Consider the following 144,179-nt stretch of genomic DNA (forward strand, 5'->3'; position numbering starts at 1 on the left):
GATTTACGATATATGAACCTGAAGTTATACTTTTGATATTATACCGGAAAAATGTGCTATACAATTTGATGTGGTGGGTATGTTATAAGAGTAACAGTTAGACTCCATTAAGGCAAACCCTAAACAAAAAATTTGCACAGATCCTGTTGACCAAGTGCCTTTCCTTTAGTAGTTCAGGGGTCACCAAACTACGGCCCTTGATGTCATTTTGTCCGGCCCGCCAGCAGCTAGCCGCTTGGAAATAAAAAGTGACATTTCATCAAATGTCTGACTGTCGTAACAAAATAAATCATACTGATGGTCGCTTTAAGCTGGCAAACACAAGACGTTATGATAAAAAGAAACAAGGCTGTCACGCGCATTTTTAACCAATAGGAAAATTCTTCTTTCGTCCTTGCTGCCCGTTTATTTATATCGAGGCACGTATCTGTGAAAGCATTAGGATTTCGAAAACAAGTACAGACTTAACCCTCGTTCTATCGACTAGTTTTGTAAATTCAGCGGCCTAGGGTTACCGCTTCAGCAAGCTCATTTCTCTTAGTAGTTGGGTTATGCGCTTTTAGTAACTCGTTCTTAGGTAAGTGTCGTGGCAAACGTAAGTTTCAATATATTTTGTGTGTACGTTCTTGGACCAGTACAATACTTTTCTCACAGCGTTCTGTGTTTTTCATTTTCAGATCCTGTTTTTTTTTTCACCCATCGTTATGGTTGCTTTTAAAAGAAGAAAAGTGGACTCTGAGTGTCGTGCTTTTAATGAAGAATGAGGAGAAAAGTACTTCTTTGTGGAAATGAAGAAAACAGAAAGCAACTTGTGTGATATGCACCGAAAGTGTTACTGTTTTGAAAGAGAACAATCTTCGGTGTCACTATGAAACAAAACATCTATCAACATATTTGAATTTTTCAGAAAAGTTCCGTTCTGAAAAATTTGAATCCATGAAACGTGTTTTTGAATCTTAAAAGAATCTCTTCACGAGAAAGCTTGCTGAGAATGAATCTGCCACTCGTACAAGTTACAAAATAGTGCATAGGATGGCAGAGCGAGGAAAACCTTTTACTGACGGCAACTTCATCAGAGAGTGTATGATGGAAGCAGCAAATGAGCTGTGTCCTGAAAAGACAATTTATTTGAGAGTATCAGCCTTTCAGCAACTTCAATTGTATGGAGAGCAGAAGAACTTGGAGAGAACATCGCATTACAGATACGTCAAAAAGCTAGAAACTTCCTATGGTATTACCTGGCACTGGATGAGTCTACTGATCTCTCGAGTACGTCACAACTTCTCGTGTTCATTCGTGGAGTTAATTTGAACTTTCAGATCACGGAAGAGTTGGCATCAGTTTGCAGCATACATGGAAGAACAACTGAAGAAGACATTTTCATGGAAGTGCATAAAACTTTGCAAGACTATAACCTTCAGTGGAATCAGCCTAGAGGTGTAAAAGTTGATGGAGGAAAAAACATGGCTGGAGTAAAGTAGGGTCTGGTGGGGCTGATCAGAAAACAGTTGGAAGATCTTCAACTTCCAAGCGCTCTATTCATACACTGCATCATACATCAGCAAGCACTCTTTGGAAAAGACTTAGATATTTCTTGCATACTAAAACCAGTCCTTTCTGCAGTGAACTTAATTCGGGGTCATACACTTAATCATCGCCAGTTCGAGGCGTTTCTTGAAGAAATTGATTCGGATTTCTGTGACTTGCCTTATCACACGGCGGTGAGGTGGCTCAGCTGCGGTAAAGACTTGTCTCGTTTTTATAAGCTGAGAAGAGAAATAGATATATTTATTATCGAGAAATATAGAGCCGATCCACTTCTGTCGGGTCCAACCTGGTTGTCAAAGTTGTTATTTTTGGTTGACATCACATCCCACATGAAAGAATTGAACTTGAAACTTCAGGGGAAGAATAACCTTGTCTGTGATCTCTATAGAATCATTAAAGGATTTCGGAGAAAGCTGTCATTGTTTGAAGCACATTTGGAAGGAGGAAACCTCTCTGATTTTCAGTGTTTCAATGAGTTTCATGCTGGAATCACAGAAGATGTCAACCTGAATTTCAGAAAAAGATTATTGGTAATTTAAATTTTTAGAGAGATTAACGGATCTCAACAGAATCAAAAGTGACATTCTCCTTTTTCAGAATCATTTTGATTGTGTCATTGATGACGTGCCAATGGAACTTCAGCTGGAGGTCATCGATTTGCAAGGAAACGACTTGTTGAAAGCAAAACACAGAGACGGGCAACTTATTGAATTTTACAGCTGCATACCTGAAGATGATTTTCCAAAGCTGAAGCAGTTCGCATCTGGTATGGAATCAGTGTTCTGAACAACTTATGTCTGTGAACAAACATTTTCCTGAATGAAGTATGTGAAGTCGGTACATCGATCAAGGTTGACTGATGAACATTTGAAAGCAATTCTAATGATTGGATGCAGCAATTCAAAACTGAACATTCAAGATATTTTGAAAGCCAAACGCCAATGTCATAAATCTCACTAACTTTTTTGCGGCTTAGTGAAATTCAGATATGTACTCACTATGTGCGATGTGACAATTGTTTTTGCTAATGTCACCTTCTTTGATGACCTTTTGGTAGATAAAAATGTTGGTTGTATTTCTGTTTGTTTTTATTATATGTGTGTATTGCATGCTACTCCCACATGGCTAATGTGGCATTCTAAACTTATTGTTAAGTCTTTTACAGAGAGCTTTCGTTCTAGCTTATGAGTATTGAGCATAATGATCATGCGGCCCGCACCTCTCATTCCCCAAGTAATCTGGCCCTCTGTGAAAAATGTTTGGTGACCCCTGCTCTAGTCTATCAGTTTATAGCTAGGTTAGTGATGTTAGAAAAAAAACGCGTAGGTTCAAAAAGTCTTGATAAAAATTAATAAAACCTCTTCAACCCGATGGGCCTTTCTTCTTCAAGGACTGACCAGTTAATATATTAGTTCTCAAATACTTATATTTTTCTAAAAATATTTTGTTTGTTTTTTAATTTCGCGCAAAGCTACACGGGTGCTATCTGCACTAACTGTCCCTAATTTAGCAGTGTAAGACTAGAGGGAAGGCAGCTAGTCATCACCACCCACCGTTAATTCTTTGGCTGCTCTTGAATGAATAATAGGATTGACCGTTATATTATAACGATCCCACGGTTAAAAGGGACGACCGTGTTTGACGCGACGAGGATTCGAACCCGCAACCTTCAGTTTACGAGTCGAGCCACACTAACCACATGGCCATGCCGGACCGAAAACAACAATATATAAAACCAAGTTTTTAATGATCCACAGCTAACTCTTGGGCTACTCTTTTATCAACGAATAGTGGGATTGACCGTCACATTAGAACGCCCCCACGGCTGAAAGGGCCTAACAAATTTGCCATGCTTGGCCTCTTCAAGAGCAAACTGAGAATCATTTCTAGTTTACAGTTAGCGATGGTTTTGCGCAGAAGGCCATGCGTGTAGCTTTTGTTTGTTTGTAGTTGTTTTTGTTTTTTTTTGCAAAATTCTGAAACAAAAATTATCCAGCGGAGATTGTTTGTTTGGTTTTTGAATTTCGCACAAAGCTACTCGAGGGCTATCTGCGCTAGCTGTCCCTAATTCATCAGTGTAAGACTAGAGGGAAGGCAGCTAGTCATCATTATCCACCGCCAACTCTTGGGCTGCTCTTTTACAAATGAATAGTGAGATTGACCGTACATTATAACGCCCCCACGACTGAAAGGGCGAGCATGTTTGGCGCGACGGGGAGTCGCACGCCTTAACACGCTTGCCCATGCCGAGCCGCCCAGGGGAGATATAAAATTGCTTACTCAAATAATTTTTCTTTATTATCCTGGTGGCAATTTGTGGAATTAATGATAGCTACATTTTTAGTGTTTTGAATCGGTTAGGTCAAAGTCCCAAATGTTTAGGCATACACGTTTCTAATTTAGAGCTACCAACCAAAGGTAGGACAACTAGTCAACAACACCCAACGCTTACGCAGATGCTCTAACAAAATAACAAGATTAGCAATCGCATTTTATAACACACCAATAACTTAAAACGTTATACGTATTCTGTATCATGTCGTTAACCCAAGCTTTCCACCTTCTGATTCACAGGCCCGACATGGCCAAGCGCGTTAAGGCGATCGACTACTAATCCGAGGGTTACGGGTTTGAATCCTGGTAGTAACAAATATGCTCGCCCTTTCAGCCATGGGGGCGTTATAATGTTGCGGTTACTCCCAATATTCGTTAGTAAAATAGTAGCCCACGAGTTGGCGGTAGGTGTTGATGACTAGTTGCCTTCCCTCTAGTCTTGCACTGCTAAATTAGGGACGGCTAGCGCAGATAGCCCTCGTGTAGCTTTGCGCGAAATTCCAAACAAACAAACAAACAAAATACGATTCACAACGTAGCACGCTGACCATTAAGCCATATCCGATCAAGTAATTAGTTTAACAATTTTAAGATACGACCGTATATTATATTTCTAGACCAGTTTCTAGGTGCTCAATAATATTGTTATATATATATAATATAGCTTTGAAGTTACAGGGTTATCACGTTATGTTATTTTCATTTCGCCATCTGTTGGTGTGAACAAACATTTTCTTCGTTTTTCTTTTTTTTTTTTGCAAATAGGTACTCATCTATTTACAGTGTATTGTAGTACATTTGAAGCATTTGCAGGAGCTATGTAGTTATGCGACTTCCGCTGAATTTACACTCAAACAATAGCTGTAAAACTGAAAATGGATTTTTTTTGCAAAAAATTTGTTAATTTCGAAACACTGTAAAGAAATATATACAAAAGGATTTCGGCTTATAATGAATTTTTTTGGCAAAACAATGACTCGTAATATAAGATCCAACTAAATATATCCCAAAACTACACGGTATCTTAGCGGCAAGTCTGAGGGCTTATAAAGCTAAAAATCTAGTTTTGATATCTGCTCTGGGTAAATGACAAATAGTCCATCACAAAACCATTTCAGCTTCCCCCAGTGGCTCATATATATGACTCCGAGCTGGCAACGCTAAAAACAGAGTTTTGATACTCGTGATTGGTAGAGCACAAATAATCCATTGTGTAACTTTTTGCTTCGTAACAATAAGCACACAAACCATTCTAGCTTCACTGGTCACCAGGGTAGTTCAAAATTAGAAAAAAAAACTAATATTATATTAATAATATACATTATAATTGAATTGTAAAAATAAAACAAATGTTTACAACAATAAACAAACCATTCCAGCTTCATTGGCCACCAGTGTAGTTCAAAATTAGAGAAACTAATATCATATTAACAATATATATTATTATTGAATTGTAAATATAAAACAAATGTTTACAACAATAAACAAACCATTCCAGCTTCATTGGTGCAGTTCAAAATTAGAGAAACTAATATCATATTAACAATATACATTATTATTGAGTTGTAAATATTTAAACAAATGTTTACAACAATAAACAAACCATTCCAGCTTCATTGGCCACCACCAAAATAGATAATCATATTAACAATATACATTATTATTGAGTTGTAAATATTTAAACAAATGTTTACAACAATAAACAAACCATTCCAGAATAGTTCAAAATTACAAATGTTCACTTATTGATTTATATCAATGAAATTGTTAAGAAGAAAGGTAATAAAAATGTTGCTAATGTTAAACATGATGTGAACTAGCCAATCTTCCATGCATGTCTCAGCATGAAGTCGGTCCCCACTATGCACTCTTCTTCTGTATCAATTAATCATAAACCAAGGGGTTAAGAAAGCTTCCTGCAATAAATATGATTTCAACTTTCCTCTTGCTGAAACTACGTCCTCCAGTTGTCTAAATGAATCCCACTTCTGACACCTATGGTATACCTTGTTTTAGCGTTGGGTGGGCTCATTTGGATTATTTAGTAGAAATAGTTGGTGACCCAGTCCAGGTAACAATAACGCTTTTCTTGTATAATCGTAAACATATAATTCTTGATTTTTACAGAAACACCAAGGTTTGAACCCATGCCGAATAATATGTTCCACAGTTTCATAACTGGGTGCGTTATAAGAATGACAATCAATTCCCTTTTCACCTTTTTCAGTAATTCAATATTATAGGCAGTTATACTGGACCTCTAATGGTATCTAGCTGACCATTTACCCAACATGTCCAATGAGGTGTCGTTTACTTCTTTTTAATGTGTCCAAGTTTGTTTGTTTTTTTTAATTTCGCACGAAGCTACTCGAGGACTATCTGCGTCAGTCGTCCCTAATTTAGCAGTGTAAGACTAGAGGGAAGGCAGCTAGTCATCACCACCTACCGCCAACTTGTGTTTGGATTGACTGTAACATTATAACGCCCCCACGGCTGAAAGGGCGAGCATGTTTGGTGGGACTGGGATTCTAACCCGCGACCCTCAGATTACGAGTCGAACGCCTTAACTCACCCGGCCATGCTGGGTTTATAAAAAGTTTTCACTTTCGTGACCCAGAAAGTCCTATGTAATGCATGGGAATTCTTACACAGTGATAGCAGGAAGGGTAATCATGGTACTACCAATAAAGTACCAAGAAGTATTAGGAACATGTTTACATTTACCTACTGGGATATAATGAAACCAAACATGTTTTGAGGGATTAACGATTAAAACAATTTTCGTGGATTTCAAGGATAAGACATGCATGACTTTACATGGAAAGACTTAAACAGCTGTTGATAAAACGGAAAATCATAATGATGTTAATACTTATACGATCTCATTTTATCAAGGTGATATCGTACGGCTGAATAATTTTTAATGCATGAAAGAACGAACTCCAAAATTAAATAGGTGATAGGAAGGACCACATGTTGGAATCAAAGTTAGAATCATCAGTGGATTCACACCACCAGCTATATAAGAATACCTCTCACAGCGACATGAGATCTAGCACAGATAACTCATATCATTGGGGCGCGGCATGGCCAGGTAATTAAGGCACTCGATTCGACTCGTAATGTGAGGGTCGAGGGTTTGACCGTCGAGCCAAACATGCTCGCCCTTTCAGCAGGGGGCGTTATAATAACGGTCAATTCCACTATTCTTTGGTAAAAGAGGAGCCCAAGAGTTGGCGGTAGGGGGTGATGACTAACTACCTTCCCTCTCGTCTTACACTGCTAAATTAGGGACGACTAGCGCAGATAGCCCTCGAGTAGCTGTGTGCGAAATTATAAAGAAAGAGAAAAAACATATCAGTGGTCTCGGAAAAGCAAAACACCGGAAAAGATTTAGTTGGAAAACCATTTTAATGTTTTATTATATTTATGTATCAGGAAAGTGTAAGGGTCTTCATAATCCAGAAAGGGGGCGGTGTAGTAAGCCACATTCTTAATGTATTCATCTTGATTTTTTTGTTGGAAGTAGCTTATAATTTTGATGATGTAGAAAGCCTTGTAAGTTGTGCAGTGTATAGTAGACAGCACTGGTGTAACCGTTTCTGTTAAGAGTGAAAATTCTTTTGTTAATTTAGGTTTACAACCTCTATAAACATGAACGTAGCTTATAACAAACGCTATACAAGAACTAAATTAATTAGTTATATATACGTGGGTTGGATCTCGCATTATATTTACCAAATAATCCCAAATAACCTGCTCCCAAGTGGTGCTGAAGTATATCTGAGGACTCACATCGCTAGAACGCGGTTTCGGTGCTCGTGATGGGCAGAGCGCAGACAGCCCATTATGTAGCTTTGTGCTTAATTCCAACTAAAACAGCCCTACAAACAATGGGACCCAGTATAACTATATGTCTTAGTTTTCTCCGCTTTAGCACAAAAAGTTTAAACGTGTTTAAATTTATGCACACGTGCAATATTACTTTAATATTTATATCAGTGATCACGTTAAAGATTCGTTTTCAGTTATGTTATTTGAAATTTTTATTATAAACTCAGTTTAATAAACTTGAAGAGACTGAGGAATTATCACACTTTCTCTCAGCATGAAGCTTAGATAATCTAAGAAACAATTCAACAGTTTTACCATCTTTGATCAATTTCGTGTATGTTAGCTGTTAGTGAGGTGGCAGAATTTTCCTCTTTTTATGGAGATCAATTTATCACTTACGTTTTTCTACAAGTACTGGGATAGGTATGTTGCAGGGAGTTAGCATACTAGCACTATGAACCCGAGCTTCCATGGTTCGCGAAGGATACGCTATAAACGTGTTTGTTTGTTTTTTTGAATTTCGCGCACAGCTAGGCGAGGCTTATCTGCGCTCGCCGTCCCTAATTTAGCGGCCCGGCATGGCCAGATGGTTAAGGCATTCGATTCGCTAACCGAGGGTCTCGGGTTCAAATTACTGTCACACCAAACATGCTCGCCCTTTCAGCCGTGGGAGCGTTATAATGTGACGGTCAGTCCCACTTTTCATTTGTAGAAGAATAGCCCAAGAGTTGGCGGTGGGTAATGGTGACTAGCTGCCTTCCCTCTAGTCTTACACTGATAAATTAGGGACAGCTAGCGCAAATAGCCCTCGTGTATCTTTGCGCGACATTCAAAACAAACCAAATCCTAATTAGCAGTGTAAAACTAGAGGGAAGTGAAAGTGAAACTCAACTATTTCATTGAAAATAAAGAGTAAGTAGCTCAAGAGTTGGCGGTGGCCGCTGTGGTATAGTTTCCTTCTCCGTAGCCTGTTCTTTGGAATTACAGTAGGACTATGTGCAGATGGTTCTTTGTTTAGCTTTATTCAAAAATTCTAAAATAAACAAAGCAAACATTACAAGGACTCAAACTACAATATATATATATATATATATATTATTAGTGAACTAAAGAAAACCACACCCATTGCCTCCCCAAATAATGAATCACGTAACAATCTATGATTATTTCTTCATGTTAAATTTGTTATTTTACTAAACGTTTTTTTTTTAACTGCTTACAATAACTGTTCGTAATTCTGTACTGTCCTGCCATCTCTCGACTGTAAGATTAAATAAGAAGACAGACGATAGTTGACTGACACTTAAATTTTTTAAATGTAATATTAAAGAGTGTGGAACAGCAGTAAGTCTAACGTTGTACGCTCAAACACCAAGTTTCCGTACCCACGCGGTAAACACAGCAAATAGCCCAACGTTATTTGTTCTAAAACAAACAATTAAATGCCCATAAGAGAGAAACGTTTCATTACTTAAATATAATCAGTTCAAGTTTTACCCGCTATTTTAGTTCTAGAATTATGTGAATTCTATTCTGATCGTTGAATTGAAACTTAACATTCATCAAAAAAAAACCTACATAAATTCCCTCTCATGAATCCCACTATTAATATTAGCGTATTAGCTAAATACAGCGTTTAGCGTTGTTATTTAAAAACAGATAATAGTTGTGTGATGATGATTCAAAGAAACTGAAGAATGCAGATAAACAGCCCAACACAAAAACAAATAATAGGAAAACACAAATAAAAAGTACAACGTGATTATTCGTAATTTAATTAGTGATTTTAACTTAATTGTTAGTAATTTATAAACTTAATCAAACAGAGATTTCTTCTGAGCATCTCAAAACTTTAAGATTATTTTTTATATTTAATGTGTGTTTTCTCATAGCAGAGTCACATTGGGCTGTTTGCTGAGTCCACCGAGGGGAATCGAATCACTGATTTTAGCGTTGCAAGGGTGAAGACTCTACCAGCTGGGGACTTATATTTAATGACAATAAATGACGAAATTTTGTAGAATGGACGGCAACTGCTTGTTGTGGAGACACAAGTGTAGAGGATGACGTTTTGAAAGTCTTCCGCCTTTCGTCTTCGTCTTCTTCTACACTTGTGTCCCCACAACAGGCAGTTGCCGTCCATTTTACAAAGTTTCATCATGAATACTTTGCCTAAACAATCTATCAAAGAATACCAATAAATATATAAAAAAAAAAATCAGCGTTGAATGTTTCATAATAATTCGATATTAAACCTATTATACAAACACATGAAGAAACTCTAATTATATTTTAAAACTTATTTCCTCAGATTATTACTAATACTAAACTCCCCAGTGGCACGGTGAACAGGTTTAGATACCCATGGTGGGTAGAGCATAAACAGATCTCTTTGTAGCTATGTGCTTAATTTACAAACTACAGCTAATACTACAATAGTTGGTTAATCACGTCAGGAAAAAATAAAATATTGCGCTGACATTTCTCATGAAGTATAAAAACTAATGAAGGAAAAAGGATACAAATGTTTGTTTTTGTTATTTTTTTTAATTTCGCGCAAAACTCCACAAGGGCTATCTGCATTAGCCGTCCATAATTTAGCAGTGTAAGACTAGAGGGAAGGCAGCTAGTCATCACCACCCACCGTCAACTCTTGGGTTGCTCTTTTACCAACGAATAGTGGGATTGACCGTTAAATTATAACACCCCCACGGTTGAAAGGTCGAGCATATTTGGTGTGACAGGGATTCGAACCCGCAACCTTCAGATTACGCGTCGAGCGCTTTAACCACCTGGCCATGCCGGGCCCTAACGTTCGACTTCAGAGTAATTATTCTTTTGCAGGAAGCAACAGTCCATGGAACTTTTAAAAATAATGAATTTATGTCTAAGTTATCTTTAAAATTACTTTTATGTTAAAGTTATAAATATGCAGGCTTATATACTTATAATTTGCAATCGGAACAAATTAGTTGTTTTTAACACGCGTGTACATATTATTCAAGTTATAAGCCATCTGTTTTCGTCGTTATCTTATATAGTTAATAAAGAAAACTTTAGATTTTCTTACAAACCCAGTTCGTAATCAGTTGAGTTATAGTTTACTTTGTACAAAACAGATGACGCCACAATAAGTATCGCTGGTTATCGATTGGCTGATAAACTATGTAAATATGTGTGTTTATTTAATAGCACAGATGTTCTAAATCAAGAGAAAAGCGAAGTTTTTATAGCATTCTATGTGACAAATTTAACGGTGTTTATGAATGTCATAATTAGCGATCCATAGTTATAATAATCAAAGAACATCACGCATTTCGTGAACAAGATGAGTCAGAAAAACCAGCGATTGCGTCACATTTTTCATAATATTAAACATTCAATTAAGTAGAAGTAATTTAAACACATTGATGAACCTAAACGTTACAAAAATAGAGTTTCAATTTGTGCAGCTAATGAAATACAAAACTATAAAAAAATACAGAATTACTTTGAACAAGGACAGAAGTCCCACTTGAAATCAAGTTTGGACATATTTTGCTCCTCCCACCCCTTTAATTACATTTAAAATATTCGTTCTATGTAAGTTCGTTACGTTTACAATGAGTCATTGTTACAGTAGTTGTAGATGTGTGGTGGCTGACGTGAGCCAGCCGAGATTTGTAGATTTTATTTATTTTTTTATATTCACGCTTTTAACAATGCTGTTCCGTATTTCGGTAAGAACTGTGGTTGTTCTATAACATCGATATTCAACAGCGTTGTGATTTTCTGACACAACGTTTACAAAACAATATTGTTTTACAATATCTTTTACAATAGATCTTGTACTTGATTTACTGCACTGCTCAACAGCATTGTATGTGTTTCACTTTACCCCTGTCCAACAAATATGTGTTCGTTTTACTATACTATCATCCAATAAATATGTGTTCGTTTTACTATACTACCATCCATAAAATGTGTTTGTTTTACTATACTACCATCCAACAAATATGTGTTTGTTTTACTATACTACCATCCAATAAATATGTGTTTGTTTTACTATACTACCATCCAACAAATATGTGTTTGTTTTACTATACTACCATCCAACAAATATGTGTTTGTTTTACTATACTACCATCCAACAAATATGTGTTTGTTTTACTATACTACCATCCAACAAATTTGTGTTTGTTTTACCATCCAACAAATATGTGTTTGTTTTACTATACTATCATCCAACAAATATGTGTTTGTTTTACTATACTACCATCCAATAAATATGTGTTTGTTTTACTATATCTAAATATGTGTTTGTTTTACTATACTATCATCCAATAAATATGTGTTTGTTTTACTATACTATTATCCAACAAATATCTGTTCGTTTTACTATACTACCATCCAACAAATATGTGTTTGTTTTACTATACTACTATCCAACAAATATGTGTTTGTTTTACTATACTACCATCCAACAAATATGTGTTTGTTTGACTAAACTCCACTCAAACTTTACTGTGTTTCTTTCAGTTTATCTCCTTCCAAAAGCAAGATGATTTGTTTAGACAAACATCCTGAGAAACATGTGTAGCACATAACTTATAGCGTATAAATTAGTTATCAATACCACACAGCTAAAGAGGAAATTGGACCTCGGATCATCATGGTTTATATTTAAAGATCTTATTAAAAATGCGTTGGTTAATGAATTGCATATTTGACTTGTACTTTGGCTTCGCAAACAACAGCAAACTCAAACAATTAAAACTACTGTCAGTAAAAGTTCGTGGAAAAGATAAACAAGCGATCCAAACTAGGAAACTACCAATATATTCTTATCATTTCTCGTCTTCTTCCAGTCTTTACAGCATAATCCACCTAGTTAATGAGACACGATCCAGCATTTCAACTGACTGAGCTGTAACAACAGTAATATAAGTTTTGAACATGATAGCAACCACACGCAACTTCAGAAAAACAAAGTTTCACATCGTGTTATTCGATTGTTTATTTGCTGATCAAATCTGGTAACAAACATTTTATACCTTCGTAATTGACTCTTTCAAGCGATATTTAACGACCTCTAGTGGTCTATTATATTTATCTAGAAAACTGAGACTAAAATGTAATACTGTTTTATATCACTCTTTATATATATTTTAGTTTCTTAAATATATATATATAATGAAATTCAATTCACGTATTCAAGTATTAGTGTAAATAAGTCGAATTAAATATTACAGTTAATTAATGATTATTTTTTACTATTTCTGTTTGTAAAGAAACAAGCGACATTTTGTTTAAACATCGTATAATTTAATAGATGTCATTTTAACTCTAGGGTAAATAACTCTTTTTCTTTTTTGCCTAGTATAGCCAGGTGGTTAAGTCATTCGACTTGTAATCTAAGGGTCATACTTTTGAATCCCTCTCACACCAATCATGCTCGCCCTTTCAGCCGTGGAGGCGTTATAATGTAACGATCAATCTCAATATTCGTCAGTAAAAGAGTAGCCCAAGAGTTGGCGGTGGGTGGTGATGACTAGCTGCCTTTTTTCCAGTCTTACACTCCTAAATTAGGAACGGCTAACGCAGATAGCTCTCGTGTAGCTTTGCGCAAAATTCAAAATAAACCATTTTTTTTTCAACCTAGTTTTCCTAAAAATTTGGAAAATGAGGACTACAAGTCATAATCAGAACCTGGTATTTGTAAGTTTCAAGAAACACTTTTTCGAATTATTACTCAAGTTTCAATAAACCAAATTCTAGAATTGTTAGTCATGTTTCAATAAACCTTATTCTCGAATTGTTAGTTAAGTTTCAACAAACCATGTTCTCGAATTTTTAATTAGGTTTCAGTAAAACATATTCTCGAATTGTTAGTTAAGTTTCAACAAACCATGTTCTCGAATTTTTAATTAGGTTTCAGTAAAACATATTCTCGAATTGTTAGTTAAGTTTTAACAAACCATGTTCTCGAATTTTTAATTAGGTTTCAGTAAAACATATTCTCGAATTGTTAGTTAAGTTTCAACAAACCATGTTATGGAACTGTTAGTTAAGTTTCAATAATCCACATTCTCGAATTTTTAATTAGGTTTCAATAAACTATATTCCTAAATTATTATTTAAATTTCAATAAAGCATATTCTCGAGTTATTCAAGTTTCAGTAACTCATCTTCTCCAGTTATTCAAGTTTCAATAAATCATATTATCCAGTTATTCAAGTTTCATTAAATCATATTCTCCAGTTATTCAAGTTTCATTAAATCATATTCTCCAGTTATTCAAGTTTCATTAACTCATATTCTCCAGTTATTCAAGTTTCAATAAATCATATTATCCAGTTATTCAAGTTTCATTAAATCATATTCTCCAGTTATTCAAGTTTCATTAAATCATATTCTCCAGTTATTCAAGTTTCATTAAATCATATTCTCCAGTTATTCAAGTTTCATTAAATCATATTCTCCAGTTATACAAGTTTCATTAAATCATATTCTCCAGTTATTCAAGTTTCATTAAATCATATTCTCCAGTTATACAAGTTTCATTAAATCATATTCTCCAGTTATACAAGTTTCATTAAATCATATTCTCCAGTTATACAAGTTTCATTAAATCATATTCTCGAATCATTAGTTGTCCTTTGTGGCTGCCAAGCTTTTTTTTTTTTACATTTTCTTCCAGTTTTTCTTCAATGACGTATGGTTGTCATGGCTACCATGTACAATAATCAAAGAGTCATTCCAAGAACGTGTCTTAGTTTCCAGTTATTCTCTTAAAATACTCTATGTTTGTTTTTCCGTATGACTGAAATAACAATAACCCCTTCAGTGGCTCATTGTTATGTCTGAGGGCTTACATCGCTGAAAAAGAGAGTTACTATACTCGTTGTAGGTGCAACATCGATGGCCCACGAACAAATAACAATATAGATCAACACTAGTAACAGATATCTTCGACAGAGAATATAGTGAACCCGCTAGAAAGAGACTGCTTTGATAGAGAACAGAGTGAACATACTAGAAAGAGACTGATTGTCTAGATAAAAAAGAGAGTGATCCTACTTAAAGTTTACTTTCATAGAGAACAGAATGAATCCACAAGAAAGAGACTAATTTGATAGAGAACAGAGTGAGCCTACTAGAAAGGAACTGCTTTGAGAAACAACAGAGTGAATGAACTAGAAAGATATTTCTTTAATAGACAACAGAATGAACCCAGTATATATAGATAAACAACAGAGTAAACCGATTAGAAAGAAATTGGTTAAATAGACAACAGAGTGAACCCACTAGAAACAGATTGGTTAGATAGACAACAGAGTAAACCCACCAGAAACAGATTGGTTAGATGGGCAACAGAGTGAACCCACCAGAAAGAGATTGGTTAGATGGACAACAGAGTGAACTCATCAGAAAGAGATTGGTTAGATGGACAACAGAGTGAACTCACCAGAAAGAGATTGGTTGGATGGACAACAGAGTGAACCGACCAGAAAGAGATTGGTTAGATGAGCAACAGAGTGAACCCACCAGAAAGAGATTGGTTAGATGGACAACAGAGTGAACTCACCAGAAAGAGATTGGTTGGATGGACAACAGAGTGAACCCACTAGAAACAGATTGGTTAGATGGGTAACAGAGTGAACCGACCAGAAAGAGATTGGTTAGATGGACAACAGAGTGAACCCACTAGAAACAGATTGGTCAGATAGACAACAGAGTGATCCCACCAGAAAGAGATTGGTTAGATAGACAACAGAGTGAACCCACTGGAAAGAGGTTTGTTAGATGGACAACAGAATGATCCCACTAGAAAGATATTGGTTAAATGGACAACAGAATAAACCAATTAGAAAGAGATTGGTTGAATAGACAACAGAGTGATCCACATCAGAATTTTTTTTCCTAACTGTAAATCTCTCTCAAAGGTAAACATTTCAAAATAGAACACGTTGTTTTCGAGAACGTTGAGGGGAAATATTTCTCGTTCCAGGAAAACTCGATCTTCCCCAAGTCTAAATGAATTAGTAAATAAAACTGTAGAAAAAACGGTATAAATGTTTTAAAAGTAGTGCAGAACTGGAAGCTAATTTTAATATTGTTCTCATCTTTAATGTACGTTTCAGGTAAAGCGTTCGTCTAAACTTAAACAAGTAGGATACCGTTCAAGTGTTTTAAAAAACTCAAAGAAGCATGCACATGTTAACACTTTAACTTGTCACGAAGGAAGAGTATTTCTCTACTAGATTATTTTTAGACCTCAGTTTCAGTCGTTTACTTGACTACTGTACCATTCATGTTGGAAAATAAAAAGAAATTACAGAAATATAATCGATTTGATAATAGGAAAGTTTGTTTCGGGAATTCGCGCAAGGACTATCTGCGCCGTTCGACCCTAATTTTAAGCTGATAGAGTAAAAAGAGCTTGTCAAAAGTGATCACCGACAACGTTTGAGTTACTCTAATCAACTAATGAGATTTCGCAGGCACGACTCTAACGTGTGGAGAACTTTTTTTGTGATTACGGGACGTGAACAAGGGATCCTCGAAGTTACAGTCCAATACATTTGGCAGTAGGCCGCAATAATGTGGTGTAACCAATAAGAAGGAAAAAATTACCATCCTAAAATTAACTGTGATGCACAGTTAAGGACAGGCATGACTGGATGTATTTAATTACAAACTTATTAAAGTAATAGTCAGTAATAACCACAGCATTAACAGCTATTCCAGAGATATAGAAACAGCAATATAAATACTTATCTGTTAGTGTATAGAAACAGCAGTATAAATGCATATTCGTTTATGCCACAGGGATAATCATCTCATATCTCATAGCTTCCGAATTTTAAAATGATGTAATAGCGAGAAGGCAGCACCCACCGCTAACTCTTGTGCTGCTATTTCATGATCGTACTCCCGTCATGGCCAAATGGTTAAGGCACTCGACTCGTAATCTGAGGGTCGCAGGTTCGAATCCTCGTCATACCAAACATACCCGCCTTTTTAGCCGTGGGGGCGTTATAATATATCGGTAAATCCCACTCACTATTCGTTGGTAAAAGAGTAGCCCAAGAGTTGGCGGTGGGTGGTGATGACTAGCTGCATTCATTCTAGTCTTACACTGCAAAATTAGGAACAACAAGCACAGATAGCCCTCGTGTAGCGAAACGCAAAATTCAAAACAAACAAACGATTTCCTGATTCATTTGTGATATTCAACAAATCAAGATAAATTGATGTTCATAACAGCAAATTGTAAAGCTTTTGAGATAACCAATAAATTGAGTTTAAATAAAACTACTTGTGTGATGGAATACAGAGTAAAAGTTCAATAAGTAATAAATAATTACTAAAAGAGCATCCTCATGTAAAGTAGCGTCTTCCACTGAAGTGTTATAACTCCATCGCAAATGTAAAATAGTACACCAGTACAAATCCTCCCAGTAGGTCATTTGCGAGTATGCAAATTCAATATACTTAAAAAATCAACCAAAACACACACACACACACATACAAAAATCTCTCAGTGGGTTAGCGGTAAGTGTGTTAATGTAATCGTAAAAAATGCACGCGTTTACAAAATATCCCAGTGGGTCAGTCGTAAGTCTAAAAACTTGCAATTCTAAGATTTAAGGGTTCAATTCCCCCTTAATGAACAAATCGGAGGTAGCTTAGTAATTGTGCGCTCAAATAAGTACAATATAAACACTTTTGGTGTTGTAAAATTAACATGATATGAAGTAAAAACACTTAACCGTTTTTGTCTAAACAAACAGAAGGGCATATACACACATCACGTAACTTATCTGTAATTTCGCAACCTTGTTCAACAACCCTAACGGTAGTAGATAAGACACAGGCCACTTTTTAACTTTTACTTTGTTAAATTAACACGTGAAACATCTTGCTGTAAGTCACTTCGTGAAACTAGCGCGTGAAACATCTTGTCAGTGCTCTTAGCTTTACTTATGATTATATCTTTATAATATAACGTAGAGATAATTTGTTTACATTGTGTGATCCTGCTAATCTAAATTATTATGTTCACAAGTGAACATTATTTTCACATAGCGTAGACATTTTGTTTGTTTTTTTAATTTCGCGCAAAGCTACACGAGGGCTATCTGCGCTATCCGTCCCCAATTTAGCGGTGTAAGACTAGAGGAAAGGTAGCTAGTCATCACCACTCACCGCTAACTCTTGGGCTACTTTTTTACCAACGAATAGTGGGATTTACCGTCATATTATAGCGTCCCCATGACTGAAAGGGAGAGAATTTTTGGTATGACGGGGGTTCGAACCCGCGACCCTCAGATTACGAGTCTAACGCCTTAACTCACCTGGCCATGGCGCACCCACGTAGCGTAGAATGTTATTAAGACAAACAACAATGTAGAAAATGATCCCTCTAGTCCAAGTTATTACGTTCACAAATGATCATGTATCTCATAAAGACATAAAATACACTTTTTTCGGCCACAGATTAAATTTTGAAGCTCTTAGTCACAGTTACAAATAGCTGTGTATTCAGTGGTTTCAGGATAAACTGGAACATTTCGTGTTTTAGTTCACGTTAACTAATCGATTTAGAAGCATCAATTCATAACGAAGTCTGATCTTACTCTGGCGTGTAAGTGCTTAGTTAATTTGTTTTTGTTTATATTCAGTGTTATCTTACAAGTTAGTGTTCAGTCCTGATATACAATGTAAGCTTGTTTTTGTTCAAAACCTGGTGATAATTGACTGAAGTTACATACTGATTAAAACAAAATATATTTTAAACGTTTTTGTGTGAAAACGACGTTTGAAGTCAGTCAAATAACATATTTCACGTGTCTGTTTTTCTAGTACAGTTTATTGAACGTACCTTCACACATTAGTAGAAACTAACACGTTTCTCACCGTAATGTTCAGTGTATTCTCTGCTTTCTTTCACAGGCTGCGTTTTCTGCTTCTATAAATACGTTTCACCGAAAGGCAGTGCTCGAAGGTAAGTCCTTGAAAATAAATTTGAGAGCCGACCGATGGCGCTGCAGTCGCTCTCTCGAAATTCTACCGCCTACTACATCTTTCGTTGCCTCGAGAAGACCAAGGTATAAAGCGAATTTCAGGAAAACGAGTCGCTAAGTGTTGTTACAGCTGATCATGGAGAACAAAATGTCATGCTTTGAAGGATCTAACTACTGAAGTAAAAGGTACGCCACGATCATTCTCATAATAACAAACTCTTGTAAAAAGTCAGTTTATTTTTTTTTTTTACGTTTTCTTTCTTTAATGTAAGGATTCGATACTTACTTGGAGTAAGAATTCAACATCATTAAAAGATTGGGTAAGAAGACCTTATCACAGATCGTAGTGCTAGTAAACAACACGTAATGTAGTTAGTGGTTTTGCTATAGGCTAAGTGTGTTGAAAGATATATCTGTGTTTCAGTTCGTTCGCCTGTTTATCTACTTGTACAGTTCGTCTGTCTCTTTGTTTATGATCAGTCGTCTATGTCTTATTGTGTGCTTAGATAAGAATAGTTTTCTCTTCTACTATTTTGAAAATTAATAGTTCGAAAAGTCCTGATGAAGCTATTGTTATGACGATCAAAACTATCAATAAAAATCGTGGTCCTTAAAATCTAACTAAAGGTTCTAACAATAGAAATAGTGGTCCTTAAAACTAATTGGAAGTTCTAACAATAAAAATAGTAGTCCATTAAAGTAGCTGAAGGCTCTAACAATAGAAACACTGGTCCTTAAAACCTAACTAAAGGTTCCAACAATAGAAATAGTGGTCCTTAAAACTAATTGGAAGTTCTAACAATAAAAATAGTAGTCCATTAAAGTAGCTGAAGGCTCTAACAATAGAAACACTGGTCCTTAAAACCTAACTAAAGGTTCCAACAATAGAAATAGTGGTCTTCAAAACCTAACTAAAGGTTCTAACAGTAGAAATAGTAGTCCATTAAAGTAACTGAAGGCTATAACAATAGAAATAATGTTTCTTATGGTTTTTCAATCTCTAAAGAAATATCATAATCAGAAGTTGAAACACATGTTTTACATGTTACAACTTCGCTCATAAAATGATCATTACACAACTGTTTCACAAAATAAAGACCAAAAGGAACGCCTGTTGGTCAGTTATTAACGAAATGGCATTTTTAGGGAGAGGAGTGGGAGGAGGAAGGATTTATCTACTCAGCTGCTGAGGGTGATTAGAGAGAAACTACATAAAAAATGACGAATTATCCAGAAATATAAAAGTTACTGAAATTCACTATCTTTTCATAAAAGAAAAGTCGCATGTATAACACTTGGCGACCTAAATCGTCTTGGACTGTAATTTTTACTACGATCGATGCTCGTTTTATTTCAAATTTATTGTCCATGAAATTGAAAGTTGAATAAAATTCATGAAACGCATCTGCGAAATAAACATTCTAACTTCTTTTTTTAGCTGACAGTTAAATTATTTATGGAGTGTATGTGTGTTTTCTTATAGCAAAGCCACAGCGGGCTATTTGCTGAGTTTACCGAGTGAAATCGAACCCAATGATTTTAGCGTTGTAAGTCCGTAGACTTACCACTGTACCAGCGAGGTACAGGATTTAGGGAGAAACTGAAAGAGGTTTTCATTGCATTGACCTTTACAACTAAAAATAGCCAAATCTTTGTATTTTAATTAGAGTTCATTAACTCGTACCACCGTCTTTCCACGTGCCTCCATATATAATTTTATTTAATATCTCTTTCTGCTATAAACCATACGTATTCGGTGCATGTTGATGGTTGATGGTTGTATTTTATTTGAATCTTTCATGTGCAGTTATATGTTGTTTCAGATCGCATTACTTTAATAAATACAGTCGAATATCTTGGCTCAATCTGATGAGGTTAATGTTAGTACTAGGTAAAGACTGTGAATTTCATGTTGTTAGTAGTGGAACTAATAGTTTTGTGTAAGTATCAGATTATAATTTCATAACTAGTTAAGTTGCTGGAAGCTATACTAAGTTTTAGAGTAGTTCTTATGTTTCTGATTTTAGTTTTGTCTTAAGTTTAAAGATATCTAAAAATTATTAATCTCACTTCAACTTTATATAAATTTGCTAGTTTTCGAGCTTTGTATCTATGATCACTTAGATCACTCATGAAACTTAAGAGGCCCGACATGGCCAAGTGGCTGAGGCGCTAAACTCGAAATTTGAAAGTAGCTGGTACGAATCCCCGTCACACCAAGCATGCCCGCCCTTTCAGCTGTGGGGGGCAATTATAATGTGAGGTTAATCCCACTATTCGTTGGTAAAAAAGTCGCCCAAGAGTTGGCGGTGGGTGGTGATGACTAACTGCCTTCCCTCTAGTCTTACACTGTTAAATTAGGGATGGCTAGCGAAGATAGCCCTCGACGAGCTTTGCACGAAATTCAAAACAAGCCAGTCTATCTACCCCGTGCACCACCTTCGCAGACAAAATACTGACATTCTAGGTTTGTTCTACGGTAAGAGAAAGTAATAGATTAAGGATAAATGTTTTGTATGCTCACAAAATAAAACAAAATTCCGGAATACACACATGTTACGAGTTAAATGAATAACCTTTATCAAAACACGTACAACTTATTTCACTGAAATATTCCTTCAGTACAAAGCATTGGCATTACCTGCTTTAGTTGTTTATATATCCTACTTTTGTTTTTCTTAGAGATTCCGGGCATTTATAACATTTCTCACAACTTCATTATTTCATTTTGGAAAAATCTGGTCTCATTCAGACCACACAGATTGGACACACAATACTTGGTTACAGCCTTTTTCCAGATCGGAACAAATAGTGGCTATTGGACTAAAATCTGGCGATTATAAAGGCCATCATTTCAGAAATTCTGTATTTGCTTTCTTTAGGAATTCCAGAGTTGACTTATCTAACTGTATCTTTACTAAAGTTCATTTTCGTGTTGGAGTACAAGCTATTAGCAATCAGCCTCTGAGTATTTAGTATCATTGCACGTTGTTGTTTAGAATTAAGCACAAAACCACATAAATGATTATATGTGCTCTGCCAACTACGGGTATCGAAACCCAGTTTTTAGCAGTATAAGTCGGCAGACATACCGCTGTGTTTTATAGAATGTTTTGATGCGTGGACATATCTATCAGCTCTTCAATACCAAGAAGTATCTAATTTCTGCATTGCTAAAACACTTCTAGTATCAGGAACGATCCGCCTCCATGTTTAACTGTAAGTACAAGCTATTACGCTTTGAAGGCTTCCAATTTCTTCAGCAAACACACTACGTACCTATTTTAGTTTAAACAGACCACACAATTTTGTGGAATAACAATTCAGATTCCTGTCCATATTTCTTGACAAATTCTGAGCAGTCTGTTTTATTGGTTTCCTTCAAAAGTGGCTTGTAGCAAGAGGAACGTCCATATAATTCTCTTGTGCACTGTTATTGTTCTTGCTTCTAAATATTTCTTTAAGCCCTTGGTTGTAACTCATGTATTTTTGTAACGGTTCAGACTATTATCCTACGCTCTAAAACCCGTGGTTTCCTTCGGACTTCCACTTCTTTCAATCGTTTCAGTTGACTAGTTTCTGTGATATTTCTTGATTATACCTCTGGTTTCTCTGATGCTGTTCTGTATCCATTACCTTTGTTTTATGCTTTTCTCAAGCGTGAATCCAACTTCTTTGCCTTTAACCATCAACTGTTTTGTTAATACGAGTCGTCCTTTCAACAGATTTTGGTAACCATTATCTGTGTTTATGTATATTTGGGTCAACAGATTTTAGTAACCATTATCTGTTTATGTATATTTGGGTCTCTGTCAAATTAGTTATAGACTAATGCTCACTAGCTGTCTGTATTTCATTTATTTTCTTGAATACGTTAAATTATATTATATTGAGTGCAGGATGCAAATACGTTGGTCTGTGACTGTACGTATGTATGTATAGTATATGCTAAGTAAAACCACAATAATGTCAATGTGTTGTTTATGTTATATATTTATTTATGTACACTATATATGTATATACATGAGGGAGGTGGATCTACATTCAATTACTAATTAACTATTTGGATGAAGGTCTTATACCTTTGCCATTTTGTAATAATTTCCCATGGGTGAAGATTTGGTGTTTTAAAAGTATAGTAATTAACAAACAAATTCCTGCAATTACGCAAAGTTTGAAGGGTGGAGTTTTGGTGTTCAATAAATGTAAAACTTAAGGGTGGTTTTAAGAGCAAAATGATTTATAGTCAGTGTCACATCCACATCTGACTGTCGATGGTGTGTAACACTAAGTTTCGGGACTTAGTGGGTTGAAAAGCCTATTAACTAACGACAAGTTTATATTACTTGTCAACTGTCATATTATTTATCTACGTTTTTGGATTATGCCTATTTGGAGCTATTATCACAGACATCTCTCACAGTAATATTGAATTTGTGTACGTTCTGAAAATGCAGACACACTGCACTATATAAATGCGCATGTGCACGTACTTGTTTCAACGGACGTAAACAAAAGTCGGGTGTAATACTTTAATAGACATTTTGTATAGCAATGCATTAAAATGTTATCAAAGTATTTAAAAAAGTGTCTCACATTAAGTCGTAAATTAATATTACAAATTTATTTATTGATAGGCTTGAGTACGGTGAGATTTAGCTGTGACTAAACTAAAATGCACACAAGTTACAGTATTAAATTATCTCTTTATCAAGTACATGGCCCGGCATAGCCAAGTGCGTTAAGGCGTTCGACTCTTTATCCGAGGGTCGCGGGTTCGAGTCTCGGTCACGCCAAACATGCTTGCCCTTCCAGCTGTGGGGGCGTTATAATGTGACGGTCAATTCCCACTATTCGTTGGTAAAAGAGTAGCCCAAGAGTTGGCGGTGGGTGGTGATGACTAGCTGCCTTCCCTCTAGTCTTACACTGCTAAATTAGGAACGGCTAGCACAGATAGTCCTTGAGTAGCTTTGTGCGAAATTCAAAACGAACAAAACAAACAATCAAATACACACCGTACGTTATAAATTCTTAACTAACGTTAGGCTTAAGACAAGTGGGTTTATAAATGTTGGTGACTGCGGTTAAAGTTTTGTGTTATTTTATAAATCCCATACTTAAAGAAGTACTGTTGAAATAAAGATATTAAATTAATCGCTAATGTTTTGCTGTGTTCGCTAATTTTTCTTCAGAAGTTATCGTTTTTGAACGTTCCATTTTAGTGTGTGTTAAGAATTCGATAATATATTTATTGTATTTGGATGTTTTAACAAACATTATAACTTTGCATTTTGTTGTCAGTGTAAGTTTTAGTTTTTAGTTGCAAATTTGATATCTTGGTTTTGTTTTCTGTGACTTTTCATCATTGTTATTTATCTAATGCTGAATTTTTCCCTCTCTATATATATATTTATATATATATTTGACATAATGGAAAATATCAAATTTGTTATATGTATATATAGACATTTAAATATAAAATAAATGTACCCACTGAAAAACATTTTAGTAAACATCAAATACATATATATAAGAAAACGTGTTGATAATATTTAAATATTGGTTTTGGGTGTAATAGTTTCAGTTTGGCCTGGCATTTGGTAACAAATCTTGTATTTGTTTTAAGTAAAAACATTATTTTAACGTAATTCTCTAGTTACGAAAGTTTGAATTCCATCACTGCAGAATATATACTTGAATAGAAGGTATAATCGGTGTCATCTATTATATACTTTGATATTTCCCGTTTTGTATTCAATAAACGTCACGTGATTATGTACTAATGTTGGTTACATGTTATATCAACTTACTATATGCTACGTGCTTGTTTATTGATGCTGGTTACAGGTTGCACCAACTTATAAAACGTTTCGTTGTTACTGATTGGTGTTAGTTACAAGTTGCACCAGCTTACCAAACATTATGTGATTATTGGTTGTTGTTGATTACAGGTTGTACCAACTTACCAAACGTCACATTGCTATTGGTTACATTAACTTATATCATGATAATATTCATATAGTATGGGCTTGACATACCTGGGTATAAGTATTTAAGGTATGAAATGAATGACGTATCTTTCATGGATTTTTTTCTGAGGATATGGAGTATTGATGACGACTATTGGAATGTCTTCTATTTTATTTTATTTCAGAAGTGATAACGTGATACTTTCTAATTATTCATCATGTGTGCTTTGAATTAGTTCCATATTCAAACAATTAAAGTTTCTCGAATGTAGTGTTCATTTCACAACTCCAGCAATGAGGGCTGAGGTTCGAGCCCGCAATATGTCGTGAATGTTATCCGCATCTACAGATGTGGATGTGTTATAAAAGCTATAATCGGTCTCACTATTGAGTTAAAAGTAGAGATACAGACGATGGGTGCTGAAAACTAGATACTCTCTATCTCTGGCTATCAGTTTTATATAATGGATGAGACAGTTATGCCAGAATCTTGGGATTTCTGTTGACATGTTGATGAAGATGACAATTATATTGACTCTACAAAATATTATGCGTTTACAGGTTTAGTTTACAATGTATCTACTATTTGTTTAAATGTGCAACGGTAATTTACACACACGGTAAATTACCCGTTTAAATAAACAATAGATATATACACATAGCAGCTTACAAGTTTAAATGAACAACGGTTATTTGTCACACGTTAGTTTCTGTAATTTACACTTTCCCATTTAAATGTGCAACGGTAATTTAGCAAACAGTAAATTATTCGTTTGAATGAACAACAGTAATTTATCCGTTTAAATGGCCAATAATAATTTACACACAGTGGCTTATCCGTTTAAATGGCCAATAATAATTTACACACTGTAGCTTATCTGTTTAAATGTGCAACGGTAATTTACACACAGTAGTTTACCAGGCACACAAAACAGTTCAATTCAACATGCTAAGCCTATGGAAAGGACAGCTGTATGTATGGGTAACAGTAATGTGTTTCGTTTGAGCTCTAGAACAGTTAATGTTTCAAGAGAAATAAATAAGGTAAAAGTTATCCAACATAATATGTGGGAAATCATCCAGGTATAGTTTTTTCTCTTATTTCAATTTTTAATTTAAGATTTTATTTACTGTAAACATTGCACTTTTTACATTAAAATAATCGTTTAAACTCTACTTTTACCTATACCTTTGGTTTGTATTTCGCGCAAAGCTACACGAGAGCTATCTGCGTTAGCTGTCCCTAATTTAGCAGTGTAAGACTAGAGGAAAGGCAGCTAGTCATCATCACTCACCGCCAACTCTTGGGCTACTCTTTTACCAACGAATAGTAGAATTGATCGTCACATTTTAACACTCCACTGCTGAAAGGGCTCGCGCGTTTGGTGTCAGGGAGATTCGAACCCGCGACCTTCGGATTATGAGTCGAGTGCCTTAACCACCTGGCTATGCCGGAGATTCTATACGTAGTTCAGAAATGTATTCTACTTAAAATTGTGGGAATATTTTTTTACCATTGTATCCCAGAAGTTAAAAGAATAAAGATGTTCGTTCAAATTAGAACTATATCTTCTTAAGGATAATACACCCAGAAATGTACTACTTTTTAGATAATGAAAAGGAATTTGACAGTTCGTTATAATAATCTGTTATTTATTGTATGTATTTAACAGATAGTTATACAGTCTTAACGATGTGATATTCTATACATCTAACAGTTAGTTATACAGTCTTAATGATGTGTTATTTTATGTATTTAACAGTTAGTTATACAATCTTAAATGGGTTACATTAACATGGGTTAGTTATACAATCTTAACGATGTGTTATTTTATGTATTTAACAGTTAGTTATACAATCTTAACGATGTGTTATTTTATGTATTTAACAGAACGTTGTGCAGTTTTAACGATTTATTATTGTAAATATTTAACGGTTAGTCATATAACCTCAGCCAAACGTTATTGTATATTGAATTGAAATAAAGGTTCACCCATTCGTTTCTTTATAAATGCCCCCAGTGGCACAGTGGTATGCCTGCGGACTTACAACTCTGTAACCGAGGTTTCGATATCCTTGGGAGGCAGATCACAGATAGCCCAATGTGTAACGATTGTGTTTACTTACAAAAAAACATCCTTAATAAACCTTAACCTCCAACCATTGTGGTAAGATCGTAAAACAAAAGCACAACATTAGTTGTTTAAATTGTATACATTCATCTGCACACATGTAGACAGACCTGTGTTTAATGCCTCACATACATACAAAATAGACGTAACTGCAGCGCTATTAGCAGCTACACTGATAAAGTATGGTACCTCTATACTGCAATAAGCGTTCTTAGAAGTCTTTATCCGGCTTAGTGACGTGTCACCCTTCAGTTGTGCGTGTATGATAATTTGTGAATGTCTTTGGGTTCAAAGTTCACAAGGAAAGATCAGACAAGTGTCTATAATTAAGCTCTTTATAACCTTGTCGTTTTCTATTCACACATCTATCCTTTTGTCAGCAACTCTTTTATCTGTTTTAAATAGGTATATTACACATACATATACAGTATAATCTAAGTGAAAGCGGAAACAAAAAAATTAGGGTCACTTTTCTTCTCGCATGACCTGCCCCGTACACGGCACATTCTCCACGCGCGTAAAATGTTTACATATAAAGTCATCTGTGTCAATATAATAACATAGTACCCGCACATTGTAAAGTGTTTTCCCTACCTTTGAAGTGACATATTGCGCTATTTCACACAGTGTTTCTAGGTTAAGTTGAACAACTGTTGTTTTATAGGATTGAATTCTTTAACCATGAGATATGAATACAATCTAACTTTGCACCATTCTCGCAGTACTTCTTAAATGTTTAGTTTATAAGATGGTTATGGTTCCGGTGAATTTCTCATAAAATACACGCTTTCTTCTGATGGTTACGTTGATTATTTTTTAAAAAGGGACACTGTTATTTCTGAAGTGCTGAATTTTAACTATTTCTTTTATTGTTTACGTAACAGAGACTAAAATTAGATTTTAATAAATAAAGGACACTCGTGTGACAAAAATGTGTTCGAAATACAATCAAATCTCAGTCGTCTCTAAATTTTCGTAGTAAAATACCAAAACGTTAATATGTCCACATCATTTAAAGTATTGTTTGATAACAAAGTAGTTAATTTAACTTTAAAGTACTTTTGATAAAAAAAATAGATAATTTAACGTTAAAGTATCGTTTATATGAAAGTGGTTCATTTAATTTTAAAACATAGTTTGATATGAAGATGTTCATTTACCTTTAAAGCATTGTTTGATGTGAAAGTGTTAATTTAACTTTAAGATATTGTTTGATATGAAATTGTTTCATTTAACTTTAAAGTATTGTTTGATATGAAAGTGTTCAATTTAACTTTAGGGTATTGTTTGATATGAAAGTTGTTCATTTCAATTTAAAGTATTGTTTGATATCAAAGTGGTTCATTTAACTTTAAGATATTGTTTGATATGAAAGTGGTTCATTTAAGTTTAAGGTATTGTTTTATAAGAAAACATCGTTTGACAAAATCTTGATTTGTTTTCTTTTTAAAATAATGTCAAAAACACGGTTTATTGTTAAAAAAGTTTTGTGTTAAAGTGGTTTTGAAAAATCATTATTTCTTTTTTTATTGTCCTCTATTCTCACCTTTTTTTTCATATTGAAACAAAATTTCGTTCTTAATTTTTTTAAATAAGATTCCACGTAGTCTAATTGTTAATATGGCGCGCCGAGGCCGAAAAGTTTAGGTTCGAGCTGTGATATGCCGCCAAAGTCGCTCCAAACTTTCCAGTGTAGGAAGTTACAACGAAAACAGTCAGTTACGCTATTCGGACAAACATAGTTGCATAATTGACTAGTGTTGTTGATTTGTTGTCTTCCTTCTATTCAACAGTCTTCAATTATGATAGGTATGCCTGAGCCGTAAAGGTCTCTCACCTAGCCGTTCCATGTGTCTCATAAAGTGATAAATAGATAAGTGAGTTTTTGTCGCATTTGCCTCTTCTTTTGCTTGACAAACTAATCTCATCGACAGCATGTTGCCTTCTAGAGTACAACATGTTTTACCTCTTAGTTATGTGTTTTTAAACCAGCTCATACTAGTTTGGTTATCTAACAACAACTGCTGCGCTAGACAATCGAAACTATTATAGAAGTTTTAAGGAAAAAGAACGTAGTACGTTTACATAGTGTAGTAAACTTTGTAAAAACTAATTCTATACAGACAAGCAGACATGTTAGCAAATTCCAGTTAGTAAAACTTCTAAACTAAGAGAATTTGTATCTATATTTGTCTAGTTGTTTATTGGCAAATATTTCATTTTAACCTTATACAAGGTGATGCGAAGTTCGCGTCCCGTCATCATTTTTCTAAATCTTGCCCTCTCAACTATTCGGAATACAACATTGATACCACGACAGAATGTCCCGACAAGATCACTGTCACGTTCTGACTAGGTTAATCAAATCCCAAACAATTACTGTAAAACCAAAAAGAAACAGCTAGTGAAGCGGGAATATTGCTCAGAAAAATCATAACAAGGGCAATACGAAGATATATGAAGAGGGTACGCAATTCCTTAACAATATAATTTTTGCTGTATACGTATTTTACACAACATGAAAAAAAAAATGATTTTGCCTAAACATTACATTGTTTCTGGTTTCGTGTTCAGGCTACATTATTGCGTTTTTTATCATAAATATATATCAGTCTGCTATTTTTAACCTAGCTGAGAAGGATTCGAAAAATGATTATATGCGTTAATGTGTTCTCTTGTTCAAATATTTGATTTATTTGTCCAAGTTGATAGATGTTGTTCCTCGCTAGTACAGCGGTAAGTCTACGGATTTATAATCCTAAAATTAGGGGTTTGATTTCCCTCGGTGGATTTAGCAGATAGCCCCCTGTGGCTTTACTGTATGGAAAAACACACACATAATGAATGTTTGCTTCAATTTGGTATTCGTACTTATTTTCATAGACTATTTCTCTTTAAAACTATGTCTCTCACTTCCGTTTTTAGAACTCTATGTCCCTTGTTTTCGTCTTTATAACTTTGTGTCCCTTGTTTTCGAATTTATAACTCTCTGTCTCTTATTTTTGACTTTATAACTCTATGTCCCTTGTTTTCGTCTATAGAACTCTGTGTCCCTTTTTCGAGGTTTTCGACTTTGTTAATCATCATAAACAGAAATGTTGCAATGACAAAGTTCTGCTAGTTACGGCGTAATAATATAATCTAACTTCGATAAAAAGAATTTTCTCTATAAATTTGTCATTTTGTACAAATGTTCGCGTATCGAAGAAAGCGTGAATGAAACATTTGGCAACGTGATAAAATCCTAAGTGATTTATGAGCATTTGGCTCGTTCGTAAGTAGAAACGAACGTATACGTTGATTACAATTAATAAATTTAAACTGGACACCGTATGGGAATTAATACACAAAATATCGTGATTTTACCAAAATTTCATACTTTGAAGTCATTATACTGATTTATTCGTATCACACAATAAAGATTTCGCATATTATCTTTACTCATCCACATCATACAGAAAATACGTCACACACTATATTTCCTTATCCACATCATACAGAAAATACGTCACACACTATATTTCCTTATCCACATCATACAGAAAATACGTCACACACTATATTTCCTTATCCACATCATACAGAAAATACGTCACACACTATATTTCCTTATCCACATCATACAGCTAAGTTTACAGCATATTTCAATAAAACCTTCCATATTCTGCGATTATGTCTACATATTTATACTGTACACTTGTTGAGCGTTCTTATTAATTTAGTTCGCTTGTGTCATGTTTAAAGTGTCAGCTGTTTCCTTCATTATTCCACCCACCTGCATATCAAGGAAACTCTGATTCTTTTAACTGAGCGTGGCAGAGAGAGAGGTTTTTGCCAAAGGAATCAGAGATGATAAGAGGAAAACAGAAACAGGAACAAATTTCATTTCGCGATCTGACTGATTAACGTGATGCATTTCTACGTAAGTTTTCCGTTGTTTATATTGTTCCAGGACTGTTTTATTACCACGCACTCAGATGTAGCTGGAGTGTATTTGTTTAGTGATTAACAAATATACAGACTACTTTATGGGAAGCATCGTTCTAAAATGGCATAGAACTGATCTGGTTTAATACATGTTATTTCTCTGAAGCTCTACCAATCAGCAGGTTGAATTGTTTATGTGTTGACTTTAAAATTTCAGAAAAAATTAAATTAAATGTTGAATACTTCTTTGTCTTTTCATTTGAGTTTCTCAATATAAACATATGTACTTCATCACGTTCCCATTTTCAGAGTTCATGAACTTACTGAAGGCCAGTTTTTAAACAAAACGTGACGCTCGTGTTTCGTCTATTAGTTTTCTTCTTGCTCTCCATAATTCTTATTTTCTTTGTTATTTTCTCCCGTATTTGGGGCAGTCAGTACGGGTTCATGAAACTGTTTTGTCTGACGTGTTTTCGAAAACCTACCGAAGGTCTGTGCTGGTAGATCATTTGGTTAAAAATCTAAGTTACGACAAATAACGTTTCTGCTTTTACTCCTGTGTGTTAAAGGATGTCGTATGTCTTTAAGGCACATGAGTTATTGTTACTTTTTGTTTTTTGTTTTTAATTTCGCACAAAGCAACTCGAGTGCTATAATATAACGTAGAGATAATTTGTTTACGTAGTGTGATCCTGCTAACCTAAATTATTATGTTAACAAGTGATCATTATTTTCACACAGCGTAGACTTTTGGTTTGTTTTTTTTTAAATTTCGCGCAAAGCTACACAAGGGTTAACTGCGCTAGCTGTCCCTAATTTAGCAGTGTAAGACTAGAGGGAAGGCAGCTAGTCATTACCACCCACCGCCAACTCTTGGGCTACTATTTTACCAACGAATAGTAGGATGGACCAATACATTATAACGCCCCCACGGCTGAAAGGACGAGCATGTTTGGTGCGACCGGGATTCGAACCCGCGACCCTCAGATTACGAGTCGCACGTGAGTTATTGTTGTCATTTTCTTATGCAAAGTTACACAATTGACCATTACAGTGAATTGAGTCCCGGATTATTGTATTATAAGTCTGTTCTCTTACTGCACACCCACTGGATGATCTCAGCAGAACCGAACCAATCCCCCCCTAAAAAAAAGCAGTAATTTACTTTAAATGTAATTAATAGTTAAAGTTTGTTTGTAATTGAGAACAAAGATATACAATGCGCTATCTCTGTACTCTACCCCACCCTCACAGGTATTGAAACCCGGTTTCTCGCGGTGTAAGCACGCATACACAATGTTGTGCCACTGAGGACTACAGTTAAAAATCTTGACGTGAAGAAATAAAAAAATATCTCAAACAGTAAACTCAGCAAATCAGAACTTTTCTTGAAACTACATATTATACCGAGACATTTTTATTTAGTTTATTATAAAGAACAATAACAACCGATTTAGTTCATTATAAAGAACAATAACAACCTATATAGTTTAATATAAAGAACAATAACAACCTGTATAGTTTATTATAAAGAACAATAACAACCTATTTAGTTCATTATAAAGAACAATAACAACCTATTTAGTTTTTTATAACGAACAATAACAACCTATTTGAAAATCTCACGAAGACTTCTTGCACATTGGCTCCTAAAATCTTATCACGTGTATCAACTATATCAACTTATGCATAAATAAAGACTCCTTATTGTACACTGATTTCCAAAAAAAAAAAAGTCTCAAGCAAATCGATTACAATAACTTAAGGATAAGTGAAGAAATATTCCTTATTGTAAACTGAGTCCCCGAATCACCTACTGCTTATCGATTATCGCAACTTCCTGATGAATAAAGCAGTATAAACTGTTATCATTTTTTAGAAGACCCCGCATCAAACCTCTTCGATTCGAAACGTTCTGTGAATTATTGAGTGAAATTCCATTACCCCGAATCGACCCGGTTCTGTTGTTAGGATGGCGCGTTTCTTAATATCATGGTGATGATTGAAAAAGGGCCATAAATGCTATAACAACAAATATGCTGCATTATACGTGGCAGGATTGCTAGGTGAAAAGTGCACTCACTGAGCACATGTCGAAATATAACAGGTGCGTAATTATGTTTAAGATGCGCCATCTGTGAAAAACACACAACAACTATAAGGATACGGCATTTAATTTTGTGTCATGATGAGCGCCCTTCATCAAGTTCGCTCTTAACACCTTCAAACGACTGTTTTTAATAAATACTGCATTTCGTAATAAATGCCTGTCATCTCAGTCATTGTTCCCAATTGTCTTTTGGATGAGAGAAGAAAAGTAGGTTGACAAAAAAAAATATTATTTTTTCTTTTGTTTGTATAATGCTTCGTAATTTCGCCACTTGGGGAAAAATTATTTTGGGGTTATCTACATTCTGAGGCATCAAAAGCACCCAGGTTTAGTGAATCTGCCTTGAAATTCATTTGTGAGGGTAAAGGAAGCTTACGGGTATTTCCTAAACTCTCTATATAATTTGTTTGTTTTTGTAACAGAATTTTATTCCTTACAAAGGCCTTAGCTACTAGTTCATATGTAAATATTGATTATATGTAATAGTAACGTTTTATCTCATTATATGACATGGTTTATGTCGTCAGTTCTCACGATCATCTTATTTCTGGCTTAATTGTATAAATTAAGCCAGGAATAAGATAATAAATATATTATAGTATTTATATAGTACATAAATGTACTATAAAGCAGCTAGTCATCACCACCCACCACCAACTCTTGGACTACTCTTTTACCAACGAATAGTGGGATTGACCGTCACATTATAACGCCTCCACGGCTGAAAGGACGAGCATGTTTGGTGCGACCGGGATTCGAACCCGCGACCCTCAGATTACGAGTCAAACGCCTTAACCAACCTGGCCATGCTGGGCTACTTTCAGTCGTGTACGCGTTATAATGTAACAGTCAATCAAATCTTTCGCTGGTAAAAACGTAGTTCAAGAGTTGACGGTAGGTGGTGCTCGCTAGGTGTCTTACCTTTAGTCTAACTCTCCAAAATTAGGAACGGTTAACGCGGGTAGCCCTTGTGTAACTTTGCGGGAAATTCAACAATCAAACAATTATCTTTCGATTGTTTTTCATTGTTACGTGTAATAATAAACCAAATAATTCACTGTAACTTTGTCTACGAGCATTGATTAAAATAAAATTTCTTATTAGAAATATCAAAACATATTGCATTTAAAATCATGCCCTCCTCCAGTGGCTCAGCAGTAAGTTAACACTGTTAAAAATCGGGTTTTGATACTCGCAGTGGGCACAACACAAATAGTCATATTGTTTTAGTGTTTATGCTTGACATTAATTACCAAGTCAACATATTTTAATTAATTAACAATCAAATAACAAGCGCTGAGTTACAAGATTACATAGTAATAATCGAGAAACCCGGTATCAGTGTCTCTTTGCAAATTTATTTACCTTCAAACAACTGTTATGATCAAGTTGTCACTATTCTTAGTAGTGATTTAATTGAAATCCTGAATCATCCTTATTTGGAATTTATAAATTATATTCTAACGAATCACAACCGCTTTAATCATTTTAGCTCCGCCTCTCATAGCATCGGTTGTTAATTTTATTTTTACCACAAAAGAAATCTTGAATCCTTAACTGTTTTCCTTTCCTAAAGTTCTTTACCTTTTACAGTATGGAGCTCGAATTAAAAGCGTCTCTTCACTGTACCTCGTTATCATTATGTGTCATCACGTACTCGACGTCAAAGTTGTGAGTTAACACTTTTTATTTTATTCAGAATTCTGATATGAAAATATTGATAGTGTGTCACGCGTCTCACAGGTTATATAATAACATTTTATCTCGCACATTTTATCAGTTGTGGGGTTGTTATAAAGTAAGGGTCAATCCCAATATCTGTTGGTAAAAGAATAGCCCCGAGAGTTGGAGGTGGGTGGTGATGACCAACTGCCTTCCTTCTAGTCTTACACTGCTACGTTAGGGACGACTAGCCCAGATAGCCTTTGTGTAGCATTGCGCGAAATTAAAGACAAACAAAACAATGGTCTTAAGAGCAGTTTCATTTGAAATTATTGTGAAAAACATCGACATTTGGTAAGCTGTGTATTACACAGCTTTCAACGGCTCTTCCTTTCATATACTTTTCTGTTTTTCAGGTAATGTTAGATGGTTCCTAGTTGACGAGATAATTAAAATCTTTCGTATATATCAAATAAAGTTATATCTGTTCTTATCACTCCGTATTGTGATTCTTGCATTTCATTTTTTTATTTTGCATCAACTTTTTTTTTTTTTTTTTATTTTCACGTGGCTGACTTAAAATTATAAAGGTGCCCCAAACTGTAGTGACCTCGTTGGTGTTAGATTCTTTTAACAGTCGAGAGACACCGCGGCAGGTCTGCGGACTTACAACACCAGACATCGAGTTTCGATACCCTGGTGAGCAGGGCCCATTGTGTGTCTGTGAACTTAACTCCAAACAATCCAACTCAGAACCGTTGTTTAAATATATTTGTTTTTCTTTTATCTTTTTTTTTAATTATATGTAACCTTTTTTTTCTTCAAAAATGGTTTTTCTATCTATTAAACGCTCCCCGCTAGTTCAGCGGTAAGTCTAGGAATTTACAACGCTGAAATCAAAGGTTCGATTCCCCTTGGTGGTCTTCTAAGATAGCCCGATATGGCTTTGCTATAAGAAAACATACACATCTATTAAACATGCATTTGTAATGAAATTTACTTAAATAATAAATTCAGAATATCCGGTCTATTCTGAAAGAGTTCTATAACTTTCATCAAAACATACACACACGCTTTGCTATAGCCGAGAAGGTAGAAGATATAAGTGTAGATGGAGTTCTTCAATACAAATTCATTTTGTAAGATAATAACACTAGGTATTTGCAAATGATCTGCTTTGCTAATATATAAGTTTAAAATGAAGAATATAGATTCAAAGGGAAATCTTAATTTAAGAGTTTCTAAGCTTCCTACATTATATTTTTATTTATACACTACAGATATTTGAATTCTACAACTTTTAATTATCATGTTATTTCAGATTTTACCGTTTCAGTTTTATTCGAAAACAAACAGTCGATTCTCATCACACAAAGAAGCTTGACGGGTGATTGAAATAATAAAATTAATATTATTTCTTTATACATTTTGATTTTAATTCGAAGTATTATGGTAAAATGTAGATTATTTTAAATTTAGAAAGTTTCTTTTTTATTCTCTGAGTCAAGCATTCATAATGTAGAACTCTGGGTTTGTAAGCAGTTGAGACGGGTTAGAAACCGCACGATACTACAAAATATTACCCTTCAATTTAATTCTTGGTTGACAAATGTCAATCAATCCCTTAGTGTCGATGGAAGTATTATAGATTGTTGCTATTTTCTCCTTGATTAGTAACTGAAAAAGTGGGAGATTGTTTGTTTATTTTTTTCAGTTTCGTGCAATGTTATAAAAAGAATGGCTGTCTACGTTCCTAATTTATCAGTGATTGATTAAAGGGAAGACAGATAGTCAACGACACCCATTCCCAATTCTCGGGCTACTCTTTTAACAACTAAGAGTGAGACTGATCGAAAATTCATAACGCCCCCTCTGGCTGAAAAGACAATTTTTTTGGTGACGATTGTGCCTTAACCTCCAACCCATGCCAGGCTGGCAGATGGACTTAGTAACTGCAGATACAACATGAAGAAGGATTATTTAGATGTTAAACGTAGTGGTACACAACGAACTTTCCGTGCTATGCCAACAGAGCGAACCAAAACTCGATTTTTTTTTTTGCATTGAAAGCCTTCAGACTTATCGCAAAGCCATCGGCAGCACTTGTAGTGGTAAAGACAATTTAAAGAATTACCTTTTTGTATTATTAAAGTAAAGTTACAGAATTACCTATTTGTATTGTTAAAGTCAGTTTAGAGAATGACTGTATGATTTTATATTTTTTGTCTGCTACAACTCTCAGTGCAAAGAACTGGCAAAGAAATGCATTAAGTTTTATTTAATTTTATGAAATTTGCACAGAGAACCCCAGCCGTATTTAGAGGGATTATTTCCAGAAATGTTGACATTATTTCTGAAAGTATTTTTCTTGTGACTCACACTTCCGGATCCTATAAACAGCAAAGTCATGAACCCAAAAGCACTTAGGTACACAAACAGTTAAAATTGGGGAGTGGATAGGGTTGAAAGTCCTTTAAAAATTTTTGTGGTGATTATACAGTTTAATTTATTTAAGTTATTATGGGCTATCTATGCTTGGCCATCATACACGTATTGAAAGCCGGATTTTAGTAACGTAAGTTTACGGACTTACCGCAGAGCTACACAGGGGTTATCCAGTTTAAAAGTTTTCAAATGTTTGTTTGTTGTGAATTTCGCACAAAGCTACTCGAGGGCTATCTGTGCTAGCCGTCCCTAATTTAACAGTGTAAGACTAGAGGGAAGGCAGCTGGTCATCACCACCCACCGCCAACTTTTGGGCTACTCTTTTATCAACGAATACTAGGATTGATCGTCACATTATAACGCCCCCCCCGGCTGAAAGGGCGAGCATGTTTGGTGCGACCTGGATTCGAACCCGCGTTTTCAGATGTCAAAAATGTCACGAAAATATAAAATTATGAGTAATAAGTAAATTAAGACGCTTATAAACTAAAACTGGGTTTCTATGTCTCAGTTTACTTCGTTTATAAGGTTTACATGGACGTATTCTTATAAAAAAAGTCTATAAATAATCTTAAATTAAACTATAATCTGAAAAAAAATAATAACAGGGAAATACTTAAGAATTAATATTTAATTAAAAATAAATAATGAAATATATAAAATATTAATATAAGAATTACCTTGATACTATAGTATATTTACTAGCCTGTATGGATGCTGATAGAAATTTAGGACTAAGAAGGAAGTGTTATTTATTACGTATTTTTACAGGCCCGGCATGTCCAAGCGTGTTAAGGCGTGCGACTCGTAATCTGAGGGTCGCGTGTTCGCATCCCTGTCGCGCCAAACATGGTCGCCCTCACAGCCGTGGGGACGTTATAATGTCACGGTCAATCCCACCATTCCTTGGTAAAAGAGTAGCCCAAGAGTTGGCCGTGGGTGGTGATGACTAGCTGCCTTCCCTCTAGTCTTACACTGCTATATTAGGGACGGCTAATGCAGATAGCCCTGGTGTAGCTTTGTGCGAAATTCAAAACAAACAAACGTATTTTTAACGTTATTTCCTCACGTTAGAAAACCTCAAGAATTAATAAAACACGTAATTATTACAGTAGTCTAGAGGAAGTAAATTATGTATTTAAAAAATAAAACGAAAGATATATTGTTGCTTCCCATTGGCACAGTGGTAAGTCTCCGGATTTATAACGCTAAAAATAAGGTGGTCAGGGCACTGGACTCACAATCTGAAGGTTGCAGGCTTGAATCCCTATCTCATAGAATATGCTCGCTCTTTCAGCGGTGGGGGCCTTATAATGTTATGGTCAATTCCAGTATTCGTTTGTAAATAGTAGCCCAAGAGTTGGCGGTGGGTTGCGATGATCAGGTGCTTTCCTTATAATATTTCACTGTTAACCCTCGTGTAGCTTTGCGTGAAATTCACAACAAACCAAATATATTGAATTTTTGAAACCTGTGGTAGCCCGTTGCATAACTTTATGACTTAACTACAAACAAACAAGATATAGCGTTATGTTACTTCTTTAGCTGATACATCCATAGTCTCTCGTGTAATGTTTACATGAAAAACCTCCCTAATCAAGCCAACCACTCATCTAAGATCTTTAGGTGAGTTTACGGTGTCTTACAAATATTGTAACAATAAAGCCACACTGAACCCCCTTGGGCTTGGTATCTTTTGATCGCGAGCGTGTAGATTAGATCAGATATTTTCAGAAACCTAGAATAGATACTTTTAGAAAACACGAGAAAACGTGAAATCAAAGCTAAATCTTCCTTCCCGTGAACGAGAATATGGAGACCATAGGTACAGTCGCCTATTTAATTTTTCCCGCAATTCCTACTTGTTGGAAAACACCTAAATAGCACGGTTTTTATTACTAACTGCATTAGCTCGGTTTGAAATTTATCATCAGGCTTAGCAGTCTTGTTTTACTGAAGTATCGACCAGGTGTTTTAAGAATTGAAATGAATCATCGACTTCTGAATCTCGATTACGTCATACATTTTGTGTTGTTTACACCAACAAGTAAACGATTAAATTTAATTTTAGGTTCAACGTTGCCATTATTTGTTCTATTTATCTAAACCTAATTACCGTATTGACAGAGGATGTATTTATTTTTCCACACTGCAGGCCATTATAATAAGTTTTACTTATTCGGGAAACATTAAAGTGTTGTTGTTGTTGTGTTCTTTTTTAGGAAAGCCACATCGGGCTATCTGCTGAGTCCACCGAGGGAAATCGAAACCCTGATTTTAACGTTGTAAATCCGTAGACTTACCGCTGTACCAGCGGGGGACAGGAAACAGCAAAAAAAAAAAATGTCTTACAATTCTTCAGTGCTCTTGGAATACGTTTTCATTTCAAATCTAAACTTATAAAAATAAAATATGTTTGTGGTTTCGGACTAAACTCAACCAAACTTAATGGGATGATACATTAGACCGAGGGGCATATCATGAGACAGTTATCATCTGGCTGAACCCACTGGAAAAATATATTTGTTTAGCTAAAGACGCCACAGTTTTGGACCAGTTTTATTCCCAAAATATTTTATTCTGAAGTGTTGTTTTGAATTTTTATTTTAGTTTTTCTTGGAAATGTTCGAGTTTTGTTTGTTCACAAGATCAGACACTTAAACTGATGGAGCTACATTTTTAAACCCCTTGTTTTTTACATGGTAATTTCTATGTTGTGTTCAAGAACACAACGCCCGAAATCTCTCAATTTTGTCCCGTCAACGAAAAAGAATCTCTAATGTGGTGCATGGTGAATCACTCAGAGTATCAGTAAACACTGAGACTGTACGAAGATATGAGTAAAAATAATAAAGTAAAACATATTAATAGTATGTATAGACATGATTAAAATAAACCCCTTTTCCGTCCCTAACCAGTAATAAATTTCATCAATTTGTTTCCTAATCAAGGAGCCCAATGAACCAAATATACACCAGCTCAGCAGAACTAAAAAACAAAACTATCCACGTTTTCTGGTATCACTACAATAGGGCAACTATGTGTAAAGTCTCCTACGCCCATCTTGCTTAAAATTAATATTAAAATTCTAATAAGCTTTGTCATAGCTCATTAGGACTAACCAGCAAACATGTTTGATTTTCGCTTGTTGATTAAATTATGTTTCAAGAATCAACACAAATTGGTTTGAGTGTAAGCTCAAATTGCTGTAATAAAAAGTTAGGGGCTATGTGGATCTTTAAGAACATAACTTAGTAATTTATTCATAAAAGCAAGATTAGTGTAAAGTATAGTGTATTCTAATACTTAGAGCTTAGTATTCAAAGTATCAAACAGTATTCTTTAGGTTAAATATATTCCAATGAAATTAAGTTCATAAAAGAATAAAAATAGGTCACGGTTATATAAGAATGGATAGTAAAGCGATAAATGTATCCATGCAAATGAATAAATAAGCAAGAAAAAGAAAGATAATAGAGTACGCGAACATTAAATAAACACGATTCTTTATTGTACCAGAAACAGTCTGAACTGCTTTTCGTGCCACGTAAGTTTCAATGCACGAGCAAGAAGATAGAATACACGAGCTCTAGTCATCTATTTATTTCTATCACTTTTTTATTTCCCCACATTTCGTGGATTTATAAAAATTGGTCACGCAAATATGCGATAACAAAGTATGTTAATACGTACACTATAGCAAATGTTGAGCTGGCTGTATAGTTAATGTAATTTTTAACTCATTAAAGTTGCATGTGAAACATAACTCTTTCAAAAGAATTTACACATCCTATCAACGCCGAGTAAATAACTAGTCGTTCAACTGAACGATGTCGTAGGAAATCCTTGCTTTGTTATTGCCTACAATTACTCGTTATCCGAGGATCGCGGGTTCGAATCGCGGTCGCACCAAACATGCTCGCCCTTTTAGCCGTGAGGACGTTATAATGTTACGGTCAATCCCACTATTCGTTGGTAAAAAAAGTAGCCCAAGAGTTGACGGTGGATGGTAATGACTAGATGCCTTCCCTCTAGTCTTGAACTGCTAAATTAGGGACAGCTAGTGCAGATAGCCCTCGAGTAGCTTTGCGCGAAATTAAAAACAAAACAACCAGGCCTACAATTAAAATATGTCCATGTTATCGGCGAACGAGGTAAAAACGCTCTAATTTCCACCCCTTCCTAAACAAAACGCGTTGCTTTTACTTGGAAGGTGTTATAGTTTTGTTTTTGGAAATAAACGCAGAATCCAGAGAAGAAGAGAAGGAAAGAAATTATATTACCACGATATCGAACACTTTATGGAAATATCTGAATCCTAAAAATCAAGTTCGTACCGTTTCGAAAAGGTGTTCGTAGAAAAGACTGGTAACCCTTCTTTTGAAAACAACTTTTTTACATCAAACCCTTGAACGGGTTAAGTTTTTTAAGAGGAAGTCGGAAACATTTGAAACTCTACTTCTGTGTGTTTTTTCTTATAGCAAAGCCACATTGGGCTATCTGCCAAGCCCACCGTGGGGAATCGAACCCCTGATTTTAGCGTTGAAATCCGTAGACTTACCGCCGTAATAGCGGAGGGGGGTTACTCTACTTCTAATCGTTTTCATGATGTATTTCAAACTTTGTCATTATAAATTACATCATTAAGTTGCTGTCACGTTTAGTGCAATTATGAATTTGTTGACGTGTAGTAAGTGTATACGTTCAAAGCATGGAAGGTTATTGTACAGAAATGAATTTTAAGTATGTATATTTATTTTGACTGGCAGGCTTGTGCTTTATGCAGAAAACAATAGCCGTATTAACAAACTATAATAAAAGATGGTGATCCTGAGGTACTATAAAAATATTTATATTAACTTCTCCTGACTTCATAATAACAGATACGTCAGCTTACTCAGATCATATAAAAACAAAGATGCTAGCCTCCTTAGAACTTATAAGAATAAAGATGATAACTTCCTTAAAACCTATAAGAACAAAGATGATAGCTTCTTTAGATCCTATAAGAACAGAGATGATAGCTTCTTTAGATCCTATAAGAACAGAGATGATAGCTCCTTTAGGACTTCCAATTCTCAGAAATTTTAGCAAGAAATCGTATGAGATTTTATTGTGTTTCTAAAAATTCGTTTTCTGTCTTTCCAATTAATCTTTCATACACGTGCTAATGTATCTAAAAATGTTATTTAATAATTTTTGAAAATGGCGAATCGATTAGATGACATTTTGAAATTTTATAGATTGACTTGTGGTCAATGATCAACTTACTATTATGTCTAACTTCTGATAAATCACATTTAGAGGCAGATTGGGTGAGGAAAAAGTTCATCACATTGGATGTGTAACTGGATATGTAACTGAATGTGTAACTGGATATGTAACTGGATGTGTAATTGGATATGTAACTAGATATGTAACTGGATGTGTAACTGGATATGTAACTGGATGTGTAACTAGATATGTAACTGGATGTGTAACTAGATATGTAACAGGATGTGTAATTGGATATGTAACTGGATGTGTAATTGGATATGTAACTGGATGTGTAACTGGATATGTAACGTATTTCTAAACACATTTCTTGGTTACAAAATCTTTATATTCTTCTGCCTTTTATAAAAAAATTGTTTTATGCAGGAACACAAACATAGAATACAATAGAAACCGTATTGATTAGCTACATATAAAATGGCGTCCTAACACCTGTTACTGCTAGCAACCACAAGGAAACACGTACATTCACCTAAAGCTCGCGTCGCAGATTCATCTGTAGCTTGACAGACATGACTTTTATGACTCATAAATCAAAATAAAGTCTTGGTTCAATTTCAATAATAGAGTTTATCGTAAAAAAATGTTCTTAATCTTAGACGTACATATGAAGTAAATCAAAGCTAAACACAGTTTCCTGCATAATTAGAGCAACACACACTCTTAGGTTACGTGCACAAAGAATATATATACAGACAAAGAGTTACACTTTCGAGTTCTTTATTCTTTAGTAGAGCCGGTATGGCCAGCGGCTTAAAGCATTCGACTCGCAATCGGAGGACCGAAGGTTTGAATCCCCTTCATCTCAAACATGCACGTCCTTTCAGCCGTGGGAGCGTTATACTGTGCAGTCAATTCCACTATTCGATAGTAAAAGATTAGCCTGAAAATTGGCGGTGGGTGGTGATGATTAGCTGCCTTAAATTAGATACGATTACCACAGATAGCTCTCGTGTAGTTTGACGCGAAATTCACAAACAAATAAACAAATTAATATTTAGTTTGTTTTTGAATTTCTCGAAAAGCTACTCGAGGGCTATCTGTGCTAGCCGTCCCTAATTTAGCAGTGTAAGATAAAAGGGAAGGCAGCTAGTCATCACCACCCACCGCCAACTCTTGGGCTACTCTTTTACCAACGAATAGTGGGATTGACCGTCACATTATAACGCCCCCACGGCTGAAAGGGCGAGCATGTTTAGCGCGACGGGGATGCGAACCCGCGACCCTCGGATTACGAGTCGCACGCCTTAATGCGCTTGGCTATGCCAAGCCTTAATGTTCAGTAACTAATGTATATATAAATATTGACAGAACAAGTGAACGTGACTAACACGACATTTTAGGAATTTCGTAGTCACATGTCGTGACCGAGAATCAATGGAATACATGCTAAAATATCAAAACATACAAACAGTTATAAAGCTAATTTATATGTTATATTCTAACAGATATAAAATTTCACTTTTTACGTAGAGTTAGTATCTGCTGTCTTATCAGTTCATTCCTAAAATTCAATATAAAATACGCTAAAGGTTCGTTGTATATTGGAATATGGGCCCGGCATGGCCAAGCGTGTTAAGGCGTGCGACTCGTAATCCGACATATTTGATTTTACAGAATTTTATGGGCGTTTTCACAATTACATATAAGGAAAACAACTTTTCAAGTCCTAAGATAACCTTTCATTAATTACGAATACACATAACTTACGTCCAGGGGGCGGTTACTCCAGCTAGTTTCGAATATGTTTGTAATTGATTATGTTTTATCCTTGTGTACAACATTTAGGGTTATAACCTCTTTTCGATGAAGGAACGGAAAGATGAAAGAACCCAATTTTAAGTGTGCCTAAAGGATTGCTAAAATATAATGATTTGTTCAGAGAAAAAAACAACTTTTATTCCATTTGTAAGATATATGTTGCATTAACATCATTTTTATCATTCAATTAGAGTTATGATAAGTAAAGTTAAATATATTAACATGTTAATTTATGTCACTGAATTGAGACTGATACCAAAATATTTGGCTCTAGCCAGTTGAAAACATAAAACATTATTCTTTATGTCAAAATATATTCCGATTAAATTACGTTCATAAGGACAATAAAAGCTGGTGACGTTTGTATAAGAACATGCTAATAGCCAACATTTCGTGTATAATGGAGATTAAGTTTCTGTCGTTGTGACGAACGGTAACACTTGATCGCAGTAACGCGTTGTAATAAAAGTGTTGCAATTTAAAATAAACGAAAACAAACCTCTTAGATGAAGTGTTTAAAAGATCTCTAACGAATATGATTTAGGTTTGGAGAAACTTAAAATAGTCTTAAAGACAGTTGTTTTTATTCAGTGATGGCGAGAAAACCCACTTGTAGAGAAAAATGTATATGTAAAAACGTTTGGTTTGGGATGAGAAATTTGTATGTAGAGGAGCGAACAAAGAACCTGACGATGGCCGAGGAAGGTCGAAACATTGTTCGCTCCTTGTATAAAAAAATTATCAACCAAAACCAGCCGTTTTTACATATGTAGTTGTTTTTATTGTTGTTTAACGTTTCTCTTTTACAGATTATCACGTGATGCATTAATTTTTTCGATTGTACTTAAGCCTTAAGTTAACTTAAAATAGATTATTTGTAATGATCAGTATATATACTCCGTAAAAAAAATTAAACGGTAAGATTCCTTCGCTGTAAAAAATAGTTTTACCCTGAAATTATAAACTTGACGATCTGAGTGAGCCCTAATTTTTAATGTGCTCGTACTGTGGTTCATGATACACTTCCCATTGTACTATAAATACGTCCCCGTATTTCAAAACAGTGGGTACAATATAAAAGCTACAGTTAACTCTATCTATTTAATTTGGCTAAAGGGTATTTGAGGGGCGTTGTTAACTAGATGCCTTCCCTTTAGTTCTTGGCTCAAAATTAGGGACTGCCGCGTGCAGGTAACGTTGCATAACTTTATGATAATTCTAAACAAAATATGTAAATGCAAGCTTCAAATAAAAACCTTATATCATTGTCTTACAGTTGTTTAAAACTATTTATTACTCCTCGCCTTCTATCAATTTTTCCGGGCTAATTGTTTGTTTTTTTAATTTCACGCAAAGCTACACGAGGATTATCTGCGCTAGCCGTACCTAATTTAGCAGTGTAAGACTAGAGGGAAAGCAGCTAGTCATCACTACCCACCGCCAACTCTTGGACCAAAGAATAATGTGATTGATCGGTCACATTATAACGCCCCCACGGATGAAAGGGCGAGCATGTTTGGTGCGACGGAGATTCGAGCCTACAACCCTCAGATTATGAGTCGACTATCCCAACCATCTGCGCCTTTCTGGGCTGAATGAATAACGTTTAGTTGAAGCTGTCGTTACTGTTATCAGAATATCAAAACTTTCTTTAACTATAACTGTCACTGCTGTTATTATAACATTACGTATGTCCTTTAGTTGAAACTGCCACTATATCTATCAGAACATGATACAGCTCCTTTAGTTCAAACTGTTATCAGAATCTTACGAACCTCCTCTAGTTAAAACTGTTACTTTTCTTATCAGAACATTGTGCACCTCTTTTAGTTGAAACTGTTACTAGAATGTTATAACTTTCCTTTAGTTATAAGTGTTAGTTATGTTATCAAAACGTTATAAAACTATGTTGAGAACAAAATATTTTGTGTGAGTGAAGCTTATTGCTCACCCCAAAATAACGCGCATAATTAAAAGCACATTAAATGTTTAGAACCACGAATTAAAATATAAAGAACACGTGTGTTAATGAACAGTACAAAACTCGCAGCATGAGTGGCATCTGATATAATATTACCGGATATTACTGTTGTTAATATCTTCTTAGATCATTTCCAAAGCTTATATTTCATAACAATATCAAGTTTTTAAGAATGTTCCAGAAATGGTATATACATATATAAATACACAATGTAACAATTGTATCAGACACGATTAGTTATAAAGAAATAATAACTATACATGGTACTCACAATGCTCGGAAACACCTTGTGTGTGTGTGTTTTCTTATATCAATGCCACATAGGGCTATCTGCTGTCCACCAAATCAGAATCGAAATCCTGATTTTAGCGTTGTAAGTCCGTAGACTTACTGCTGTTCCAAAGAGAGATAGAGATAAATAGAGATATTTGTGGCACTATGAAAGTATGTAAACGTTTGAGTGTGCTACACAGAAAGTTCCGGTGTAGTTACCAGGATGAAAAGGTCGAAACCAACTCCCACCCAATCCTGAAAATATGTGGAAAAATTCATGAAAAAATTGGGAAAATAAAATAAAATTATTGCAGTAGTGAGTAGCATATTGTAATGTGTTTCACAGTATTATTTGTATTTTGTGAGAAAATATAATTTCCATTAATAAGCCATGAAAGAAAGCCGTTTTTCTTATAGTAAAGCCACAACGGATTATCTGCTGAGTCCACCGAGGGGAACCAAACTCCTGATTTTAGTGTTGTAAATCCGAAGACTTACCGCTGTCCCAGCGGGGGACATCATAAAACTTAAACAAATGGTATTCATAATGACACGCTTAAAACAGGCAAACAATTTTAAAAGTATTATTAATGAACAAAATCTCCAATAGATGTTTTCGTGTAGGACGAATTCTCACACCATTAATTATGATTCTCTCCCCAGGATGTGGATAATCTGGTTGATTTTTGTTAAATCATTAAGCCTCAAGAAAGTCATAAGAAAAGTACTTTCCTGGATACGCATGTGACACTATCTCACATCATACATTAACATAGACCCCCGCTAGTACAGCGGTATGTCTCCGGATTTACAACGCTAAAATGAAGGGTTCGATTCCCCTCGGTGGGCTGAGCAGATAGCCCGATGTGGCTTTGCTATAAGAAAAACACACAAACACACACATACATTAACATAGCCACAAAAGAACGCCGCATGTGTTTGAATATCCACTGAGCCTAAAGACTGTGATAAGTTTTGGTTTGTTTTGAATTTCGCACAAATCTACACGAGCTAGTCATCATTACCCGCCGCCAACTCTTGGGCTACTCTTTTACCAACGAATAGTGGGATTGACCGAACGTTATATCGCCCTCACGGCTAAAAGGGCGACCATGTTTGGTGTGTTATTTCTTTCTTTTTTTTACGTTCATCTAAATAGTGAAATTTGACTTGATTTTGAACACGTGGATTATTACCTGTTACAAAAGCCGCAGCTGGGATACAACGTTTTTTGAAGGTTTATTTGTGGAATAGACGGAAGCCCTAACGGATTTGTAAGACACTATCCGAATTTCATGTCAAGGGGTGGAACAGAAAAATCTCGTATAAGTTACTCTCTGTGGGAAAACAAAACAATTTCTTGACATGTAACGTAAATAGTAATCATGCTCTTCCAACCGATATCTAGAAACATCTTACTTTATATTTTTATACTACAAAACACATTGAAATACTTACAACACATTAACAGATGCATGCATGTATAGACAGCAGATATATATATAGTTTAGTGGTGTTAATATTCGAAGACACGTTTTGTTGTTAAAGATATATGTTGCAATGCAACCACCTAACTTAAAGCTTTTTTTCAACAGAGTGCACGTGCCGCGTTCAGTATTTTGATGTATACGTATATTTATCAAATTAGATCAAGTTATTTTCAAATTCGTAAACCTTCTCTTAAAAATTCCTCAAACTGTAGAGACAACATAAACTGTGGTGGGAAAATACATCCTGCTCACTAGCAAATCTCTACACGTTATATAGAACCTGTGGTGGGAAAATACATCCTGCTCACTAGCAAATCTCTACACGTTATATAGAACGTTTTTTTCTCACCTGTATTTAATTACTTAGCTTGCGTGCTTGCTCTTGTTTTTGAATCTCGCGCAAGCTACACGAGGACTATCTGCGCTAACCGTCCCTAATTTAGCAGTTTAAAACTAGAGGGAAGCCAGCTAGTCATCACCACCTACTGCCAACTCGCGAGCTACTCTTTTACCAACGAACAGTGGGATTGACCGTCACATTATAACGCCCCCACGCCTAAAAGGGGCGAGCATGTTTGGTGTAACGGGGATTCGAACCTGCGACCCTCGTATTATGAGTCTAGAGCCTTAACCACGTAGCCATGCCGGGCCCTAACTAATTATAAAATCTCTAAACATTATATAGAATGTTTTTTTTCATATTTATTTAGTTACGTAACAAATCCCTACACATTGCACAGAATGTTTCTATACCCATATTTGTTACTTTACAAATCTCTAAACATTATATAGAATGTTTTTTTCATATTTAGTTACGTAACAAATCCCTACACATTGCACAGAATGTTTCTACACCCATATTTGTTACTTTACAAATCTCTAAACATTATATAGAATGTTTTTTTCATATTTAGTTACGTAACAAATCCCTACACATTACACAGAATGTTTTTTTCCATACTTATTTAGTTACGTAACAAATCCCTACACATTACACAGAATGTTTCTACACCCATATTTGTTACTTTACAAATCTTTAAACGTTACACAGCAAGTTTTATCCTTGTATTGTTACACATTTCTGTACAATACATAGAATATTTTACACCTGTATTTTGTGGCTTAATAAATCGCTACAAGCTACATAGAATGTTCTTTGCGTCTCTATTTAGTTATTTAACAAATCTCTGCATATTACATAAGTGTTTTTACACCTGTATTTAGTAATTTAATAAATCGCTACACGCTACATAGAATGTTTTCTCACCCGTATTTAGTGACTTAGCAAATTTCTGAACGTTATATAGCATTTAACAATTCTCTACACATTACATATTATTCTTTTACACCTGTATTTAGAATCGTAATAAATCTCTACGCGTTACGTAGAATGTTTTTACATCCATGTTTAATAATTTAATAAAACGCTACACGTTAAATATAATGTTTTTACGTCTGTATATAGTTACTTAAAAATCTCTATGCGCTACATAGAATGCTTTTACACCTGTTTTTAGTTACTTAAAAAAATCCACTTATTCTTTGTAATATACACAGCCACACAGTGCCGTGCACCACGTTAAACTGATAAAGAATAACGTGATATATAGCTATACTAGCTTGGTTCTACGTGAAACCGGGTTTCGTTTCATTTTGTGTTTTAGATTACGGTGTGTGCATCGAGCGAGCTAGAGACAAGCAACAATATATTGATCTTCATGTTTAGTGAGCCAAGTAGAGAATACCTTGTTTCGTAACATCCTTAAAGGCGCCAGCGTCAACATCTATACAACTGTGTCTTATCCCTAAATGTAGTGAGTTTAAATCTGTTTTTCTTATTACTTTTGGCTGTTCTCCTTATTAATATTCTGTGGCATATTTTCTTAATTGTATTTATATAAAAAAAATAAAGATGCAGAAATAATAAGTTGTTTGAACTGACGGTTCAACAAAGTTTACTTGATTCAAAACTATAAAACGTTCTTTATGGCTTTTACACATTATTATAATGAGAGTGAATCGATACAATTTCAACTCGAAATGTTTTTAACAGCTGGTCGTTACTTGTTTATGCAACCCTAATGGAGCGTGACTGCGTGTTGAATTCAATACAATATCACTACCCCCCAGAGTATATGAATAAATTTTGAAGTTAATAATCGAGGTAAGATTTTTTTACTTAGAAATGGCAAGTAGCTTTTAATAATTATGTCTTCAAACTCAAATGATTCATTGTCTCGCAAGATTGACACACATACATTTGGATATAAGACAATAACTCCACATTGGTATTGAACTACTCTGAAGCCTTTAACACGTTTCGTGACGTCATCTTCGTTCTTCACTTATATATGTACGAGATACCATCGATTACTAAGTTTCTTCACTAACAGGAGTTCACTTGCACGAATCCGGATAAATATTCCTAACTATAAACTCGCCCCCTCCCGATCTACCTGTCTTTCTTTTCTCGTGTGCTTACTAAATTAACACTGATTTTTCTGAACCTCTCTATACTTTCTGTGTGCTGATACGAGTGAAGTCTGGTTTTCTCTGACAATAGCAGCCACTGCATCCAAAAACATTAACTAGGCTTGATTCTAGTTGCAATTGGGAACGCCTTATGACTGAGTTGAAATATTGTCTTTCCTTCTCTATATCGTATCATTAGTGCTCGTCACTCGTCGTCTAGTAGTTTGTAAGATTCGCGTTGTCGTTACATTTCGATAAAGAGTGTTCTGGTATCGACTTGTGATATATATTACCATTTCTGTATTCTTATTACATTCATTATATTCATTCGATGAAATTGAAAATAAAAAGAAAACAAACTTTAATAATATCGATACCTGAGCGACTGCCGTAGTGCATGCAGTTCGTGAGTAGAAACAATACGGTAAAGTAATGATGGACAAGTGAATGAACGTCGAAACATAAACCTTATTCTATTTTGTTTCATGCGACGTTTCGTGAAGACGCCCTTCAGCAGGCAGTATATTACCGTGATATATAGAATTTAAGCTTAGAAAGAATTGTTGAAGCTGAAAAAGTTTTAATTTACCCATTACTACCTTTTATTCGCTCTTCGACACTAGTGCTCATAAATCGTGTAGCGCTTTATCTGAAGTTCCTGATATGTTGATTTTTCTTCAGTGAGTTGAAACGACTTTCCCTCTGAATGGTGTATATCGTGTCATCTCACTGATTCTAGTGTACATCGTGTCATCTCACTGATTCTAGTGTACATCGTGTCATCCCACTGATTCTAGTGTACATCGTGTCATCTCACTGATTCAAGTGTACATCGTGTCATCTCACTGATTCTAGTGTACATCGTGTCATCTCACTGATTCAAGTGTACATCGTGTCATCTCACTGATTCTAGTGTACATCGTGTCATCTCACTGATTCAAGTGTACATCGTGTCATCCCACTGATTCTAGTGTACATCGTGTCATCTCACTGATTCTAGTGTACATCGTGTCATCTCACTGATTCTAGTGTACATCGTGTCATCTCACTGATTCTAGTGTACATCGTGTCATCTCACTGATTCTTGTGTACATCGTGTCATCTCACTGATTCAAGTGTACATCCTGTCATCTCACTGATTCAAGTGTACATCGTGTCATCTCACTGATTCTAGTGTACATCGTGTCATCTCACTGATTCAAGTGTACATCGTGTCATCCCACTGATTCTAGTGTACATCGTGTCATCTCACTGATTCTAGTGTACATCGTGTCATCTCACTGATTCAAGTGTACATCGTGTCATCCCACTGATTCTAGTGTGCATCGTGTCATCTCACTGATTCTAGTGTACATCGTGTCATCTCACTGATTCTAGTGTACATCGTGTCATCTCACTGATTCTAGTGTACATCGTGTCATCTCACTGATTCTTGTGTACATCGTGTCATCTCACTGATTCAAGTGTACATCCTGTCATCTCACTGATTCAAGTGTATATCGTGTCATCTCACTGATTCAAGTGTACATCGTGTCATCTCACTGATTCAAGTGTACATCCTGTCATCTCACTGATTCTAGTGAACATCGTGTCATCTCACTGATTCTAGTGTACATCGTGTCATCCCACTGATTCTAGTGTACATCGTGTCATCTCACTGATTCAAGTGTACATCGTGTCATCTCACTGATTCTAGTGTACATCGTGTCATCTCACTGATTCAAGTGTACATCGTGTCATCTCACTGATTCTAGTGTACATCGTGTACTCTCACTGATTCAAGTGTACATCGTGTCATCCCACTGATTCTAGTGTACATCGTGTCATCTCACTGATTCTAGTGTACATCGTGTCATCTCACTGATTCTAGTGTACATCGTGTCATCTCACTGATTCTTGTGTACATCGTGTCATCTCACTGATTCAAGTGTACATCCTGTCATCTCACTGATTCAAGTGTACATCCTGTCTTCTCACTGATTCAAGTGTACATCGTGTCATCTCACTGATTCAAGTGTACATCGTGTCATCTCACTGATTCAAGTGCACATCGTGTCATCTCACTGATTCAAGTGTACATCGTGTCATCCCACTGATTCTAGTGTACATCGTGTCATCTCACTGATTCAAGTGCACATCGTGTCATCTCACTGATTCTAGTGTACATCGTGTCATCTCACTGATTCAAGTGTATATCGTGTCATCTCACTGATTCAAGTGTACATCCTGTCATCTCACTGATTCAAGTGTACATCCTGTCATCTCACTGATTCAAGTGTACATCGTGTCATCCCACTGATTCAAGTGTACATCGTGTCATCTCACTGATTCTAGTGTACATCGTGTCATCTCACTGATTCAAGTGTACATCCTGTCATCTCACTGATTCAAGTGTACATCGTGTCATCTCACTGATTCAAGTGTACATCGTGTCATCTCACTGATTCAAGTGTACATCGTGTCATCTCACTGATTCTAGTGTACATCGTGTCATCTCACTGATTCTAGTGTACATCGTGTCATATCACTGATTCTAGTGTACATCGTGTCATCTCACTGATTCAAGTGTACATCCTGTCATCTCACTGATTCAAGTGTACATCGTGTCATCTCACTGATTCAAGTGTACATCGTGTCATCTCACTGATTCTAGTGTATATCGTGTCATCTCACTGATTCTACTGTACATCGTGTCATCTCACTGATTCTTGTGTACATCGTGTCATCTCACTGATTCAAGTGTACATCGTGTCATCTCACTGATTCAAGTGTACATCGTGTCATCTCACTGATTCTAGTGCACATCGTGTCATCTCACTGATTCTAGTGTACATCGTGTCATCTCACTGATTCAAGTGCACATCGTGTCATCTCACTGATTCAAGTGTACATCGTGTCATCTCACTGATTCTAGTGTACATCGTGTCATCTCACTGATTCAAGTGTACATCGTGTCATCTCACTGATTCAAGTGTATATCGTGTCATCTCACTGATTCAAGTGTACATCGTGTCATCTCACTGATTCTAGTGTACATCGTGTCATCTCACTGATTCAAGTGTACATCGTGTCATCTCACTGATTCTAGTGTACATCGTGTCATCTCACTGATTCTAGTGTACATCGTGTCATCTCACTGATTCTAGTGCACATCGTGTCATCTCACTGATTCAAGTGTATATCGTGTCATCTCACTGATTCTAGTGTACATCGTGTCATCTCACTAATTCTAGTGTACATCGTGTCATCTCACTGATTCAAGTGTACATCGTGTCATCTCACTGATTCAAGTGTACATCGTGTCATGTTACTAATTTTAGGGTACATTGTGTCACCTCCTTGATTTCAGTATACATTGTGTCATGTTACTAATTCTAGTGCGCATTTTATCATCTCAATAACTCCAATCTACGTTATGTCATCTCACTAACTCCAGTGTGCCGTTTGTTATCTCATTAACTCTTACTAATACATGGTTCCTCCCAGTGGCTCAGCGGGATGTCTGCGGACTTACAGCGCTGAAAACCAGGTTTTGATACCAGTGGTGGGCAGAGTACAGATAGCCCATTGTGTAGCTTTGTGCTTATTTCAAAACAACAGCAACTTACTAATATGTGTTGTGTCATCCCATTAACTCTAGCTGGCCCATGTTATAGCATATTTCTCTACATATATAAAATAAATGTACCATGACAATATTATTTTGCTGCTTATTCAGCTTTGTATTCTCTTTCAATGTATAATTCATAAATGTACAGTACGCAAATCTTTTTTTTCCTCATTAGCTCTATATTAGCGACTCCATTTTATAATACATTTTAAGAAATACTTTTTCTTTAATTCGACATCATAGTTGTTTCTCTCTAAAGTTTGTTTTGTTTGTTTTTGAATTTCGCGCAAAGCTACACGAGGGCTATCTGCGCTAGCCGTCCCTAATTTTGCAGCTAGTCATCACCACACACCGCCAATTCTTGGGCTATTTTTTTACCAATGAATAGTGGGAGTGACCGTCACATTATAATGCCCCCACGGCTGAAAGAACGAGCATGTTTGGTGCGACGGGGATTCGAACCCCGCAACCCTCGGATTACGAGTCGAAAGCTTTAACCCACTTGGCCATGCCAAGTTCTATCATGCAAATTAATTAATTTTTTTAAAAACATAGCTGTGTATATGATTCTGCCTATTTTCATTTGAAATCTAAAAATAAGAAATATTAGAAAGACTTAAAAATATACATCAGTTTCTACAGGTTTCATCTTATAAAAAATATTATTAACAAACGACTCCCTCTACCGGAACATTACACGACTAGCTTAAAGAAAACAAACGATGTGTATAATTATATTTGCAATGTTGCGTAGCAACTAGGATTCTATTCTATGATGTCGTGATAACAGTTTAGGGGAAGACTTCCACAGTTAGAAGATAAAAATTAGAGTATTAAGTTCTCTTTTATTGTGACGTAAAGTCGAAAATTGAGTGGACTTTGTTGGTTTTTTTTTTCACGTTGATACTTTTTAATGCAGTATTTGATAGGGTTTTTCGCCGACTACACTGAGATGATTAATCATGGTATTTCCATGACTTGTTATTACTGGTACTACCCTTCTTGTGTAACTGTCCCTCTTTAGCGATTTGCGCGAAATAGGTCACGTACACATCCAGATTTTATTCACATAGCACTGCGTAAGCAAGTTAGGGCTAGAGTCAACCAATCTAGAAACAACAAGAGTCATTGACAAACGAATTACCGACATTATTTATATACACACATATATTATAACAATAAAGTTTCAAGTCATAAACAAAACTTATTAACATGAAACGAAATACGTTGCATATGTTTTAAAAAATGACACTAGAATACAAGCTACAACGTGAGATTATAAAATGTATCCTAGGTTTTGGTGGTGATTGAAAAAGTAGGACCTACATTGCGGTGGGGATACACCGCTCAATCAGTCTTAACCTCCAATTCACTAGTCGCCCATAAAAAATTAGAAATTAGGAGAGCAAGATGTGGGTGTTCAAGCCCACAACGTCCTACATCTATATAACCCTTCACTGCCTGGAGAGAGTTGTGGGTAAGTGACTGCTCTCCCAAGTTAAAATAAGAATAGGAAAAAGAAAAAGATAAAAAGTAATTAAAAAATAATAGAAATGAAAATATGGTGCTACCATCTGGGGATAAGTAAGATAAAACTTTCCTCTTGAAGTTAGAATTCCTGCCCCCTATATGGGAGAGGCACTAATTCACACGACATCAGTAAAGTGATAGTTTAAAATAAAATAAAATTCGTGGCAGGTATTTCGATTTAACACTTTGCATCTCAAGAAGAGATGCAAAGCAATCGAAAACGCTCAGAAGAGGCCTTCTCTTTGTCCTATCCGTGAATTAAAATTTAACTGGGCTAGTGATTGATTATTAATAGCGAAACCGACAAGATTTAAAGTTAACGAATTCGTAATGCAATCGGGTGGCAAAGGTTCAATGGTGGTCCGCGGGAGGTTAAATATTGACTCTACAACAAAAAAGCACAAGAAAGTTGTAGTTTACTGTGACTGTATAAAGTAGTGCCAAGTTTTTAGATGACCTTATTTTTAATTGGAAATAATTTTAGTAAATGTTAGTAGAATTTCTCTGATTTTACTTTCTTTGTACTTATTTAATACATTTTTGCATTTATTACACAATACTTAACAATTTTATCCAAAATTTCTTTATTAAATCCGTAAATTATTAAGTTTCGTATCAGTATATCAACATAATTAATATCTGAATAACTGCGAAGTTATAATATTTATAATTTTCATATGTGATACAAGCGAACTGGAGGTTAAGACTGATAGATGGTGTATCCCCACCGCAATGTGGGTCATTATTTCGCAGTCATCTCCAAAACCTACTATACATTTTATAATCTCACGTTGTAGCTTGTATCGTAGGATTCTTTTTTTTTTTAAATATACAACGTATTTTAACTTTAATGTGTTTTGTTTATGGTTTAAAACCTTATGGTTATAATATAATTAATCAGAGGTTGGGATTTGCTGTTTTTAACGCAGTCCTTCTTCATGATTTTGTTTATTCATTCAACAGCATTCGAATGTAATTATTTAATTTTACTAAAAATATATATATACAATTGTTGTTGTTTCCATTATAATAAAAAGGTTTTAAATAAAACATATGAACTGTTTATCCTACGTTAAATAGCCGATACAGAATGTTTATTTTACATTTCATTGTATACTTTTTCTAGATTATTACACGCCCTTCAATGAATAAATTGTAGTGATATAATATACAGAATGGTTATATAAATTATAGAGAATTCTTCTGTGAATGTTTCTACTTTTTATCGACTGTTTTAAACCTTGTCCTTATATAATACTGAACATCAAATATCTAATTACATCTGCTCCATAAAGTAAATTAGACCACATAATATTACAGTATTAAACTAGCTGGCTCTGCATGGCCAAGCGTGTTAAGGCGTGCGACTCGTAATCTGAGGGTCGCGGGTTCGCATCTCCGTCGCGCCAAACATGCTCGCCCTTTCAGCCGTGGAGGCGTTATAATGTGACGGTTAATCCAACTATTCGTTAGTAAAAGAGTAGCCCAAGAGTTGGCGGTGGGTGGTGATGGCTAGCTGCCTTCCCTCTAGTCTTACACTGCTAAATTAGGGATGGCTAATACAGATAGCCCTTGAGTAGCTTTGTGCGAAATTCAAAAACAAACAAACAAATAGACAATTAAACTAGCTATGCTCCCAGGGCTGTGAGAATTATGGGAAGATTAAAATTCTTTGCTGTTTCATCGTTTTTGTATTTTAGAATGATGTTATTCAATTCAGGATAAAATCACAACAAATTACCAATTTACACACTATTTCAACTGTACAATACTTTTGAAGAAAAGCAAACAGAGGTTTAATTGTAACAAAAACAAAGTATAATTGGAGAAAGATGCTTTGGTAAGTATACAACTTGAAGTTTTATGTATAACAATTGGATTGACCAACTTACTGTGTTTGTTATTATATATGTATGTAGAGTTTTGAGTGGAGGATAGGGGATAGAATAGTGTATGTGTGTGTGTGTTTTTCTTATAGCAAAGCCACAAAGGACTATCTGCTCAGCCCACCGAGGGGAATCAAACCCCTAATTTTAGCGTTGTAAATCCGGAGACATACCGCTGCACTAGCGGGGGGCGATATAATAGATTATGCTTGTTATAACAACACTTTTAACGACTCAAACTAGTCTATATATCAAATAAATAGTTAGAATACAACGTTTTACTGTGCGAAGTTAAATTATATTTATTGAAGTCGTTAAAACCATCATGAAGACGACGGCTTCAATACGTAATTTTAACCTATACAGTATATTTATATAATTTAATTATTTATTGGTCTTTAATATTACACAAGTGTCGATCACTCGTGTTCAATCTTTATATTCAAACATTTTCCCGGAAATAATGCAAATTTATTCGTTATTCTGCAATTTGAAACTAAACATGTATCTCAGATCGGCTGGTATGGCTTTTATTGATAAGCAATAACAATAGAAGTGTTTATAGCCATACCAGCCGTTCTGCGATAAATTTTTATTTCAAATGGGTTTCTCGTCATCGGTTCGGCGTGGCCAGTTGGTTAAGGCACTCGACTCGTAAACCGAGGGTCGCGGGTTCAAATCCCCGTCACGCTAAACATGCTCGCCCTTTCAGCCGTGGGGGCGTTATAATATAACGGTCAATCCCACTATTCGTTGGTAAAAGAGTAGCCCAAGAGTTGGCCGTGGGTGGTGATGACTAGCTTCCTTCCCTCTAGTCTTACACTGCTAAATTAGGGACGGCTAGCACAGATAGCCCTCGAGTAGCTTTGCGCGAAATTAAAAAAAAAACCGAAACCAATTCTCATCATCAATAATTAAGACTAAACAACCTATAGGACAGTTAGTTAATACAAAAATATTTTACAGCTATGGATTTAAAATATGTGTGAAATAACAATTAAACGACTCGGAAAATATCACGAATTTTCCAATTTGTTATTTTTTCTCTGAATATTTTGTGTAAAATAACAATAAAGGTTATGCACATTTACTATTTTTTTGTACTAGGACAACTAAAGTCTAATTACAGATTAAAGGAGGTCGTACAATAAGTTTTTATTCATTCAACGTTTCGACCTTGCATATGCATCACAGTCTTAACTTTCTACAATGAGTTTATCAAAATATCTTATATCCGATATATCAGCGCCGACGAGGCCTTTTGTCAATACCAGGGCTCATAATGTGTAGTGTTATCTGGAGAATATTTAGTATCTTCAAAACAAACGAACTGAAAACCACCATCTATTTATTTATGGTAATTAATTATTTATTTTGTTTTACGTTTCGCCGTTAGAGGTTCTTCATGAATAACATGAAAGTTATCGATAATTTAGTTTATTTGAATTCCCTACTTCTCCAGGAACCGCTGTATTTTGAAACGTATGCCATATCACGTGATCACTTCCATTGTTACAAATTGCGTTAATAATATAAACATTATTGTAACACAAAAACAGAAAATCTTACGTAGGAAGTTAACCTATGTTAGTGTTAACGTTTCTAATTGAGAGGTGAGACTTTTTACAATTTCCCGTAAATGTTTCACCAGTTTATTGTGTAACGGATTTACTGAATAGTTTAATATCAGTGTTTGTTTCAGTTTAATATATGTTTAGAAATGCATGCAACTTATATTGTTAAATGTCTATTGCTCACGTTCCGCCTCTTCTCTAAATTTGTAGAAGATTCTTGAGTGTAAGAATCAACAATGTACTAGATGAGAATGTAATACTAGTGACTGACAGTATTGTTGCTGTGTGAACATTCGAGAACGTCTCCTAAAAACAGTTTATAACTCGACGCGCCAAGAGACAGTAATATAATATTGTTTAGTCTGCTACAGTCATACTACTATAAACCTCTGAGGCTATAAGTGTGATAAACATTTATTAATTGGAAGACTACAGATGTTTAATCATGAACGTTTATAGATTTCGAACGTTACGAACCGTTCAACTTCATAAATAAAATTCAGCTGCTAGTATCTCTACGCAGACACTGTGTAACTGCGGGGGTAAAAAAACAACTTACTTGTACCTGTGAAGCCGTTAGCTAGCTTTGTCGTTAAATGAACTGAACGTGTGTATCAACATAGAATCAATTCGTTCTCCATGATGTTTGGATAAAAGATTCAGTTCCAGATCAGATATAAGACTCAGTATTGTTTGTAAGTTTGTAAATCTCTTGTATATGTATTTGTAATAACTATTAGTAATAACCGTTATTATGAACTGTATTATTGTTTGTATATTAAATTGTATTTGTCTTAAGAAAGGAAATTGTGTGAATGAATATTTTTGGCAAATATCATAAAATTGATACATAACGACATTCACTTAACTTCTAAATTCAAATTAAACTTTATATGATATCGTAATACGTTAATATATAATAAATCGGAGACCCATCGAGATAATTTATAATACATAACAACTGCTAATATACGGTATCACCATCGCACATGGCTAGTAAATATCTTGTATCCAATATATAATGGAAGCAACTTTTCATGTCCTGATATAACCTTTCTTTAATCGTGAATTTACATAACTTCAGTCCAGTGGACGGGTACTCCAATTAGTATTATATATATATATACGTACATATTTACATCAGTCCAGTGGACGGATACACCAGTTAGTATTTAATATATATATATATACATACATATTTACTTCAGTCCAGTGGACGGGTACTCCTGTTAGTATTTAATATATATATATATATACATACATATTTACATCAGTCCAGTGGACGGGTACTCCAGTTAGTATTTAATATATATATATATACATACATAGTTACTTCAGTCCAGTGGACGGGTACTCCAGTTAGTATTTAATATATATATATATACATACATATTTACTTCAGTCCAGTGGACGGGTACTCCAGTTAGTATTTAATATATATATACATACATACATATTTACATCAGTCCAGTGGACGGGTACTCCAGTTAGTATTTAATATATATATATATACATACATAGTTACTTCAGTCCAGTGGACGGGTACTCCAGTTAGTATTTAATATATATATATATATACATACATATTTACATCAGTCCAGTGGACGGGTACTCCAGTTAGTATTTAATATATATATACATACATACATATTTACATCAGTCCAGTGGACAGGTACTCCAGTTAGTATTTAATATATATATATATATACATACATATTTACATCAGTCCAGTGGACGGGTACACCAGTTAGTATTTAATATATATATATATATATTTACATAACTTCAGTCAAGTGGACAGGTATTCCAGTTAGTATTTTATATATATTCACATAACTTCAGTCCAGTGGACAGGTATTCCAGTTAGTATTTTATATATATTCACATAACTTCAGTCCAGTGGACAGGTATTCCAGTTAGTGTTTTATATATATTCACATAACTTCAGTCCAGTGGACAGGTATTCCAGTTAGTGTTTTATATATATTTACACAACTTCAGTCCAGTGGACAGGTATTCCAGTTAGTGTTTTATATATAGTTACATAACTTCAGTCTAGTAGACAGGTATTCCAGTTAGTATTTTATATATATTCACATAACTTCAGTCCAGTGGACAGGTATTCCAGTTAGTATTTTATATATACAGTGCAGGCCAGTGGACAGGTGTTCCAGTTAGTGTTTTATATATATTTACATAACTTCAGTCCAGTGGACAGGTATTCCAGTTAGTGTTTTATATATATTTACATAACTTCAGTCCAGTAGACAGGTATTCCAGTTAGTATTTTATATATATTCACATAACTTCAGTCCAGTGGACAGGTATTCCAGTTAGTATTTTATATATACAGTGCAGGCCAGTGGACAGGTATTCCAGTTAGTGTTTTATATATATTTACATAACTTCAGTCAAGTGGACAGGTATTCCAGTTAGTATTTTATATATATTCACATAACTTCAGTCCAGTGGACAGGTATTCCAGTTAGTGTTTTGTATATATTCACATAACTTCAGTCCAGTGGACAGGTATTCCAGTTAGTGTTTTATATATATTTACATAACTTCAGTCCAGTGGACACGTATTCCAGTTAATGTTTTATATATATTTACATAACTTCAGTCCAGTAGACAGGTATTCCAGTTAGTATTTTATATATATTCACATAACTTCAGTCCAGTGGACAGATATTCCAGTTAGTGTTTTATATATATTTACATAACTTCAGTCCAGTAGACAGGTATTCCAGTTAGTATTTTATATATATTCACATAACTTCAGTCCAGTAGACAGGTATTCCAGTTAGTATTTTATATATATTCACATAACTTCAGTCCAGTGGACAGGTATTCCAGTTAGTATTTTATATATACAGTGCAGGCCAGTGGACAGGTGTTCCAGTTAGTGTTTTATATATATTTACATAACTTCAGTCCAGTGGACAGGTATTCCAGTTAGTGTTTTATATATATTTACATAACTTCAGTCCAGTAGACAGGTATTCCAGTTAGTATTTTATATATATTCACATAACTTCAGTCCAGTGGACAGGTATTCCAGTTAGTATTTTATATATATTCACATAACTTCAGTCCAGTGGACAGGTATTCCAGTTAGTGTTTTATATATATTTACATAACTTCAGTCAAGTGGACAGGTATTCCAGTTAGTATTTTATATATATTCACATAACTTCAGCCTAGTGGACAGGTATTCTAGTTAGTGTTTTGTATATATTCACATAACTTCAGTTTAGTGGACAGGTATTCCAGTTAGTGTTTTATATATATTTACATAACTTCAGTCCAGTGGACACGTATTCCAGTTAATGTTTTATATATATTTACATAACTTCAGTCCAGTAGACAGGTATTCCAGTTAGTATTTTATATATATTCACATAACTTCAGTCCAGTGGACAGATATTCCAGTTAGTGTTTTATATATATTTACATAACTTCAGTCCAGTAGACAGGTATTCCAGTTAGTATTTTATATATATTCACATAACTTCAGTCCAGTGGACAGGTATTCCAGTTAGTATTTTATATATATTTACATAACTTCAGTCCAGTAGACAGGTATTCCAGTTAGTATTTTATATATACAGTGCAGGCCAAAATCTTAAGGCCAATGAATATAAAGAAAAAGATATAAAAATTGCGTTGTTAGATTCAACCACTTATTTGAGTAGAGCTTCGAAAGATGAAAATAAGAAAAGGAAAAATAAAAAATAAAAAGCTTTTTAGCATTTAATAGGGAAAATGTGAACACTTTGAAATTAGCCTAAATACTACCTGGTAACAAGTTTAAGACCATGCCAAAAAGAAATCCTAAACAGGACAGGAAATGCCCAACAAGAGGTCTCAGTACTGAGTTGCTCGGCCGTCATTGCGAATAACTTCAAACATTTGCTTTGGCATGGTTGATATAAGCGCTTGCAGAAGGCTGGCTGGAATGTTATTCCAAGTGGTGAGGATGGCTTCACGAAGATCATGCACTGTTTGGAATTGACGTCAGTTTCTATTGACTTCCCTTGCCATCCACCCCCAAACATTTTCAATGAGGTTTAGTTCGGGCGAACAGGCTGGATGGTCCAAAAAAAAAACACGTTATTCGCCATGAAAAAGTCCTGCGAGCATTGTGGATTGCAACGTTATCCTGCTAAAAGATCCAGTCATTTTCACACAAGCGAGGGCCTTCAGTCAATTAAGGATGCTCTCTCCAACATGCCAATGTAGACAGCTGCCGTTTGACACCCCTGTATAACCTGAAGCTCCATTGTTCCATGGAAGGAGAAAGCACCACAGATCATGATGGAACCTCCTTCACTGGTCGTATAGAAAATGTCTCAGGTGGGATATCCTTATCGTGCCAGTAACGTTGGAAGCCATCTGGACCATCCAGATTAAAGTTTTTCTCTTCAGAGAACAAAACCTTCTTCCACTTTTCTACGCCCCATGTTTGGTGCTTCTCAGCAAAGTTTAACCGAGCTGTTTCGTGCTGTGAAATGGAGGCGTGGCCTTTGAAGACATTTACGGTTGTTAAAGCCTTTCTTTCGTAGATGTCGTCTTATTGTTCTTGAGCTACACTCTGCGTCCGTAAGGGCCTTAACCTGGTTCGACGATCGGCTGTTGTCTTGCCGAACAACCCGTCGAATTCTCCTGCTCAACGCCGGCGAAATTTTCTTGGGCCGACCACCAGAAATTCTCATTTTGTATCCATCAGGGTCATTTAAGAAATTGGCAACAGCAGTTTTACTACGCCCAATTACACTAGCGAGAGAACTTTGAGAAAGACCTTGCTTTTGCAGTTCGACAATTCTGCCATGCTCAAACTCTGTCAACGTTTTAGCCTTTGCCATGTTTTTACCCAATGTAACACAGGAGATGTCAGTGGAAAATGTTGACAACGCTAATGCTTGAACACAAATGACTAAATTTCGTTACGTGTTTACCGATTAACGCTTCGTTTCACCTTTAACAAAGATAGAATGTCTTATATATGTCGTAAAGGTGAATTTTCAACAAATTTAATAATTGCCTTATAAACTGTACTTTGGTTAGGTATAATTCCTGTGTGGTTGCCATATTTTCAAACACTTTAGTTTTTGAGTAAAAAATGAAACAAAATATGCGGGTCCTCGAACTCAAGTTCCTCTCGGTCGTTCGGCTGTTTCCGTGACGTTTTACAACTATGACGTAATAGTTGCCAAACACGCTTCGTTGCGCGCCGACCATTTTGTTCCTTTCAGTGCTGGTGTTTTATGTAAATCTATCGGTGCCTTTTTCGGATTACATACTTTGTGCGACTACTTTTTGTCTTGAAAAATACACACTCGTGACTTGGCTCCTCATCATTCAAGTCAACAAATTCATAGTATGATGCTTCCAAGACACCGATATTCAAGCAATTTACATCAAAACCTCGAGTCTGGGTAATGCACTCTTCATCTTTTAATCGGTTTGACTCTTTGTCGTATGAGCGACAGCAAACACACTCTCTCCTAGTTGGCATCTGTTCGCATAAACCACACCTACACCTTGCACAAACATACGGAGTATGTCATATAAATTATACATTTATGGTAAATATTAAATTAACTATTCAGACTGATACATCTAGTCTGATTTTATAGACAGAATTATGACGAATAATTGAAATTCATTTTGTTACGAGTCATAAATACCCGGTACAATGATTGTGGAAGAGCCGAGTATTAGTTGCCATAGTCGGCAAAGTATAAACCAATAAAACCCAGTCTGTGATACCAATAATTTATAAACACCAGACAGGTTTCGAGATGCTTCGAGTTGCACGTGAAATAATACAGACCATATTTGTTGTCATGACTTAGGCTTACCATTCTTCCACTGGAGTTATGACCGACTCGCAACCGGCCTGGGCGCTATCAGTATCACTCACAGTTCCGCTACTCTCGCTCGTGGAACTGTCCTCATCACTAGAACGTATCAGATCTGTATCAATAGTAACTGTTCTAGGTTCGTTCAGAGTAGGTTCGAATTGATATGGCACTACTCGACATTGTTCAGAACACAAAGTTAAAACAAACTCCGCCTCTGTTTCTCCGTATGCACTGGCCATTACATTCAACGCGCTGGCGTTGGCGGTTTGTTTGGCAACTAGTACGTCACAGTACTTTTCCTAACGGCATACGTAAAACCTAAAACGTTCGAATTGCCGCTCGGAAAGGGATCTTTCTGCACCAAGTTCTATGTTTCATTTATTAGCACATATTTTTTATAAAAAATGTGAGCCTGCAAAGTTAATCAGTATGAGTAGTTCTTCTGACTGCAAAGTTTTCTTTTTTCTGTAAAATTCACCTTTAAACAACAATTATTATATTATGTTGTTTGTGTATTTTTCACCAGGATCTTTATAATAAAGTGATCAAACGTCTTACTATATAGTTTAGGTTTTAATATAAAAGGTTTTGAAATCTTAATTACAGAGAAATCATTAAATAATTTAAAAACATTTGTGTTAAAGACCTATTTACAGTTAAAACCAATACAGCGTTAAAAGCTCTCACAATAAAAAATTACTAAGAACAAGGACTTGCCCTAAAAGAATCCACATATGTTTCGTTGTCTCTCTGACTTCCGAAATTGTAGATAAAGAAAAATCATTGAGCTCTTGATGAAGACATGAAACTTTGAGCGAATAAAACATCTTCAAGAGTTTCTAGTCGTTTAAGTCTGACATAATTATGTAAATTCTATATTCCAATCAATATTACTTAATTTAAGATACGTAATTATGCAAGTTATTGTTTTAACGTATAAACAGAATTTGAATCACAGGAGAATCAGTTTGAGGTAAACCAAATGCATCGCAAAAGTCCGTTTTAAATAATATGAGTTTTTTCTGGTTTGATCATTTGCCTTTTAACATTTGTTCACGTTAATTATATTATTTAAAAAATCAGCGAATAATCGTCTAAAAATAATTTTAATTTTCGCATTTTTTTTAGATGTAAACTTTTGATACACTAGCTACACCCCACCCAGAAAGAGTGAATTCACACCCTTCTTCAGAATAAGTGATGTTACACCCAAGCTAGAATTATGAAACATTAAATAGTAAAATTTTTAGGTTGATTGATTGGTTATTTGGAATTAAACACAAAGCGACTCAGTGGGATATTTATGCTCATCCCACGGTGGGTATCGAAACCCGATTTGTAGGGGTGGGAGTCCGCAGACACACCGCTGTGCCACTAGTGGGCTATAGGTTTTCGAGGTAGTACTCTATAAAAGTAAAGTTACGTACATTTTAAAGAATTATTTCAATGAAATTGACGTAATCAAAATGGTTTCTATTCTGCATATAATTTCCCACCCTAGCGCTTAAAGTAAGAGTGTGCTAAATTAAAACCTTTAAGAATGTGAAATCGTGTGTTTGTTGTAAACACACATTCGTTGTTGTTTTTTTTCTAAGAGTGCAGAAAGTGTGTATGACAAGTATCAAAACATTGTAGAGCTTTAATTATATGTAAATAGTGTTTCACTTTAAGAGATACGAAAGAAGGATGGCAACAGTGTTTCACTTTAAGAGATACGAAAGAAGGATGGCAATAGTGTTTCACTTTAAGAGATACGAAAGAAGGATGGCAACAGTGTTTCACTTTAAGAGATACGAAAGAAGGATGGCAATAGTGTTTCACTTTAAGAGATACGAAAGAAGGATGGCAACAGTGTTTCACTTTAAGAGATACGAAAGAAGGATGGCAATAGTGTTTCACTTTAAGAGATACGAAAAGAGGATGGCAATAGTGTTTCACTTTAAGAGATACGAAAGAAGGATGGCAACAGTGTTTCACTTTAAGAGATACGAAAGAAGGATGGCAATAGTGTTTCACTTTAAGAGATACGAAAGAAGGATGGCAATAGTGTTTCACTTTAAGAGATACGAAAAGAGGATGGCAACAGTGTTTCACTTTAAGAGATACGAAAGAAGGATGGCAATAGTGTTTCACTTTAAGAGATACAGAAAGAAGGATGGCAACAGTGTTTCACTTTAAGAGATACAAAAAGAAGGATGGCAATAGTGTTTCACTTTAAGAGATACAGAAGAAGGATGGCAACAGTGTTTCACTTTAAGAGATAAGAAAGAAGGATGGCAATAGTGTTTCACTTTAAGAGATACGAAAAGAGGATGGCAATAGTGTTTCACTTTAAGAGATACGAAAGAAGGATGGCAATAGTGTTTCACTTTAAGAGATACGAAAGGAGGATGGCAATAGTGTTTCACATACGAAAGAAGGATGGCAATAGTGTTTCACATACGAAAGAAGGATGACAATAGTGTTTCACATACGAAAGAAGGATGGTAATAGTGTTTCACTTTAAGAGATACGAAAGAAGGATGGCAATAGTGTTTCACTTTAAGAGATACGAAAGGAGTATGGCAATAGTGTTTCACTTTAAGAGATACGAAAGAAGGATGGCAATAGTGTTTCACTTTAAGAGATACGAAAGAAAGATGACAATAGTGTTTCACTTTAAGAGATACGAAAAGAGGATGGCAATAGTGTTTCACTTTAAGAGATACGAAAAGAGGATGGCAATAGTGTTTCACTTTAAGAGATACGAAAAGAGGATGGCAACAGTGTTTCACTTTAAGAGATACGAAAGAAGGATGGCAACAGTGTTTCACTTTAAGAGATACGAAAAGAGGATGGCAATAGTGTTTCACTTTAAGAGATACGAAAGGAGTATGGCAATAGTGTTTCACTTTAAGAGATACGAAAGAAGGATGGCAATAGTGTTTCACTTTAAGAGATACGAAAAGAGGATGGCAATAGTGTTTCACTTTAAGAGATACGAAAAGAGGATGGCAATAGTGTTTCACTTTAAGAGATACGAAAGAAGGATGGCAATAGTGTTTCACTTTAAGAGATACGAAAGAAGGATGGCAACAGTGTTTCACTTTAAGAGATACGAAAGAAGGATGGCAATAGTGTTTCACTTTAAGAGATACGAAAAGAGGATGGCAATAGTGTTTCACTTTAAGAGATACGAAAGAAGGATGGCAATAGTGTTTCACTTTAAGAGATACGAAAGGAGGATGGCAATAGTGTTTCACATACGAAAGAAGGATGGCAATAGTGTTTCACATACGAAAGAAGGATGACAATAGTGTTTCACATACGAAAGAAGGATGGTAATAGTGTTTCACTTTAAGAGATACGAAAGAAGGATGGCAATAGTGTTTCACTTTAAAAGATACGAAAGGAGTATGGCAATAGTGTTTCACTTTAAGAGATACGAAAGAAGGATGGCAATAGTGTTTCACTTTAAGAGATACGAAAGAAGGATGACAATAGTGTTTCACTTTAAGAGATACGAAAAGAGGATGGCAATAGTGTTTCACTTTAAGAGATACGAAAAGAGGATGGCAATAGTGTTTCACTTTAAGAGATACGAAAAGAGGATGGCAACAGTGTTTCACTTTAAGAGATACGAAAGAAGGATGGCAACAGTGTTTCACTTTAAGAGATACGAAAAGAGGATGGCAATAGTGTTTCACTTTAAGAGATACGAAAGGAGTATGGCAATAGTGTTTCACTTTAAGAGATACGAAAGAAGGATGGCAATAGTGTTTCACTTTAAGAGATACGAAAAGAGGATGGCAATAGTGTTTCACTTTAAGAGATACGAAAAGAGGATGGCAATAGTGTTTCACTTTAAGAGATACGAAAAGAGGATGGCAATAGTGTTTCACTTTAAGAGATACGAAAGAAGGATGGCAATAGTGTTTCACTTTAAGAGATACGAAAGGAGGATGGCAATAGTGTTTCACTTTAAGAGATACGAAAGGAGGATGGCAATAGTGTTTCACATACGAAAGAAGGATGGCAATAGTGTTTCACATACGAAAGAAGGATGACAATAGTGTTTCACTTTAAGAGATACGAAAGAAGGATGGCAATAGTGTTTCACTTTAAAGATATACGAAAGAAGGATGGCAATAGTGTTTCACTTTAAGAGATACGAAAGGAGGATGGCAATAGTGTTTCACTTTAAGAGATACGAAAGAAGGATGGCAATAGTGTTTCACTTTAAGAGATACGAAAAGAGGATGGCAATAGTGTTTCACTTTAAGAGATACGAAAAGAGGATGGCAATAATGTTTCACTTTAAGAGATACGAAAAGAGGATGGCAATAGTGTTTCACTTTAAGAGATACGAAAAGAGGATGGCAACAGTGTTTCACTTTAAGAGATACGAAAGAAGGATGGCAATAGTGTTTCACTTTAAGAGATACGAAAGGAGGATGGCAATAGTGTTTCACTTTAAGAGATACGAAAGAAGGATGGCAATAGTGTTTCACTTTAAGAGATACGAAAGGAGGATGACAATAGTGTTTCACATACGAAAGAAGGATGACAATAGTGTTTCACTTTAAGAGATACGAAAGAAGGATGGCAATAGTGTTTCACTTTAAAAGATACGAAAGAAGGATGGCAATAGTGTTTCACTTTAAGAGATACGAAAGAAGGATGGCAATAGTGTTTCACTTTAAGAGATACGAAAGAAGGATGGCAATAGTGTTTCACTTTAAGAGATACGAAAAGAGGATGGCAATAGTGTTTCACTTTAAGAGATACGAAAAGAGGATGGCAATAGTGTTTCACTTTAAGAGATACGAAAAGAGGATGGCAACAGTGTTTCACTTTAAGAGATACGAAAGAAGGATGGCAACAGTGTTTCACTTTAAGAGATACGAAAAGAGGATGGCAATAGTGTTTCACTTTAAGAGATACGAAAGGAGTATGGCAATAGTGTTTCACTTTAAGAGATACGAAAGAAGGATGGCAATAGTGTTTCACTTTAAGAGATACGAAAAGAGGATGGCAATAGTGTTTCACTTTAAGAGATACGAAAAGAGGATGGCAATAGTGTTTCACTTTAAGAGATACGAAAAGAGGATGGCAATAGTGTTTCACTTTAAGAGATACGAAAGAAGGATGGCAATAGTGTTTCACTTTAAGAGATACGAAAGGAGGATGACAATAGTGTTTCACATACGAAAGAAGGATGACAATAGTGTTTCACTTTAAGAGATACGAAAGAAGGATGGCAATAGTGTTTCACTTTAAAAGATACGAAAGAAGGATGGCAATAGTGTTTCACTTTAAGAGATACGAAAGAAGGATGGCAATAGTGTTTCACTTTAAGAGATACGAAAGGAGGATGGCAATAGTGTTTCACTTTAAGAGATACGAAAGAAGGATGGCAATAGTGTTTCACTTTAAGAGATACGAAAGGAGGATGACAATAGTGTTTCACATACGAAAGAAGGATGACAATAGTGTTTCACTTTAAGAGATACGAAAGAAGGATGGCAATAGTGTTTCACTTTTAAAAGATACGAAAGAAGGATGGCAATAGTGTTTCACTTTAAGAGATACGAAAGAAGGATGGCAATAGTGTTTCACTTTAAGAGATACGAAAGAAGGATGGCAATAGTGTTTCACTTTAAGAGATACGAAAAGAGGATGGCAATAGTGTTTCACTTTAAGAGATACGAAAAGAGGATGGCAATAGTGTTTCACTTTAAGAGATACGAAAAGAGGATGGCAACAGTGTTTCACTTTAAGAGATACAGAAAGAAGGATGGCAACAGTGTTTCACTTTAAGAGATACGAAAAGAGGATGGCAATAGTGTTTCACTTTAAGAGATACTGAAAGGAGTATGGCAATAGTGTTTCACTTTAAGAGATACGAAAGAAGGATGGCAATAGTGTTTCACTTTAAGAGATACGAAAAGAGGATGGCAATAGTGTTTCACTTTAAGAGATACGAAAAGAGGATGGCAATAGTGTTTCACTTTAAGAGATACGAAAGAGGATGGCAATAGTGTTTCACTTTAAGAGATACGAAAGAAGGATGGCAATAGTGTTTCACTTTAAGAGATACGAAAGGAGGATGACAATAGTGTTTCACATACGAAAGAAGGATGACAATAGTGTTTCACTTTAAGAGATACGAAAGAAGGATGGCAATAGTGTTTCACTTTAAAAGATACGAAAGAAGGATGGCAATAGTGTTTCACTTTAAGAGATACGAAAGAAGGATGGCAATAGTGTTTCACTTTAAGAGATACGAAAGAAGGATGGCAATAGTGTTTCACTTTAAGAGATACGAAAAGAGGATGGCAATAGTGTTTCACTTTAAGAGATACGAAAAGAGGATGGCAATAGTGTTTCACTTTAAGAGATACGAAAAGAGGATGGCAACAGTGTTTCACTTTAAGAGATACGAAAGAAGGATGGCAACAGTGTTTCACTTTAAGAGATACGAAAAGAGGATGGCAATAGTGTTTCACTTTAAGAGATACGAAAGGAGTATGGCAATAGTGTTTCACTTTAAGAGATAATGAAAGAAGGATGGCAATAGTGTTTCACTTTAAGAGATACGAAAAGAGGATGGCAATAGTGTTTCACTTTAAGAGATACGAAAAGAGGATGGCAATAGTGTTTCACTTTAAGAGATACGAAAAGAGGATGGCAATAGTGTTTCACTTTAAGAGATAATGAAAGAAGGATGGCAATAGTGTTTCACCTTAAGAGATACGAAAGGAGGATGGCAATAGTGTTTCACTTTAAGAGATACGAAAGGAGGATGGCAATAGTGTTTCACATACGAAAGAAGGATGGCAATAGTGTTTCACATACGAAAGAAGGATGACAATAGTGTTTCACTTTAAGAGATACGAAAGAAGGATGGCAATAGTGTTTCACTTTAAAAGATACGAAAGAAGGATGGCAATAGTGTTTCACTTTAAGAGATACGAAAGGAGGATGGCAATAGTGTTTCACTTTAAGAGATACGAAAGAAGGATGGCAATAGTGTTTCACTTTAAGAGATACGAAAGAAGGATGGCAATAGTGTTTCACTTTAAGAGATACGAAAGAAGGATGGCAATAGTGTTTCACTTTAAGAGATACGAAAAGAGGATGGCAATAGTGTTTCACTTTAAGAGATACGAAAAGAGGATGGCAATAATGTTTCACTTTAAGAGATACGAAAAGAGGATGGCAATAGTGTTTCACTTTAAGAGATACGAAAAGAGGATGGCAACAGTGTTTCACTTTAAGAGATACGAAAGAAGGATGGCAATAGTGTTTCACTTTAAGAGATACGAAAGGAGGATGGCAATAGTGTTTCACTTTAAGAGATACGAAAGAAGGATGGCAATAGTGTTTCACTTTAAGAGATACGAAAGGAGGATGACAATAGTGTTTCACTTTAAGAGATACGAAAGAAGGATGGCAATAGTGTTTCACTTTAAAAGATACGAAAGAAGGATGGCAATAGTGTTTCACTTTAAGAGATACGAAAGGAGGATGGCAATAGTGTTTCACTTTAAGAGATACGAAAGAAGGATGGCAATAGTGTTTCATTTTAAGAGATACGAAAGAAGGATGGCAATAATGTTTCACTTCAAGAGATACGAAAGAAGGATGGCAATAGTGTTTCACATACGAAAGGAGTATGGCAATAGTGTTTCACTTTAAGAGATACGAAAGAAGGATGGCAATAGTGTTTCACATACGAAAGAAGGATGACAATAGTGTTTCACTTACGAAAGAAGGATGGCAATAGTGTTTCACATACGAAAGAAGGATGGCAATAGTGTTTCACTTTAAAAGATGCGAAAGAAGGATGGCAATAGTGTTTCACTTTAAAAGATACGAAAGAAGGATGGCAATAGTGTTTCACTTTAAAAGATACGAAAGAAGGATGGCCAAATACAGATTATTTGGTGTTCGTGGAAATAAGTGAATAAAGCTTGTTCCATCTGCTAATAATGTCCTGAATGACGCCCTCTTTGGTACTTAGGTTTAACACAATAGTGTACACTTGGTAAAGTAGGTCACTCGCAGCTACCTCGAATTTGATTCATTCATGATAAAATGATATAATACGTAGGCACGAGCACGTACAATTTTCATTACGCAAACAAATTCTGGTCGATCGCTATTGAAGCAGATACTAGAATATTTGTAACACAATTATACGTCCACCATATACGAGAGATAAGCTCTAATAAATATACTCCATGTTTTTTATTTGTCTTATTTTCTTTATGTTGTTTTTTCTGGTCTTTGAGACGGCTATTAATGCAGTTAAAACACATAGTGTTAATGTAAGATGTTTAAACATCATTCATGTTTCGACTTTTCTTTTACATTAAAGCTAAAAACCGCTTTTACCGAATTCACGGATTATACTGAAAAGCCCCACCATCAGCAGCACAGCGGTATGTCTGTGGACTTACAACGCTAGAAACCGGGTTTCGATACCCATGGTGGGTAGCGCACGGATGGTGTAACTTCGTGTTTAATTTCAAAGAAACTATACTGGACAGTTTCTAATCCCTTTGGATTATTAACATTGTAAATCGGGTATAAGGAAAATAAATTTTCTGTGTTGATAACTGAAGTTTATATAAATTATAGATGCGTTAATGTCATATTAATCTTTAAAAATAATGACATAAATTTGAAAAAATTAAATATACCAAGAGAAATTCGTTTAAGTGTATAGCGGTTTTATACCTAAATAATAGTAAACGCACATCGCATTTACAATTCAAAAACTGTATCGAACGTTAACAGAAGTAATTATATTTAAATGAAATTAGCTGTTTGAGTTAAAAGTCTTGCGAGTAACGCTTCAGTATTTTGTGTACTTGATAATGGTAAGCTTGAAAGCTTATTAAACTAAGTTTTAGGTGGCAATGTCACGGTGACCGTAGCTCACATAGCCCACTGTGTAACTTTGCTCTTAAAAACGTAGATTCTTAACTTGGGTTTTCAACCTAATCCTGGTTAGTAAACCCTGTATTTTTGTATTCAGTTATTTCCTTCGTCAATTGATTTGTGATAATGATCTTAAACAATTTCTCCTGCTAGTATAACGGTAAGTCTACTGAATTACAATGGTAAAATCAGGGCTTCGATTTCCCTCGGTGGGGTCAACAAATACCCCGATGTGGCTTTACTAAAAGAAAAAATTACATTCAAACAATCAAACTGTATTGTTTAAAACTTTATCTGAAAACTCGTGTTTCGATAACGGAAACTAGTAACTAATTATATGCATGTTTTCTGGAAGGACATTTAATGTAAAGGTAAGATTGAAAGAATGACATTTAATGTAAAGGTAATATTGAAAGAATGATATTTTATGTAAGAAATTTTTAACAGATGTTTCAATTAAGACTCTGAAGTATTAGCTTCTACGTGAAACCTAAGATAACTATTTTTAATATTGTGCAATCAATATGGAAGGTAGGTTTCTAACTAACAGGTTTTATAAAATAAAAATAGGGTTAAGTTAAATATTGACCCTCTTAGAAAATTCCTCAATGCTCATAATGTTTAATACAAGCTTTGGTTGAGATTGATTCAATTGGCTCGGAGAAGAGTTACCGCCAACTTTTGGGTGACTTTAATAGTCTTATGGGATCTGGTCTTCACTCTTGTATCGTACTAGTGACTTCAAAGAACAGAGCACGATTCTGCGGCAACGGAATGTGAACAATAAATTCTCGGATCTACACGTCAGTCACTAGTCCATCAAAAATAGGTTTCCAAATTTAACTAACTCGTATCTGTGTATATACCCTGCCTTAAAACAGTTAAGGTGCCTTAATCTGCACAGCAAAGAGTAAGTTTTGTAAATAAAAAAAAACTAAGGCCCAGTGACTGAAACTAGAGGTACCCCACTTGTGATATTGATCCATTTATAAAAACCTTCTGCTTTCTTCCATCCGGCCGCTTTTCTATCCAATTTGCCAACTTATTCTCCACACATATCGAAATAAGTTTTACAATTCTTCTATGCGGCACTTTGTCAAACGTTTTCCGAAAGTCCAGAGACATCAAATCAACACCCTTGCCATCATTTTCATAAGCAGTAACCGTTTCAAAGTTACAAACAAACACACATTTCGACTTTGTACATATAAATATGTGTATGCTTAAGTATTTCGATGCAGGTCATGTCATAAAATTCTGTAAACGTTGTAGTTTTCAGTTATTAACTGGAGTTTCAACAGAATATGGTTGTGTGAGAAGATTTCATTAATTTAACCAAACTCATTTAAGTTGTTATCATCATTATAAATTTTATTATAATTATTGAAATGATACGTCTTGTTTACAGCTGTTAATGACGAACGTCGAAAACTAAAAAAAAAAAAAATGTTCTTAAACTTTAGAAAAGTTACGACAGATAACTTCAGGCTTCAAATGGTTTTGGTTTTGTTTTTCTCACAGTCGTTGTAAACAATCCGATATGAATTTGCAAGCATAAATGAGCATCTTAAGCACCTAAAATCTATCTTTAAGTTTGTACTCACTTTTATCACCAGTTGGATCGAATCATTGAAAAACTTCGACAAGTTACGCAATGAACATCAAAGAACTGACACGTGAATACAAAACTGCACACAAATGACATTTCAGGTACATTTGGCTATCATAGATCCGTTTGAGCTGACGAGTTCTGGTACCGAACAAGGTCTTCTATCAGTGACCTGTAGAAGATAAATAATAAATGCGGAGTACCTTAGTCCGAGACCTGTTATAAATCCTCAATAACTAACAAAGTGTACCATAACAACCGAAAATATAAATGAATCTAATGTGGTGCTTACTCATTTTATGTAAGAATTACGTCCTTTCAGTATTTTCGTTCTGGCATTCTCTATTATTTATACTTGTTAGTTCTGATTAAGAAGTTGGAACACAGGATCACATACTAAAGTTTTAATGGTTTCTCAAACTAGACCTATTAGTTCACTACACTTCAGTTTCTTTGTTTTTGAATTAAGCACAAGGCTACACAATGGAATATCTGTGCGCTGCTAACACGAATATCGAAATTCAGTTTCTAGCGGCCTGAGTCTACAGACATGCCGCTGTGCCACTGGGGGTGTGCACTATTTTTCATAATAATAATCATAATGAAGTATTCGAAAGCGTTAGAATTTTGGGTCCGTTTGAAAACCATTCATATTTGTCATAAGTTATTAGTATAAGGCATATTACCTTGGAGATTTTCAGAACTTACATATACAGAATGTAGTGTTTCAAAATGTAATAAACCGAATACTAACAGCCTATGAGAAGTACAACTGTATTCTTGCTTCACCAGTTTGTATAAGGTGTACACACTATAAGAATTCTATATCATATGTATATCCTAAACAATGACAAGTGATTTTTTTTCAGTTATTATACTTGTCAACTATTGTGGGCATGTTAAATACGACATAAATGAATTGTTTAAGTAAGTGATTTATTCGAAGCAAGGTGTATTTAAATATTTTACAAATTAAATTCAATATATGCGTATATGTTATTTTATTACCATACTTTCTTCTTATTAAAGACTGACCGGGTATGCCAACAGCTAAGATATCTCCAGTGAATGAAACGTGGCCAAACTCTATTTCTCAGGCCACCATGTCCAGTACAGGAAGTACAGACACCGTTGGAAGTTCAAGTAGCAAGTATCTGGATAAATCAGACATGACACCGTATCAAAGAATCCTCAAGAATCTCAACTTTAATGAACGCTGGCAGAAAGACATTGCATTAGGACGAAGAATAGGTTTTTATCAGATTCAGGGAGAACTGGGAACTGGCAATTTTTCACACGTTAAGATTGCTACCCATTGTCTCATGAAAGGTAAAACAACAAACTGTTATCCAGAAAACTCGTAAAACTGGTACACATTGTTTTATTAGGGTAAAATCAGGAAGAACATTTTATTTCTTCTTCCCACTGTCTGAAGGAAAATGTGTACTAATCTTGAAAAATCTATACGATTCTAAAATTAAATCCACTGTCTAGCGCGTAAAGAAAAAAATATTTTTTTTTGCAGCTTCAAGTCACTATTTATTGTTCGTGTAATAATATTCTCCCCGTTAAAGTCACAATCTGTCGCACCCCGCTGGTATAACGGTAAGTCTACCGATTTACAACGCTAAAATCAGAGGTTCGATTCTCCCCGGTGGGCTCAGCAGCTAGTCCGATGTGGTTTTGCTATAAGTAAAACACGTAACCTGTTACTTTATCAATAAGTTTTCTTGAAAGTTAAAATACCCTTGTATTGTATAAGGGCCCGGCATGAGCTGGAAATTTGGGCGTTCGAATCACAATCTGAGATCGGAACACCGAACCAAAAATGTTCGCCTGTGGGGGCGTTATAATGTAACGGTTAATCTCATTTTCGCTAGTAAAGCGTAGCCTGTGAATGGCAGTTCAAACTTAGGGACAGCAGCAGATAGCCTTAATTAACATTTGTTTCTTAAACAAACAAAATGACTATTGCATAAATCACTAACTTTTGTTCAGGTTCAGAGTAACTATCTAATAAACAATAGAAAAAAGTGGGGTAAGACGGCCATTTTCAGCATCACCAGTTTTGATGTATTACCTCCAACACTGAATTATATGTAGTTATGTTCATGTCACCAACGCATAAACCCGCAAATTGAAGGCCTCAAGTATAAGTGATCAAAACGCGTCTTCAGTTCTTTTGTTTGTTAAATAATTTTAATCTATAATAAGCATCAGAATTTTTTTTATGGTTATAAAGTAATTTAAAGAATGTTAAAGGAAATGCTAAATTTTTTGTTTCTATTCAAACACAAAATATAAAGTTTATATAGAATACAATAGTTGTAAATTTAAAACGAATCACGGTACATATATATTGATTAGCACTCTATGACACTGAGGTATTTTGACGTCAACCTTTGCAAACAAAAAAAAAACATTTAATTTTAATTGGTAAATTAGATCTTTGTTTGTTTGTTTGTTTTCAGAGAAAGTAGCGGTGAAGATTCTTGATAAATCGACTTTAGATCAAAAAACTTACAAAATGTTAACTCGAGAAATTAGAAGCATGGAAACGCTTCACCATCCTCATGCCATAAGGCTCTTTGAAGTCATTGAAACGTTTACTAAAATATTCCTTATCATGGAATATGCCAACGGAGGAGAACTCTTTCATCGAATCTCAACTGATGGACGCTTCTCTGAAGAAGAGGCCAAACCATTGTTCGCTCAGGTTATAGCTGCTGTAGATCACATGGTAAGATAAATTAGGTTAGTGAAAATATAGTCGTCCGCCAAAAGACGTATTATTAAGGCTTAATATAGTGAGAAGTCCTAGTTATACATTTTGGTAACATACACGTATTCGTAAACTATTACAATGTTAGCCTTTCGGTTATAGAACCTGGACTTTGCACACGAGAATCCATGGCTTGCAATATCTTGTTGCTGAAAAAAAAAACGCACTCTACACTTTAGGTCAGACAAGAAAAGCCTAATATTTGACGGCGGATGATGTTGACCACTTGCTTTCCATCTAGTCTATCAGTACAAATATAGGGACTCCAATACATGTATTGATAGCCTTTGTTTAGCTTTGCGTGATTCTCTGTAAATGTGAGAATAAAATATAAAATAACGATTATCTTCAGTTGGAAAAAAATAGTCTTTTAAATAAAATTATTTTCATACCTCGACATTTTACCAAGAAGCTTTTTAAGCTTTTAACACTTCTACGAAGAGCATATAAGACTTAGAAGAACTAACGAATATTAAAGCCAGACCCTCACCAACAACATTTTCTTTAAATACAGCGTAAATGGTTCTTAGGTTCCTTTAGTTTAATTTTATCTGTACACGTAACTTAAGATATTCCTTTTTATTGTTTATTGAACCAGGTACTAACATAGTAACATTGTAATGCGAAAGCTTTGTTTTATGTTCAGTATCATTACAGGAACCTATCATACCTTTGTAATGTTTTCAGTGGTTTGTTGTTTTTTTATTAAGCACAAAGCCATGTAATAGCTTATCTGAGCTATGTAAACAAACGGATGTCGAAATGAAATGTTTACCGTTGTAAGCCCTCAGACTTAACAACAAACAAACAAAATAAATAACTAAGCATGTGCTAAAGAAATTAAGAACATATGACACATTAACCGATAACCTGCAGATATATTGAGTTTGAAAATAATGTTTACAGTATTAATTTCGTTTATGTATTTCTACAACTGGTTGGTTTTGAATTTCGCGCAAAGATACTCAAGAACTATCTGCGCAAGTCGTCCCTAATTTAGAAGTGTGAAACTAGAGAGAAGGCAGCTAGTCATCACTACCCACCGCCAACTCTTGGATTACTATTTTACCAACGAATAGTGGGATTGACCGTCACATCATAATTCTTCTACGGTTGAAAGAGCGAGCATGTTTGGTGTGACGGGGGATTTGAACCCGCAACCCCCGGATTACGAGTCGATTGTCTTAACCACCTGGCCATGCCAGGGTCTTCTACAACAGCATTTGTAAAATATACTAAACTGTTTTATACTTCAGCACTGAGAATGTGCCGCACATAAAGAACTAAAAAAACATGTTTATTATATACAACAGAGAGTATTGTCTCAGAGTACAGTGTTCTATACAGAAATATAACTAGTCATAGTGTTTCTGTTGCAAAATAGCTTAGTTTGTTTTAACTGGGCAAGAATAAACAGTAGTTAAACAGTCACATAAATTAACGTAGAATAATACACAATATTTCGAGTAGATAAATATAGACATAAAATACGTCAATGTCCTAAAGCTAGTCACGATATTATATATATCTTTATTTACAATGATTTAAGAGTACTAAAATACTGCTCGGTGTTCATGTTTTATTTTGAACGTAAACAGACAAACAGGTCTTTGATGGCCTATTACCTTTACAGTTATTTTTATAGAACTGGGACAAACACTGGGGCGGTGTAAAATACGCATACAATGCGTTTCTGACGTAAACTGGTTAAAATGCTAATTAAGTCTGTCATCTCTTCAACGCTTGCAAGTACTACTTCTCCGCACCAGTTGTAACTGAAAGCAGTTTCTATATATAGAAACTTGCGAACACTGTTAACACAGGGTTTAATGAAACGTCGTCCATCATTCAAGCTGAGGCTGCCTTTGTTTAAGCTTACAATTTTTACTGTAGAGAGTGAGAGAAACATAAATTAAAATTTACTTGTGTATGCGACTGGGTCTGTAAAATCTGATCGAGAGGTGCTAATAACGGATGAACAGAGTTTGGTTTGTTTTACATTTCGTGCATAACTACACTTGGAATTCCATGTTCTAGTCGTTCCTAGCCTAACAGTGATAGACTACAGGGAGAGACAGCTAGTCATCATCACTCACAGCCAACTTTTGGGCTGCTGTCCTTTCACCAACAAATGGTAGAATTGACCGTCCCATAATAATGCCCTCAAATTGAAAGGGTAAGCATGTCTATTGTGACGCGACTTCGAATCCGCGACTCGTAGATTGGCACTAATCACCAGCACAAACAGGAATACCATGTCCGGTAAATAAGAATGGTATTAAACAATGTAAACAACTGAATGGTATTACTTCTAAAAGCTTTAGATGGATAAATTCATTCATCTAAATAGACAACTAGTGGCTCAGTTGTAATTCTGAAGGCTTCTAACGCTAAAAGCCAAGTTTCGATAAATGTATGGACACAACAAGATAGCCCATTGTGTAGCTTTGTACTTAAAAGCAAAACAAAGCCCTTGAAGAAGCAATTCATTGTTAATGAAACAAAACTAAAAGTAAACATATAATTAGTTTTAAACAAAAGCGTGAGTAGGTTATTTGTTTGTCATTGGATAATTAATCTTGGTCAGAGAACTTTTTTCACAGTTTGTTCGAATCCCTGTTTCCTTAAACAAACTCGCTGTTTCAGCCGTGCGGGCGTTATTATGTGAAGGTTAATTCCAGTAGCTTAATAGTTGGCGGTGGGTGGCGACGACTAGCTGCTTTCCCTCTAGTCTTTCACTGTTAAATTAAGGGTGACTAACGCAAACAGCCCTCGTGTAGCTTTGTGAAATTCAAAGCAAACCATCAGGACGGCTGATATGGGAATTAACACTTTTACCAAAACAAATCAGAGAACAACCTAAGGAGGTCGAAAGATTCTTCTCTACTTATTAGTAAAAGTTGTAATACCCATACCAGACGTCTCGAGATACATTTTAACTTGAAGTGGGTTTCTCGTCATCACGAAAACCAAACTATTTATTCATCTTTAGTGAACTCATCATGAATTATAAGTTTTAAATATTAGTCCTCTGGATTAGACCTGTAACCGTGTTAATAGAATACTCGTTTGGTGTATAAGAAAATTGGGGTTCGATTCCACCGAGAGGAAATACAAACAGCATTGATTTCTTCAGTCCTATAAGGAAAAAAATGTTAAAGTAACACAAGAAGAGTACGTTAACGGAAATCAAACGTAGGCCTGAAGTGTTGTCTTAGTTTCTCTTACGTGCGTTGAAATCCGTAATGGACAAGTTAAGAAGAAGGTGCACAAATATTAGACCTTTTGGTTTGATATGTTTCAACAGCTTTCGGTTTTCAAGACCATAATATAAGGTCTTTTGAAATTAATTCCTCAGAAATTCTTTATCTTATAAAACATTTCTGCCAAGTCATTCCATTACACGATATATATATATAAATTAGTCACTATAAGTTTTACGGGATCAGCTTACCTTATTATGCAAGAATGTTATTTCTCTATTTAAATTTTTATATTTTACCTCAGTGTAAAAACTTCGCGTGGTAAATTAAAATATATAATGTGTTATTTCACACCATGACAAACTGAGTTCCCCAAACATGGACTGACATTTTGAAGTGGTTAATGACGCTTCTGATGGTACCTTTTGCACGATATATCCGAGCATCCTAATGGAAAGGAAACAATAATTATAGGGTACAGAGAAGCTGAAATTACACATTTTATATAACAAGTCCTTCGATGATTGGCACAGACGTGTAATCAACCTTAGAGTTTTCCATTTTCTCGACTACATTTTGTGAAACCACATATTACAAGAAAAAAGAAACATTCTGTTATTAGTGGTTAATTGTAGTTCTCGACATGCGAAGTTTCGACCGGATAACTTAGTTATCGCTCCGTAAAATACAATATGTGAACGTGATTTTGTTCACGAGGACATAAAAATATTTGATCTGCTCATACTTCGGTGAAATATCTGATGTTTCGATTTATTACAAATTAGAAAAACAAGTAAACGACCAGATGAGTATACGTTATGGGTGTTGTGAAAATGAAAATTTAGTACAGGATTTTCACGAACTTAAATTTTTACCGTATTAGATCGAATTTGTTTTCAAATTTACTATGAAGAGATAAAGTAAAACATGAATATACGAAATCTTTCTTTTCTTATTGTAATTTAACTGTAAATATATAACGTCGAAGCGCATTAAGATCTTTTAAATTATGACTAAAATCTTACAATACCTTATCAAATAGTTCTTTTCTTATAAAAATGTGGCATTGAAGAGACGATGAATTATACCACGGTTACCTTAAAACTCATGATGTGAGAAAAACACGTGGGTTCAAGATGTTTTGATAGAAATTAGTAAAACCCTTGTAACCGCAGCGCTTTCGAAGGGTGGATCCTTCTTCTTCAGGGGCAAACATTAATAAACACGGATGAAAGATTACACGGGTTTGTAAAGTTATTCTTATGTTATAATAATTTAACACCGAAGATTATACGAATTGGACCGTCTTTAACCATCATGGTTAAAATATTACATGGCTTTATAATTATTTTTTTAGTTTTGTTTGCTTGTTTTCTTAATTTTTTAGATATTTGACTCTAATTTAGGGGTGTGAGACGAGAGGGAAGACAAGTAATCATCAGCACCCAGCACCAAAGAATAATGGAATTGACTGTTACATTATCAACGGCATGCATGTTTGATATGACGGGGATTCGAACATGTGAACCTCACATTCCGAGGTAAAGCGCCCTAACCAACTTGTCATTAATGTGACAAGAAGGAGCCAATGTATAGAACCACAATAACTCCAGTAAACGTTATAATTAAAGAAATGATTGGCTTCAAAAACTCGTTCTTCAAAAATAATTCTGCAGTGAACGTCACCTTTCAGAGTATCGTTTGTCTAACTACGCTCAGTAAGGCCCCACAGTGGCTCAGTGGTATGTCTGCCGACTTACAACGCTAAAACCCGGGTTTCGATACCCGTAGTGGGCAGAGCACAGATAGCCCATTGTGTAGCTTTGTGCTTAATTAAAAAACAACAACAACAACGCTCAATAAGCTTTCACTACCTTACATACTCTTCCATTTTATGTATTCGGTTGTGCGTCAAAAGTTAGGTTGTTATTGAGAGCTAAATAGACGGGGTTATTTTAAAGTTAATAGCTTATTTGAGGAGTGGATTTTTCATGTTCGTAATTAAAATGTGACTGTGAGAGATCATGTCTCGATTAGAAGCGAACTCATCCTGCCATCAAACAGAACGTATTCAAATTTAAAACAAATGGTTATAAATTTACCAACCTTCTGTTCATCAGAATACGTGACCTAGTTTTCTATTTCATACGAAAACAATGCCCTTCTTCTGGTAATATGATGTAGCAGCTAATGTAAACAACAGTTAACAGTAGATTCTGCGCAACATCTGAAGAGTGTGACGCATAATCTATATAGATTTAATAAAAGAACGAAAATTGTATGAAATAAAAAAAAATTAATATCGCGAAGTTTGTAGCAGCCTCTTTACACAAGGCTTAAGAAAGACTGTGAACCGGTCGACATGAAACTCGTGTTGAAGGGTAGATACTTGAATAATATAACTTAACATTGAACAGTAAGATTATTCGAGGCGAGGCTTAATAATATACTACAAAAATAATAATTGTTATGACGTATCCACCTTTTACAGGCCGGCTAAGAATTATCACGATTGCACTTGTTATTAGGTTTGCTTCATTCTTATGAATTAGGCTTAATACTAACAACTTACGACAAGTAAAATATTAGTGATTGCTAAGGCTATTACAGGTTTCATAAAACTATTTATTTAAAGATGGGCAAATGGATAACATAGATGGGTAACCAACTTTACAACTTCCCGTTTTCTATTCTGAAGTTAACTCGAAACACAAACAAATATAGTACATTAATTTAAATATTAAATTTTAAACAAACATCTAAGGTATGGACAACGAGAAAAACAAAATCACAGACTTCTCAAATAGTTCAAGAAAACATAAGCGTAACATGTTATTTTTAATAGAATATCTTAATAATCTAACCCGATGTATGTAGAAACATACATGATGATGAAAATTTCGTTGCCTAATAATATTTACCTGTGATAAAAAATACCTAAAACCGTTGTCACTCGACTGACTTCTGTGCATATTTAACGTATTCGTATCTGCGACGCATAATTAGCCATGCATGGTAACTTTATTTATTTTAGAATTACCGTAATCTTCAAATTGAATGACGCATTTGGTTTTTGTTGTTGTCTTTTTTTGGGGGCTGATGGACTAACTGCCATGGCTTAGAAACTCATAAGGTTCATGTTTAATCACCCCTAATTATGAACGACTGACCAAAGGATAAGCAGCCAAACATCAACATTTGCCAGTGTGGGGTTTTCCGTCTCCTTGAACAGAACAAGGGGATTAATTGTAAAGTCTATAATACGCTAAAAGCTTAAAGTGAGAAAGTTGTTCAACCGGCGTCACAGCTCCTGCCCTAAGAGTTTCGATCTGCATCCAATCGCGCCGACTTCTACGCCACGCCTTTGGAGAAACTTGTAAGAAATACTAAACAGCTTCCTCACGTCATTGCTGTATTTTTTAGAAGTAGAACTAAACAACTTTTACACGTACACGAATGGGCTCGGAACTTACCGACCATTACAACTGTCATTCGTTATGTTCTTATCACATCGTTGAACCTACATAACAAGTGAAGTTGCTTAAAATTTAATAAAAATAAAAAGAGTTTGATAGAAACGGAATATTATGTTATAATATGTAAAACTGTGCTGAAAAAATCTGCTTTTGTTACGGCAATGGTAGTATGCAAAGAAGGTGATTTCTGTCTTCCTACCTGTTTGTTACCAGGGAAAACACAGTAAACAAGTGATGATTTAAGTACATCTAGTTTGGTCTTAGTAATAATGATGTCAAGCTAATTCTGTTTGTTTTTGTATTTTGTAATAAGTTACTTTTTTCACTTAGTAACTATACATTGACTCAGTGGTGTATCAGTTCTAATCTTGATAAGTTTAAATTGGTTTTGTTTCTTACTCGCTGACCTTACACTGACATAGTGGTGTATCAGTTCTAATCTTAATAAGTTGAATTTGGTTTTGTTTTTTTACTCGTTGACTTTACACTGACGTAGTGGTGTATCAGTTCTAATCTTAATAAGTTGAATTTGGTTTTTTTTTACTCGTTGACTTTACACTGACGTAGTGGTGTATCAGTTCTAATCTTAATAAGTTGAATTTGGTTTTGTTTTTTTTACTCGTTGACCTTACACTGACATAGTGGTGTATCAGTTCTAATCTTAATAAGTTGAATTTGGTTTTGTTTTTTTACTCGTTGACTTTACACTGACGTAGTGGTGTATCATTTCTAATCTTAATAAGTTGAATTTGGTTTTGTTTTTTTACTCGTTGACCTTACACTGACGTAGTGGTGTATCAGTTCTAATCTTAATAAGTTGAATTTGGTTTTGTTTTTTTACTCGTTGACTTTACACTGACGTAGTGGTGTATCAGTTATAATCTTAATAAGTTGAATTTGGTTTTGTTTTTTTACTCGTTGACTTTACACTGACGTAGTGGTGTATCAGTTCTAATCTTAATAAGTTGAATTTGGTTTTGTTTTTTTTACTCGTTGACTTTACACTGACGTAGTGGTGTATCAGTTCTAATCTTAATAAGTTGAATTTGGTTTTGTTTTTTTACTCGTTGACCTTACACTGACGTAGTGGTGTATCAGTTCTAATCTTAATAAGTTGAATTTGGTTTTGTTTTTTTACTCGTTGACCTTACACTGACGTAGTGGTGTATCAGTTCTAATCTTAGTAAGTTGAATTTGGTTTTGTTTTTTTACTCGTTGACCTTACACTGACGTAGTGGTGTATCTGTTCTAATCTTAATAAGTTGAATTTGGTTTTTTTTACTCGTTGACTTTACACTGACGTAGTGGTGTATCAGTTCTAATCTTAATAAGTTGAATTTGGTTTTGTTTTTTTACTCGTTGACCTTACACTGACGTAGTGGTGTATCAGTTCTGATATTTGTTTCTTACTATCTTATTTCACATTCTGTTTCGCTAATTCAGAGTTAACATTTGCTTTGTTTTCTTCGATTACTTCTTTGCTCTCTTCTCTAAATTCTCAGAAATAATTTATTTTTTATCCTTTTTACCTCATACTGATGAATAAATACTTTCATAAAGTAAAAATACTCCAATTCCTCTCTTCGTGATTTCGCCTGTGAACAACGGAATTATGCTGGTTTTATCCGATAACCACTTGTATTTTCTAATCCTTCTGGTCACGATTTATCAAAAAGTAAGTTATTGACAGAGCACCAGTTGTACTTTTTAAATGATCACATAAATAATAGTTATCATCTGAAATTGATATGTGTTATAAATCTATATAGTGTAACTAATACGTGTTTCGTTTATTTGTTGTTTTTGCTGCATTGCAAAAAACACACTTTTACAGGGGAAATGGTACATAAAATGATATTTTTGAGTAAAATTTATTATTCCACAAAGTGTTATCACTACACTGAAATTTGGTGAAATTATTGTATTGAATGGTTTAGTTTATTTTGTTTTAAATTTCACGAAAGATATTCAAGGGCTATCTGCGCTAGCCGTCCCTAATTTAGCAGTGAGAGACTGGAGGAAAGACAGCTAGCCATCACCACCCATCGCCCACTCTTGGGCTACTTTTTTACCAACGAATAGTGGGATTGACCGTTACATTATAACGCCCCCACGGCTGGGAGGGCGAGCATGTTTGGTGTGACGGGGATTCGAACCCGCGACCCTCAGTTTACGAGTCGAGTGCCTTAACCACCTGGCTATGCCGGGCCGTACTGAGGGTTTGAGATAATACACAAAATTTTATATTAACTGTCCACCGTAGAAGTTGTGGTTATAAAAAATAGTCGTTATATTATCAAACCATATATAGCTACTATGTTTTGAAATTATTGTAATCCTTGGAAGACAGATAGCAAACACTTTTTTAAAAAAAATTCATATTATGGCGTTCTTAGAGAATTAGAGAGAAAAATAGTCCGAAATAATAACCTATTCCGTATTTTCTATTCTTTGTAAACACCAAAATTTATTATCCTCCAATAAATATCTTTTTCAAAAAGTATTTTATAAAACAATTAAATTATACTACCATTAAGAAAGCCCACATCGTAACCAAGTTGGAATTACTTCGCATAAAAACATAAGAAAGGGGAAAATGTATAAAGTTCCAAACGTAAGAATTGTCTATGTCTATTAATATTAATAGCACGCCAGAGCAAAGAACACAACCACAGAAAAAGAAGGCTGGATTATAACACCTAATATCTATAGTGTTCTTAAGGTATACATGAAATACATATTAATATGTTGTTGTTTTTTCCACAGCATCAACACAACATCATTCATCGAGACATTAAAGCTGAGAACGTTTTCTTTGCTGGACCAAGAACAGTAAAAATCGGAGACTTCGGATTCAGCACGCAAGTCAAGAGTAAAGAGGAAGGCCTTCGAACATTCTGTGGCTCACCACCTTACGCTGCCCCAGAGTTGTTTAAAGATGAGAGTTATGTTGGCCCCTACGTAGACATATGGGCTTTAGGGGTGCTGCTTTATTTTATGGTTGTCGGTTCCATGCCTTTTAAAGCTCAAACGGTTGCCGCTTTGAAGAAACTCATTCTTAGCGGCCAGTTCGATATTCCTGATCACGTGACTAAAAGATGCCGCGTTCTGTTCGTAGGAACGTTACAGCAGGTTCCACAGTCCCGGATGTCCCTGGAACAAATTAAGTGTTCTCAGTGGCTCTCAGAACAACAATTCCCCATAGGACTGCCCAAACTTAACGTTTTGAACTCTAGTAGCAACGATATAGAGGAACGCAAAGCCTGCAAGATACTGTCAGATTTAGGAATCACACAAGACATGTTGCGGGAATGTGCTGATAAGGGTGTGCGCAGTAACATTGTCGGTACGTATCGGATACTACTGCACAAACTCCAGTTTCAATTACTCACAAACACTATACAGGGAAATGACTCTTTAGCTCCATCTAGGGAGAAAAATGTGGAAAACAGTCGAAGAATTGGTGACACTAATGTAAGAGTCCCGGATCGAGGGGCCAAACGTGTAGGTAAACGATCGAAAACATGCATTTTACTGTGATAGTGAAGGTAAAACGTATTCAGTATTAAAATTTTACTTTAAGTACAAAATATTATGCTTATGATTTTCCAACCCAAGATAAGAATCAGGTTGAAAGGGTTGTATACGGTAAACTATCAACCATCCAATTCTTTCACCCAAGCGGCACAATGGTATATGCGTAGACTTCTACCTCCAGAAATCAGGTTCGTATACCTGTAGTTAGCAGAGCAGAGATAGCTTTGTACTTAATAACAACCAATCAACCATCGCCAACCCATTACTTTTAAACCAAATTTATTTTTACTTTAAAACAAAAATGATAACTACAAATATCTGTTGGTTTCTTAATAGGTTTATGAAACATACACAGTGTACATATATCATTTACACGTACAGTTTATGGGAGATGTTGATGTATAAGCAATGACATCATATAAAGTAGTAGTTCTTATAGAAAATCCTTGACGTTTCGATTTATATTGTTGAAATTACTTAGAGAGAAGAAAAACGGTTCCAAGCACATAAGAACTTCTCTACGTTTATGAGTAAAGTTTATTCATCTACAACGTGTTATCACTATTTGAGGGCTCGGAATGGCCAGGTGGTTATGGCACTTTACTCGTAATCCGAGGGTTGTGGGTTCGAATCCTCATCACACTAAACATGCTCGCCTTTTCAAACGTGGGGGCGTTATAATGTGATGGTCAATTCCACTATTCGTTGGTAAAAGAGTAGCTCAAGAATTGGCGGTGGGTGGTGATGACTAGCTGCCTTCCCTCCAGTCTTACACTGCTAAATTAGGGACGACTAGTGAAGATAGCCCTCATGTATCTTTGCGCGAAATTCACAACAAACCAAAAACCAAACCACGACTGTGAGATTCGGTAAAATAATTGTACCGAGTGTTTAACATAATACACAGTCTTATATTAACTGTCAATCCCAGAAGTTGTGATTATAAACTGTTAGAGCTTGACATTTCGAATTATACTGTTGAAATTACTTAAATAGGGGCTTTTAGAAAGAGGGAAAACTGTTCCAAGCACATAAGAACCTGCGTACTTTGAGCCTTTAATTGGTGAGCTATTCATTTATTTGTTGATATTAGGTTTAGGCGATCTTCATTGTTTTTCTGATCAGTTAACCATTTTGACTTATCCCGGTGTACAAATTATATTACCTAGTAATAATGTATATTGTTTGAAGAGTGTAAACACACTGTTGTAGGAGAGATCTGTAATTAATGTTGTTACATAATTAACTTTGTGTTAATCTTTGACACTTTCAGTTTTGTTTTATAACTTCTTTCAAAAAATTACTTGTTGCATAAGAGTTAATGTATATATAAAAGAAAAAATATTGAATTGTTTGTTTGTTTTCTGAATTTCGCGCAAAGCTACTTGAAGGTTATCTGCGCTATCCGTTCCTAATTTAGCAGTATAAGACAAGAGGGAAGGCAGCTAGTCATCACCACCCACCACCAACTCTTGGGCTACTTTTTTTTTTTTTTTACCAACGAATAGGGGGATTAACCGTAAAATTATAACATCCCAACGACTGAAAGGGCGAGCATATTTGGTGCTACTGGGATTCGAACCCGCGACCCTCAGATTACGAGTCGAACGTTTTAACTCACATAGCCATGCCGGGACATATTGAACTGTATAAGTGTTAGACGGAATTTGATTATATCATCAATATTTTATGTTTGTATCTGTTTTTTTATTGAAGCTATTGTATATGTGTGACATTATTCACTCGAAAACGATTCAAGAGGTAGATATTATACTGTTCCTGACTTATGGTACCGAGAACATTTGGTGTATAGTTTATCTCATATGCAGATAATTTTGGGTAAGTTATGCTGTACAAAAATATCATATCGGAATACTTTATATTTAAGCATATCATATTGCAGATGAATAATTCTATGTCTTGGAAAATTATAAATTTTCAATGTTTTAATAGGTGACTGGCTAGATGTAAACATTAAAAATTAACGCGAACCAACCCAATAAATTCGCGACTTGGTATGGAAATAAGAAAATGCCGTTGAGGTAATTTTCACAACGTCGCAGTTAATACTGTTGTACAAGAGCTAAAATGAGAGTTTTACCAAGTAAATATGTATAATTGTTTTATAATAAATAACGAGTTGTAAACCTTCAAAAGAAAAACTTTCCTTCGATTATATTGAAGAAAATGTCATTGGATTCATTTCTTTGTTCTAAATTTCGCGCAAAACTACACGAGGGCTATCCGCGTTCGTCGTCCCTAATTTAGCGGTGTAAGACTAGAGGGATAGAAGCTAGTCATCATCACCCACCGCCAACTATTTACCAACGAATAATGGGAGTGACCGTCACATTATACGACCCCATGGATGTGAGGATGAGCATGATTGGTGTGACGGGGATTCGGACCCGCGACACCCAGATTACGAGTCGAGCACCTTACCACTGGGCCTTATTAGATTCACCAGGTAATCAGGTCGCCACCTGTGAACGCATGTGTGAATTTTTTTATGATAAAATGAATGATTTTGTGAAAATCCCCAGACATCTTTTCTGCTGCCACATATAGCTTTTTTCTGCTGCCACATGTAGCTTTTAAAAGAAACTTGGAAAGCAACACGAATGATAGAAAACTGTAACTTCATGTCTATCTCGTTTAGAATGTAATTTCATAATCACACACAATTATCTATGTGTTTTATATTTGCCTAAGCTCTCAGGATTAATGAAAAGTCTCTTGGAAAGTTAAATATACATACTTTTCTATACGAACGTTATTTACCTATATTTTCTTTAGTCTATGTTTATTTTTTAAGTTCATAACTTCATAATTGTCTACCTGTGCTGTGCCCAACAAGACTATCGAAACATGGTTTTTACGTTGAGTCTACAGACTTAACATTAAACCCCTAGTCTGGTGTAAGGGGCGTGATCTCTAGAGCGAAGTAGTAATTTTTTTTTAAATGTCACATTAGAACGCCCCCAACACTGAAAGGGCGAGCTTGTTCGGTGGAATTGGGATTCGAACCCACTTCCTTAGATTCTTGAGTTTTTCTAACGTTAAAAATTACGTAATAAATAATACTTCCGACTTAGACCTAAATTTCTATCAGCATCCATACGTACTGCTAAATATACTGTAGTATCAAGGTAAATTCTTCTATTGACATTTTATATATTTCATTATTTATTTGGATTAAATGTTAGGCCTAAAGTATTTCCCTGTCATTATTTTTTTTTTAGATTTTAGTCGCCCAAGAGTTGGCGGTGGGTGGTGATGACTAGTTCAATTTAAAAGTATTTATGGACATTGTTTTATAAAAATACCAATATGTAAACCTTATAAACAAAGTAAACTGAGACATACAAACCCAGTTTTAGTTTACAAGGGTCTTACTTTACTTATTACTCATAATTTTATATCATATTATCCTATTTTGTTATCTTGTGATTTCTTTTAGTGTTTTGATTTGTATTAACATTATTGGACAGTTATTCAATAATACTTTTAGAAAGAATAATAGTAAATAATACTAAATAAAAAATATACCGACGTCTGCATACAATAAAAATTACTCTTAAGAGATTTTCTGTTTTTTGTACTGTATTTTATAATATTATAAATATTTTAAAATGTAACTGTGCTTGAAAGTGTTACATTTACACACGAGATGGCAATGGTGTACTGTGAGAACCAAAGTATAATCGATAACTGTTGTCTCAAGTTGAATATTTCAAGTTTAAAGAATTAATTTGTAGCCAGTTTTATTTTATATATTTCAGAAAGAGAGAGAGAGAGAGGGAAACCAAAATAATAAAGAAGTGTAAATAGTGTTTGTGAAGTATTAAAAACAAATTAAATAATAGAAAAAGACAACTTATTAGACCTTCTCTGCTGTAAAGAGAAACGAATTTATAAATAAAAATGGAGCGTAAGTAGTGCCCTCTATTCAAAATAAAATGAATCAACTGAAGCAGCAATAACAAATAAATAAATAAATTTACAAAAGAAAAAAGGTATAAACCAGCCAGATGAAATAAAATAATGTTATGCCGATTCAAAACTTCCGCAATAATCAGAGATAAATTACGACTGAAAAATCACCTCTCAAATCGGTTTTATTTTATTTATCTAGAATGAGAGTTATCATATATCAGAGTTCTTTATATTATGCAATTTGAATTACCTGGATTTCATGATAATTATCTTGTAAATAACTGATATCAATCCAAAGGTTTGTGGTTTGATTTCCGCTGCTAAAAGGAGATGTTCGATTTTTGTTGACCTACTTATGTCAGACGAAAATTAGTTATTGAAGAAAGCAGAGGGACACTATTTTAACTGTTGGTTTTCGTGAACACCAGAGTGGAGTCACGAGCCACCGTGTGTTCGTCTATTCTCGTTCTCAAAGGCACGTTCAAAATAGATAAAATTTGTAGTTTGAGTTGGAAGACTAACCAACGAGTAATTGGTGACGTCCAGTGAAACATTTCTTCCGTCTAAGTAAAAGCATTGAACAAAACGTTTCTTTATTTTTTAACTCGCATTTGGTAAATTACAAATTTAAATATATATATTAAAAGCTTAGCTCCAGTCATAAAACATGTTCTCTGATTGGAAAACTGAACACAATCCAAGGTAAGGAAGTAGGCACTGTTTTAACATTATCTTTCATTTAAATTATAAACATAACGTGAAAGTTATAATTATTACAAATATTAATAAACAGTTTAAGTGTTATTTATTGACCAAATGAATGTTCTGATTTCTTAAAATATATTTTAATAATTGTCGTTAAATTTCATTGGTTGAAACACTCAAGTTTGTAGAATTAAAATTCGAATAAGTTATTTAACTATTTCAATTTACTTTGTAAATATATTATATATATATGTGTGTGTGTATTTGTCTGTAATTTATAACAAATAAACTGTATGTTACCTGAAATAGAAATAAAATAGATACGTGTTTCCTTAAACGTTTTGAATTTCAGAACTCGCCTGTCCGTTTCGAAATCGCGCGATATCACAAAACATTTCTTGCATTTTAAACAGTGGTTATGTTATAAAAGTAACAGTAAGTCCCTTAGAGTGGTTGGTTGCCTTTTCTCTGGGCCCGCCATGGCCAAGCGTGTGAAGGCGTTTGGCTCGTCATCCGAAGGTTGAGGGTTCGAATCCCAGTCGCACCAAACATGATCGCTCTTTCAGCCGTGTGGGCGTTATAATGTGACGGTCAATCCGTTGGTAAAAGAGTAGCCTTCGAGTTGGCGTTGGGTAGTGATGACTAGTTGCCTTCCCTCTAGTTTTACACTGCTAAATTAGGGACGGCTAGTGCAGATAGCCCTCGAGTAGCTTTGCGCGAAATTAAAAAAAACAAAACAAAAACCAGCAAAACCTTTTTTCTCTGGTCAGAAGTTCAAAGTCACGTACAGTGACAGACTTTAGTTGCTTTTTCGTAGAATACAAATAGTTTAGTAATTCCTTTTCTATTCAAAGATTAGGAAATTTATATATTTCAAAAGGTAGTGTAATGTACAAACACACACACATGTATATACGTACTGAAAAATTCAGATACGGTCTTGTTTATATATTACGATTATTATAATTTTCTTGTTACGAGAATTGACGACGGTAAGCTTTTGATATAGCGAGTTTCTGCCAATCATTGTGATGAGCCTGAAAAGACAACCGCTTGAATATTCTCCTCAGTTCTTGAAGAGATTCTTGTACGTCTCTTTTTGATTCGCTAAAGCTTTCTTCGAAGGATGGCTGGTTCAACGTTTTTCTTGGACCTTGAAGAGACTATTGTGCATCCTTCTTTGATTCGCTGAAGCTTCCAACGAGAGATGACTAGATGAACCAACAATTGTCCCTGATATTAAATGTGTTTTCTTCTGTGGGGTTAATAAATATAAATAAAATGAATAGCTTAATAATGAGAAATCTTAAGTAAAGTTTAGTACTAGACACTTAATTCAAAATTCTTATTTCTCTTTCTCTTCATGATTTTTACAGCAAGACAGCTCATACTCAGGCGAGTATCATAGACATGTTTTCATATTTAATAAACGACAATATAAAAAATTAAACGTATTAAAAATAAATTTGTTAGGCTTGACGACTCTTTGTGTTATTCTTTGTGGAATGTTGTGAATGGCTTGTTTTGAATTTCGCACAAAGCTACACGAGGGCTATCTGCGCTAGTTGTCCCTAAATTGGTAGTATGAGACAAGAGGGAAGACAAATAGTCATCACCACCCACCGCTAGCTCTTGGATCAATGAATAGTAGGATTAACCGTTATATTATAACATCCCTATAGCTGAAAAGACAGGCATGTTTTGTGTAATGGGAATTCAAACCTGCGACACTCAGATTGCGATTAGAGCGCCCTATCTATCAGCCCATGCTGGACCAGACTAGAGGGAAGGCAGATAGTTAACATCACTTAACACCAACTCTTAGACTACTCTTTTACCAACGAATAGTGGGATTGCACGTCAGATTAAAATACTACCATAGTTGAAAGGGTTAGCACGTTCTTACAGCAGTGTAAAAAGATATATTCATCAAGAATAATAATATAAATATATGAATATTAGCACTCATGAACTACATATTCGAAAACCATATCTAGAGATTCAATACGTCAGATATTTAAAATATACTTTAACAGATGAAACTAAGTATTAAAGTTAAAATCACTCGAAATTCAATTGAAAAATTTTAAGACTTATTAACGTTTAACTAAAAAATGAAATGTTTCCATTTTAAACGAATTTTAACAATTTTGTCTTAAATTTCTTGTGGAATGGAATCCATCTTTGGATGAAAATCCGTTCTTCTTTGTCTATTTCTTCAATATTGCTAAAGATGTCAGATGTTGATTGTTTCCAACTGCAAAGTCAAGAGCTTTATGCTCAGAAAAGATATTCATCAGATACACCATGCTCATGGTAGGTTATTTTTTATTAATTAGAACGTTAAAAGCGGTAATTGTCATTTTCAATCTGAGCAGTTCGTCGCATGGCACATGGACTAAACCAAATGGGGAACATTGAGTTTAAGGTATAACCATCCATATTTTAATTTGTGATGAGGAGAAAAAACCACTTGTAAAGAAAAATATATATGTATAAAGGCTGGTATGGATTGAGAAAATGTTATGTAGAGGAGCGAACAATGTTTTGACCTTCTTTGGTCATCGTCAGGTTCACAAAGAAAGGAAGAGGTAACTGACTGATAGATGACCACAAGGTTCAATAATTCAAGAAAAGACACATTTATTTTAGAATTTCTATTTTTAGTTAGTTAATTTAAAAAAAAATCATTATTTTTCTCTACTTATAGCAGACAGGTTAAGTTACTATCCATCGCCTACATTCCTTCTATTAACTAAACAACTGGATTAATTGTTATAATTATTATCCTATACCAGACCCCAATACAGATATAACTGCTTTATCTTCTTTGCCAATGAGCTATTCTGCATCAGGAAAACTTGCGCTGTCCACAACAACGAATTTTACACGGTCCACTCGCTTAATCATTCACGTTGTTTCTCTTTGACAATTTTTCAACACTCTTTGCCCACAAAGTCCAATTCAGGTAATTTGTCATAGCTTATTCCAATGTAATTACACTGTAATAGATATATCAGAGCTGTGTTGAGTCTCCTTATCTGTGTTTTCACTCATTCTACTAAAACTTATTCTATATAATGTAGTTTCAAAACTTATTTCTTCCAATATCGTTCTCTTCCCAATTTTCCATTTCAGTTTCTTTCACACCCATTCACAGCTATTCATCCAAGTCACGTGCCTTGCTGGTCACAGTCATCTCAAGTCACGTGCCTTGCTAGTCACAGTCATCTCTTATTTCTTGAAGACTTTTGCTCTTTTCACTTGTTTCTTCTATCGGAAATCTTTAGTGGTATTCTAAGACCTACCAAACTCATAACTAACTGTCTTTAAACTCTTTTTTTTGCTTAGAATAAGTTATATTTTTTCGGTTCTCTCTTTTGCATTTTGATGAGGACGAAACTTAATGTAAGAAGAATAATCTTTATCCAGCTCAAATTTTAAATTAAATAATTCTGTCACATGACACCTAACCCACCGTACCGTGAGATAGCGTTTTTATATCGTAATCTTGCTTAAATGCTTTTTAATTATCGTAAATTATGTTTGTTTGTTTTGAACTTCGCGCAAAGCTACACAAGAACTATATGCGCTAACCGTCCCTAATTTAGCAGTGTAAGATTAAAGGGAAAGCAGCTTGTCGTCACCACCCACCGCCAACTCTTGGACTGCTCTTTTACCAAAGAATAGTGGGATTGAGCACCACATTATAACGCCCCAACGGCTGAAAGGACGAGCATGTTTGGTGCTACGGGGATTTGAACCCGCGACCCTCAGTACGGCCTGAACCCACCTGGCCGTACCGGGCCAAAATAATATGTCCCAAACACAATAAACTGCCTTTCTCTGAACGAATCATAACTAAGGTTCACTAACTTTCCTAATGTTACAAAAAGTATAGTAATTTGTCGACACAATTTTTTAATCGAACAGAACTTTAATATTATTCCCTTCAGTGGCACAGGGTTAAGTCTGTATGCTTGTAATTCTAGAAACCAGTTTTCGATACACATGGTGGACAGACCACTGACATCCCGTTGTGTAGCTTTGTGCTTAACAGAAAGCCTTATAAAAAAAAAAATATATATTTACACCACAATGTTGGTTTTCGGAATTTCGAGCTAGGCCTATTCAATGACCTCCTTCGCTAGTCGTCTCTAGGCTAGAAGGAACGTTGAGATATAATGTTAAAAGAATTCACAAACACAAACACTGTGTATTTCCCATAAAAAGTAGTAACTGATAAGTTCGTATATAAATTTATTTTTAGATCGACAGGAAAAAACGTTTCATTTGGGCGGAATACCAGTAATTTAGGATACTTTTATTTCAACTTTGACGTATTAAGTACTTTTTCCCAATCAAATTGCAGTTACTATAGACATTAAGAAACTATTTAGGCAAAGTGTGGTGTATTTCAGTACATTTTTTTTTCAGTAAAATAATGACATCGAAGTTGAGTTTTCATTATTTTTTGTCTTATTACAAAATCAAATTTTAGTAATTACTTCACAGCCGCGTATCATGAAAAATATCTTTAATTATGTCGTATTTCTAGAGAATTTGATATCTGCTTACAGTAGTGTTAATTATGCACTACTTAGGGCGTATTTCTAGACTTTGATAGCACTATGTAACAAAATTTTTACTTTTTCTTGTTCCTGGACAGAAATTATTATTTCCCAATTGCTTATGACTGAAGTAAATGGAAAAAGACCTATTTTTCTCTTCAAACTTTGCTTTTGTGACCTGGGAGCGAATAACGAAAACATAACGGGAGACTATATTTGGGGGTTGATACGTGAAAGTGATTTACATTACAGTCGCAAATATCGAAAAACTACTCACTTCTAAGCATTTTTGTATAACTTTAGTATAAATACATGTAAATATTGATTCATATGTTGTTTCACTCACACCTTATGTAAATGAAAATGTGCATATTTGCCTGTTTTTACATAGAAAATAAGTTAATTTGTAAATTTCATTATGCACGTCACAAAATCAAAGTTTGAAGGGAATAATAGACATATTCTATGCTTTTACAACATTAGCAATTAACAAATAACACATACTATCCGGGAACAAAAATTTGTGTTACATAGTTTAATTTGTTTAGAGCAGTGTTAAGTATGCGCTACTTAAAGGGCATTTCCAGAGACTTTGATATTTGCTTAGAATAATATTGTTTGTTCATTGTTTATAGAATTCATTTTGTCCAGTGTTTCATTTTTTCCTTATCATGATGGTGATACTGCAGATAATAAAATGATATTACTATCAAATTAGTTGTCCTATTCTTACTTCCGTAACTAAAAACCTAATCACCACAGAGTTGTAATATCTGCAGCAAATGAAATAATGAGACGATGGGAAAGACGACTCAAGTACTTAAAATAATTACCACCAGGGGCGATGATTCCTATGTTTGCATGTTGGAGACTGTAGAAATAGCATCAAGCATGTCGATATATTACAGTTTCGCATTTGAAAATGCAGTGATGCCTACACTTCAGTTCAGACAAGATATTGTTGAGACATACTTTCAAAGATCGGGTAATCACCATACAACGCGACCTTCCGGGTCTTCCTCTTACCTAGATGACCTCACAAGGTAATTGACAGACCTGAGAGATAGCTTATGATGCCAAGTCGACAACTGAAAACTAGGTTATATCACTCATCTGTGTACCACGTTCTTTTATCAATGTAGGGTGTACCACGTTCTTTTATCAATGTAGGGTGTACCACGTTCTTTTATCAATGTAGGGTGTACCACGTTCTTTTATCAATGTAGGGTGTACCACGTTCTTTTATCAATGTAGGGTGTACCACGTTCTTTTATCAATGTAGGGTGTACCACGTTCTTTTATCAATGTAGGGTGTACCACGTTCTTTAATCAATGTAGGGTGTACCACGTTCTTTTATCAATGTAGGGTGTACCACGTTCTTTTAATCAATGTAGGGTGTACCACGTTCTTTTATCAATGTAGGGTGTACCACGTTCTTTTATCAATGTAGGGTGTACCACGTTCTTTATCAATGTAGGGTGTACCACGTTCTTTATCAATGTAGGGTGTACCACGTTCTTTTATCAATGTAGGGTGTACCACGTTCTTTTATCAATGTAGGGTGTACCACGTTCTTTAATCAATGTAGGTGTACCACGTTCTTTTATCAATGTAGGTGTACCACGTTCTTTAATCAATGTAGGGTGTACCACGTTCTTTTATCAATGTAGGGTGTACCACGTTCTTTTATCAATGTAGGGTGTACCACGTTCTTTTATCAATGTAGGGTGTACCACGTTCTTTAATCAATGTAGGTAAAATTAGTAAACGTCGCACCAGTTATGGTGGTGTTTGATGATTTCTTAGACCAAAGCCACATCAGGCTGTTTCTGCCGAGAGGAATCGAATCCCCGATTTTAGCGTTGTAAATCCGAAGACTTACTTCCGTCCCAGTTCCGTATCACATTATCTTACTAATACAAAAAATAAGACAGTATCGTTCAGTTGTGTATCACATTAACTTACTAATACAAAAAATAAGACAGTATGGTTCAGTTGTGTATCACATTAACTTACTATTACAAACAAAATTAAAGCAGTATCGTTCAGTTGTGTATTACATTATTTTACTAATATGAAAACATTAAGGCAGTATCGTTCAGTTGTGTATCACATTAACTTACTAATACAAAAAATAAGACAGTATGGTTCAGTTGTGTATCACATTAACTTACTAATACAAACAAAATTAAAGCAGTATCGTTCAGTTGTGTATTACATTATTTTACTAATACAAAAAATAAGACAGTATCGTTCAGTTGTGTATCACATTAACTTACTAATACAAAAAATAAGACAGTATGGTTCAGTTGTGTATCACATTAACTTACTATTACAAACAAAATTAAAGCAGTATCGTTCAGTTGTGTATCACATTAACTTACTAATACAAAAAATAAGACAGTATGGTTCAGTTGTGTATCACATTAACTTACTATTACAAACAAAATTAAAGCAGTATCGTTCAGTTGTGTGTTACATTATTTTACTAATACAAAAAATAAGACAGTATCGTTCAGTTGTGTATCACATTAACTTACTAATACAAAAAATAAGACAGTATGGTTCAGTTGTGTATCACATTAACTTACTATTACAAACAAAATTAAAGCAGTATCGTTCAGTTGTGTATTACATTATTTTACTAATACAAAAAATAAGACAGTATCTTTCAGTTGTGTACTACATTATCTTACTATATAATAGTTGATAAGAATGGAAATACAGATGCAATGTCACTGATATATAGTTCACTGGTCAGGCACAGTAAAATGAATTGATTATATTGGTATATCAACATTTTTTCATACTTAACAGGGAGAATTATGGAACCAGAAGACACAAATAAAGATTTAGGCAAAATAGAAGCTTTCCTTAGCTAACATAATTTTATTTTTCAACTAGGATGTTTGGCCTACGGAATTGGTTGCCTTCGGATGTTGTGGAACCAGTAAAATGGAAGGAGTTTAAATAAAGCTTGATAACTATGACCGAGTGATATTCGGTCTGATATAGGTGGTTTCAATTTTTTTATTAATTAATTTATTTAACAATTTTAGTTTGGTTTAGAAGATGGGACAGCCGAGATGGTCCAAAAGGTCCTTTGTTGTCCCTAAACAATATGTAAGGTTAAATTCGTGAAGCTTCAATAGACTTTTAATATCAAAAACTATCACAATCAAACAAAACATGGCTGTCCAAAATACTTCGATGAAAAAAGGAAAATATTAATCGAGAAAATATGCACAGAATGGTCATACTTCACTTTTCTGATCTGACATGGCCAGGTGGTTAAGGCGCTCCACTCGTAATATGAGGGTCGCGGATTTGAATCCCTGTCACACTAAACTTATTCACCCTTTCAGCCGTGAGGGCGTTATATTGTTACGGTCAATCCCACTATTTGTTGGTAAAAGAGTAGTCCAAGAGTTAGCGGTGGATGGTGATGAATAACTGTCTTCCCTTTAGTCTTACACTGCTAAATTAGGGACGGTTAGCGCAGATAGCCCTCGTGTAGCTTTGCGCAAAATTCAAAACAAAGAAATCAAAAACATTCTCCCTGTTTCTGATCAAACATTTTATATCCTGATTGTAAAGGATGAAGTGGTGGGAAAGTATTTTAAAAAATGGTATCTATATCACAGAATAGAATACAACATTAAAATCTCATATCTACAGTCATGTGAAAACGTTAGGACACCCTATGAATGCCTGTGTATTTTTGTAACATTTTTGGATATATAGATATTTAATTTAATCTCAATTTCAACAATACTGAGATATTATAGGAATACGACGACACAATTAAAACTGAAGAAAAGACTTTTCAAGATCTTCTGTAAATGTAATTCTACAAAAATGCATATTCTAACTAAGGAAAATATTAGGACACCCTACCCCCTAATAGCTAGGGTTACCCTCTTTGGCTGAAATAGCTGCAGTGAGACACTTCTTATAGCCATCTACCAGTCTCTGACATCGAACTGAAGAAAGTTTGCCCCACTCCTCAATGCAGAATTCTGTCAGCTGTGAGATGTTTGAGGAGTTTCTTGCATGTACAGCCCATTTCAAGTCACCCCACAGCATCTCAATGGGATTAAGATCTAGACTTTGACTCGGCCATTCCAGAACTCTCCATTTCTTAGTTTTCAGCCAGTCTTTGGTGGATTTACTGGTATGTTTTGGGTCATTGTCGTGTTACAGGGTCCAGTTCCGCTTCAGCTTTAATTTTCTTACAGATGGACTCACATGTTCCTCAAGCACCCTCTGATACACAGTAGAATTCATGGTGGATTCTATGATTGTGAGCTGTCCAGGTCCTGCTGCAGCAAAGCAGCCCCAAACCATGACACTTCCACCTCCATGCTTTACAGTTGGTATGATGTTCTTTTCCTAAAATGCTGTATTTGCTTTACGCCAAACATGCCCTCTGTTCTGGTATCCAAATAATTCAATTTTAGACTCATCTGTCCAAAGAACATTACTCCAGAAGTCCTGGTCTTTGTCTACATTCTCTCTGGCAAACTTTAATCTGGCTTTGATGATTCTTTTAGGGAGCAAAGGTTTCCTTCTTGCACACCTCCCATGCAAGTTACACTTGTGGAGTCTCTTTCTTATTGTAGAGGCATGCACTTTCACATCAACAGTAACCAGAGCCTGCTGTAGGTCCCGTGATGACATGTTAGGGTGTTTGGAGACCTCTTTTAGCATCTTGCGGTCTGCTCTCGGGGTGAACTAGCTTGGACGACCAGACCTGGGCATGTTGGCAGTTGTTTTGAAAGCCCTACACTTGTTGACTATTTTTTGGAAAGTGGAATGACTGATTTCAAAATCTTTTCGGATATTTTTAAATCCCTTACCAGACTCATAAGCTGTTACAATTTTCTTTCTGAAGGCCTCAGACAGCTCTTTTGCTCTCACAATGGTGCTCACTCTCACTTCAACAGTCAGAAGCACACCAAACTAAATGTCTGAGGTTGAAATAGGGTAAGCGGATTCAAAAAGCGGATGCAGTCCATAAAAATTAAAAATACAACGTAAGGTTCTTCAAGGCCCCGGCATTACCAGTTAGTTAGGGTGCTCGATTCATAATGTGAGGATCGCGAGTTTGGATCCCCGTCACACCAAACATGCTCGCCCTTTCAGCCGTGAGGGCGTTATAACGTGAGGTCAAGTCCACTGTTCGTTGGTAAAAGAGTAGCCCAAAAGTTGGCGCTGGTTGTGATGACTGGCTGCCTTCCCTTTAGTCTCACACTGCTAAATTAGGGACGGCTAGCTAGCGCAGATAGCCCTCGTGTAGCTTTGCGTGAAATTCAAAACAAAACTGAAAGTTCTTTAAACATGTTACATTTTGAAAGATTGTTAACATTTATTTACTTCTTAATCCTACTTCTATGAATTAACTTCAATTTGTTCAATGTCATAAGTATTATTAACTGTTTTGATAATTTATGAAACAGAAAAAAGAAACGCATTCTGCGACTTTGTCAAAAATTTAAACGTTTTTGAGGTTTTTGGTTTATTTTTTGTTCTGAGTGAAAACATCAAGTTAATAATTATGTGTCAAACTTGAAAAATTATTTTGGGTAAAATAAACATATTTTTACTCTCCTATGCAGTATTCTTTAAGCCTAAAACTTCTGCCATCCATTCGAAGACGTCATCGTCATCGACCAACAAAATCTTTGCACCCTCAAGAAAACACCAAAACACAATACCTCTTAAGTGTGTAAACTGTTGACAGATTTCACAAGTTTTATTAATAAGACAATACAAATTTCGTGTGACACAGTAACTCAAATTACAATAAAAATAACAGATTGGAAATACTTAGACTGTATTGTTTTATCGCATAGAAACGTGGTTTAGTTGGCTGAATCTAAACAGCTGGCGGTGCCAACTTAAATATCTTTATTTTATTTCAATAGTACTAAGCGACACAACCTGGCGCACTTGCGGAACCGATAGACCTGATATTCGTTTCAAAAATCATTCTTGGATGAAGACGTTATATTTGAGTTCCCTCTTTGTTCACTACGGATTTGAAACGAAAGAGCTTTATATGTGACATTTCAGATCTATCTTTTGTCTGTCACAATGCATGACTCGAAGATAGGGTAAATATGAGGGGTTATTTTTAGATGTACTTGATTAGAATTCTGTAGTAATTTGATTAAAAGGAAAATGAAATAACTACACTAGTGTATAAGAGGAGAATAAGAAAGGCAACAAAAATGTATTTTCTTAGAAAGTATAGGATATTTAAACAAAAAGAAAATGCCTTTTCATTTAACGTCTGATTATGTGGATAGAATGACTCTCCTATTTTAATACTCTAAAACCTTATATATTTATTAAGTACTTTCGGTTATCTCAAACAAAATTAACAATACAATGCAGATGGAAGTTTATATTAAAGGCATGAAAGTGATAGATATGGGAACACACACACACACATAAGATAAAATTTAATAGAATAAATTAATCGTACGAAATTAATTAATATTTTTCACGACGCCTCTAGTGGTACAGCGGAATGTCTGCGGGCTTACAACTTTAGAAACTGGGTTTCGATACTCGTGGTAAGCAGAACACAGACAGCCTATTGTGTAATTTTGTACTAATTTTGAAATAAATAAAATTTTCTCGACATATAGGATCTGAAAACGACTTCAAAGTTTACATAATTTGTTATGTTTGTCAGTTTTAATTTTTGTTTAAGTTAAAACAACACCCTTAGATCTCCTTTGTAACTATTATATGTATATGGAACGTTTACCACTAAAATTCCCTATGGCTTAAGGGTCGCGAGTTCGAATCCTGGTCGCACTAAACATGCTCGTATGAAGTAGTGATACTTCAACTAGCAATTCTAAGCTTGTTTATCATTGTGATTCTCTGCAGGTTGCTGATGCTTTGGAAGATTCCATTGAACATCCATCATCCAGTATAATTGGTATTATTACCAACAGTGTCTTTCAATTACGTATAAATCAGAATAAACCTATTCTTCATCAAATTATATGTGCTATTTTCTTTTTAGGAAAACAAGGTTTAACAGCTCGTGGCGATAACAAAGATGTAAATTTTACCAAAAATCTTGACAATTTTCTGGCCTTACATGATATTGAAAATGATGAAATATTAAGAGGTCGTTTCTGTCATCCCAAGGCAATAAAAGCTACATATTTGTCTCCCTTCTTACAAAATGATATCATCAGTGTTTTAGGATGTGATGTAATATGAGTAAACATTACTGATGAAGTAAAAAAAAAGATTGTATTCTACCCTGTTCTTGTTACTGATGGGTATCCTCACAATGTGAAACATTTACCAATATGTATGTGTTTTGTAGATGAGAACCGTGAAATTAATGAAGAATTTATTGACTTTGTTAAGTTACAAATGTTCAGAACAACAGACATTGTATGTGCAATTGCAAAGACATTGATTGACGTTGGATTACCTCTAAATGAATTGCTCGGTTAAGGATATGACGGAGCATCCACTATGACTAAAGAAATATCGGGTGTCCAAAAACAAATTCGAGATATGCAAAATAAAGTCTTGTAAACGTATTGCAAGGATTACTCACTTAAACTTGGTGTTATATATTTACGTCTATTATCACTACTATGAAGTTGTAGTGATTGAGTTAAAAGAATAACTACTTGGATTAAGTTGTCACATAGACATGGGAAACTATTAAAGACAGTCTATCAACAGGTCATCCAGTATGGAACAGCTTTATCACGCCTTTCATTACTCAATTTGTGTATTACATGCTGGGTTGACAAAAGTGAAGGTTCTGTTTACGTTATCTTTCTTACATCACATGTGTGAAGTTATTGTTTGTGGAGGTGATAATCTTGAAATGTTTAATCACATTTTTCTGGCAATGATAAGAAAAATTCTATGGCTTATCTACAAATACAGGAACTCTTTGAATTAATTTTTTGTTCAGCAGCTTCACAACTTTCATTTTACTAGTTGAAATAAGCTTCTTGTAATTTACAGTGTCTAAACCAAGACATTGTTTGTAATGTTTCCATAACAGAAAACAAATTGTACAAAACTGACTTCACTAAGAGTGAAAGTGGATGATTATTCACACCAGTAATATTGTAAACGAATCTGAAATTAATATTAGCATGTCATGAATTAGTCAACGACAAAACAGTAACCATTCCTTTTATTAACCATATTATTGGTAATCTTTCCCCCAGATCTGATACATCTGTAAAGCATTGTTTGTTTGTTTTTTTTAATTTCGCGCAAAACTACTCGAAGGCTATCTGCGCTAGCCGTCCCTAATTTAGCAGTGTAAGACTAGAGAGAAGGCAGCTAGTCATCACCAACTCTTAGGCTACTCTTTTGCCAACGAATAGTGGGCAAACGCCCCCACGGCTGAAATGGCGAGCATGTTTGGTGCGACCGGGATTCGAACCCGCGACCCTCGGATTACGAGTCGAACGCCCTAACACGCTTGGCCATGCCGGGCCTATATATAAAGCAAGAAGCATCAGTTCAGAAACCTTATGTCATCAAAATACACAAGTTTTCATCTCTACACAAATCCTTCATGCAACACAAAATGTTGTTCATCAAAATACACAAGTTTTCATCTCTACACAAATCCTTCATGCAACACAAAATGTTGTTCATCAAAATACACAAGTTTTCATCTCTACACAAATCCTTCATGCAACACAAAATGTTGTTCATCAAAATACACAAGTTTTCATCTCTACACAAATCCTTCATGCAACACAAAATGTTGTTCATCAAAATACACAAGTTTTCATCTCTACACAAGTCCTTCATGCAACACAAAATGTTGTTCATCAAAATACACAAGTTTTCATCTCTACACAAATCCTTCATGCAACACAAAATGTTGTTCATCAAAATACACAAGTTTTCATCTTTGCACAAATCCTTCATGCAACACAAAATGTTGTCGAGTTTAGTATCATAGTTAACTAAGAAACAGAAGTCACACAATTTTTATTTTGTAAAATTGTCTCACTCTGCCGTATGCAGTGCAAACTAAAAATAATATTATCCTAATAAAGTATGTAATAAATATAAATGAGGATTTTGCTATATAACTGATAAGAAGCTAAATTAATCCAGGCTAATTTGAAACACTTATGGTAAATTGTGAAACGCTTATAGTATAGATTTGTATGAAAATATTAAATACCTGTATTACTTATTGTCACAATATCACAGCATTGTGACAGTAACAGGTTGAGAGGTGAAAAATAGGACTTGTTGGAATCTGGACTGTAAAACATTATATTAAAAACGTGACTCTAATGTATTAAATTCTATATTTATTTTTTCTTCCATACTAATAATAAGTTAGCATAAAAACTATATATTTTTAGTGCCAGTACGATATATAGTAGTTTGATCTTCACATTTTTTTCATCTGACCCTCAGGCAGAATGTGCAGGAGTCTGACGAACCTTATTTCATCTAAATTCCAAGATTGACTCCACACATCTCAAAGTCAAGTTGTAAAACCTTCCAACTACAATATGTAATATTCCAACGATTTGCAATAAGAAGTGATGGTACTATCTGTCAATTTGCAACAAATTCGTAGACGAAAATTAATGGACGACAAACGAGAAATACATGCTACCTGATATATTAAATTATATTATCGAGCTAGGCATATACGGTTTGACGACAAGTTATTAATGAGATTCCTTCAGTAAAACGGTCTTACACCTTAGCTGATGAAACCAGGGACTGTGCAAATTGTTAGTCATGTTTTATATGGATTGATGGACACTACATAGTACACGAAAGTCCCTAAAACATGTGCTAATGTTATTGTAGCTGCTACCAGGGATGTTATCTCTCACCCTTGAAAATGGCTAATTGCTATGCCTAGAGCTATCCAGGTACCATGTACAATGGGCACATATTGGGAGTGTCAAAACAGATTCGAGAGGAAACACCGTTAGCTATCCCAGCCATGTTTTGGCACACTGTCTAAACTTAACCTTACATATTATTGCTCGGAAGTGCAAGTGCACTCGTATGCTATTGAATTTGCTTTCAGCTTAATAAAGCTGTTCAAACTTTCGTTGAAAAGACAAGTGTTAGCCTAGGAGCTCAAGCACAATGGCACGCCGGATTTAAAACCGCCGTGTGTCCTACTAGACTGACAGAGTTCACAGATGAGAACGTACAAAATTACCACAGCTTTGAGGAAATGGCGAAATACAAAACACACAATACAGACGAGCGTGTTCGAAGAGCACGCGGTCTTCTTACCCAACTGGAAAATTTGAGATGTAATTTCGAATAAAACAGGGTCTCTTGGTATTCTCTGCAACGAACAGCTTTCACTTTCCATCCAAGAGAAATGGACATCTCTGTAGGATGCCATAAAAGCAGCAAAAGCTAAGTTTTAACAACCTTACACCATAATTGTATAGAGGTCAGAGGGAATTATTGATCCACTAATTTTACCATGTCACAAACGTATCTCCAAGCAACTAAACATTGGTTCTGAAAAACACAGATATACGTAAGTCCATTATCGACAACAGAACTGTGAAGGATTTAAACAATGTAAGAGGAAAAATAGTGAGACGATTTGAGCAGAAAACATTCTTAAAATAAATGGATGTAGAAACTATTCTGTTGTCAGCTGCAACTTAATTGTTGGTAAGCCCGAGCCAGATTTGTTCGTTTGTTTAAATTAAGCACAAAGCAACACAATGTACTATTCGTGTTCTGCTCACCACGGCTATCAAAACCCGGTTTCTAGGGGTGTGAGTCTGCAAACATACAGCTGTGCCATTGGGGAGATCGGTAGAAGACTTCTTCAAGAATGGTATCTATTTCAGCAAGTTGGCCATTTAGCTTATCATGATTTAAGATGTTGTTAAGGCAGGAATTGTTGAGCAACTATAAGCTTTTTATATTCTCTAGTATAGTTAAATGCGTATAATCAAATTTAACGCAATCAAATATAAATATATACGTGTATGTAGTATTAACCTGTTGACTGCCAAATATTTCAGCTGCTACAATACAACTCTAATGCTTCTTCATTTTGTAACTTTTCTCGTGGCACCATTTTGGATCGAAAGTGAAACAATTTGTAAGTAGGTCAAATGTATGTATGGTGCTGACATCTAGCGTTGAAGTTAGGTATTATTGAGAACGAATTAACTCGTCCGTGGCACTGTGTTACCGATCAGCTTGGACGAGTTTTCTCGTCTACGGCACTGAACAGGTTAAATTTGATATATTTATAATATAATATAAAATATTTCATATTTTTGCTACCTGAAGTAAGTTGGAACATGCACGTTTATTCATAATGTTTATTAGCATACGTTGCATAAATATTTGTTGCTTTGTTGTTAAGCGCAAAGCTACGCAGTGGTCTATTTGTGCTGTGTCCACAACGTGTATTGAAGCTAAATAAATAGGGTTATAAATGACTATCGTCCTCGTGGTAAGACTTAATGAATTGTAAAACTATACACCATTTGATTCAAATTATGCACAATTCTCCTTCACAAGTCATCAGACCATTTCTGACGTCCTTTATTCTCAGCCTATCTGACAAACATCTTTGCACCGAGAAGCGTCAGTTGTGACTGCAAGAGTGCCATTTTTGACAATAAGAGGTATTCGAAGAATACCATTTCTCTGAAAGGCTTCAATCACTGCACGTTACCGCATATATTTATGCAGAAAATTAACAAGCTGTGTTTCACAGATACTGGAAACATTTATGCCAGTGTCAACAACAGTAGGCTATCTGCTGAGCCCACCGAGGGGAATCGAATCCCTGATTTTAGCATTGTAAATCTGTAGACATACCGCTGTACTAGCGGGGGGCTAAGAGTAGGCTAAACTGTTCTGGAACGTTTTAAATTTTGTAAAATTGCTGTGTAATACTGTGATGTAGTGAATTAAATATTGACTTAATACATACAGATGCATGTTTACATACCTCATGGGCATGGCCAGGTGAGTTAAGGCGTTCGATTCGTACTCTGACGGTCGGGGGTTCGAATCCCCGTCGCACCAAACATGCTCGACTTTTCACCCGTGGGGGCGTCATAATGTGCGGTCAATCCCACTGTTTGTTGGTAAAAGAGTGGTCCAAGAATTGGCCCTGGATTGTGGCACTTGTATATACAATGTAACACAGTATTGACAATTTAGAGTTGTAAGCATTACCTTATAATATGGTGCACACGAAACATCTCTGTTAAGTATTAACTGTTTTATATATATGAGTATAATAATTATGAAGTATTCGCTCTATTGTCTGTTGGTTAGGACGTTCTAATTGCAGTCTTCGGATCACGAGTTCGAATCCCTGTCACCGAACTCGTCCTTTCACTTGTGGGGATACTATAACGTTACGTACATTCCCACAATTCCTCGGTAAAAGAGTAGCACAGAAGTTGGCTGTGGATGGTGTTGAGCAGCTATCCTTCCTTTTTATTTGTCACTGCTGAATTAAGCACAGCCTGCGCAGATAATCCTCACGTAGTTCTGCGCAAATTGTTAACCAAATCAGACCTACCCCTCCCATCCTCAATATTAAATATATTCCTACTTATATACGATAACAGGGAAACCTGGAAGAAATATAAATAAATCTAATAAATTAATAACACCATACGATAATGAAAGGTGTAACGCAATAAACCGTAATTAAATTAAATATGTGTGAACTCCTGTAAAAGCAATTCAACTTTACATCTTTATGCAAAGAACCATGTGAATTGTATGTAGCTTTACACACGTAGTTTTCTCTACTAAGGCCTAAGACCTATAGATAGGCTTACCATACGTCCCGATTTGAAAGGTCTGTCCCGGTGTCCCGTCCAGTTTACTAAAATGTCCTGGTTGACACTGAATTGTCCCGGAATGTCCCGGTTTTTGACGACAAGACATAAACTCCAAAAAAGATAAAAGGAAAATGTTAAAATCTGCAAAGAGTCCTGACTTGATGTTGACAAAAAATAATTTTTTAAGTTTTCATTTTAGTAGTTGATGGGTGGAGGGAGCCATAGTGCTGTAGCATGCAAATTTTCAAAGGTATTGCATGAGACGAAATTCACAAACAGCTGATACGGTACCTGTACGAGTATAATGAATCATCAGTGGGCTGCAATTGGGGGTACGTGTGTAATGGCAGCTGTACAAGCGGCAAGTGGCAACAAATGCAACGCGTTATTTGGGCAAGTGTTTATGCTTCGTGATTGCTTTATTTATTACAGTATTTATTATATTAGTCATTCGGTACATGCTGAATTATTTTCGTTCTTTTATTTTAGAAATTAATCCCAGTCATAATGTCCAAAACTGGTAAAAGAAAGTGTACATTCAAGAGTGAATTGCAAAAAGAATATCCATCTTGAAAAAAAATATGGTAAGGAGGACAGAGTGAAATATTTGCGGTGTTCATCTGAGTTCTCTGTTTCACATGGTGGCCACTCAGACATAAAAGACCATTTAAAAAGTACTAATCGTGCAGCTAGTCTTTCATTAGCTGCTCAAAGTTCAAAAGTTGATATGTTCTTCAAAAAAACGTGTGCCTGAAGAGAGTGACTTGTTAATAGCTGCCAAAGAAGCAACCTTTGCTTATCACAGTGCTGTCCATAACATAAGCTTTAAAACAGCTGATTGCTCTTCCAAACTGATAGTAAAGTTACTTGAGCCAAAGTTCAGTTCTACCAGAATGAGGCTATTATTTTGAATGCAACTGTTCCTTTAGCAGCAGAGGAACTGAAGGGAGACTTAATGGAGGTCCAGTTCGTTTCACTTACAGCAGATGCTTCAGACTGAAAAGATGCCAAAATTATACCCGACATGGTGCGATATTTTTTGCCATTGGGAGGAGTGAAAGGAAAACTTTAAGACTTTTAATCGGTTCCTGGAGTGACATCAGAAATTCTGACAAATCGCTTGGTGTCCACTTTAAAAAACATGATTTATCAAAAAAAATGTTGCTCATTGTGATGACAACTGCAATACAAATTTTGGAGGTGTAAAGAGAAAGGTAAAAAACAATGTATATTGTTGATTGAAGAAGGAACTTGGCAGAAATATTGTGGGTGTTGGTTGTGGTGCTCATATTGTACATAACTGTCTCCAAACTGTACTTGATGTCCTTCCTATTGAAGTGGAAAGCTTGGTGGTCAAAATTTACAAGTATTTCTATATTTACACTGTGCGTGCTACACACCTAAAAGAATTCTGTGAGTTTGTAGAAACTGAGTACAAGAAGGTTCTCCCATATGGAAATACACGATTTCTGTCTTTGTTACCAGCTGTTGTGAGAATTCTCCAGATTTATGAAGGACTAAGCAATATTTTTGTTCACAAGAACAGTGCCCATTGTTGATAAAAAGATGTTTTTAAAAGTAAATGTTGATAAATGTGTCTATGATTTGTTCAACAAAGTGATTTTAGCCATGGAGGAAACAAAAGCAACTGCAAGTGATATTGTTACAGAATTTAATAAGTTGAAAACCAATCTGAAAGAAAGACGAGTTAATAACTTTATTTCACTTGGTGCAAAAAAAACAACAAAACAACTCATTGTACTAGAGGAAGAGGGAGGATGCCAGGTAGACTTGATAAGGAAGGAAATTACCAGTTTTTTTATGATTGCTGCCTGTCTTATACTGAGCTGTGAGAAAACAGTTTTGGTGGTGGGGAATACTTTGTTTGGATAAAAAACAGTGTTTTCGTGTAACCTGATATAGAAGCAGCTGCTGAAAAAATTAATTAAACGCTTGGAAATGCTGCAATCAATGTTGATGAAGTTGTTCTTGCTAAATCCTTCTGATCATCAAAATGTGACAAGTAGAAAGCAAAAGAAATAGGTTGTGAAGAAAATGGACAGAACTTTTCAACCACTTCAAAGGTCAAAGTATTTCTGTACCTAATCTCAGGCAAGTTATGGAGTACAGTTTTTGTTTAGCAGGCACTTCTGCACCAGTTGAAAGAGTATTTTCAGTGATGAATATAATTTGGTCTCAATAAAGAGGTGTAATAAATAAATCAACAGTAAAAGGACTGCTGCACTGTACTCTCAATATTGACTTGAGTTGCAGTGAGTTCTTTGAAAAAATTAAAACTAATGATTTGTTGAAGTTCATTGAACTGAAAAAATATGAACGGTCACAAAAAAACGTTCAGTGAAAAATTAATAAAATTTTGATCTTTCTTGCGTTGGTGAATTTAAATTAATGTTAGAGATATAAACTACCAGTATTCCTTTTATTCTAGTGGCAGCATTAAAGCCTAGGGGGAGTTAGGTTATGAAAGCACTTCTTTAATATACCAATGTCGGTACCTATGATAAAAATTGAAAACTGTCCCGGTTTGAGGTTTGGAAATTATGGTAAGCCCATCTATAGCTCATAAATAAAAAAACATTTTAACGTAGAGAAAAATCAGTGTATAGTTCTATATATTAATTTACCTATATTATGAGCCTTAAACTACAACGTGCATTGTTAATTTTAAGTAAATATTACCTCGAGAATAATATTCTGTCGGACTTTTTTAAACGAATTTTTTTTAAATAGGCCTTTAACATTGTTGAGTTACTCGTATTACTGTCTGTGGTACAGTATTATTACGGAAATTTCAAATGATTAAATTATTATTGCGCGTGCCACTCGTATCTAGGAAACACAACAAAGAATTTAAATATAACGCTGAAACATCATTAGGCTTAATTACCAATTGTTAAACGACTTTTAGATATAGTTACTGAAAGATGGTGCGAAACATTGAAAAACTGTATATATTCATTTTAATTAGAATGATTATTCTTGAAGAGGGCGATGCTAAAAACTTGTTAATATCAGGGTAAGTATGTTAGATACAACATTCGTCAGGGTAAGTATACCAGATATAATATGCGATGAGAATGTATTGATATGTATCTCTTAATGTGTAGGTTTTACGCTAATTAGTAAAAATCTTGTGTTTAAATATTAGACTAAGTGGTGACTTTAAATGAGAGTTATTCCACAAGGCTTCAGGGAAAAAAAAACTTGGATAAAAGACATTACAGAATAAATCGACACGTTTAAATAGAAAGTTTCTCAGCCTAATTCTAATATGACATGGTGTTTATTGACTTACTAAGGACGAGTGCTCGAGAAGTCGCACAAAATAAAGTAGGAAAATTTTCATTTAGACTTGTCAGTGTTATACTTGGTGGAGTACCCATTTGTTAGACGGTTGAATTAAAACCTCGTTTGTAACAAAAGAAATGAATATGTGGTTCTATTTCGTTTCATAACATAATAAACATTGAAACTGTAATAAAAATACGTAAAGGAATCAATATTGAAAATAAATGTTTTCAATAATTCTATCAGGATCAATTTAGATGGGGGGGTCGAACTCCCCTCATGACCGCCCTGATGTCATCCTGTATCACTGTGTTAGGCTGTGCTTATTTGGTAATTTTTTGAAATTAGATGGAGGGTCCAACACCTCTCGTATTTCTTCTGACGACAGTAGAGGTGCCAAGCCAAGTTGGTGAAGATTGGTCAAATATTGTGCAAGGAGTTATCGAAAGACAAACATACAATATATATATATATATATAAAACAACATCCAGGATACACTTGGTGTTATTAACAATAGTGGTAGTATTGTTTCTATAGCCTGGACTGTGGTAATCTAAACTATCACATATTTTTAATGGATATGATCTACTAGAACCTTTCTTCACATATCAAATTTCATGACAATCCATTAAGGAATACATGAGATATAATACTTCCAACTTTGTTCTTCTTCCAATTATTGTTCTTCGCACCAAAAGTACGAACATTTTATTTGATAGAAAAACGTACTTACCTTTTATGGATATTTTTCCAAACTCGATATACAGATAAATCCTTACAACCTAAATTAGGCGTCAGATATGGTCTAAATATAAACCATATGTGCAAAGCTATTCAACAAAGGCCTCTTAAATTTGACCAAAATGTCACGTGAGCCAATGTTTTACTACAGCTTCATCTAAGAGTAAAGGTGGACCGTATTTAGTTTTTGTCATTCGGATTAAAAAAAGACTGCTTTAGAGCTGTAAAACTAGATTATCAATTTCTAGCTGAAGTTTTTAAAATAATTATATAGGGTGAACTGTTATTATTTGTTAAATGTCGTGTAATTATTCTAATTAAAGAGCATTTGGCGTCATATTATATTAGCTTAAATAATGATACTTACTGTACCGAGTGCATGCGAAGGGATGACAGGAGACCTTTAATCTAGATTCCATAGGGTTACTATAAAAGATGTTATTAACACTGTTCTAGAGAGCAAAAATTACTGCCATATGCTGTAAAGAATCTAGTGAGAGTATAGGTCTGTTCCAAATAATAGGGTTGCGATCTTAAAGCTATCGAGTGTCACTTTCTTACTTGCTGTGGTTTGTTTGTGTGTATTGGAAGAAAACAAAAAGTCAGAATATCTAATTAAAAACATCTTAGCTTTGAAAAAAGGTGCAATCAAAAAATTGAGCATGCGAATTAAAGGAATGAAATCAAAATTGACGGCTAAACGTATATAGCATTGTTACGAATTTTAGGGTAAATGTTTATTCACTAATTAGCTATGCCTCGCACGCATATTATTTTGACCATCATCGTCCTGATGTTTGTTAAAATTGGTAATCTGTGTTTACAATTCTTAGGAAACTATAAACTTTTGTACTTAGGCATCAAAATCTAATTTGAGCCATAGCTACACTCAATATACCACATGATATTCATAATTTAAAAAAAAAACAACTTATAAATTAAAATGTAAATATATAATACTAAAATTTGAATTATAATTTACAATACGATAAAAAACTTTTGATATACATTCATGAAAAAGTAGTTAATTAAAATTTTAAATGTACAAGTGTTATAACATGCATTTTGACCTTTGACCATAGGGAAAACCCCTAACGACAGGCTTCCACTCTAGTACAACGGTATGTCTACGGATTTACAACACTAAAATCTTGGGTTCGATTCCCATCGGTTGGCTCAGCAGATAGCCCAGATGTGGCTTTGCTAAAAGAAAAAACACACACCAAATGACAGGGTTACTTAACAGGAATAATCTGCTAACGAAGCACTTTTAACACGAGACTAATCTAGCAAAATTAAACATGTAACAAATTACTTTTAGGAATGACTGCGATAGTATGAGGGCTGACATGTTAAGATTACACAGAAATATTGTTGATAACATAATACACAGTATCACTGTCGTTTACGAACATATGTATTTGGTTTGCAAGGCAACTGTTATTGCTTTGTCACTCCTACTTATGGTTTGTTTGTTTTGGAATTTCGCACAAAGCAACTCGAGGGCTATCTGTGCTAGCCGTCCCTAATTTAGCAGTGTAAGACTAGAGGGAAGGCAGCTAGTCATCACCACCCACCGCCAACTCTTGGGCTACTCTTTTACCAACGAAAAGTGGGATTGACCGTCACATTATAACGCCCCCACGGCTGGAGGGCGAGCATGTTTTGGCGCGATGGAAACCCGCGACCCTTTATGAAGTGCACGCCTTAACGCGCTAGGCCATGCCAGGCCCCTACTTATGGAAGGATTAAAAGTAACACACACTTTTCTTGAACCCAACCTGTTTTACAGAATTATATTCAACGATCTTGGCCTAAAGAAAAACTTTTTAAAAATTATTTAACAAATACATACTGTAGTGTTATTTTGTACTCAGATGCTAAGGTTCGTTACCGTATTAGGCTTCATACATTTTGTGGGAAAAACTCGACCCAAATTAAGGAAAACTGTCATAGCTAGTTACCCATTACTATACAGAGAAGTAATTGGTTATTTATTTATTTGTTAAATCATTTTCTTCAAGAAAACACGAATTTCATGAAGAAAGTGTGATATAGAGGCCTAGTATATACTCAAATTGTTTACCTCCGCTGCAACAACTAGTTTCGCGGCTTCACGCTACTGCGTGGAACAGCGGAGCAAAAAACGTAGGCCTCACATATTAATAGAATGTAAGCAGTTTATTTGCTTTCGATTGATAGATCTTTACATACTATTAATAACTCAGAATACACCAGGTGTTTGAGTAGATTGTGATTATAATAAAGACAGTGTTTGTTTTTAGTTTCGCGCAAAGCTACTCGAAGGCTATCCGCACTAGCCGTCCCTAATTTAGCAGTGTAAGACTAGAGGGAAGGAAGCTAGTCCTCACCACCCACCGCCAACTCTTGGGCTACTCTTTTACCAACGAATAGTGGGATTGACTGTCACGTTATAACGCTCTCACGGCTGAAAAGGCGAGCATGTTTGGTGCGAAGGGGATGTAATAAAGAAAGTAAGATTAACAAATAAATAAATAAGCAGTTAGGGCGCTGTTTAACAAATCATAATAAATTGTGGCGGTATGTCAAATATTATTCAAGCACCTACAGTATGTTAGGTTTCTGTGCTGAGAAAAGAACCCTACATCCAAACCAACATGGAGAATAAATGCCCCTCAGTGACACAGCAATAAGTCTGTGGGCTGATAACGCAACCGGATTTCAATATTCATAGTGGGCAGAGCACAGATAGCTCATTGTGTGGCTTTGCGCTTAACAACAAGCAAACAAAAAGTTGATAAATGGCCAGGTTGTGTATGTTGTACCAAACCTCATTTCATACAAATATATTATCCAGTTTGGTTAAAATATGTCACTGTAGACTAAAGATTAGCTAAAGAATGCCGTTTACATTTTGCAACAATTGCCTCGAAAAGCTACCAACGTTATACGATTTTGAGGATCCAGTGTCGTCAATAGTAAAGAATTAGTTTTAACATATTAAAAGAGAATTGAGAATTTGCTGTTATTATACCACGTTGGTACGTAACAAAGGACTTAATCTCAAAGAAGTGATTTTGTCGTAAGTTTAAGGAAAGATGCAAACGTAATTTTTCAAAATTTTCAAGATAATTATATTGTTACTAGATGTACATGCGTAGTGTCCCCGAAACTGTTCTGTTTCAAGAGTAAATAAAAGAAAATTAGAAAGTAACGAATATTTTTATTATTTTCTTATAAAGTTCATATGTCTTGTTGTGATTTTAACCAACAGAGTGCACAATTTTTCTTGTGATTCATAACAAGTGCACGTTTTACTCACATCACGACAGTACAAACTGTAACATTAAACGTCCCTTACGTCTCGTCGTTTTTGTGTCTACTGACTGCATGACGGACAACACGTTACTGTATAGTTAGTGGTGCTACAGGTTAAAACAGGTGACCTCTCAAGGCGGCTTTCAAAGAAATTACCAACCGAAGATAAAAGTCTTTGTTGATAAAATCAGAGTATGACATTATGAAAAAGTAAGTAGTAATACAAATAAAAAATAGAGATGTCATTCTCTACTTTAGTGCGTTAGTATTTCATGATGTTTTAAGGATGGTTAATCACTACCATATTGTATTAACACGTTTCACGTTGAGTATCTCATGTTTGTTTGTTTTTTAATTTTGCGCAAAGCTACACGAGGATTATCTGCGCTAACCATCCCTAATTTAGGAATGTAAGACTAGAGGGAACGTAGCTAGTCATCACTACCTACCGCCAACTCTTGGGCTACTCTTTTATCAACGAATAGTGTGATTGACCATTACATTATAACTAATATATTTTTAGATTTTTTATTTTGCACTTATTAGTTTACTGAGTTAAGAGAGTTTGTTTTTTGGGCTTTCCATCGATTTACGCGTTTTTACAGAATTTGGGTTATTTACTAAATTTTTAGTTTTCTACTTATTACTTACTTCCACGGCTTAGTGGGCGAGCATGTTTGGTGTGACGGGAATTCGAACCCACAACCCTCAGATTACTAGTCGATTGCCTTAACCAACTGGCCATGCCGGGGCCCTGAATATCTTATGAGGCATCATTAAAGGAAGCGTGTTCTTAAGCCAATTGAAGTTGTTTGTTCAAAATGTCTTTTTTTTTTTTTTTATACAGAACAAAACACGCCAAACCTATCGCCACAAGAACACATGATGATTACCAGAAGTGCCAGCAAGAGAAAGCTAGCCAAAAAAATCCGGAAGCTCTGTTGGTATTGGAAGGCTCAGATGTGAGGTTAACCTGTGATGGGTTATGGTAGGTTGTAAGAAACACCAACGTTTAATTATTACTATTGAAAGTATTTATGAGTAACTTATCAGCTGTGATTGATTAAGCTAAATTTTCAAGAAACTAATATTTCACGCAGTTTTTATTTATTTACTTATATTTCGTTGTTGTTGAAAATTGTGCAGAACTACTTAAGGGCTTTCTGCAATAGACATTAGAGAGTTTGAAGTTACACTCTGAGAGGGGAGGAGGGGTGTCAATTTCACACACCAACTACTCAATTGTTCTTTTCAGAAGAAGTAAAGAGATTTGACCGTCAATCTTGTAATGCATCCGCGTCACCAAAATACGAAATGCGCAATTATTATTATTTTGATGGTAATGGGGCGCGAACCCGAGCTTCAAAATCTGGCATGCTAACTTACTCGGTTCCTCGAGTACAGCTTATATATGTCGAGTCTTCCTAGTATATAGCACCACGTTATCAGAAGGAAGTTAGGCAATAAACTGCTTAGTGTATAAAATATATATGAATATTTAAGCTACTATAACCATAACAATGATACTTTGAACCAAAGTTTGGGTTTCATATATATGGACAACTTACTCCGAGTCTGTCATGAGTCGACGAGATCTAATGACTAGATGGCGTGTTGGGTTGCAGAGCAGAAGATTCAAGGTTTGATCACGCAATTTGTCATTGGGCACGCTACAAATTCAGTTATAAACATAATAAAAGTGATTATCAATCCACTATTTGGTTAAGAGTAGCATTGTAGGCGGCTGGTGCTGTTGACTAGTTATCATTCCTCATGTCAACAGTTTTAAATCAGAGACAGCTATAGATAATAAAGCCTTAGGATGTTTTTGTCAGCCAGGGTGTGTATGTGGACTTACAACGCGAGAAATCGGTTTCGATACCCATGGTGGGCAGAGCACAGATAGCCCATTGTGTAAGTTTGTGCTTAGTTACAAACAAACAAAAACGGTCACCTAGTCGTTTAACCTATGTGTCGCTAAAGGTGCTTTCCAGTTTTGTTATTTTGGCCTAGTATATTCGTGTGCGTGAAACTGTATCTAACGTACTTTATCGACGGATGTTATATAAATTCATGATTAATGAAAGGTCAGAGTAAGAAATAAAAAATTATATAATTAAAAACAAAACACCCGTAAGAACAGTAAAACGAAAATATGAAACCGTAAATTTAAATGTATCTCCTCATGGGCCCAACAAACCTTCATGCCAAATTTGGCGAAGATCCATCAACAGAGGCTAAATAGTGGTAAAAAAAAACGCAAAAACACTAGTAGAAACCACAAAATGCAAAATTTAAAGTTTGTGTTTATTTCCCCATAGACCTAATGAACCTTCATACCAATTTTGGTGAAGATCTATCCACACCCGGCGAAGTATTTACATGGACACATAAGAGACAGTACTATTATATATCTGTAGATAGAGCCAGTGCATTAGATCTGCGTGCGATGCATTCATGACGTCATATCTGCACCTGAGAATAGAGAAAAGAAGTTTTCCCATGACAGAAAACTTTGGCGAAACGAAAAATCGTGATACCTATTGCAAATCTACAAGCACACAGGATACAATTTCTCGAAGTTGAGGGTTGCGCATCTCGTAATAAAAACGTTTTTCCAGTATCATTCAAGCAAGAGTTCTGTTACAGTACGATGTATATTTCGGACCGTGTGTCTGTCAGAGCGTTCTTGCGTCTTACGTTTGTAAAGCTGTGCACGCAAGCAAAGTTTAACACTCACTTTTGAAACAATAGTAGAACAGGCGTGAATAATGTTGATGTCAAATTTTATTTCTCAAGCAGAATATTCTATACTAAATTGTTAGGAATTAACTACACTATCATTTCCAATTCAAAATATGAAGTAATTTAAAGAATATAAACGTAGATTTACTGTATGTTATTGTTGAATGGCTATTAGCATGAGTCGAAAGCTCAATGATTACTTTTCGCAGTGGACAGTATAAGTAACTCAAAACTTTAGCTTTGACTGAAACCAAGGGTGCAACACATTTAACCTTTTTAAAGTCCATGAAATGTTTTAAATTGAACGATTAGTTTAAATTTTATCCCATCACAAGGGTCGGGTACGTTTTCTTCCTGAAATATATTTCTTCCTAACTCTAAATTCTAATTCTTCTAGTTTAAACCCCAGCCAGTCAGCAAAAGAGATCTGGCGTCATCTTGATGAGAAAACAACTTCAGTGATGTACGTGCCCCTTGATGGTCTGAGGAAGAAAATACGTTCAGACTTGTCCTTGTCACTTCACAATATTTTGACCAAAGACAGTGGTGTTTATTTTTGTTATAAAGATGGCAAGAACTATGTTACGTATCATGTGGATGTGAAGAAGACAGAACCGACCACTGTAGTAAGAACTTAATAATATATATAATAAATAAATGAAAGTGTGCTATACAAGATGTTTTTAATTTTCATAACATCTTTTACTAACTTTGAATGAAAATTAAGTGGATTAAGTATAATTGATTTAAACATAAGAAACTCACGATCGGGAAAAGTCCAAACATTTCGAAACTGAAACAGCATTATTTCAAAGTCTTGTAGGAGTAAAACCTGTTTCTTATGCCACCTCCGTAAGTATGTTTTACCGTTTTAATTTATTTTCACCAAATACAGAATAATCCTGACTGAAAAACTTTCGAGCATGGTAATATTCTTTGAGTCGACCTCAGCAACGCATGCGCCATTGGATACATTCTTAATATATAAAACCTCGTCAGAAATATTTGCAGCCTCTCTTCCGATGAAGTACCCGTTTTAAATCTAAATCCGATCAATGAAATAATAAATATATTTTAAAAATGTCCAAAATATGCCCTAATTAATACGAACATAAGTTTTACTATGGATTGTATTGTTTTTAGCCGCGGCTGAGTGACTCAAAGAACGGCTCTGAGTTAGTTTTTGTTTTGTTTTTTCACTTTAAGTACAAACTTTTAACTTATACTTCCATCATCTCTTCTCCGATTTGATATCTGTTTATAGTTTTGGACTCTGGAAGTCAAAGCCTTTCGAATGATCTATTTCACCACGCCGAAAATCTCGTAGATTAATTTATTATCATCTTGTCTAAAATAAATTCAATTTTAGGGAGGGCTGGTAGAGATCCTAATAAGTTATCAAATTGAATCAGGTATAGGCGCGCCTCATGCACGATATTGCTGGCGCTAAAAACAACAACATATACCTAATAAAAAAGGGAAACAAAATTCTCATAGATTAATTTACTCTAATCGTTAGAGAGAAAAAAAATTCAATTGCCGCGACTATGGGGATTCCTTTTGGTTTTTAGTTGCGATCTCTAATAGGTTGTGTTACTAATACAACTACATTGATTACGTAAAGGAATATAGTTTCAGTCAAAGTGATCAGTTTTTCTGGGCCCGAACCGGCCAAGTGTGTTAAGGCGTTCGACGCGTAATCCGAGGGTGCGGGATCGAATCCCGGTCGCACTAAACATGTTCGCCCTTTCAGCCGTGGGGGCGTTATAATGTGATAGTCAATCCATCCCACTATTCGTTGGTAAAAGAGTAGCCCAAGGGTTGGCGGTGGGTGGTGATGACTAGCTGCCTTCTCTCTGGTCTTACACTGCTAAATTAAGGACTGCTAGCGCAGATTGTTCTCTTGTACTTTTGCGCGAAATTCAAAACAAACAAACAGTTTTTCTGCCGTGTCTGTTAGACATCCTTACGTCAACTTGATGAAATTCCTCATATTTTTGTCCATCCCTAAGGTTAAATGCAGTGTGTTCAATCTTGTACAAAAAGAAAAAGTTATCCTGAAGAGCAGTAATTTATCATTGTCTGAAGCTGTAGTTTTAGCAGCTTTAGTGTTCTCAGTTAGCATAGACGTCTTTATTTCTACTAGTAAAAACAATAAATAACTATTCGGCATTAAATTTATTTATATATTTTATCCTGTTACTATTAAACTTAAGTTTAAATATTGCGTATGCAAAAAATGATTGAAATTCTTATATAAGCAAGAGACCAGATTGTGTGGAGTTACTTAAAATATAAATAATGTTTTTGAATGTCGAAACAAGAAAGAATCCTCAATAGCCTTTTTACTTTAAATTATTTTAGGCAGAGTAAATTTTAAATTAACCAATGAGACTTCACCTCATTTTCATCAGCTATGTTTTTGTGCGCCAGCGTGGGACACATGTGTACCAGATTCAATTTCATTACTCATCCGGATATCTACCAACCTATACATAGGTTATTTTAAGCAGGATTTGATTGATCTATGAAACCTTGGGCGTGATTAAATACATTAACCGAAAGTGTTTGACCTCCTGAACCGAAACTTGTAATTAAATCTTAAATCGGTCAGGAGATGACAGAGCTATGAACTCAAAGTTTATAATTGCGAAAAGCAAACACAAAAACATAAAGCCTTTCTATGAGCCATTCAGCCGCTGCCAAAACAATACTTATTAAATTTTACAATATTATGTAGCATGAATCATAATGTTACTATTTTAGTGAATTATACTCTGTTTGTTTTAGTGTTAAAAGTGTCCCCTGTTGGTACAGCGGTAAGTCTACAAATTTACCATATTAAAATCAGGGGCTCGATTCTCCTCGGTGGACTCAGTAGACCCGATGTGGCTTTGCTATAAGAAAAACAAACAAACAAGCTATAAGAAAACACACACACACACACACACACATGCTGTTGAAAGCAGAAACTTCCACTACGTTTTTTTTTTTTGCATTGGGCCACGAGAGGCGATGAAAATATTGAAATAAATAGTATTAATAGCTAAATGCATACAAGACATTGGATAATATATATCTGAATTTTAAACTGAAATTGCAGTTTAATCTTAGTGTCATCAGAGACCTTTTCAAAAGTAATTGTCGACATCACAAATATAATTTTATATTTCTATAATAATACCGTTGTTTTGAATTGAGCACAAAGCTACAAAATGAGTTATATGTGGTCTGCCCACCACGGGTATTAGAACTCGGGTTTTAGCGTTATAAGTCCGCAGACATACTGCTGAGCCACTGGGGGCCTGAAATAAAGCACTTCTTGTTATAAGTCCGCAGACATACTGCTGAGCCACTGGGGGCCTGAAATAAAGCACTTATTGCAGTCGAATATATGACATTATTTATTTATTTTATTCGAAAAGCACTCAACGCCTATTATGTGAATGCTTCTCTGATTTGTTTGTTTAGAGTAAAAACACATTGAGCTTTGTTCACCATTGAGAATCAAACCACGGATTTGAGTGTTGTAAATATGTTAACTTACCGCTGTCTCATCAGATGACTGTTCCATTGAATAGCTGTAACCATGAAGTATAATACAAAATATTTAATAAAGGTTTGGGCGATTAGGCCTATTTTCCCACTTGTTTTTTTTTACTGGCAAACATAATATCACACAATGGGCGATCTGTGCTCTGTTTGTTTATTTTTGAATTTCACACAAAACTACACGTCTGCTCTCTGCAGTAGCCGTCCCTAATTTAGCAGTGTAAAACTGGAGGGACGGCAACTAGTCATCACCACCTACCGCCATCTCTTTGGCTGCTCTTTTAACAACGAATAGTGGGGTTGAGCGTCACATTATAACGCCCCCACGACTGAAAGGGCTTAGCTATGCTCTGCTCATCGCTTATATGGAAAGCCGATTGTTAGCGTCATAAACCCACTGACTTACTGCTGAACCACTGGTGTGCGAAAATAGATTCTGCGATCGGTACTTGAACCCAGGACCATTGGTTAATAGGACGGGTGCTCAACCAACCTGCAATCCTTCAGCATGTTTCACGTACAAGTGTGTGAATACACTTAGATCGAGCTTTTAATAAATAACCTATTTCCAGAAACGCAATTTCTCATAAATTTTACATGTTATATGTGTCAACGTATTTACATTGCTCTAAGTTATCAACTGAGAAAATATGTAGGAAAACAATCTTTAATTAAAAAACAAGCACTACACGCGTAGCTTAGCTATAAACGCCCCTTAAAATTTCTTTCCGGTTAAGTTGATTAATCCTGATGCATTAGGTGGAGTGTGACTTAAAGATTAATCTCCTGGGCCGTGAATTTGAGGTTCGCGTTTACTGCTGGTAAAACACAGTCCACACTTTAGCGCTGTTGATGGTCTATGAGACGGTCAAGTCCTATATTTGATCGGACAAAAGTAGGTAATCTAACAACTGGTGCTTAATGTTATTGACTAGCTGTCTTCTCTCTGTTTTATAACATTATAATAATATATAGGTGTGGGCAGATCTTTGCGTAGCTTTGAGTGAAAATTCTAAAAATAAACAAAACTGACATATATCGTATAATTCGAGCAAGACGGTTGTCACTGTTGACGTCATAGAACGTGGGCAAATGTAACTCTGTTTTGTTAAGTAACAAAAAACACAACAGGTTTCGAACTGCCATATTGTGGGTAGGGTCATCATTAGCACGTATTTTCCAAGTATTTTACCTACTAATTAAATAAATCTTGTGTTCGTTTTCAGCACTGTGGTTTTACATACCCTGATGTCATTTAACTACTCTTTAACCGGAATTTGTATTACGGTTATCTGGTTAAGAGGAAGTGTAGGCAGAAAATATCTATTTTATGGTAATTTCTGTGGGTTGCTCGTGTCTTATAAGTTTTTGGATAGCGTCTCGACCTGTTGGTTTGTTTCTTGGTTCTTATGAAAAGGGTTATTTGTGCTAGCCGTTACTAATTTTGAAGTCATAGGCTAAAGGGAAGGCAGTTAGTCAACATCACCTACCACCAACTCACAGACTAGTTGATACCAACGAATAACGGGATTGACCAATACTTTATAATAACGCCCTATCACTGAAGGGGCAAGCATGTTCTGTGACGGGATTCGAACCTGCGACTCACAGATTGTAATTTGTGTATCCTAAACATCAGACCTTGCCTGACTACATTTCTATCTGTCAACGTAAAAACATTTAAGGCGGGTGCATAACACAGAAGCCCCCAGTAGCACATCAGCATGTTTGCGGACTTACAATGCTAGAAACCGGGTTTTAATACCCGTGGTTGGTGGAGCACAGACAGCCTATTGCCTAAGCTTTGTGCTTAATTACAAGCAAACATGACACGTAAGTATTAAAATAAATACAGCCAATTTTATATTGATTTGTTTTATATTTTGCCACTACTTTTGTAGGTAAGACAGAGCGGGAAAAAGGGCCCATTCGCAAAAAAAGAAAAACATTTGGGAAAAAACAACCTGTTGATCTTTACCAAATGGTCGAAGTGGAGCCCATGTGATAGATGTGGAAAAGTGGGTCGGAGAAGACGTGTTGGTTTCTGTATGATAAAGGTAAACTTCTTATTTCACTAAATCTTATGAAGACTATACCATCAAATAATTGGTAGCATATGCAATTGAAGTTAGAGGGAACACTAGCAGATATCATCTTTGTATGTTTTACAATACAGAGTCCATTGTTGTGGTTTGAATCTTTAAAGGCTGTTCACAGAAATACCATCCGTTGTTAACTGACACCCACAACGATTCAAGTGACATTCCTCTCGAGAAGAAATTTTGTTTATATTTCTTAACGATTTTTACTTAACCAATGATGTCTTTATCTCTGATACTGAGGGAACTTCTGGTTGGGAAAGTTTTAATCGATCAACCAATCCAATGACATTAATGTTCTGTGTAATTGTGGTAAAGAAAGTCGCGAAAATAAACACGTCCGCTCTTCATCGATGTATTTTCAATCCACAGCACAGCTTTAACTAATAAAAATTGTAATAATTAAGTGCTTTTACTTTGAAAATACGAACCCAGATGATCTTTTAAAAGAATTCTAAAAGTCTAATAAAGTATCAAAACGTTAGATTAAATTTAAAAAAAAGAGTTAAAACGAGTTATGTTCTTTGTTGTCAAACTTGAAAGAAAAAAAATGTATTTTAACTAATTAAAAATAATCATGGATATTGTGCCAGACTATTGACTTATTATAATTTCTGGTGATTTTTGGCTGTTATTAAGCTTTCACAGCTGGTGTTCTACAACAAAGTTATACAATGGGCTATCAGCGCTCTGCCCATTGCGGGGAATTGAATTCCAGATTTTAGCTACATAAATCCGTAAACTCACTGCTGACCCACCATTTGTCTACTGTTAAGCAAACAGTAGCCTCACGATGGGTTGGTCGTATTTTCCTGCTACAGTAGCCTCACGATGGGTTGGTCGTATTTTCCTGCTACAGTAGCCTCACGATGGGTTGGTCGTATTTTCCTGCTACAGTAGCCTCACGATGGGTTGGTCGTATTTTCCCTGCTACAGGAAATCTAACCCTAAATTTTAGCATTATATAAGTCCCCAAACTTCTTTTCCAGCTAAACTACCAGAATGGAATTCAATTTCTGTGCAATATATGCAGTAATATGTTGACATTTAAGTGAAGGATTTCTTTAGAACTATTTATATTTTTCTTAAGACGTAATTTTAAAATCATGTAACCTGTATGTGAAAGTGTCAGTTTTCATGAAAGTGATATGATAAAGAAACCACCGTTTTTCTTTTGGTAGAAACTTAAAGCCAACAGGCCAGTGGTACCAGAAGATGTGCGCATCCTCAGTAGTTACCCTGATGGAATTCCCTGTCGCTCTACCCTTCTGCCCGAGAAATTGAAGAACCTTAAAGACATAAAGGAACGAAAGAGTGAAAATATGGTTGGATTCTGCAAGGTTTATAAATCTCTCTCATTCTAAATATACTTATGTAAAAGGAGAGCGAGTGTTAACATTTAATGCTTTTTTTTTTACATTTCGTTTCAGAATTGACTTTTACAGTTTATATCTTCTCAAATGATTGTTTATTTCACTGTTTAGCACAGAGCTGCACAATGGAGTATCTATGCTATGCCCATCACGGGTGTCGAAACTGGGTTTTTAGTGTTGTCATTTTTTTAATGATGTGTGGTGTTCTCTAATTTGTTTTCAATGAAATCATTAAATAAATACCCAGTTAGTTCGCTGAATAATAACCGATGAATAATTTTGATGATATATTACATGTTTGTCCAAATAGCTAAAGTATTTTAGGCCATTAATGGTAAGTGGCCCGCAAGTTATTGCAGCCCTATGTTCCTTCATGGAATCGAGAGACAATGAATGAATGAATGATGAATGGTAAGTGGCCATGCAGGGTGATTATAAAGTAAGTACCTATTTCAGTGAAGACATTGAAGATGGATAGAATTGTCCCTCGCTAGTACAGCGGTAACTCTACGGATTTACAATGTTAACGTCAAGGGTTCGATTCCGCTCGGTGGACTAGCAGATAGCCCGATGTGGCTTTGCTATAAAAAGACACACAAACACACACACATGGGTAAAATTCAAACTCAATACGATAGAGCGCTTACAATTAATGAATATTTATGGAAATAATTCTACATCAGCATCATCAAAATCTATGTAAACTGAAACCTATCAGCAGCATTGCATAACACATTTTGGAGCATTTCGGGTGTTTGTGTTTTTTGAATTTCGCACAAAGCTACTCGAGGGCTATGTGTGCTAGCCGTCCCTAATTTTGCAGTGTAAGACTAGAAGGAAGGCAGCTAGTCATCACCACCCACCGCCAAGTCTTGGGCTACTCGTTTACCAACGAATAGTTGGATTGACCGTAACATTATAACGCCCCCACGGCTGAAAGGGCGAGCATGTTTGGCGCGACGGGGATGCGAACCCGCAACCCTCATATTACGAGTCGCACGCCTTAACACGCTTGGCCATGCCGCGCCCGGAGCATTTCGGAAGGTTATTTTGTTAACAGCTGTTACAATACGTCTACGTAGGTCGTAGAGATCTTTAACCTTCGTTTGATACACATTTGTGTTGATAAAGCCGCATGCAAGAAATCCAAGGGTGTTAGATCTGGAGTTCGAGCAGCTCTATGTCTGTTGCCTTCACGTCCGATCCACTGATTTGGAAATCGTTAGTTCAGGTTCTCTCACACAATTGTTGGGGAATGACAAGGTGTTCCATCTTGTTGAAAGACAACAGTGTTCAAAATGCCATCTTAATAAATCTGTGGTTCTATGAATTTCTGAAGTATGTCCAGATAAACAACGTCCGTAACTGTAGCTTCAGCAAAGAAACAAAGTTTCCATAAATCTTTGTCATACTCAACCACACGTTAACTTTAGGAGTATCTCTTTCCCACTGGGCCCGGCATGGCCAAGCACGTTAAGACGTGCGACTCGTAATCCGAAGGTCACGGGTTCGCATCCCTGTCGCGCCAAACATGCTCGCCCTTTCAGCCGTGGGGGCGTTATAATGTGACGGTCAATCCCACTATTCGTTGGTAAAAGAGTAGCCCAAGATTTGGCGGTGGGTGGTGATGACTAGGCCTTCCCTCTAGTCCCTAAATTAGGGACGGTTAGCACAGATAGCCCTCGAGTAGCTTTGTGTGAAATTCAAAATCAAACAAACAAACTTTCCCACTGATAGAAGAAATCAACTTGCTTTTCATTAGCCCGCACGCGACACTTATGACGATTAACCCTTCAACACGTGTGGGAAGTTGCTTCATCACTGAAGATAATGTGGTCCATTAAATGTGTTGTGTGAATGTGTTTATCGAGATCAGCACACATTGCACTTCTCTTCATTCAAGTCATGAAACACCCGAAGATGATAACACTTCTTGTTGAAATGAGGTTTCAAAAGCTTGTGGACAATTGAAATGGGTATTCCAAGTCCACGTGATGCAGTGCGAATTAACGTACCCGGCTCTTCATCCATAACATTTCTTACTGTATTCACAACATGCTCAGAGACACTTGGTCGTCCAGGTCTTGGCTCGTCTTAAACATATCCTGTTCTTTTAAATTTATTAAGCAATTTACGTGTCGTCTTGTTTGTAGGACCAGGCTTGCGAAATTTTCTTCCAAACTCCTCTGGGATATCTTTGTATTTCTTTCCTTTAATATATAGTGTCACAATCATCACACGTTCTTGCACGTTCATCTTTGTAGGGTTCTGCACAACACAAAAATACAAATGATTAATTTACCGAAATAGATATTTACTTTAAATAAACCGTGTACATATATATAAAAATAACTGCTTATGTTTCACTACTCTACGAGGCTTACTTTACTGATTTGTTCTGGGTTTTCACTGCATTACTGATGAGTCTTGAATTCTGCGAAACTAATCTGTTTCAGCAACAGAAAGGAATCAGATAACAGATTAAGCACCTACTGCATCTTTTATGCTATGAAATTCACGTTTTGGTGAGAAAATAAACTAACAAATGATATGTTACAAAAGTATATTATCTATTAATACGTGATTTTAGATGGCCTGTTAAGTTTCATATACCATATTTTGTGCAAGAACTGTTAATTTAAGGATGCTTTATCCAGTGCTGACCTTTGAATGTGATGCAAAATAAAAAGCATTTCTATTCATGGAAATAAATGGTCATCCAGTTCTTCAAACTATTATGCTTTTTGTTTTTCTGTTTTTAGGCATCATAGTATACTCTTACGTTTCGCATGGTGTTTAAGAAGGTTATTGTGTTTCAGTGTTCGTTTTACGTGGCATTACTTTTTGTAATGTCTATACCAGGGCTGGGAAACTAATTTCTCATAGTGGCCACAACTGTGGCTAATGAAAACAACGTTGGTCACACTATTAAAAAAAAATGAAAAATGTTAGTTTAATCGAAAATTGTATTTCAACTATCCTTCAGTGTGAAAATTGGTGGGGATTTTCAAAATCAAGTTTCGTGAAATTTGGCTTAATATCTGTGCTCAATGAGCATCTTAGCTCTGCCTCTAAATTTATGTCAGTAAGCTGAGATCTGTATCTAGACTTGAGAAAATCTAGCGTAGAAAATGTTGACTCACATACCCATGTGCATCCAAACATAGAAAATAATTTTGAAATTGCTATCTCTAAATTTGGAAGACTCTCATTTATCAGAATAGTGAGCCACATCTCTCTGATAGGACATTTTGGTTACCTTTTATGTGTTCTACACTTTGCAGGGTAAGCATCTCGTCTTCCAATCCACACTTATCCAAAGACAAAAAAGATGTAATATCCTTACTGAAATTTCCTAAGCCAAATTGAAATGGATCATGCAAAAATTCAAATATCAATTTCAAATTTATAAATTCGGAGAAATGTGATTCAAAGTTTTGAGACAGGTTTTTGAGCCAGTTTTCATAGAGACCATCTTTAGTATTAGAGAAATCATAGTCTATTATTTTCTAGAAAACTATTCAACTTTGCAAGATGTGTCAAATCATTCTTTTGTAATTTTTCCGAAAGGAGGTTTAGCTTTAACTAAAATTCATGAATAGACTGTGATCGCTCGCTTATTATTTTACCTCTTTCCTGAAGCTTCGTATTCAAATTATTCAAGTTAACCATCATGTCGCACAGAAAGTACAAATCACACTGCTATGACAAAGTTCAATTTCAGGGAAATTTTCAATCTTACCTTTTTCAATAAGATACTCTTTTATTTGAAGAAATAAATAAGTAAATCGTTCCAAGACTTTTCCTCTACTTAACCATCTTAGTAAGATCATCAAAAGAACAGCCACTGCCTTTTCTTCAAAGACTCGACAAAGTTTTGATGGATGAGAGAGCTTCCACTTCTAATATAATTCACAATCTTTACAACAACGTCCATCAAATTTTACAGTTCATCACTTTTAGACATCTAAGCACATAAATTTTCCTGATGCAAAATACAATAGAAAGATGACAGCGTGGACTTCACATTATTTTCAATTGAATGATGCTTCAAAAGATAAACAAATCCTAATTTCGCCCCAGTCAAGGCGGAAGCGCCGTCTGTTGTGACAGAAACCAGTTTTTTATTTTTCAAATATGTTTCTCCACATGTTCGATCTCGTAATACACGAAGGCCAAGCATTTCTTCCCTCACTTGAAGATCTAAAGTTACATATCGAACCCAAAATAACAACAGTGCAGTGTCACTAACATCTGTAGATTCATCTAGTGCTAAATAAAAATACAAACAGTCTTATAGTTGTTCAAGCAACTTATTTTCTATGTCTTTCACTAACTCCAGCATTCTGTGGACAATTGTTCTTCGACTTAATTGCTAATTATTTACATTTTAAAGAATACAATCTTTTATTTTTGAATCATAAATCTCCAACAAAGCTCCAATGACCACAATCAATATTTCTTTTACTGGTTCAGCATCAGAAAATTATTTCTTTTTTGAGCTAGAATCCAAGCTACTTTATAGCTAGCTAATGTAACTAGTTCTACCGATAATAAAAATATTTTTAGGCCTCTATTTTGTTCATGAAATTATACTTTCAGACGGTTAATTTCATTCATACGATTTTTGCTGTCAACTGGAAAACGTACATCAAATTCGTTGTGAAAATTGTTAAAGTGCTGCTTAAGGTTGTACATTTTATTATTTCTAAAAACTTTGCTATACAAAACACACACTGGTTTATTATTTACTTCAATCACTACGAATTTCCACTCCCAACTTTCATTAAATTCTCGTTTCACGTTTTTCCAGTCACCCGCTATTCTTTTTTTGTCAGTAATACCAGAACCAATTAAATTATCTTTATTTTCTAAGTGTTCACCATCATCGTTTTCGGATTATCCGCTTATCCATATTATGGGATTAAAAACAAATTATATCTAAACACTGGAAAGTTACACAAGAGAGTGTGTTTTCTTATAGCAAAGCCACATCTAGCTATCTGCTGAGCCCACAGAGGGGAATTGAACCCATGATTTTACCATCGTAAATCCGTAGACGTACTGTTGTACTAGCGGGTGGCGAAAGTTACACAGTAAAAATATGTTTGCAAGCGCATGCAAAACAACGCACACTCGATAACAAACATGTAAACCAGACCGACGTTACAAAATGGGCAGAGTCTGTGGCAGTGATGAAGTGCGCGACATTAGCGATGACGTAAGTCAGTGCAGTTGCTGATTACCAAATTTTTGCTAAAAATATAAATGATGAAAAAGTTGATCTCTAAACTCGAGCTGGCCACAATTGTGCTTTCCAGTGGCCATGGAGTTGCCCACCCATGATCCACAGTTTGGGTCCTTATTGTCTTCTGGGTAGATGAAACAGATATTAAACTTTCGTATTTGTCTAGATTTCTGAGGTTTGACCTGTTTTAATCATTGTTTTTTTAAAGAAAAACTAAGTGAACGAAAAAGAAAGTTCTCTTAAAATAGATTCCTGATATTATGTATGGTGCACATAATGTTTCAATACACTTGTTAATTAACTGTGATAGTTTCATAGTAGCATTTGTTGGTAACTTACGTACTCTAATTTGTCTAGAAACCCTTATCATTGAGAAAACTGGTTGGGTGTTTATTATCAATTTACAATTAGTTACCAGTTACGAACTCTAATCGTTTTATAAACCCTTTATCACTGAACAAATTGGTTGGGTGTTTGTTATAAATTTAACAGTAGTTACCCATGACGGACTCTACTCTTTCTAAAACGTCTTGTCACTGAGAAAAGTGACCTGTAAATAGTCTTAACTGTCTTGCTCATCACTAAAAGGCTTCGTTGAGAAGATGAAGAAATTATTGGAAGTGTATTGTGCTCCTCACGACCTTTCAACAACCGGAAATCAAAAATTAACATAACTCCAATTTTGTAAATAGTTTTGACAAGCTTCAAGTAAACCCAGTTTATTTGAACAATATGGAAACTGACATGTACATGTTCTGTATTGGATATAACCTCTTTCAGAGGCCTTGTCCTACTGAAGCAAGTATCGTAGTGTTTACCGACGAAGACAAGAAAGTTGTGGAAGTCGTGGACAACAGTAAAGGAATATTCTCTATGAAACAGAAACTTCCGGAATTTCCAGAGTTAGTAAAGAGACAAACTGTATACGAACTAGTGGGTAGAAGGATTGTACTTATATGTCCAGGGTAATTCCAACGTTTGATGCTAGTAGATTTCTCAGTAAAATAAAAATACTGTCATGGTTGTCACTTATACGTGTTTAATTCTAGTTAGAAACTAATATTGTTTTACAATCCACAACCACTTAATGAGCTAATATGAAAATATCTGAGACGAACTGATATACGTTCTTTATACGTTTGTTTGCTTCTATGAAACACACAAAGCTGTCTTTGATTTTTCCACCCCTTTGCATTGTAAGCTGTGTGTGCGTGTGGGAGGCTTTGAAATAGGAACCCTTACTACTGAGAAAATTGGTATGGTATTTGTTATAAGTTTAACATTAATTAACAAATTTAATCTTTCTCGAATCTTGTTTGTTTGTTTTGAATTTCCCACAAAGCTACTCGAGGGCTATCTGCGCTAGTCGTCCCTAATTAAGCAGTGCAAGACTAGAAGAAAGGTAGCTAGTCATCACCACCCACCGCCAACTCTTGGGCTACTCTTTTACCAACGAATAGTGGGATTGACCGTCACATTATAACGCCCCCACGGCTGAAAAGGCGAGCATGTTTGGTGTGGCAGGGATTCGAACTCGCGATCCCCGGATTACGAGTCGAACGCCTTAACCCATCTGGCCATGTCGGGCCCTTTCTTGAGTCAGTGAGACGAATTATTATAATGTTGATTATAAATAGTTAAGCTGTCGACTTCTGGTTTGGAGATTGTATACGTTCCATTCCAACCGCTCCTTGGTTAGTTAGTTAGTTTGTTTCTTTTCGAATTTCGCAGAAAGCTACTCGAGGGCTATCTGCGTTACTTTGGTTAGTGCTCATCCAAAACACAAAATTGTTTGCGAGATAGTAGAGGTCAGAAATTCTTTAGTGAAACGTCATATGATGCTATTTCATCAAACTTTGTAGGTAACAGAATTTCTCATTTAGCATCACGAAAGTTATCGTAGCTTACAGTGAATAACAGAAATCTATAAATATGCTCTTTCTTTACTTGTATTATTGTTATCAGCGAATCACCACATTTGTTGTGTTGTTATTGACAAGATGTTCCCCTCTTTCTCTTTGTGTGTATTGCGTGTACAGGATTTTCTAAAAGTAGTACTAGTATGATATGGGTAATAGAGATTCACGTTATTCAGTGACTGTGGCTTTTTTTATACAATGACATTTTTTTTCGGTTTTAAATGTGCCTTAACACATTTTTAACACATTAACACATTGTTGATTTCTTTTTCAACCGGTCCGGCATGGCCAGGTGGTCAAGGCACTCGACTCTTAATATGAGGTTCGCGGTTTCGAATCCCCGTCACAATTCTTTCAATTGTGGAGTTGTTATAATGCAGCGGTTAATCCCACTATTAGTCAGTAAAAGAATATCACAAGAGTTGGTGATGACCAGCTGCTAAATTAGGGACGGCCAGCGCAGAATTTTAAAATAGTAATAAGATTTAAGCATAGATGGCATAACCATCGCGAAAATTTCTCTCGTGTAAATGTTCATTTAAGTAATAAAATACTGTATCTATAACCATACTTAATAATATTTTCTTTATTATTAACAGACCTGATGATGGGATAAATATAATTTGGAGAAATGGTAGTTGGGTTTTAAATCCAACGAGAATTAATAGAATGACAAATGGGCGTGTGATGATTGACCTAGCAAACAACATTCATATTAGAAGGTTAAAGAAGTTTGACTCTTCTATTTACAGGTAAGTATGCGCTTATTTAAAGATTATTATAATTTGGTAATTTTCAGTTAATTTTGATTTTAGATACTTAGAAATGACGTGTTTAACTTATCTGATAACTGAGCTCGAAGTAACTTCTATATTTGTTAAACCCAAAGCCATATAATAGATTGGCCCGGCATGGCCAGGTGGGTTAAGTCGTTCGATTTGTAATCCGAGAGTTACGGGTTCGAATCCCGGTCGCACTAAACATGCTCGCACTTTCAGTCGTTGGGCGTTGTAATGTGACTGTCAATCCCACTATTCGTTGGTAAAACAGTAGCCCAAGAGTTAGCGGTGGGTGGTGATGACAAGCTACCTTCCCTTAGTCATACACTGCTAAAGTAGGGACGTCTAGCGCAGATAGCCCTCGAGTAGCTTTGCGCGAAATTTAAACAATAAACAATATAATGGGTTATCTGTGTTATGCTAACAGTACCTTGTATCTAACTTAATTTTTAGCACTATAAGACCTTAGACTTGCAGCCCAGCAAGCGGGAGACAAATGAGCTAACGTTGTTTGTTTACTTCAACAATTCGTGTAAAGTTATACAAAGGCTGTGCACGCTAACTGTCCTTCATTTTGAGGTGGCTCAAGCTAGCCAACAGCACTTATCGCCATCATTCGGACCATTGTAATGGATTAGTGTAATCGCTATTCGTGGGCTTAGCGTGGCCATACACCAGTTATTAATTGATAAACGAGCCTTTGTTTTGTTTTTTTTAATGCAGTGCTCTTGCCTCTAACCTAACATAAAATTTAATGATGTTATTCGGCACAATTTTGTCCAAATTTATGTGCTTTGGGGTTATAAATAAAAACCTGTTTGACTCTGGGTTACGTAAGACATATGATTTATGGCTTCAGAATAGACACGCACCTTTAGTTTCTTTATGTTTCTTTGATTCATTTACAAATGATAAAAATAGTATTGGATCCAAGACTTTAATCTTTGTTTAGTTTTTCCAACTATTCATTTTTTGCCTTTCTTCTGAATGTAATATTTTAATAATATAAACAAATTGGAGAATCTAAGTGGATAATAACAATGATATTCGTGTTTCAGTTGTTGGGATGACAAGCGACTAATTGGAACAGTACGTCTCATTGTCTCAGAAAACGTGGAACAGAGTGGCATCCATATACTGGCCCTGAACATTGGCGTTGGAGTGATGTTTCTTGTTCTTTTTTTAATAGGTATTACAGTGGGTAGAAACACTAACTTGAAAACACTGGCTTAAAGGGATTTTGTTTTAATTTTATTTTGAGACTTTTAAAGTGAAGAGTAAAATCTTACGTTACAGAACTTCAAACATTTAAATGTCATATTTAAAATAAAATTAGAATGTCAGTGGTTCATGGTTAAATGATGCAAACCACCAAGGAAGAATTTTGTATAAGTGTTTGATCGAAAATTTTTGTCTCATAAAAAAGTGATTTTGATTGAACCAATAAATAATCATTTTCTTACAAGCTAGGCTTTGTATTTTATGAACTTGGAATTATTATTTTATGATATTCTTGCAAAGAGAAAAGGATAAAATATAAACCTCCACTTTTATGATTAAATATGTCCAAATATTAAGGAAGTATGGATAATTAGGAAGAATTGAAGGTACTTTGCGACATTTACTAGATTCAAACCCGGCCCACACAAAAATTGCGATGCATAGTGCTCAGTTAATGGTCGTCTGGAAATCCTGAAATTAGGCCTAAGGTAATTTTTTTGTTTATGAGGGTATTTTTTTATTTGTTGAATTTAGCGCAAAGCTACTCGAAGGATACTTACGCTAGTCGTCCATAATTTAAAAGCGATAGATTAGAGGAAAGACGGCTAGTTAACACTTTCAGTCACTACTCTTACGCTACGTAAGTCGAATAGCGTGTGTGTGTTTTCTTATAGCAAAGCCACATCGGGCTATATGCTGAGCCCACCGAGGGGAATCGAACGCCTGATTTTAGCGTTGTAAATCCGTAGACTTACGATTGAAAGGTCAAGAATATTCAGTGATGGAATTCGAACTTGCTACTCGCGGGGTAATAGCCTAATTACCACCTCAGGTTAAGCCTTTATCTTCGAATGTAGTAGTGTAACTCGTATGTGAAATATACCATGCTCCATCTTATGATTTGGAAGTGTTTTAACACCAGAAGGATATAACTCCGTTATTTTTATTGAATTCTAAAATATATAAATTATATTTCTTACTTTGTACGTAATTGTTTTTATTCTCGATAGTAGTATTATTTTTATTTTGTAGAGTTTTCAAAATATTAGCCATACTTTAAACATTGTATAAACAAAATAACTTTCTTGTTCTATCATACTTTGTGTGCCAGTAAACACATAGCTACACCATGAGTATCGAAAACCGGTTTTCAGCGGTTTCAGTCTTTGGAATTACTACTAAATTACTAGGAGGCCTTAATATAGATTGTTGTTGTTTGTTTTTTAATTAAGCACAAAGCTACACAATGGGCTATCTGTGCTCTGCCCACCATGGGTATCGAAACCCGGTTTTTAGCGTTACAAGTCCGCAGACACCGCTGAGTCACTGGGGGGGGTTTAATGTAGAATATAGAAATAACAAAATTTTAATTAATGTTTGAATGGCAGCCTGTCCAATTTCTAACCCTGAAGTATTGTAGCTTCAAGTTTTTGTTCATGTATTTTATTACCTTTGACGTCAGAAGCATCATCTGGTGAAAAGTGCTGTCCAGTCTGAAGGGAAGGCTTCACAAAACAAACGTGCTCAACAATGCGCCAACAACTTCATTAACATTGAGAAACATCGTGCAATTTACGTTTTTTAACATCCACGTTCTAAGAATCCTACGTGATTTTTGTAATTTGCGAATTGTGTAAGGAATGCTGTACATACATATATATATTTACATATAAACAAGACATGGTTAAGACTTTTTCTTTATTAATATTATTTTTGGAATGGTGGCAAATATTCAAACATTGTTTTAACGTTTACATTTTCATGTAGTTAACTGGTGTTTACAAGGATGTAACTTTCCCTTCATGCGAAATGTTTGAGGTTGAATGTTGAATTAGTACTTATGTGGAACTATTCGTTTTAAAACAAAAAGTATTATCACACAAATATGGATTATTTATTAGAAACAAGGAAATTTGTTTTTATTAAGTAAATAAGTATATATGTATGTATATTGTTTTTGCATTTCTAGAAGTTTAAATAATAAAAATTCAGTTTTGAAGGTAAACGCTTATGAAGAGGAAATCTAAACGAAGCGCTTGGAAAATATTGATTGGAAAACGTAATGTCTGTTTTGATTTGATCCGTTTTTGATCTCATAAGGTATCAAGTCAGTCATGGAAGCATATATGGAAATCATTGAAGCTTTGTCAACTTCGGTAAGTTATCAAGTCAGTTACAGACCAAAGCTGGATATAACTGGAGTTTTGTCAACTTCAGTAGGTTATAAAGTCAGTTATAAGTCAAAATTGGATACAACTGGAGTTTTGTGAACTTCAGTAGGTTATAAAGTCAGTTATAAGTCAAAGTTGGATACAACTGGAGTTTTGTCAACTTCAGTAGGTTATAAAGTCAGTTATAAATCAAAGTTGGATACAACTGGAGTTTTCTCAATTTCAGTAGGTTATAAAGTCGGTTATATATCAGAAGTGGATATCCTTGGAGTTTTGTTAACTTCAGTAGGTTATAAAGTCAGTTATAGATTAAAGTTGGATATCATTGTAGTTTTGTCAACTTCAGTAGGTTATAAAGTCAGTTATAGTTCAAATCTGAATATCATTGGAGTTTTGTTAACTTCGATAAGTTATTAAGTTAGTTATAGGATCAAATTTAGATATATTAGTGCTTTGTCAACTTGAGTAGGTTATAAAGTCAGTTATGGATCAAATCTGGATATCATTGGATCACTGTCAACTTTAAAAGGTTATTTTTCAATGTCAAAGGCGATGATTTATGCCAATAAATTCTGTTAAAACGTTATTTAACATAAACATAAATCCAACACTGCACTCTTTACCATATTTAAAGTTAATCTGACGCACAACTATTATAACAGCTTTTTTTTTATTATTCTGGGAAAGGAAATTTATTCTTTTATACAGCCCATAAGTGGATTAATACAGCTTGGTTTTCAGTTACAGAAACTGCATCTAAGTTTTATCTGGAAAGCAAAGGGCAACAACTGGTAACGACAGTTTTTTCTTGTTGTTGTATGGTACATAACCAGTTTTAGCTCTGTGTTCCTGTTATTTCTGACACACACACGTGATTATGCATATGTAGAAAATATAAAAAAACACTTATATCTCGACAAAATATTTGCATATTTCGAATGTTCGCGAAAAACTACACAAGGTCTGTCCACACTACACGGGGTACGTTTGTGGACTTATACTGGTAGAAACAGGATTTCAATACCCGTGGTGTACAGAGCACAGATAAATAAAGCTTTGTGCTTGATAGCAAAATCTAACTGCGCTATCCGTACCTAAATTTGAACTCGTAAAGTAGAGGGTTTGTTTGTTTGTTTGTTTTTGAACTTCGCACAAAGCTACTCAAGGGCTATCTGCGATAGCCGTCCCTAATTTTGCAGTGTAAGACTAGAGGGAAAGCAGCCAGTCATCACCACCCACCGCCAACTCTTGGGCTACTCTTTTTACCAACGAATAGTGTGATTGACCGTCACATTATAACGCCCTCACGGCTGAATGAACGAGCATGTTTGGTACGAGGGGGATTCTAACCCGCGACCGTCGGATTACGAGTCGAACGCCTTAACCCACCTGGCCATGCCGCGCCAAAGTAGATGGAAAGCAGTTAGTCAACAGTACCCACCGCCAATTGTCAGCCTGCTTTTATCTGAATAAATAGTTAAATGTAGTTACTAACCCAAAATATGGAGACTTTTTTTGGGGGCTGGAGGTGGAGATAGGAAGTGAACGATTGGCCTGCTACGCCTTAGTTCAGCACTCTATCTTCTGGACCACGCTCAGCCTCTTGGCCTAAGGAAATGACTAATATGTTTCTATTTCACGTGACTTGTAGCAGTAAAATAGTAACAATATGCCTTTTTATGCCTGAAATCTAATAAAATTCGAGTTAGGGTCGGCTAACTTCAAATCATTGTGTAGTAACAAAGGTGATGACATTGGAGTAAAAACGTTTTGTTTTTTTGTGACTTAGAAGTCTTATGAATTATATAAGCTAAGGTCAATAAGAAAGAAAACTTTAAATTGAGTCCAAGATAAACCACACACACAAAAGAAGTTACAGTCACGGTGTTAAACAAAAGTGACAATAGGATAAACAATTGTCCGTAGGAGTAAAAATAGGAAAATAACTCCATGTTTATTATATTATTTTGAGCTTAAATATAAAAATATGTGAAACCAAGGAAGAGAGAACGGAAAATTAAAATAAAAAAAACACACCTAAAAACCGTGTGAGAATATAGAGAAAAATGCATGTGTTGGTTCAAGGTTTGCTGCCTAGATACTCAATTGTCACATTAACAAAATAATAAATTTTCTGATACAGGGTTACTAATTTTAAAAATAATGTTTTTATTTCTTTTCTTTCTTGGGTTGGTGGCCTGGCATGGCCAAGCGCGTAAGGCGTGCAACTCGTAATCTGAGGGTCGCGGGTTCGCGCCCGCGTCGCGCTAAACATGCTTGCCCTCCCAGCCGTGGGGGTGTATAATGTGACGGTCAATCCCACTATTCATTGGTGAAAGAGTAGCCCAAGAGTTGGCGGTGGGTGGTGATGACTAGTTGCCTTCCCTCTAGTCTTACACTGCTAAATTAGGGACGGCTAGCATAGATAGCCCTCGAGTAGCTTTGTGCGAAATTCCAAAACAAACAAACAAACAAACAAATTCTTGGGTTGGTCACATATTTTCTGTAAACCGTCTGGTGTTGAAAAAAGAAATGACATGAAATTGAAATCATAGAAAAAAAGACCCAAAACCAGGAACAACAGCCGAGCCTTTCCTTATTTATCTTTGTTCATGAAATGTCGGGCCTGGCATGGCCAAGCGTGTTAAGGAGTTCGACTCGTAATCCGAGGGTCGCGGGTTCGAATCCCCGTCTCACCAAACATGCTCGCCCTGTCAGCCGTGGGGGCGTTATAATGTGACGGTCAATCCTACTATTCGTTAGTAAAAGAGTGCCCAAGAGTTGGCGGTGGGTAGTGATGACTAACTGCCTTCCCTCTAGTCTTACACTGCTAAATTAGGGACGGCTAGCGTAGATAGTCCTCGTGTAGCTTTGCGCGAAATTAGAAACAAACAAACAAATTCATGGAATGTCATAAACGTTCTAGAGGTTTTAAAACACAGTTCGTGCTATTATTACGTAATTTCAAGACAGTTTCGTGCTCAGTTTCTACAGTTGTTTTCCTGTCTTTAAGTTTTCTTACAGTGTTTTTTTTTTTTTCAAACAGCTAATCCATTGTCATTATTAACGTTTTTTTTGTTAAAGCACAAATTTTCTGTCCCCCACTGTAACAGCGGTAAGTCTACGGATTTACAACGCTAAAATCAAGGGCTTTATTATTCTAGATGGACATAGCGGATAACCCGATAAGAAAAATACACAGACTTTTCCCTGTATTGCTTATTGTATTTCTACAACTTTACACTATGTAACTATTATACAGTCTTGACCAAAACGTTTGTATAATTTGTAACAAATATAATCATTATTGTAAAATGGAATACAAACACACTTGGCGCTGTTAAACTGAAAAATGCATTTTATATTAAAGATCTACATGTATAATTTGTATAATGAGACAGGTTCTATGGAAGTCATGAACGATTTGTTAGACTCGCACACAGTTTTACCAAACACATGTAGAAAGGTGTGTAATTCAGTATTTCTCCTATCATAATAAAACTTTAATAAAAATATATATACTGACAAAATATAAAAAAAATATTATTATTATAACTAGCGTTTATTATCTCATATAACTTTATATTAAACATTCAGTACTTGATTGGTCCTCCTCGTTCTCTAATGATTTCCGCAAGGTGATGTGACATGTTGTTGATGAGGTTGTCAATGTAATTCACAGTAATTTCATTCCAACTTGTCACTAGAAGGCGCTGCAACTTAGCTACTGCAGCTAGTTTAGGGTTGTGGTTAACAATGTTCCAGCATGACAGAAATATTGTCTCCATGTGATGTCTGTAGGAGGAGCGATTGATATTTCCCCGGAGAATATGAAGATCAGTTTTTCCACCATGATGAGAAGATATCCAAACATGTACTGCACCACCTCCTGCGGGAATGACAATCTTCTTTCATCTGTTCTCTAGGTAATCGACGACCATCAACTTTAACAAGACTGAAACAGGATTTATCTGAATATATAACATATCGCCAGTGCCCTAATTGCAAATGGACATGCTGTGTGTCCCAAGTAACACGGTGACGGTGGTGAACTCTGGTTGATATCGGTTTGTAACTAAACTTTTTTTTGTTGCAAAATAACCTTATTTGGTCAATTTCCTACTCACTGTTTTTACGGATACCTGAGAAATAATGTATTCATGAATATCTTGTCTGTAGACCTTTAAGCGCTAAACTGGTCAAAACACGGTCTTCTCGGACAGTAGATTTTTGGTTTGAGCAGTAGACTTTTCTGGAACGACGTTTCCTGTAGTCGGATGACATTTCAGGATTCTGGATACAATACAATGTGGATATACCATTCACGAGATATTCATTCATACGATTTCTGGACAGCCGAACAATTTGATGCCCTATAACTTGTAGCACGTGACAAGGCATGACTTTACACCAAGTACAGAAAAAATTGTTTGACCGAAGCTTTGATTTGTTTCCAAGGTGATTAATCAAAAATCTCACCTTTTTATACAAAACAGGTGTGTATAAGTGTCTTGAATGACAACAACTTATACAGAACAGAACAATAACTTGTACACGTTTCTGATCATGTCCTCACTTCTCTGTTACCTTTCGGACATTTACTCCATGACTATTTCACACACGTTAACATTGCAATCAATATAGAACGGTATGCAAAAGGTTTGGTTAAGACTATAATAACATCCACTCAAGAAAGTGTGTGCAGACCTTACTATTTAAATGAGCATGCGCTGAAGCTTCATTTCAACGGATAAGCAAAAGGCGGGTGTAAGTATGTAAAAAGTTATCAAAGTGTCTAAAAAGGTTTAAAGTTATATTGTAGGATTACATTGTAAATGTATTTATTCACAGGAGTGAATACGGTAAGGTTTAACCCTAACTAAGCTGAAATCAAACACAAATAATAAAAGTTTAGAATGTCAACACTGAGACAAGAGAAGTTAAAGACGTGTGTTTTTCTTGTAGCAGTGTACACCGAGGGGAATTGAACCCCTGATTTTAGAGTTGCAAATCCAAAGGCCTACTGCTGTCCCAGCGGGAGACGTTTAAAGATTTCGGTGTCTGTGGTTATAATTATTTTAATTCTAAATTTTCTGTATTTAAAGAAGTACTGTTGCAATAAAAATATAAGTTTGGCCTTAAATATTTTGCAGGTCTCTACAAGTTACCAAATAAGTACCATTCAATTCAGGTAAAAAATAATTAGACCCGGCATGGTCAGGTGGTTAAGGCACTCGACTCGTAATCCGAGGGGCGCGGGTTCGAATTCCTGTCATACCAAACATGCTCGTCCTTTCAGCCGTGTCAACATCAGTCAATTCCACTTTTCGTTGGTAAAAGAGTAGCCCAAGAGTTGGCGGTAGGTGGTGATGACTAGCTGCCTTCCCTCTAGTCTTACACTTCTAAATTAGGGACGGCTAGCTCAGATATCCCTCGTGTAGCT

General features: G+C 35.3%; 2 protein-coding genes and 1 long non-coding RNA gene across 4 annotated transcripts; all 3 read left to right on the forward strand.

Moving 5' to 3' along the window:
- Positions 1 to 18,644: 18,644 nt before the first annotated feature.
- LOC143245104 (serine/threonine-protein kinase NIM1-like) lies at positions 18,645 to 90,796 on the forward strand. Of its 2 annotated transcripts, XM_076490992.1 has the most exons (5): positions 18,645 to 18,911; positions 34,457 to 34,534; positions 76,255 to 76,554; positions 77,697 to 77,965; positions 87,453 to 90,796. In XM_076490992.1, exons 3-5 carry the CDS (start codon positions 76,266 to 76,268, stop codon positions 88,224 to 88,226), a joined length of 1,332 nt encoding a protein of 443 aa, XP_076347107.1. In that variant the 5' UTR covers positions 18,645 to 18,911; positions 34,457 to 34,534; positions 76,255 to 76,265; the 3' UTR covers positions 88,227 to 90,796. The 2 variants fall into 2 exon arrangements, with proteins under 2 accessions (XP_076347107.1, XP_076347108.1); XM_076490993.1 differs by lacking the exon at positions 34,457 to 34,534.
- A 22,401-nt stretch (positions 90,797 to 113,197) lies between these two features.
- On the forward strand, positions 113,198 to 127,663 carry LOC143236571 (Ig-like V-type domain-containing protein FAM187A). The gene is made up of 5 exons (XM_076474873.1): positions 113,198 to 113,315; positions 118,477 to 118,617; positions 120,772 to 121,000; positions 125,828 to 125,983; positions 127,207 to 127,663. Exons 1-5 carry the CDS (start codon positions 113,224 to 113,226, stop codon positions 127,387 to 127,389), a joined length of 801 nt encoding a protein of 266 aa, XP_076330988.1. The 5' UTR covers positions 113,198 to 113,223; the 3' UTR covers positions 127,390 to 127,663.
- Positions 127,664 to 135,208: 7,545 nt separating this feature from the next.
- Positions 135,209 to 136,695, forward strand: LOC143236582 (uncharacterized). The gene is made up of 2 exons (XR_013019591.1): positions 135,209 to 135,317; positions 136,403 to 136,695. It is a non-coding gene; the product is annotated as an uncharacterized LOC143236582 (long non-coding RNA).
- The last annotated feature ends 7,484 nt before the right edge of the window (positions 136,696 to 144,179 follow it).

This window comes from Tachypleus tridentatus, chromosome 2 (assembly GCF_004210375.1).
Source record: "Tachypleus tridentatus isolate NWPU-2018 chromosome 2, ASM421037v1, whole genome shotgun sequence".
Taxonomy (NCBI): Eukaryota; Metazoa; Arthropoda; class Merostomata; order Xiphosura; family Limulidae; genus Tachypleus; species Tachypleus tridentatus.

Bases quoted from the DNA above. Each gene is read 5' to 3' on its own strand.
- LOC143245104 (XM_076490992.1), top strand. From the start codon at position 76,266: ATGCCAACAGCTAAGATATCTCCAGTGAATGAAACGTGGCCAAACTCT. The intron at 76,555-77,696 runs GTAAAACAACAA...GTTTGTTTTCAG, and splicing joins TACCCATTGTCTCATGAAAG to AGAAAGTAGCGGTGAAGATT. The intron at 77,966-87,452 runs GTAAGATAAATT...TTTTTTCCACAG, and splicing joins TAGCTGCTGTAGATCACATG to CATCAACACAACATCATTCA.
- LOC143236571 (XM_076474873.1), top strand. From the start codon at position 113,224: ATGGTGCGAAACATTGAAAAACTGTATATATTCATTTTAATTAGAATG. The intron at 118,618-120,771 runs GTAGGTTGTAAG...TAATTCTTCTAG, and splicing joins TTAACCTGTGATGGGTTATG to TTTAAACCCCAGCCAGTCAG. The intron at 125,984-127,206 runs GTAAACTTCTTA...TTCTTTTGGTAG, and splicing joins TTGGTTTCTGTATGATAAAG to AAACTTAAAGCCAACAGGCC.